Source organism: Manacus candei, unplaced genomic scaffold, assembly GCF_025592945.1.
Source record: "Manacus candei isolate 608988 ecotype Guabito, Panama unplaced genomic scaffold, ASM2559294v1 h1tg000013l, whole genome shotgun sequence".
Lineage (NCBI taxonomy): Eukaryota > Metazoa > Chordata > Aves > Passeriformes > Pipridae > Manacus > Manacus candei.
Genome location: NW_026138061.1, coordinates 3466951 through 3570792, shown reverse-complemented (window position 1 = coordinate 3570792; position 103842 = coordinate 3466951). Strand labels below are relative to the sequence as shown.

The following is a 103842-nucleotide window of genomic DNA, read 5'->3' as shown; positions in this document are numbered from 1 at the left end:
ACAATTGCATCTCGTTAGTGTCAGGACTGCAAACAGTCTGACCCAGGCTCTTGCTCAGAAGGAATGTGAGTAGGAGCCCACTGAAGTGACTGCTAGTAAAATTGTGGAAAAGCAGTTGAAAAAGCAAATGATGCATGTCTCTATTTGAAACAGGAGAAGTTATGATGGTAAAACAGGATTACTTGCCTTGTGAAAGCTATGCCAGCTATGAAAATAAGTACAAAATGCAGATGTTTTGTTTTCAATCTCATTTGCACTGTCAAGTGAGGTATGCTTGAGTGCTTCCCTAAGTCTTTCTGCAGTTATGCTGTGACTCGGGTCTACAGTTGCCCTCCCCAGTCAAAAGTCTCTGGAAACATGGAATGGCACAGTTGACAAGATCACCAGAGCCTTTTAAACAAGGGGACAAGAAAGCTATTGTTTAGATACTCAAACTTTCCTGAAAATATTGAATTCTACTTATTTTAATAGACTAAATGTACAAAGACTAAATCCTTTATGGGGAATATGGGATCTTAGGAATATGTTGGGTCACTGAGGTCTGGTTATAATTCTTCCCATTTTCATATTAGTGCTGCTAACACCTCCACCCTTTTAAGAATACTCAGGGATAGATGGAGAGGCAGCCTGAAGCATGGATGAGGTCCTGCCCTGACCAATGGTAACAAGTCACCCTGTATAATTCCTTGGAGTGCCCTCACTTTCTGGCTTAGAGCCTAACAAAGACGTACAGTTTGGGCAAAAAGGATTTTGAAAACTACACAATGAATATTAAAATTATGACTTTGCTTTGCCCTACCTTTCCCTAATCTTCATTTCTGTTTCTCTGCTTTACAAGGTGGGTGGAGTGAACCCCAGTGAACCATGTAGGGGGTTGATTTATTTATTTTTGACAAAACCAGAGCTGTTTCTGTGATCCAAATTGCAGACATTGGAGAGAGCTGTTTTCTAAAAGGCTCTATAAATAACTCATGTGGGTTCAAAGGCCTTCCCTAAGCTGGAAGGACACCAGTTCACCCCTCACCATTCTTGATGTGTAGTATACTGCACTTTCTAGTTGAAAACAAGCTAATGTCTTTTTAATATGTTTTCCTTGGATAGTTTCAGTCGTGGTCAGAACAGGCCTTGAATGCAGAAGGCAGCACCCACAGGTTTGTGACCAAGGTGGCAGGTCCATCCCAGCCCCCCACAGAGGTGCTGCTGCTTCCATGCAACAGCTGGAAGTGGGTGGCAGGACAGAAAGACACCCACTCCAAGCTTCAGGGGATAAATAAACAAACCACCCCACAGGGTTTGCGTTCATAGACAGAGAAATGCAGTCAGCACAGGAAATGTGAGTTCTTCCTCGTTACAGCACACCAGGAATTTGGACTTAGTTTAACAGGGCTTTTGAGGATTGGGTTAAGCTAATTCTTACCAGCATTTATTTTTGTTCTTGAAGTGCATAAAAAATTATGTCTCTGTGGGTAATCTCTGATGTGAATGGTGCATGTGATAAACTGTCAGTCGAGGAGGTGCCTCACTCCCTGTCTGTGCCCTGCACCAGGCCAGGGTGGGCTGCAGTTTTGTTTTCTGCTTGCTTTGCCTCCACAGGCAAAACTCACACTTTTGTGAGGTGTTTAGCTCATGTTCCAAATCAGAAATCTCTTTCTCTCCTTCCTCCCACTTGCTGTGGCAGCCCAGCTGGCGAGAAGTGTCAGAGGAGGATACACACCCACAGGGGGCAATTGCCTGGCTTAACCTGGGCCAGCCTCCAGCCCAACCATGACCCAGCCTAAGCTGATGGGAGCCCCTTTGGATCTGGTCATGACTGTACAAGCATTTAAATGCTGTGCTAGGCTGGGACCCAACATGCTGTGGCCTTGCCTTCCCAGCATGAGGTGCTTCTTGGTATCACAGCCATGGCTTTTTCCTTTGGGGTTTGGGGCACATTTTGTCCATGGGTCTCCCACCAGAATCTGACCATGGTTTTCAATGTGGGTTCTCTCTTAAATGACTTTCTCTCGATCTTTTTATAGCTCTCTCACTGAAGTGGAATTTATTCTTTCTTTTTTTAATATAGCAGGAGGTGTAAATCCAGATAAATATAACTCCTGAGGGGGGATCAACCTGTCTGTGCCGTGGCTCAGCAGCGCCTGTGTTGCTGCTGGTGTATATAAAGCAACCAGCAGCCTTTTTAAACTTCTGAAATTGAAGTAATTTTTATTTTTTTACTTATAGAAAATTAAATGGTTCTCATTTAAAAGATCTGGCTCCTGGTGGTAGGTAGAAACCTACAATCTTACTCTTACCACACACTTTTATATTTAAAGCCTCTATTTTTAACCCAATGGTGGGATTCAGGGTTAATGCTCGTTAGATCTGTGTCTAGACAGTTGTGAAAAACAGGAAATGAATTACATTATAGTACGAAAGGAGAATTTAACCTTTTCTCTCCTCGCTAACACATGTGACTGGGGAAAATATGTTACAGCAGAGTATTTTGGAAAGTTTAAGGAAGTAGAAAAATGAGAAGGAGAAAAAAAAAAAAGCTGTGTTTCCACACGGCCTCATGGGAATTATTTCACAGAAAATAATGCGCCAGACTCTGCCCTCATCTACACTCGGGCAGTAATTTGTTTCCTCTGGTCCCTGTGGAAAAATTGCATTTTATTATTCCCTGCTTATGCTAAGCATTCAGAAGGAGGAAAAGCCAAGTGAGCCAGTTTCACACACATGCATGAGCACGTGAGGCAGCTGCCAGAGAGCAGCCACCACACACCACCCGTCCTGGGCACAGGGAGCCAGGCTGAGAGCATTATAACACCTCTGGCCATAACAGCACCTTGCACCCATTCTCCTCAGGCTGCCTAAGGCCTCAAGGCTCTTTAAAAATATTTAAAAAGTTATTTATACTTTATTTGAACTATAGACTGCAAAAATGCAAAATTCCCTTGTTTGGCCCTTTAGGAAAGTAAGAGCCTGAAGGCTCACTGGCCCCAGGCACCAGCACAGCAATACTGCTCTGGCCGCTGACCTCCAGGGTAAGACCCCAGCTTTAAAGGGCTGTTGCAATGAACCCAGAGTGTGAATTAAGCCTGAACCAGTGTGGACAGCTGGCCTGCTCATAAAGAGCTGGAAAGCAGAGGTCTGGGTGCTCTTTACCCACTTATCCTCCATTCCCTGCAAAATGGCTGTTGTTTGGACTGCAAGCATCTTCCATACTGCTTCTGAGCTCTTTCCTCAGCCCCCAGGGTGCCCCCAGTAGTGTATTTTCAAGGCATTCTCAATAGTCCCCAGGCCCCAGGAGGCGGCAGAGGCACCAGGCAAGTGCCTGCTCCTCTGCAAAATCACTGTCCTCCCCGGATCCTGCATCTCCCTCTGTCTGTGCCCACTTTTCCCCAGGGATGCTGCAGGCCCTTGCACCCAATCCCACTCCCATCTGCCACAGACAGCGCTTGCCCAGTCGGCTGCCACCACAGGGGCAGCCATGATAGCACATTTCTTGTGCCCAACTTGCCTCCCTTGTCTGCAACTCTTTGCTGGAGCCAAATGTTTACGCTCACCACACACGCTGTCAACTGGCCAGAAACATTAATATCCCCATGGCAGAGCAACAAAGCCTTCCCAAGGATCCTTCGTGCCGCTCAGCCTGGGCTTTCCCACCCCTGCCCTCCTGGGACCCCCACTGGCTTCAGAGGCTGCTGGGAGCATGGAGAAAAGGGATTAGGTCCTCCTGAGGACTGTTTATTTGCTTAGTTTTATCGTGATTTCTTTTAATTTTGAAGGCGCATGAATATGAAGTGTACAAATCACTGGGATAATACTGCAGCTAATTTTATGGCGTCTTTAGCACCATCCAAAATGAAAAAAAAACCCAACCAAGAGCCCTCCCCACAATGGTGCAATCTAAATAAAGCTTTTTAAGCAATACAATATTTGCTTGTATAGTTGTCAATGTTTCCACTGCCAGTTTGTCTTCCTAACAGGAAGCAAGCTTTGGCACAGCTTATATCAGAGAAAAATAACATCTTTAAGTGTTTCCAGAGGTATATGCGATGAGGGGGAATTATGGGAGTTAAAAGCACTAGAAGTGTGGTAAAATGTTGGACTAAGAGCCCCAGAAATGAAAGAGCCTTGATTTCTCCAGATTTACTTGCCCATGCTTGTGCCAGGGTGGGAGGGAGCGTAGCAGGACCTCTCACAGCATTTGCACCTGAGCAGGTGCCAGCAGCCAAGGTGTGGGTCCTCCTCAGGAAGAGCCAACTGATAACAGGACATAATTTAATGTTCCCATTGCTAACGCCAAAGTGAACTTAGCAAGCATGGGAACTGATATCCACTGCAAAACGTGCTGCTGTGGAAGGAGCCGTCTATATCCATACACATGGAGAGGCCCATGGACACACGTGTGCCCAGAGACAGACACCCCATAAAAGCTGCCTTTCAGAAGTCTTGCTCTGGAGTGTAAGGAAGGTCAATAACTTTCTTGTCAGCAGCAGGTCTGCTTGAAGGAGAGGCTTTAGGACATGGCTCATCCAGTGGTAGGGAGGGAATGTTTCTGCATTAATCACTAATCTCTTTTCTGTTTTTTCATTAATATCTTCTGCCTGATGACAGTAGAACCTGCTTGACAGTCTAACACAGCCAGGAATGGTATTTGATTTACAGAAGATGTGGAAAGCAGACTAGAATAGGATTCAGGTATTCCAAGGATCCTCATCTTGGTCTCTCTCCATGACCACACATATCACCCCTGAGGTCTCTTGGCACTGGAAACTGATGGAGGAACCCCAAAGCTCCTCTTGCTGGCCAGGATGGGTTCCTGTAGTACCCTCTCAGGTGTCTCAGGGAGCCACTTTTACCTCCATCCCATCTTCAGGTTACTAGATGAACTGCATCAGCTGAGATCTTGCGTCCCACTTAATATTTAATCACCCTTTGCCCTCATTTTCTTAAGGAGTCAGTGAAACCCTAGCCAGGCTGTGTGCCCCAGCACAGCGGTATTTTGTTACAGAAAGCTCAAAACAAAGCTTCCAATTGCTAATCCAGCCATACCAATGGCTGTGCCACTGGAGCTCAATAGATCATTCTCCCAATGGCATTAAGCAGCAGTTACAGTGTTATTTGGGAGCAGGTTCTCCTTCTCTATGAGGGCTGGGCAGAGGACCTTACAGTGAGATACAACGATGCCAGCTCAGAGAAGACCAGGTGTCGGTGAAGAAGGTAAGGCCCTTTTTGGACCCCACATGTGTGCTTTTGTCACTTGTTGGGTCTCAGATGTCCTCAGTGCTGGGCAATCTCCACGTGTGGTTTTTTGCCATGGACTCCACCTACTAAACCAGGGCCTTTGCTTATTAAATGACCACAAATAATCCCCATTTCTGAGGATTTCTGTAAGCCCAGCAAGCATCCCTGCTGGGTTGGATGGGGCTCTTAGCAACCTGGTCTAGCGGATGCTGTCCCTGCCCATGGCAGAGGAGCTAGAACATACATGATCCTTATTTAAGGTCCATTCCAACCCAAGCCATTCCATAATTCCATGATCCTATGATCCTGAGTGGGGTGGTAATGTCCTGCCACTTCCACCATCTGCATTGCCCCTGCAGAGAGCCAGCAGTGGGGATACCATGGTCCCTGGCAAGAGCTGGGGACCTGTACCCATGCAGCCAGGGCTGGGCTGAGCCATTCCTCAGCTGTGCCTTTCCACAGCAGTTCAAACAACAAGGCCAGAAAGAACACTGGCAGAAAGGTTCCCTTCAGGCTCTGCATCCTGGGGAGGGCAACTGCTTTGCCCCTGCTCACACAGCCCTTGGCCTCAGCTTGGAGGAAAGTGGGGCTTTGCCTCTGCACAGATCCGACCTCCGTGCACAGTGTGAGCATAGAGAGGCTGGTGAGCAGAGGCTGCTGGGACTGTGCTGGGAACAAAGCCCCTAAACTGGCCTTTCAGATATCGAAAATACCCAACCTGGTTTTTTATTTCATAATTATCAAATAAATGAGAATGACAATTAAGTTAACAACCCACCTAGCAAAGCACCTCTGACAAATGTCACAGAATCACAGAATATGCTGAGCTGGAAGGGACCCACAAGGATCATCAAGTCCAACTCAGTCCTGCACAAATATGGCAGGTAGGGCACTGCAAATCTCCTCTGAGTCCCTTCTTTCCAACTTACTGCTGGAAACAAAGCAGGGGGAGCACCTTGCCAGTGACCCCAGCCAGGAGCAAGGCTGGATGCCACAGCACTGGCTAGTTTGCATCTCAGGGCTCAGCTGTTTGAGCTCCTCTTACTTTGTAGCAACTCTTTGGAGGATGCATTTGAAAACAACTCCTGGCCAGACACATACCTTAGCACATTAAAAGGTATTTTTAGTATCTCTGGCAAAGCAGATCAAACTCTGCTTTTGCTGTACTAAGACAACTCCATGGACTTTGCTGGCAGCCCTGCATATTCATACTGAGGTAGCAGCTGGTAGAGGTTACTTGATTAAATACTTGCATTTACTTCATGCAAGACAAAAACACAAGTGCAGATAAACACTGGTGGGATTCCTGAGTTACAGTGGGCTGTATTTTCTTCCTAGGAGAGTGACTCTGCCTGATAAATGTTTGAATTGCCAAAGAAAGAACATCACGTAGCAAGAAAAAATTACTCTGAATGTTGCCCCCTCGATTTGTGATGACTTTGTTTTTGTACTGGTATAAATATAACTGTGACCATTTCATACAGCAAAGTGCTCTGTGATGAGTACAGTATAAATAGTCAAACTGATTACACTCGCTATAAACAAGGACTGGCAACCCTTGCTTCACTCCAGCAGTTAGAAACGGTGGAGGCGGCAGGAGCTTTACAGCTAAATGGTTAAAAGCCACAGCAGAACATTTTCTCGGGATGGCTCCAAGCTGGTGCTCTGCCATTTCAGCAGCCAAGCTGAGACGGGGGGAAGCACGCCACCACAATTGCATACTAAAAAGAAGGGAAGGCTGAGATAACTACCATCTTCTTACTGTGTAGGCTGTTTGAGAAAAAAAAAAACATATAATGATTCCTGCCTTATTGCAGTGTTTGGGTTCCAGATATAGCCTTGCATGGGAAGGCCAGTATGACGCTGAACCAGGCCAAATGAGCATTTCCTGCTTTTAAGTAATATAATGTCAGGAATCCAGCTCATTGGAAACACCCTGCTCATCTCCCTCTGTGCCAGCCAGACATTTGCCACGAGTTTCAGGTGAATAATGCTGCTTCACTTGGACTTTGTCAGTGACAGTTCACATCTCAGGCTCTTAATGCTTGTTTTTATTACTATAAAATGAAGCTTGGTACACCTCATGCCAAGGAAGTGGCTTAACTTGCTCAGAAACTCAGGGACTTGCCAGAGGCCTTAGATAACTAAGTAAGATTTGTTTTAACTGCCCTCAGTATCCAAGGTATTTCCTACTGTAAGTATAAGGAAACACTGAGGATACTTAAGCAACCATATTTGTTTATCTTAGGTCAAACTGAAGAGATTTTCCAGAACCCCTGCTGCAGCTGCACTTAACTTATTGAAAGACTGCATATGTACAGAGTGCTTTACTTCTGACTCCAGGATCACAAATGAAAACCTTCCCAGAGACCGGAGCTCCATAAGGAAGTGGGCACAAACCTGGGCAGAAGTTTCCAGGCAGTCCCTCTTTGGGTACACTTCATTAACCTTGGCTTCAACTGGGCCAACTCCTGCATGAGGAGGAGAGAGAAGGGAGAAGAAAATCCTGCCAGAAGGGAGAAGAAAATCACCAGCATTCCCTCCCTCAAATCTCTGAGTAGGTAATTACCTGAATGTGTGTTTTACATCCAGACAGGTTTTGCCTTGAGAGGAGGTGAGATTCTCCAAGGCTGTGAATCCAAGGTGTCATATGAGGGCAGCCCCACCAGACCTGGAGCCATCTGCTCTGCCAGGTGATGCGTGAACTGATGCTCTGCAGGTCCTCCCCTCCAGCAGCGTGGCTCATGCCAGGAACAGGGGACAGCCACCCCCTGGGTCATCGACAGTGTCTCAGTAATGGTTCTGCAAGGCACTTGGTGGGAGGTAACTGTGACTACTGTACAGACACAGTGGGACTTTCACACCTCATTCCCATTCCCTGGTACAGCTTTCTCAGGTCATTCAGTCTACAACCCTTGTTTCCTGAAAAGATGGGTGAAAAAAACCATGAAAAATGAAAAAACTTGGACCAAACGCGTTCTAACAAAAAACGTCAAACAACCAGACCCTAGAGATAGCCATTTTACTGTAGATGCTTGGAGATCGATGGTGCTTCAGAGCACACATGAGGCTCCAGCTGGACAATGAGGGTATGAGGAGGCCATATAGGTCAAAATGTCCCGATCAGGGACACCCTGGTGTCCCTTTGCCTCCTCAACAGTCCAGATCAGTTTGCAGCATCCCAGGTACCCAAGTTTAGCCTCCAAAGTCCATAAATTGATAGCAAAGCAATTGGTCAGACATTCTAAGGTGTCATACACCCATTTTGGTAGGGATTGTGAATGTCCCCCAAAAACTGGCAGGTGGTTTGGAAGCTGGCATATAGCCCTCGATGCACAGGAAGGACTTGCGCTGACCTTACAGGTTCAGGCAGGCAAGGGCAACAGGTAACCCTTCATCCACAACATTGTGAGATACAAATCACCTCTGCAATGCTGTCAGAATTATTTTTTTTAACTGTAACAGCTACTGGCAAGGCTGAGTGTGCAGGAGATCACCTCTGTCTTGACCTGCCCATCCACTGAATGCTGACTGCTCTCTCTGCTGGCCAACTGAGAAATGGGATTTTCTCAAGACAGACCTGGTCACATACAAGTTTGCAAAAAGGCATTGACCAAGCAAATGCATGCCAGGGAAAAGCAGCCTTTCTTTTTCTAAAGTCTCAAACAGGTAAATAAAAGAGGTTAGTTACCAAATAAACTACATTCTTAAGTAAAAAGCAGCAGCAAAGAAGAGGAAGAAGACAGGAGAGATGTGGGTGTTCCATCTCATGCTGCAGTTTACTGCTGCAATAGCCTGATGGAGACCTGTGAGATAGGATGTGCCCCCCATTATAAGGCTAGCAGGGTCTTGCCCTATGATGCCTAGAAGTACAGGCGTTGAAGAATTTCCAGGAGCCAGATGAGATGCATGGATGAACTGAATCAGGAAACTGGGAGACCATGGGATTGAGAGTAACTGACCTAAAGGCAGAAGGTTTCTCCTTGCTTTGTTCAATGCCTGACTCAAGAGTCACCTGGTCCAGAAAGCCACCACTTAAGGGCTCTCAGCACATAAATACTGTAATAACTGGACAACAGAAAGACATCACTGTGGAAAAGGATGAAGTAAAGAAGGCTGAAAGGGAATGGAAAACTAAGCTGCACTAAGAAATTATTGTACTGAAAGTGCATAAGCAGCATATCTTTGTCTTGGACACATTGGGACAACATCTGGACACAGGAAAGATTAAAAACCTCGAGGGCTATGGACAGCACGGACTGCAGGTGTGCACATGCTGACCCTACTGTGCCAGTGCACCCCAGCCAATCAGCCTTGCAGGAATGTCAAAGCTTTCATATTATTTCATATGTCATAGTGGCATAAGCCCAACCCCCCTGCATCAAGAAGTGAGGCTCTCTCCAAGTACCACATCACTGGGGTGGCTGCACCAGCTAGCCTGGAGCTGTACCCGAGGACCACCAAGTCATGCCCTCTTGTACACTGCACCTCACACATATACATACACCTGTGGTATAAAGTTGCTTGAATCTCAGGTGTTTAAATACATCAGTGATCACAGAGCTGATAATTAGTGATGTCTGGCAGTGAAGTCGACTCCTTGCCATAAGCTTCACAGTGGCAGTTCTTTGCCCTCCTGCAGGCACATGGCAAAGTGACTCTTAGAAAACTTTTCTTTTCTTTCTGCAACTCACTGTGGTGCTCAGTGGGAAAAAACCTCACACCTCAATATGAGGTGACAGCAGAGAGGTTAAACACAGGAGGTTCCACAAAATAGTCAGGACTGAGGTTATTTGGAAAGAGAAGGGATAAAAGAGGGAGGTGAATTCACTTAGTCCCTCTGATGGGGGGACATCAGAATTAATCAGCATTAGAAAAGGGCTGGTTTCTGCTAGTTACAGTTAAGCAAGTAGCTCCTCTTTGTATTTGGGGCCCTAAATGAGCACTTGATGTATTCCTGAATTCTGTCCTTCTGATAGCACACCTCCTGAAATGCTGATGAAATGTTCCCAGGCTTGAAGGGCTACAGAGGCAGCACCACAATATCACCATTCTCAGCACTGAAAGAAATCATTCTCTGGCTTCTACCGATTCCTCTGGAATAACAACTTTTTACAAGAGCTACCAAAAGGTTGTTAATCATAGAAAAGCTATCATCACACACATCCAGCCTGCTCCATGTAAAATTAAGCACCTGTTCAGAATGATTAGAGAAGAACAGACTCTTCACATTGATTTTTTTTTTTCTTAACTTGCATATTCTGAATAATGGTTGTGACTCTTCTCCTTCTTATCAGCCTCGATGCTGAAACTAGATTAAACCAGGCAGACTCTTGTGTCTGACCCCCACCAAAGGGAGTGTGTCACGGATTTCAGGCACTGGAAACCAGCTGAGGTTAAATCAAATGACACACTCAAGTAGGGAGGGATGAGAACCTAACGTTCTGTAACAAAGCATCTGTTGAGCAATGCACAGGAACTCTGTGTGTATGAGAATCAATCACTTGAAGGGTAAGAAGTGCTTGACATAACCCGTTCACCTCAACCACGGATCTTTACATTCTCACTTTTGCCATGTCTAACCCGGGCACTGGGTTGGCATCTGCAAAGACCTGAGCAGGCAAACTGCTGCTGCTCTGCACAGTCACAGCCACTATTAACATCACTCAAAAATGGCAAGTAACATCTTCATTCACTCTGAGATGTCTGCCACATCAGTGTCATGCAGAAAGAGCTGCCATTTCATCCAAACATTGCTAAATCAGACCTTTTACTCAGGTGTATCTGGTTAAATCCAGAGCTGTCCCCTCTCAGGAGGGTTCTGTGCAACGGTTTGTCAGGAATTCTGAGATTCATCATAGTCTCTTCTATTGAAGCTGGTTCAGAGTGACAAAAACTGCAGATCAACTCTCTCACTCCATAGGTGAGTGCCCCAACAACCAGCCTCCAGTCTGTGCTGGCACCCAAGGAATCTGTGTGGCAGCAGCCTGTCTGCATAGTCAACCAGCTGTGCTGCATCTGGCAATAGAAAGTTTAAGTTCCTTATTATTAAGTTAAGCAGCCCTTATGACACAGAAAGAGATGTGTGGATGAATTGAATCAACTCCCCAGCTGTTCAGTCAGCTGTGTCCACTGTTAACATACTGAGTAAATTCTCTGGAACTGATGGGACATACGGTAATACAGTATATATATAACAATACACCTCTGTAACAGTAATATACATATAAGTTTCTTTGTAGTTTTTATATTTTTCTGTACTTACAAATAAAACAATCCCTTAATACTTAAAACCTTACTGTGCTTTTCCTCACCAGGACTGAAGTCCATCACAAATGTTTATTGTAGTCTCAACCCCAGTAGGTTTCCAAGGCCTGACTGGATAAAGTCCTGAGCAGCCTGGTCTGACCTGATTTCAACAGGAGATTGTACTAGAGACTGCCTGACCCTTCTAACCTGAATTATTCCACCAGTCTGTGATTCTATGATGTGCTACTGGGCAAAGTAGAACAGGTCCAAAGCTGAGAATTAAATACCCCATCTTAGCCTGTTTCTGTAATTCCATGTTTAGGCCACTCTTCTACGAGGTGGGAGACTGCTTCAAACCCCTGATCAGCATGATGGCTTTCCTGGGATGCCCTGCAGGGATGCAGCTTGGTATCATCTCTAAGAATACTCAGCAGCAAGTGACCCTGATGGGGGAGGCTTTCTCATTCCCTTCCCCCCCAGCCATATGGCCCTGCTGATTTCCTTACCCCAGCAGGAGCAGCTGTCTGACCTTGTGGCAGGCCAGCTCAAGGATTAAAGGCGCAGGAAAAAACCCAACAAACTTTCCTGCTTTCTGTCAGTTGAGCTTCCTACCCTGGATTACCATGGGGCCAGACTAACACCAAGCACAAGATGGGAGCAGGTGAAAACGCACAGCCAGCCTGAGAAGCAAAAATAGCAACTGCATCTTCCAGTAATGTCAGCACTGGACCATTTAACTGAAATGGCAGGATTTAATCCTGCCCTCGTACGGCACAGAAACATGGATACTCACCTGGTTTTACATAGTGCATGGGAGTTCCAGACTGTGCTACTACATCAACGTTCCCTTTAGGCTTCTGCTAAATAAGGACTAATCAGTAAAGCCAGTGAGTAAACTGAGATGCACCGTCTGCTTACATAAATGACAGAAATCATAACACGAAGAAAACACATTTTATCACACTTCTAAAATGTGACAATGTGCAGCAATTTGAGCTACAGTGTTCAGTATTTTATGCACATATTTTTCCAAAAGCTTTTCTTACAGCTCTTCTCAATTTGGGCACACTAGCTGGAAAAGCAATATGCTTATGGTGGGATGTCTGCCTTTGATTTGACATTAAAAACCAAGTTCATTCTTACATAATCAAAATAAAAGTTTTTATTCGGTTCATGATATTTCTGACTGGGTATTCTATTTTTCCAAGTACTTATTCCTTGTACAGAAATGTAAACCATAAACACCATGTAAGAGCAGCAAAACAAAACACATCCACGCAAAACAGAAGCAAGGAGAACTTCCTTGTTCACTTCACTGTTCTTCCAAGGAGTAGCTGTAATCAGTCTGTCTGCCAAATCGATGCACAAAGTCCGGAAGGGGGAACACTGAGCCCCATCCCACATTGGGATTCATACTGATGAAATCATCCAAGTTCATTTTGGAGTCTAAAAAAGGACCAGAAAAGGGAAATATTTAAGTTCCTGGTGCAGGTTCTATAGCACAGGTATACATCTATCAAGAAAATGCCCCAAACCCCTCTTTGATAGTTCAGTCCACTCTGGAAGGATATTCTGCAAACTGTATGATGTTACAAAACCTTCTATTTCCAGTCTCTGAAATGTTGCTTTTGCCCTGATTCCTCTTTCTGCCCATGGCAATAATCACATTACCAGATCAGTAAGCATCCTCAGTCATTAGAAACCAGTATATGTAGGAAAGGGTAAGATTTTTCCCTACATCAGCAGCCTAGAAGGGTCAAGTAGTGTCACAAAACTGGAGTGCAAATAACCACCAACACAGGGAACTGCAATGCAACAGGTGCTCATAGTCTTCCTGCATTCACTTAAAATCAGGGGAGATACTATTCCCTCTTCTAAATTCTGAACTAAAGTCAACGGAGTCAAGTTTTGCACTGACACAGAGGAACTGGATCACAACACCAGTCAGAACTCAAATTTGCTTATTGTCTCTTAGAATTGACAAGTCCCTTCTCAAACCTACAATTTGTTACTCCCAGATTACAGTATTTGCTTTCCCTTCAGCCCTAAACTTTGTCCTTGCTGCACACCAGCCCACTGCAGGGCCAGAGTATGCAGAGGGGAGGAAATGTCTGATCTAACATAGCCCATGGCCTAGAGGGATGCTCAGGCAAAGAAAGGCACAAACCTAGGCTGGGGGGAAATACTTAAATTTATTTTTTGTGAATCCTGAAAGAAAAAAGAAGTCAGAGAGGGAAAAGTTTAACTGCTATGATTTCAAGAAAAAAATAACCATGACTGCTCTTTGACAAGACTTTAATCTGCTTTGTCCCCTGCAGGAGAAGTAGAAACCATTCTGTCCCATTCGTGGAACCCAGAGAGCACATTGTAAAGTGCTGGTGTGAAGTTTTGGGTTTAGGTGCCTTATACATCCTTTTTCTAAAGCTGGCCTGGTATAAGCTTTGCTGACTCAGAACCAGGCTGGTCAGAGGTTCAGCTCTAACTACAAACACCTGAGGGCTTGTTGTTTTATGCTCTCACTGATGATGTGTGCAAATAATCTTTTTTAAATGCCCATTAAAAAAAAACTGGAAGAGAATGAGTTTAAGGAACAGAGTGGTAAAGCCAGTGTTACAGCTTTACAGATTTACTGTTAACAGCTTTTCCACTGCATTAAGTATTTATTTTAACATGGATGTGTGCATTTAAGGATTAAGAACCAAACAAGAGGAGGCTCTAATGAATAGATTGTAAAATCCAAAGGACAGAATTTGCTTCAGCTGCAAAAAGCTTGTGTAATTAGGTTTACCATTATGGACAGCATAAACAAGGAAGGGAAGATGATGTTCAGGAATCCCAGACCCGGGAATCCCAGACCCAGGAGCCCCAGCCATAATCCAGCCTCTGTTTGTACCACATCTACACTACAGCACAGCTTTGTGATTTGCCTAATCTCAACTCTCACCCCTTCTGAGGTCTGGCCCCTAAATCTTTTATTGTTAACCTGTTTGAACTTTGTATATGGAAAATCCTTATGTCCAGCCAAACATTGTCCTACTGCTGAAATAAGTCTGGCAGAACACAGACAATTTCTGCCTGTGTGGGAATTTAAAATAGCACAAGCTTAGCAATTTGCTGTCACAGTTCAAGCACAATTAGCAGTGGATAACAGCTCTTGCTTGCTGTTAGACTGGTAAGTCTGTTTTCCAGTTCCAACCTTGACTTTTCCTCACAGATGTTTTTAAGCTAATGTGATTCTTCATATACTTTAAATAAATGAATAATTCTCTGCTTTATGTGCACCGAGTATAGTAGAATAATTTCATAGAACTGTTCTGTGAATGGTAAAGCAGTCCAAAGGGGATTGTTCCAGTAGTTACAAACACAGCTGCTGTTAGCAACTTGGAAGTTGCTGTCACAATGCCTGTAAGAAGTGAAATATCCTCTTAAATTCAGAAGGATTCTGGCAGAGCATAACACAGTCCATCATAGAAGTTTAATGAAAGGAAATATTGTTTTACCAAAGTAAACAAATCCACTCCCGTGAAGCACAATGGCCTAAGAACCAGTCGGTAGATGGCACTGGAGCAGCACGGGAGATATCCATAGAGAAAAACTCAGTGAGACCTCTCCCGTTTTATTCGTGTAATAACAGTCCCTCTATGCCGCTCCTTTCTCATGGGCTCTATCTGAAGGCCGTGCATGTTGTGTTAGACCTTACAGGTTCAGAAAACAGCTCGGCAAAAATGCACAAAACCACCACAAAGTCCTCTTCCCTAAGTAGATGAAGAGTGATGAACATCAGAATTTACAAAAGAGACATCTTGATACTACAGTTGACAAACCAAAAGGATTTCTCCACAAAAGCAAGGAGCACATATTATACAACATTTTTGCAAGATCAAGAGCAGCACAATTATTTTTCTTAACATTTACATTACAGTTGCAGTCCTCCTCAGGCGCTGTAGCTATTACACTAGTTTGCATTTGTGCATGCTCAGAGCTCATCTTTCTCTTTGACCAAACACATTTAGTTACACACACACTCCATCAAAGAGACCTATCTGGTGAATTCTGGGATTCCTAAATAATTTTATTTCTGTTTAAATCAAGTCTGACACTTTTACCCAGAGCAAGGACGAAATGAAAGGCCACGCACTATCTTACGGCATTGTCAGCCATGATACTTGTGGCTTCTGCCAACAGTAGTTAGAAAGCAACATTTCGGCCAAGCCTCAGCTTGGCTCACAGACCTTGGACTAACTCAGCTAACGACAGCTGCCGAAGGGCTGCTGGAAGTGAGGAAGTCTGGAACAAAGCCTCCAAGATCAGTTCTGCTGATGCCTAACCTTGGGGGCACCTAAAATACTTAGAAAGTTGGGCTCTTCACAGACTTGTGTAGGTGTCTACAGTTCTCTGCAGATCCCCTTCCCTTGTCTGAGCAGGGAGATAAGTCAGACAGACTCTTCCCACACTCAGCTGGAGGGTGCTGTCCCCACAGCTGAGATATAACTGACTGTGCAAACCATCCTGGTTGATCTCAGTGTAAAACACAGCTCATCACTTTAAATTATCTTTCACACTAATTTCAATAAGTCACTCTGGGAAATTAAATACTTCTATCCTTAGATGTATCTTAATTGTCTCTATCCAACTTGATTCATTACTTCCACAAAAGCTTAGGAAGTAAGGACCTAATTTAACAGATTGGAGTTTTATTCTCAAATGAGAGGAGCAGAAGGTTCCCATTAAGCACAGAGGAGCTACTTTTACCAGTATCAGTGCTTTCCTTCTCACTTTCACTAGGATCCTACCACCACCTCTCAGAGAGGAGATACAGAAAGCAACTGCAGACATCTGCCTGGCCTCTTGTCTAGCAGCTTTCCTGTTACACAGATGTGTAATACACAGTGCCGCCAGAATTTCTCAGCTGTCCTACTCACGCTCTTCAAAACAAAAAAAAAAACCCAACCCAAGTAAAACCCTATAATTATTGACTACCAGGGATTTTAATAATAATAAAAAGAACAAAAAGTCTTTATAAATCAATCCTGTGAGTGTGCTACCAAACACCTCGGGAGAACTGAAACTCAAACTAATGCTTTTCAGTGTTAGAGCTGCTGCTAACAGTTGTCTGTAAGCTGCATGACCATCTGTTCTGAGTAATTTTGAAATGTGCTGTGCAGGCTGTATTTTACACAGGCTTGCAGTAAGGAGGGCTGATCTTATCACGACTCATAAACTAAGCAGAATCAGACCTCATTAATTTGTGGAAAGAAGATTTAAAAGAAAACCGGAGGCTGGGCTCACCAGCCCTGGAATAATGAATCTGTGCACCAAATCGTGTTTTCTTAATTTTCAGTATTTGAACAAAATACCCTGTTTTCTTTCAACAGGAGGTCACTGGCAACCAGGTGGAACCAGGGGAATCTGCTGCAGCTCAGGTATGTTTATTGCAGCAGAGCTGCTTTGAGGACAGGGCAGGGTGAGAAAGCACCAAGCACCCAGTTATGTTAGCCAGCTTCTCCTGGCACACATGGCAGGAGAGCAGAACAGAGGCCAGAGCAATGCCATAATAAATAGAGAAGCCTAACTGTGGGAAATGGCTAGAGCAGAGCCAGTTCCAAAAGGCTAATGCTTAGCATGTGAGTTCTGAGGAGATACTGAAGAGCTTGAGGGAGTTGGAGGGAGGTTTCTTCTGTTGTTTAACTGGTTGGACTGCGGTTGTTTGTGTTTTAAGAAATGTTTTTAAAAAAAAATTTTGCAACCCCATGAGCAGAACAAATACAGTTTTAAGATTTATTCCCTTTGAGTTAGTAGTAGGGAAAAAATGATTAATTAGTCACTGACAGAGATTCCTCAATTCAACTAACAAAGGTTTTGGTAGCAGGAGGGGCAACAGGGGTAGCTTCTCTAAGAAGTTGCCAGAAGCTTCCCCCATGTGCTACAGAGCCAGTGCCAGCCAGCTCCAGGATGGACCCACTGCTGCCCAACGCTGAGGGAGTAGTGCCTCTGGGATAATTTAAGACAGAAGAAAAAAAAAGCTCTTCCACAGACGTAATTGTGGCCAGAGAAGACCAGAGCGAGAATCTGTGAGAGAAACAACTCTGCAGACACCACGTTCATTGAAGGAGTGGGGAGGTGGTCCTCCAGGCACTGGAGCAGAGATTCCCCTGCAGCCCATGGTGAAGACCATGGTGAAGCAGCTGTGCCCCTGCAGTCCCTGGAGGAGCCTCATGCTGGAGCAGGTGGATGCCTGAAAGAAGGCTGTGACCCAGTGGGAAGCCCGTGCTGGAGCAGACTGCTGGCAGGGACCTGCAGACCCATGGAGAGAGGAGTCCATGCTGGAGCAGGTTTGCTGGCAGGACTTGTGACCCCATGGTGGCCCCATACTGGAATGGCCTGTTCCTGAAGAACCTGCAGAAAGGAACCCCCGCAGGAGCAATTTCTGAAGAACTGCAGCCCGTGGGATGGACTCACATTGGAGAAGGTCATGGAGGACTGTCTCCTGAGAGAGAGACTACACACTGGAGCAGGGGAAGGACTCCTCTTCCTGAAGAAGTGGCAGAAACAACATGTGATGAACTGACTGTAACCTCCATTTCCCATCTCCCTGCACTGAGGGGGGAGGGAGAAGGTAGAAAACTGGGAATAAGATTAACCCCAGGAAGGAGGGAGCGGTGGGGGGGAAAGGTGTTTTTAGGATCTGTTTTACTTCTCATTATTGTGCTCTGATTTTGATTGGTAATAAATTCAACTAATATTTCCAAGTTCAGTCTGTTTTGCCTGTGACAATAATCAGCGAGTGACTGAGTGATCTCTCCCCATCCTTATCTCAACTCATGAGCCTTTCACTATATTTTCTCTCCCTTGTTCAGCTGACGAGGAGAGTGATTGAGAAGCTTTGGTGGGCACCTGGCAACCAGCCAGGGTCAAATGCCACAAATCACAAAGAAGATATTAGGAAACAGAAGTAATTTAAAAACCTTACAACTTTGCAAGACTTTAGGAATTTGGCTACTTTAAATGAAAGCAAAAAAAAACCAAACCAAACCCCACTGATATAAATGTGCCTCAGAAATAAACTGGTATTTAGACAATATTGGGTCAATTCTGTCAGCCATTAAACTGCAGTCACCTCTAACATGAAATATGTAAGCAATTTAATCTTATGCAAACACAAAGCAACATGGAAAGCAGAGTACTTTATCTAAGTGAAACGGCAGAGAGAAAACAGTTATCTGCAATGGAATTTGGCATGGACATGAATATTAATACCCCAGGCTCTTCTATGATAACAGAAGGTCTACCACCCACTTCTCCACCAAGTTAAAAATAAGGCATTTTTACGCCTGATAAAACTGTGCTGAGACATTACAGTTAAACCCAGACTCCTCGTAGACTTACAGCACTGTGCACATTGAAGCACACATCATAATAAGGTATCCCCAGTGAATACAAAGGGAAGACAAAAAATAAAGCTGGAGGAACTGGTACTAAGTGAAAGACAACTTGAACTAGACATTCTAGACATGAGACAATCTATCCCTGTTCTGACTCAGGCCTTGAAATTCCCTAGCAAATGACCTTCCACCTTTATGGGTGCAAGGTAACAGGTTTCTTTCAGCCACCTTACCAGGGGACCAAAGCCTATGAGCACAGAGCTGGAACACTGTGTACATTTGGAGCTCCTCAGTACAAAAAAACCCCAAAACATGGACATACTGGAGTGAGCCCAAAAGAAGAACATCAAGTTTTTTGGGGCAGGACAACATTATATTCAAGGAGAGGTTGAGAGAACTGGGTCTGTTCAGTCTTAAAAAGAGAAGACAAAGGGGAAACGCTACTGCTGCCTACATCTACCTGATCAGAGGACACAAAGAAGATGGAGCCAGAGCTTTCTTGGAGGAGCCTGGCAAGAGGATAAGAAGTTAAAAAAGCAAATTGGAACATGGGAAATTCAGATTACTTACTAGGAATTTTTATTGATTTTTTTATTTACCACGACAGTCATCAAATATTGGAACAGACTGTCCAGAAAGGTGATGGAATCGCCATTCCTGGAGGTGTTCAAGACTACACTGGACAGAGCCTTGAGGAATCTGTTTTAATTAGGTGTTGGACTGGATGACCTATGGATGTTTCCTTCAGCATGGTAAGATACAGAGCAAAGAACTAACACATAAGAGAAAGGAAGAGCTATGTATCTTTCACTATCTACCAGCATCACAATCTGGAGGTTGGCTGAGACCTGCGGCTGCTGCTCCTCAGTGAGATAAAGCTCAGCCAAACAAGAGAGGAAAGGGGAAGAGTTACAGGGTTTGTAGCTATGGAGTCATTCACTCAAACTACGGTACATGTACACATCTGCAACTGTTTGAGTCATTCTGTAACTTACTATCCACAAGTAAATGGTTTTTACTCTTTCGATTTCAGTAGAACCTTTTCACTTTCTTGGCCTGTCTTCACCTATATTTCTCACACTTTCATTATCTCTCACTTATCACAACAACAATGTTTCCACAGGTAAAAAGTTCTCAGCCCCTAGGAGGCTTCAGCTAACAGTGAACCATCCACTGTAGTTCAGGCATTCTACACTCCCTACACTACCTTTGCATAAAACTCTACTGCAGATAACAACCAAGACCTAGAATTTAAGGCATTTCATAACCTGGATTGTCAAGAAAACACCTGAAGTTTCATAACTAAGACTGTGTTCCTGCTCACTCACAATTCATTTCTACTCTCGTGTGAAACATCGAGCTTTCCTAGAAGCCAAAGCAAAGACTGGGAATTAACTTCTCAGCAACTGAAAACTACAATACACTCGGACCTAAACACAAAACATGTTTTTTGACCCTGCCTTCTCTAACATAAATACATAGCAGTACTGCATTATCAAAAAAGCAACAAAACCAAACATGCAGAGGAGTAACATCAAAACTCTTTCAAAACAAAACTTCACCATGCTTTCCTTGGAAGAAAATGAGAGAACAAACACATGGCAAATGTTAGTCAGCTTGCCAAACACATGATTAGAATAAGCTGAAGTGCTGTGTGATAAAAATGGTTTAAGCAGCTCTATAGAATAGATGGCAATAGATCTTTACCTCTCTCTCTGCCTGGCCCAGAGGCTATTAGCTAGACTACCACCCAAAAGAGGCTTCGGGAAAAACTTGCCAACTTGCCAGTGTGCCTTAAAGCAATCCTCAGGTCCATTCACCTGGAACAGAAATCTCAAACATCTCATCCAGGCAAAGCCATCATGCTGAGCAGAGCCTGAAAACTTCCTCCTGCCAGCATAGTCTGCTCTGCCAGAATGGGACCTGCTGCAGTGTGGTATAATCAGTGTGTTAAAAATTCACTTTGTGACCCCTAAGCAAGTTATTTGGCCTCTTTGATTTAGTCTCCTGCTGTAATGAGAGAAGAGTATTACTTACCTCTCACTCTCTGCTCAGCTTATGAAGATTACTGATTAATGTTTGATAATGGTAAATGCCAGAAGGCATGTCAGACTACATGTCCAGAAAAGGGAGAGTCAAATGTTTTTAAGCCCTAATTCTTCCCAGCTAGCTGGACAAATGTTATGGAAGTATATTTATTTCTGGTGTGCATCCTGGACTATGTTATTGGACACTGTAAGCAGAAATAAGGAATCCTGGGAGCTTACCTGCAGTTTCAATGCAAGGGTATGGAGGGGGAGGTTTCTGCCATTTCCCATTTGCATCCTTCATATGAGATCTGTCTGAAGCAAATGTCTTCAAGTACAAATCTGCTCGAACCATTCTGATTTTTCTAAATAAAAATGCAAAATTATATCAAAGATGCGTGTATATGATAATGCTTTAGTTACTCAGAACAAGAGTGCTTTCCTCTCATTAAGGAGCATTAATTTCATTAAATACACAAATCAGTAATATTGTGCTAAGCAGTTAACAAGAAACTACAGTAGGAAAAAGGGCTTTTGATGACTAAGGTAAAGAGCTTTAGAAAAATAACACAGCGCCTTTATTTTACTGGAGTAAGCAAAAAACCCTCTGTCACTACACATACCCAAAGAGAACTTCGAGTTCACAAAATACCATTCATAGTCTTTATATTTTATGTCATCACCTGTGAAATTCTGGACGAAGGCTGTCATCCAGCCTAAAGGCCTCCACACTGTACACATCAAACGGACAGGGAAACGGCAACACTGTGTCAAGATCATAAATGAAGTTCTGCTCCCCGCTGGGAACATGAAGTAGAATAACATGGTAGTCCTAGGAAGAAGGGTAATTGCCATTAGTCAAACAGCACTTAATGAGAAACTGACAAAAGGGGTGAAAAAAAAAATGTTTCCTAAAAGCAGAAGTTCAGATTCATTTTTTAAAGCCTGCTTTCTGTCCTTGAATATTAAGCCTGTAACATTTCTGGCACCAAGAGAGAGCTTTCCTAACACCTGTCTTGCCCAATGCTTTTTCAGACACCTTGGTATTTGCCCCATTCCTTTGCAGTCTCCTTTGATTTAAGACAGCTTAACTACAGAGTACAGTACTCCTGAGACAGCAAATCTCTTTCGTGTTCCATACCAAAACACAGAAGTTGAATGCAATAAGGATTTTTGTCTTAGACCCAGTCCTAAACGAAAGCTCACAGTAATATATGATGATAGCTTAACATTAAAATTTTCTAGTGATCTCTTCTAATAAGAGATTTTGTACCTGTTGCAGTAACATGGTCTGTGAATTTGAGTGCCAAGTGTTCAGTGCCAGAAGCACCTGAAAAACCAGCATGTTACTGAAAAACCAGCAAATAGCTCAGATTAAGAGGACCGCAGGACTAAGACAAATTCCTGTAGCAGCTCTTGAAGCAGGGAAAAAACACAGGGGTACTATAGCACACTTTTTCAAGGCAACTATTTTGTCTTGACACTTGGGTTATGAGGTGCAGTTTTATTCCTTAACTTGTAAGAAACACAGGTGTGGTGGAGGTTTGGGGACACTGCAGTTACTTATGTCAGAAGTCAGGTATGTTCACTGATGTTTTCCAAAATTAAACTGAAGGCAGCTGTTAACAGCTTACTGAAGTTTACATTGAATCCACTCACAACAAGGGTTTAGAGCACTGTCTTTTGACACTTTCAATATTAAAACCACAAAGGGATTTGAATGAAAAGGCTTTGGGAAAGATACTTCACCAAACCAAAATTTACAACTGTATCCAACAGTATTTAGAATAATCTCTTAAAATGTATAAGAAAAAGTACCTACAAGCTTTACATATTCTACAATCCACAGAAACAAAGTTAAAACAGCTTTCAATCCATGAAGTTTTATGAGGAATCCACATTCTGCCATGGCCTTTCCTGACTCTCCTATTCCATTTCAGGTCATCTCTGTAACACTTGGATCTCTTTTTAAACTAAACCTTTTTTTGTGCTGCAAAGAGACCAACATTTTGGAAGAGAACAAATGATTCAGAAATCAGAGAACTTCAGAAGTTTGCAGATTATTTCACAGAATTTCAGAAACAGAAATTGCCATAAGAAATAGTTTTTTCTGTGCCAGATAACTGAAAGGACTCTGTAATGATACCAAGGAATTCTGTAGCAGCAATTACGGAATTACATTAATTGATCAAATGACACTCCAAAGCCACCATTTATGGGCTAGTTTAATTGCTGACACCTGAATACATAGACTGCTTATATTTTTCTGTCATCTAGCAAGCCTACATAAATATTTTCATCCATCTACTTCTTACAAGTACAGCCATCTACTTATAATCCTACAGAGCTGGCAGTCTTGATACCCAGATAATAATTTTCACTAATCTGTATTCTTACCAATAGTAAGGTTTGTCACCTGTAGATTTTACTGACTGTCTTGCTGTTAATTTATGATGACTGGTACAAAGGAGCGCCAGATTTAAGCTATCTATAAATCTTTTGTAAAAGAATAATAAAAATTAATACAAAACTATACAATGCTGGAGGTTGGAAGGGACTTCAGGAGGTCATCTGGTCCAACCTGTTGCTCCAGCAGGCACACCTAGAGGCAGCTGCCCAGGACTGCATCCGCACAGCTTCGAAATATCTCCAAGCAACCTGCTCCAGTGCTCCATCACCCTCACAGCAAAAAACTGTTCCTTTATGTTCAGACGGAACAATTTCTCACAAGATGCCCGTGTCTGATCCTGCAGCTATCAACTACAGAAGCATGCACTCAAAATTACTGAGAGAGAAATGAATGCCTTACCCAGACAACAGGCTCATCTCCATGTCCAGATTTCTGCTTCCAGAGGGGAATCTGAAAGTTACAGGTGAATCTGAAGTAAATAAAATCTTTCAGTCTAATACAGATTAATTTCAGGTAAATTAGTTAGTTCTTTGCTAACCTATCAACTTCCTCATTTTACATCTGTGCTGCAGTCAGATTTTCTCTAGTTTCTCTCTCAGGAGCATGAAGTTGGAGATACTGTTCTGGGCCCCATTACAATAGGCTGTCCAGAGAAGTGGTGGAATCACCATTGTGATTCCAAGTGTCCAAAAGACATGTGGAGGGAGCACTTGTGGATATGGTTTCATGGTGAATGCAGTGGTGCTGGGTTAACAGTTGGACTTGATCTTAGAGGTCTTCTCCAACCTTATGGTTATTAATGGCTCTGTGATTCTACAAAGATAACCATTCTCCTAAACTGACAGATTACAGGGAAGAATTACCCCACAGCTCACAGGGACACCACGCCTCTTTCCCGCTGTCCTTAATGCAGTGCATAATTAAAATATCTCACATGGTGTGGTTGGCACACCTCTGAGCCAAAGTGAGCTATAACACGGATTTGGACTGTGTTTCACTTAGAGGTTGGGCTAAAGGCTCACTCACCTACACTGGGCTGTGGCTGAAATCGCTGGGGCCACGTCTCACCTACTCTGGGGCTGCACTCTGAAGGCCCGAGCCTCTCCATAGCTGACTGACCACATCCCACTGACTCACCATCCTCCTGTCATTGGATATGAAAACAGCATAAAACTCTTCTAAAGGGTACCGATCCTGACTCCTGATGTAGTCACAAAGCTTCCAAACATTTTCTTCGCTGCAAAACACACACAAAATTTTTTTTTTTCTTCCAACTTTATTTCTGGTGTAAAGAAGCGAGCTGAGAGCACAGCTTAGAGCTGAGACCAGCCGGCAGCCGCGCCACTCCCGCCGGCGGCTCCAGCCGCCCCAGCGCCTCCCCAGGGTACGGGAGACACCCGTTCCCGTCCCCGTCCCCCTTACCAGTAGCAGCTGGTGTAGGTGCAGGCGGGGCGGGCCGGCACCGCCGCCTCGTAGGCGGCCGCGGGCCGCGCCATGGCCCGTGCGAGCAGGAAGCGCTGGGCCCGGTGGGGGCAGCCTCTACGCCGCCCCGGAGGGACCCGCCGCCATCGCGGCGCGGCTCAGGCGCTCCCCGAGGACGGCGGCGGCCGCGGGGACCCCTCAGGCGGGCGGGAGGAGGCGGAGCCGCCGCGCGAGCCCCGCCCCGCGCTCGGCGGGCGCAGCGATACGAGTTTTTGGGCGCCAAACGCGCGAGCAGGAGCCGCTGTGCGCCGCGTGTCCTTCCGCCGCGCGCGCCGGCAGTACCGGCCGGAGGGAGAGCGGAGCGGGAAGGAGGGATCGGGAGGGCTCTGGCGGAGCGCAGCCGCTGGGCCGGGCCGAGTCTGGTCCGTCCTGTCCCGTGTCCGTTCCCCCACCACCACCATGGTGGTCCTGCGGAGCAGCGTCGCCCGCCCGGCCCGCGTGGCCTCTCGCGACAGCCGCTGCCGCCGGCCCCCCTTCGACCTGCTGGACTCCAGCTCCGACTTCATCTCCCTGGAGGGCCCCGCGCTCAGCAGCCGCGGCGTCTGGACGCGCTCCGGGTCCGCCAAGGCCGCGGGATCCAGGAGAGCCGCGGAGGCCGTGAGTGCCGGGGCGGGGGGAGCCGGGGCCGGGCAGCGCTGGGCTGTGGGCCGGGGGGGGCGGCCGAGAGGTGTTGGGAGGAGCTGGGAAAGCGGCGGGGAGCAGGGTCCCGCGGAGGGAAAAAAGGAGGAAAAGGAGTGTTTGGGCTAAGTGCCCGCGGCCGGGTGCGGGTGGAGGAGCAGCCGGGCCGCTCCTGTTCCGGCCGCCCTGCGGCTGAAGGGGGCTCGGCACCGGCCTTGGCAGCGGCCTGAGAGCCGGTCCCTGGGAACACAAACCTGTGCTCTGCCTCTCTGCCGCGACTTTAATAACTGAATCATCTCACTTTGAGATGTTCAGAAGTTGACTGTTTTTAACATAGCCTTCAAAAGCTAAAACTCTTCTCCGCTCTTTCCAAGTCAGGCTCTTCTCTGCAGGCTGTCCTGCATTTCTGTGACAAATAAAAGCAGATCAGATGCAACTTGGAAGTGGTCTGCTCTTGAGGGGAGCCCTGCCTTGGAGTGATGCTTCTTGTGGACTCTGTTTCCTTCCAGCAAAAGTCTTTCAGGAGTTTCAGTTGTATGGATTAATTTTAAATTTTTTTTTTTAATTTTTTTCCCCATTATTTTCAAGATTACTGAACTAAGAAGGAAGAAATCCTTGGGGTGGTGGGGTTTTTTTCTCCCCTTGCAAAGAGTTATGGAATTTGCTTAAATATCACTCTTTTGTTTTTGCAGTCTCCACTGGAAATGGTTGTCAGGGGCTGCCTTCAGTTGCCCTTTGCACTGAAGGGAAGGTTTTGCAGTGTTAAGCAGATAGCACAGCTGGCAGGTGTTCTCAGTGTGGAGAACAGGAATGAGGAAGCTAAATGTAAACTTATCCTTGAAACCAAAGCAGAATCATTGTTATGAAACAGGGTGTAAGGTTGTTCATTGGTTTGGTGGTTTTTTTTCTTTTTTTCCCTTTTTGTAGACCTTTTCCATGCTTTGAGGTATTGAGTCATTACCTCATTTATAGGATACTGTGCTCTGCTGGAGGTTTTAACTGTAGAAATAATGTAGAAGTGCCCCAGCTGACAGAGGTCATGATGCTGGTGCTGGCTGCATGTTCAAGCCCTAATGCCTATTTCCTGTCTCATCGACATGTGAGGACTTGCTGGTGGCAGCTTTTGTAGTTTTTTTCTGCAGTCATCATGTGGTTTATCTTTAGTTATACAGCTCATTGCATCCATAGACAGTAAGGAGCATACAGGAGAAAGTGTAAGGTAAACCAACATCTGCTGTGTTCATCCTCTTCCAAGTTTCCAATCTCATTAAGTTTCATGAGTGAGTTTCCCAGTGAGATCCAAAGTGGCTGCTGCCCCTTTGGAAACTGTGTATCTCCAGGTCTATAATGCTGGTGTAATTCCCCAAGCTGACCAAGCTTCTTGTCTGGTGACCTGTATTTGAGGGCAGTGTGCTCCAGGAGTTCCCTTTTTGTCTGGGCATCCTGGCCTGTATAGAAAATGGTGTGGCCAGCAGGACCAGGGCAGTGATTGTCCCCCTTTAATCAGCACTGGTGAGGCCTCACCTCACATACTGTGTCCAGTTCTGGCCCTTCACAACAAGAAAGGCAGTTGAGGTGCTGGAATGTGTCCAGGGAAGGGCAACAGAGCTGGTGAAGGGTCTAGAAAGTAAGTCATATAAGGAGCACCTGAGGGGGCTGGGGTTGTTTGGCCTGGAGAAAAGGAGGCTCCAGGGAGACCTTATCACCTGAAAGGAGGTTGAAGGAGGTTGGCCTCTTCTCCCAGGCAACTAGCAACAGGACAAGAGGATACAGCAGGGGAGGTTCCAGTTGGACTTCAGGAAGAAATTTTTCATGGAAGGGGTGGTACCCTGAGCTGGTCTTACTGCTAAAGGCTGAGGCATAGTACCTCTGCCTTTTCCTCATCCTTTTCCTCATCCTTTGTCATATGTTTGCCTGTGCATCAAGTGAAGGATGGAGATTCTCCTTAGCCTTTCTTTTGTTGCTGATGTATTTGTAAAAATGTTTTGTGTTGTCTGTTAAAGCAGTAACCAGATTAAATTCTACTTGGGCTTTGGCCCATGTAATTTTCTCCCTGCATAACCTCCTGACATCTTGTAATCCCCCTATAGTCCTTCCTCACTCTTCCAACAAGTAATGGAATTACCTCTTGGTAATATTAGTGTGAAGAACTAGAAGAATCTGGTCAGTTTTCTGCCCTTTTCAGCGTGAGATTTAGTTTGGCGTGTTTGTAACGACACTTTGGGTTGTAAACAGAACAAGCCCCCTCCGTGGTCATCAGAGCTTTCCTCACATAGTAAAAGTCAATAGTGTCATCTTCCTTGCAGAAACACCAATGCAAACAAGACCAACAACCATGAGGAAGCATGTATTCAGTTCCCTTTGGTTTTCTGTGGATAAATGTCATCCTTTTGAAGCAATTCTTTTTATGTCCCTCTGAATGCTGTTATAAATGGAGCAGAGACAGGAAAAAAACTCACCCAGGACAAACCATTTTTCTGTTGCATTAAAGATAGAGAAATTTGGCAGAAAACTAACCCCTTGCATTCCAGCTGGTCCTCAGAGATCAGAGGGGCTGGGTGCAGCTGGGCCTAACTTCTGACTGTAGCCAATTCGGCACTATCAGCCTGGCCAAGTTCAGTAGGAACTTACACGATCCAGGTTCGTGAATAGCAGTTCACTGAAGCAACAGGAAAGCGGATTCTGAATTGCTGGTGGTAAATGCAACAACTACAGAGTGTTTGTATGTGCTGCTACAGAAGGAGTAGTGCAGATCTATTAGCAATGTATTTGTCTATCTAAATGAGTATTCCTGGGTCTACTCCAAAACAGTTGGGAGGCAGAAAGGTCACCTAAAGGCATCCCTTCAGGGAAGAGGAGAAACACAGTCCATCAACCGATCCAACGCAAGCAGAGAGGCTTCTTCACTCTCTATTGCTTTGGGGGTTTTTTGGATCCAAACCCCTCCTTCTTTTATGGTATAATTTTTGGCCCTTCCTAAAGGGGTGGAAAAATTGCATGTTATAGGTGAGCTTTTGTTTACTGTGGTCACTGTACCAAATTTGAAATCAAATATTTTGGTTTTTTTTTTCTTTGAAATCTGATGTGGGTTTTTCTTCCTGAGAGCTACTTCTTGGTGGAGAAGTGGTTCGAGGCTTACCTACAGTCAGTCACATCACTCTTGATTCAGGAGTGTAACAGACTAAGCTTGCCCAAATGAGACAATATGTGTGGTTCAGATAAACACATTCTTCCTTCTTTTCCTAGGATTTTTCCTCTGGTAATGTTGAATGTTTCAATGGACACTGTTTAAGATCAATGAGAAAAAACATGCCACCCTGTTCAGACTCCAGCTTTGACAAAAGTATGGAAATATTAAGTGAAAATGTCAACCGACACTTCTCCAGGTATTGTATTTCTGGGTGTTTAATCTCTGTTCAATTTATACAGTGAAAAGGAAAAGTGAAAGCATGCACAGTGAGTCTTCTCAAGGTAAATCTACAGCTAAAAATCTGCAGGAGAATATGAGTATGTTAGTGCCAGTATCTTAGAACTGGAATCACTCTTCTTAGTTAAAGTTTTCAGCTTGTATAAAAAGCATTGTATCTCAATGTCCCTTGAGGTTTCTCCTCCACTTTGGTTACTGAGATATTACTTGCCCTATTGAGAATCCAGACAAGCAAGTTAGGAAATGTCTGTCCTTAGAGAACTGTGTGCATATGGTACACAGCAGACTCGGGATCTGAATCCTCCCTGGGGTCCACAGGCTTTTCTTTGCATGACGTGTGGCACCAGATTATAAACCTGGAGAAGTTCCCCAGTGTTGAGGGGAGACTGCACAATGCAATGCAATATAATACTGCCATACAATACTTGTGATACAACAATTCTGTTCTCCTTTTCTCTGCCCTCTTTCTTAATGTAGGCAGCTGGCAAAGCCGAAATCAGGCGCGAAAAAAGAAGACTATAAAGAAGGTAAGTAGTGATAACTCCTTAGGATTCCTTTTTAATCTGTTTTCTGAGAAGGATTGCATTTGGTCACTCTGTCCATTTAACTTGGCCCCAAAAACTTCTGAACTCATCAGCCAAAATCAACTGAAGCTATGAGAATAGATATGTCAAAGATAACAATTTCCACTGAGTTCTATCAAAAGAGGTAGGTACAAATAGGAGGAGATGTTATTAATTCCTTTCAGGCTTGGGAAAAATGCAGTGTGAATTCCTGAATTCTTAAGCATTAAAGAATCTGTTCCTTGGGTCAGTTTTGTTTTGTGACATGGGTTCTCTGGAGTCTGTAGAACACAGGTTAAGTGTAAATCAGTCTTGTAAGTAGGAAAGAGTTGCAGTATTGTAATACAGGTGAGTTAGAAGTAATTCAGTCATAAGATGTACAAACCCACAGGCATGGGGAAGGTGTGCCTGAAGCTGAGCACTTTACCTTGGAGCTGAATTGCCCTGCTGAGTACACAAGTGGACTTAGTGCCATGAGGCCACTTGGTGGCAGCTGGAAAAATCCTTTAGGTCTTGACAGCATCCTGCCAACTACAGGCTGAACATGGGAAGGGACCCAAAATGCACTTGGTGTGTAGTAACTCAAGTTCTACCTGTGCAATATAAAATATTACTTACTGAGCTCAAAGTTAGTTTTGTAGTTGGTGATGATGAGATCAAACCCACCTGTGTTTAAACTAACATAGTGATACATCTATTACTCTCTCACTGACCTCTTAACTCTTTTAATGATAGTGCAACTAGCAAACCTGTGGCAAAGGATACTGTCTGGTAAATACTGGGCAGGTCTCTTTTAAAGCAAGCAAGCATTTTGAGTTCTTTTGTATCTGGAAGTTTATCTTGAGGCATTTCTCATCTTCTAGGCCTTTTGTGTCACAACACAGAAAATGGAAGAGATGCATGCTTAAATAGTGTACTAAAAACATGCCTCTTTAGAGACTTCCACATAAGCAATTTTTAGAAAAAACTATCAGATACAATTTTACATGAATGGAGTGAAAACACTTTAGGGGTAGGTATTTGTTGGTTTCACTTTTCCAGAGAGAAGTAACTGGAATAAATTTGCCTTCTGCATGGAACAAAACCTAGGTGTTTGTTTTCATCATATTAGCTTCCCAGTAAATGAAAAAACTGCTATACAAATCACACTTTTAAAGAGGTATTTTAAGCATAAGTACTTTTAAGTTGAATGCTGTGATCACAACAGTAACTTTTAATTCAGTATTTAAAGGCAAAAATCAATTAAAGGCGGGGGTTTTTACATTTTGCTAGAGCAACAGTAAAATAAAGGGACTGACAAATTTTCCTTCCTAGAAAGTTTTATGTATTATTGCATTTTAGTGACCAGAACACTGAAGACCAGAGCTGATGCAAAAGCTGCAGAACACGTCCACGAAGAAAATGGGGATTTGGAGGTCCGCCGGAGCTGCAGACTCCAGCAAAGCCGTTACACCTCTACAAATCAGTCTGTTTTGTTTGACAAACTTGTAACAAAGTAAGTAGTTTTTTCTCATCATCTTGCAAAGCTACTACAGTGAGCCTATATTAGCAACTCCTTGTCCTGTGGCAAAATACTAGCTAGGGACTTCCTCCTTTTAACAAGGGAAAAAGGTATTGTTGTTCCTGGCAGCAAGAGCTAAATGCATTCAGTGGTTAGGCTGAGACTTCCCTGCATACCACTATGTATATGTTACATCCTAGTGATTAAATTTTAGGAAGAAATTGTTTACAGGGAGGGTGGTGAGGCATTGGAACAGGTTGCCCAGAGAAGTTATAGATGCCCCATCCCTGCAAGTGTTCAAGGCCAGATTGTATGGGGCTTTGAGCAACCTGGTCTGGTACTATTGGTTGAGTGGGTTTATGTGTTTTCCTGTGAACCAAAACAATTGGCTTCTGTTATGACTTACAGTAGATTTAGCTTAAGATGCTAAGGAAGTTTGGATACAGGCAAAGTGAAGCAATCCTGGTGTTTCTGCCAGTCTGTCTGTGGTGTAATTCTCTCTGTGAAGCCCAAACTGACATTGTTTTCCTTGTAGGGTTTGTGAAGTGTAACAGCAGTAGGGTGTTTTCTCTAGCATATACAGTCATGGAAAATCAATGCAAAACTTAAATTGCAGTTTAGAGATGAGTATGCAACCTGTTGTCTGAAGAAGGCTGTGAACCAAAAGTGACTTAACATTACCATGCAGAGCAACTTAAATGCTATGAAAACCTGCCATAATATCTGCTATCTTACTATCTGCAGAATTCCTTTTTTTCCTACTGAAACAGTTGGGGGTTTTTTTTCTGTGTTCAGCAAGAGGGGAAAATAAACCCAAGCAGTGTATGTTTGCAAATCCTCAAACATTTGTCCTTAATTCTTTAAAAAAGTAAACATTCGACCTAATTTTTAAGTATTGTTGAAAAACTTGTCTAAGGGTCAATGACTCTTGGTTTGTGCATACTATATTAAAATGTCATGATGATTATGTGTGCTGTTTTAAATGGGTTTTTTTGTACTTGCCTATTTTTGCTCTTATATGACAACTTTGTACCTTAGTACTGCAGAAGCAGTCTTGCAAAAAATGGATGACATGGAGAAGATGCGTAAACGGCGAAGGATGGGAGACCTGGAGGTGTTCCACGATACAGAAGAAGTACATACTAATTTATTTTGCTGTTTTTGTATAAGTAGGGTATTTCACATAGGGAAATTATTTAGTTGTAGTTTTACTTTAGCAGAGAAAACCTTCATCCAAAGCATGGTGTTGTCTAAAATAACATTTGGTTTTACTCTGTAAGGATACATTTTAACATCTTACTGTTACGGTCATGCCACAACTATGCTGTAAGGGTGGAAGAAATAACTTCGGAAGACAAGAAATAGCAGTGAAAGATTGCAACAGATGTCTTATGCTACACTTTCTGAATTGTCTTATGATTTTTGAATGGACACTGTTTACAAACAGCTGTTTCAGGGCTTGGATTTTCACTTCAAATCTTACTAAAACCTGAATTTGCTGATACCTGCTTTACCTGTGTGTTGTTGCACCAGTCTTGCCTGTGAGCTCAACTAGTCTTCTATCCTGAGAGGAACTACTGTTAAAAAGATAGCCATCATATTTCCTCTGTCTTAATTTTGCTTTATTAAATTAAGTTAGTCCAATCTTCTTTTGAATGGCAGTCACTTTGTTCTTAAACATCTTCATAGTCTGCTTTCATAAGTTTTTGTTTGGATCTGAATTCCTATTTTAGAGCAGAAATCCTTGTTATTAATCCTGGATGCCAGAATGATGTTCCACTTCTCTCCTGCCATACAATAATTAAATCTTTTGTGTATATGGAGTGCCTTGATAATGATACTGTACAGGCACCAAATATGCCCAAAGGTTTTCTGCATATTTGTGACTGGTCTTTGTTTCTTTTAATTAGGAAAGCCTCGATATGGAAAGGACTGATGAAGAAATAGCTGATAATCAAGGTAGCATTGTAGGCTAGTTCTGTTTTAAAATTTTCCTATGCTCTAACCAAAAGCCTTCTCTTAAACAACTGAGGTCGGGCAAACTACTGGGTAATTTTCATCTATTAAAAAAAAATCTGTGCTGCTATTGACATTACAAGCCATGGTCACAGACTCTAGGACTGTAGTGTTGTGAGCTCTGAACAGGTATTCAGAGGAAAAGAAAAGTCAGTGTTTTTCCAAAACACAAGATAAAAGGTTGTGGACACATGGGAATATATGTTGCCTAGTGCACTTTGCATTCAATACCATTCTCAACAGTACTTACAGTCTCATGTTTCGTTGACGTACAGTTGGTTCATCAGAAGAAAGTGAAGCAAAAGAAGATGATGGTGGAGACACTCGGAAGCGTTACTCCTTTCGGCAGAGGAAAACTGTTGAGCGCTATCAAGCACCATTGCAAAGTAGGTTATAGGCACAGCTTCTTTTAGGAACTAAGGTCTTGCATGGAAGTGGGAGTGTTGTGGGTTTTTTTAGAAGGAAAACGCACATGCACACACTCAACGCTATTTAAATGTCTTTCCTTACCTGTAAGTGAATTTTATTAAATGCATGTATCCTCTGCACATTCTATTTCTTTGCCATTTGGCATCCTTATTACTGTTTTTCAGTAAAAATATTATCTATGTATCCTTGAAAGAATAGTAATTGAACAGACTTGATGATCTTACTCCTGTGGGTTTTCAGTTCTCCTTAATATTAGGTGTGTGTTTTTTCACTTTTATTGTGCATTGATTAAAAAAAAAAAATCCCCATCCCTTCACCCTTGAAACTTCTTCTGAACTTAGAGATGGGTGATACACATCCCCTTCTCTGCCTCTTTCACTATGCTGCTTTCTCTTAATCTTGTTTGTAACATTATTCTAAATTCTTTTCTTTCAATAGAACCAGGACAACGTAAGATGTATTTTTCGGACCGGGCTTCACCTGTCAGACAGAGAGAATCATGCAAAGGAACTAACTTAAGGTGTGTGTATGGTTAGTGGTAGCTCTTCTTTTTCAATAGTGCTGTCAGTCACATGACTGAATAAAGCTTTCAAGGGTTTTTGGACTGTTGGTAATTAGAGATTAACAGTATGGTTATTGCTGTGGTAGTCTGAGGGTATAAAGAAAACAAATATTGAGGGGAACCCATCCTTTTTATTAACCATTAGATTTTATTTGAAAATGCAGGGTTTTTTCTGGTCACTTAAAAGGTGATCATGAGGGTTGTGGCTGAGATTGTATAAGTGAAATTTGTTTGTTCTGGAATTGAAGCCAGAATCTCCCTCTAAAAATCATAGACTATTTAATCTTGAAGGATACAAATTATTTTTTTAAAACCAAAGACAATTTTGTTAGAGAGGGAGCCTGTTTTAATGATGTGATGATTTCTTTTTTTTTAATCACCTGAATACAGATTCTAGTTTCTCTTTGGAATAAGTTAAAAAGGTTGATGTTTCACAGGGTGGATACATAATGTTAAGTGCAACTCTATAATCTGTGTGAGAGGGAGTAAATGGACAAAAGGAGTAACTTGGTTAAGAAATTTCTTTGCTAAGAAAATCAAATTTTGCTGTCACGAGGAAAATCACATAATGTACTTTGAAATCAGATTCATAGGGAGTACAATGATCTGGAAACTTAATAGATCTCACTTTAAATTTTGATATTACTTACTCTGTATTTTGATTTTTTCACATCTTTGTTTGAATGTTTGCAGACAGAGACACACAGTCCCCAGCAGTGATTCCTCTTCCTCGTCTGATGAAGAAGAGGATTTTGAGAGGCAGCGGAAGAACAGAAATTTAAGAAGGTTAATGAAATTGGAGAATAGGGGAGGGAGGAGTCTACTTGGGAAGACTTTACATCTGCCTAACTGTGAAGTGTTGCCATCTTCATCTTGCATGCTTTGTAATTTCTGGCAGTCCTGTCTGTTGGTGCTGCCAACTGTAACTGGACTCTCTGCAACTGCTTTTACACAATTGATTTTGATAAGCAATTTGATTTCTAGGTGGGAATGGATGTAGGAACACTTTGTAAGTTCCTAGTGTAAAATTCTACTGCTCCTGTGCTTTACAATAGTTGATTCAGAAAGAAAACCATCATAACAGAGAATGCTATAAATAGAGAAGATGATGGAGGTTTCGTTACTTAACAAATGCTCTAGAAAAACTATTTTAGTAACACTCTAACAAATGAGTTTTCAGCCTGACATCTTTCAGATGTGTGTCTTCTGGCACACACATTCCTTAGGCCTCGGGAAGGACCAGCAGTGCCAGGCAGCCTTTATAATGTTGATCCCCACTGAAACAAGTATTGTCTTGGGCTGTAACTAATCAAGTATAGAAGCTAAAAGAATTTGAAAGGTAATAGTGTACTTGGGGGAGGCGGTTTCTTCCATCACACAAATCAGTGTCAGTCCATGGTCTACACATAACAGAGTAACTTGTTGTAAGCTTGTACTCCTATATGTGTTTGTTGATTGGCATGGATATTTGTAAGTGCTAAGAGCTATTAAAATAATTAACTGAGTTTAATGTCTGGAGTGACTATTTTTATTTATTTACTCATGGCCATTAAATGTAAAACAGATCAAACAAATATTTAACTATTCAGGAAGTTTATGCTCATTTATAAGACTGTCTGCATTCACTTACTATCATTAGAAAATCAAAAATCTGCATCATAACTTAGAAAGCATCTTTCTCTTAAATTCAAATCAGGTCTCTTCCTGGCAACTTCCGAAAAGGTGATTTAAAAGGAGCTCATAAGGATCGCATGAAAATTGGAGCAAGTCTGGCTGATGTTGATCCAGTGAAAATAGATTGTTCAGTAAGTATTTTTACTTCATTGTGAGATGTTTTCAGTATTTATGAAAGCTTTCAGTAATGGGCTGTCTACACCTACCCTGGCTTACAGTTTTCTTTCAAGAGATTTGAAAATTTGCACAAACGTTTCCTTTGTGCTGACATGTGATTCCTGGTGGAACCTTACAGAAGTTGCAGCTTTCTTTAACATATAAAATGTCTTCTGCTGATTTCCTCTTTAGGTACGATTTGATGGTGTGGGTGGTCTTTCTGACCACATTTCAGCTTTAAAAGAGATGGTCGTTTTTCCATTGCTTTATCCAGAAGTCTTTGAGAGGTTCAAAATTCAACCTCCAAGGTAACAGATGCTGTTTAAAATTGTAACTGTATTATAACTATAAGTTTTCAGGAAAATATTCAACTGAGGTATTATTATGTTTCTATGCTTCAAAATTTTAAGCAGTGTTGATGGTGGGTTTTTTTAGCAGTAGTAAAAAGTAATTTTTAAAAAATGGATAGAATCCAGTGTTACATGTAGGTTCAGAGATTTACTGTGTGGCAAGACTATGCTTTAAAAGTGTGTTGCCTTTAAAAGGGGGAGTTGGAGTGTTTTTCTTTTGAGTTCTATGTGCAAGTGGACTTAATCAGTTTGTAAGCAGGAAGGAATTATCTATTGGTAGTGAACTGCAGTTTGTTTTGTGGAAGTCCAGTTGTCTCTCCCCCAACTCTGTTTTTTTCAAGAGTTCCAGTATCAGTTTTACAACTGATTGAACTTGCAACTAGAACTTTGCAGTGTTTGTTGTGCTTGAGCTAAAATAAGAATCTGACTGCTTCTTACAGAGCTCTATTAGTTCTGTGTTACAAAATGAAATTATAAAGATTTAATTGTTAGCTTTATATTTTCTTGGTCAGCAAAACTCAGTCATGGTATATTGAAATAGGACTTTGGATCCTTTCCTTTCAGTAACTTTAAAAATATTACGAACAATTGAAAGAAAATTTTATTTAGGCAAGATAGTTCTATGTTTTAGGGATGGAGGTTGTAACAGGTACTTTTCTATGATTTTTTTTTCTTACATCAATTTTTTTTTTTAAATTCCAGAGGTTGTCTATTCTATGGTCCACCAGGGACTGGAAAGACGCTGGTTGCTCGTGCACTTGCAAATGAATGCAGCCAAGGTGACAGGAGAGTCGCCTTTTTTATGAGAAAAGGTGCTGACTGCCTGAGTAAATGGGTCGGGGAGTCTGAACGACAGCTTCGTTTGTTATTTGATCAGGTAAGGTTGAAAGTGCCTTGTGTTCTGTCTGAGCTGTAACTAATTTTCTGTGGTCAAGAAGAACTCATTCTTTTTCATATTTTGTCAGCTCCTTCCACTGAAATGGGATTGTTAGTGTTTCCTTTGTCAGTGGGGTTTTTAGGGGCTTAGATTAGTAAAGCAATTAAGAAAACCTTCCAAAGCAACACACACCTGCCACTCCTTGCCTTACAAAAAAAAAAAAACAAAAAAGGCTTCAAGATACAAGAGATGGTGGCTTTCAATCAGAGGGAAACAGAGGCAGGCTGAAAGCATGATCATTTAAATTGGTAAAACAGGTTGCTTCCAGAACATGTAATTAAATCCCAGCTCTGTTGTTGGTAGTTGCCAAATAGCTGTAAAAACTGCTGGTGTGATTTGTTTCCTGTTGCCCAGTCTCAGTGAGCTGCCATAGGCTGTTGCCTTTTTTTACTCCTGCCACTTTACCACATTAGCTCCCTGATGCTGCTCTGAAAAATCTAGTTCCAGTGACTTTACAACCATAATGTTGTTCCTGCATTTCTCCTTCAAAGAGTTTTCCTGGTGTCAGTATTCCTATGCTTCCATTGTAGGCCTACCAGATGCGACCTTCAATTATTTTCTTTGATGAGATCGATGGCCTTGCTCCTGTACGGTCCAGTAAACAAGACCAAGTTCATAGGTAGGACATGTTTTGTATCTACATAGAAGGCTGCTTGATCTTTGTGAAAAGAAGACCACAACCTGTTTAACTTGATGTGGCACATTCATTTATCCTGAAAACTAGTAATTCAGTACTACTGAATTTCAGATTATTTTTAAACACTAATTAAAAACCATTTGCTAAGCTTGATAGCAGCACACAAGGTCTATGTTACCTTATCTATGTGGAACTCAAGATGATTTACTAAACTGCTGAATGAAAATTGTACTTTTCTGTTAGCTCTGTTGTATCGACACTTCTGGCACTTATGGATGGCTTAGAGAGCAGAGGAGAAGTTGTGGTAATTGGGGCCACCAACAGACTGGATTCTATAGATCCTGCTTTACGACGACCAGGACGCTTTGATCGAGAGTTCCTCTTCAACTTGCCAAACAAAGAGGTCAGAACTTCAACTCCACCTTAATGCCAGTGGGGCAGAGTCCATCTTAGAAACCAACCCCTCTAACAGGGCAGCATTGTGGAGCAGCAAAAGTCTCTGTCAGTGTTGTACAACTTGGACAAACGAGGGCTGTCTGGAGAGACTGTGTTGTAGCATGGAGGGCAGACCTGGTACTGAATATATATCAGTAAGATGATTGCAACAGGCAGTTAGTGCTCTAGTTTTGGTTTCTCTGCAACCAGCAAAGACTATGGTGTTCTGCTAGTCACCAAAATGTTTAAGAATGAATGTGCAAATTAGTTATGAAGTACTGCTATAGCTTTGTGAAAGTGAAAAAAATGCTGTATAGGCAAGAATTCCTTTTTGGTAACAAGAACTTTGATCAAGGCTGGTGCTGGAGCGAATGACGTATGTTGGGATGTGACATTTCTACCGGTACTTAATAATAGGGACTTAGACAAAAATGTGAAGTCACTGCACAGGGGCAGGGCTTGAGAAGCTTCTAGTTCAATGGCAATAGCTAAGCAATTAAAAAAAATAGGTATTTAACAACCAAAAAATATTGGAGGGGGCACTGGGCAAAACTGGAATACTCTGTGTTTTCTTTCTGGCTACAGCTGATATTTCTTTTCCTTAGCACTTTTTGGAAGGAGAATAAAAGCCATATTGGACTGAAGGCTAGTAAAAGTGCACTAAACAGTGCATTTAACAAAACATTTGTCTTCAGTTTTTATCTGCTCTCAGAGCAGGAGAAAAGGTGCCATAAAATAGATCTAATACAAAATTCCTACTGTGAACGAATTCTAGAAATCTGCCATAATTGGTCTGTGTACTAGAAAATACTTAAATAATTCAGCGAAAGTCTTGCTAAGGTCAGAGATGGGGATAGGCATTATCTGAATGAGTGACATTATCTGGATGAGTGACAATCATTTGAGTCATAATTATTCTTCTTGGTAGTAACTGTAGCAATTGGAAATGGAGTGCTAGGACTGCTTTCCTTGGATGAGCTGGCAGAAGAGCAAATTTGATGAACTAATGAGACTGTCACTGTAAAATTTTGCTGAATTTGAGAGAATTTTCTTTGAAAAATCTGTTTCCAGATATGTTTGGGGTTTTTTACTACAATTTTTTCCTCAGGATTATTAGGTCTCACACTTGTGAAAACTCATTTTTTATGGAAGATGTAAATGCCTTTTATTTCACTGCAGCCCCCAGCAAGAGTTTAATGTAACAGGATGAGAATAGTGAAATTTCCTTGTTGAAAAAGAGAGCATATTAACTGACCTTAAGTATTTTAAAGTTTAGCAGATAAGAAAAGTATTTGTATTAGTGTGAGGGGTTTGGGGGTTTTGTGTTGTGGTTGTTTTAAGAGAAAACTTAGGGCAAACTAAAATTCAACTGTTTTGTTTTCAGGCAAGAAAAGAGATTTTCAAAATTCACACACGAGACTGGACCCTGAAGCCATTGGACAAGTTTCTTGAAGAGCTGGCTGAGAAATGTGTTGGTAAGTTTGAAAATAGGGTGGTTACTGCACACAACTTGAGTCGTAGGGAACTGTAGGAGCACTGTCCCAGGCAGTGCTCAAGCTCCTGTGCCTTGCTGCAGAGCAAGGCAGTGGGGCAGCTGGCATGCCTTGGAAGCAAACAAAGTTTTCTTTTTTTCTCAGAACACTGATAGGGTTTGGGACATCTTTCCCATGAGCAAAGTTTTCAGTAGGAGGCTGCTGCTTAAGTGCAGGATATCAGGCTGTGAGCCACATAACAAAACTTCTCTGTGGTGCAGTAATTCTTTAAATTATTGCTTATCCTTTTAATTTTTGGCTGCGTGCAAAGTCTTCCAGTGTTGCACTTTAGCAATCTTGGCCTTGACTTCGGTGTTGCCTGAGACTGACACAACATGTGCTTCATATTTTGTTTATTAGGCTACTGTGGTGCTGACATTAAAGCCCTGTGTGCTGAAGCTGCTCTCTGTGCTTTGCGCCGCCGGTATCCTCAGATATACGAAAGGAGCGAGAAACTGCAGTTAGACGTCACTTCGATTAAAATAACAGCGAAGGATTTTGTCATGGCCATGCAGAAAACTGTTCCAGCTTCACAGAGGGCTGTGGCTTCACCTGGGCGAGCGCTATCACCTATTTTAAAACCGCTGTTGGAAAACACATTGGAAAGAATTTTACGAGGCTTGCAGAGAGTATTTCCCCACGCAGAGCTTGCACTAAAGAAGGACCAACAGCAAGGTATAACAACAACATCCATTTGTTTAAAATTCTGCCAATGCAAAAACTTGTGATCTGTTCAATAACATACACAAACCTCTCAACCATAATGACAGTTTAATTTTATATCTGCACAGCATGGGATGGGAGCTGTGAGTGACTTGCAGTACACAGTAGAGAACCATGTTCTCTGCTGGAGCACCCTGTTTCTGAGAGTAGCTAACATCACATCATTTGTAGACATGGATGAAAAGTTTAATATATGAGCACCTCTTTCCAAATAAATGCTTACATGCAGGGAGAAGAGTATTGTTACATAAATGCTTCTGCTTCCTGTCTGAAGAATGTCAGAACCATGGTACAAGTTGTTTAAGCTAAATACAGTTTTAACTATCATGACTTTTAGCCATTATGGTCTCTTAACTGAAATATTTGTGGGTCACAGTGTACACTTGCACATGAGATCAGAATATTTTAGTAGCATGTACTTTGGGGCTTGGCTTGCATAGCATAAGTGAGCTCATGGTCCTGACTGAGACAGCCCTGACCAGGTTTAGTTTATCAGTTGGTGAGAACAAATCAATATTGATAAACTCTCCTGATTAATGGAGATCTGGGAATAGTTAGTTACCATGCTAATCCCTGGAGAATATCCTCCCAGTAGAGTTGGTAGATTGTTTGCATTGGTAAAACAGGGGCAGAAACCCACCAACACAATAAAAGCATTGGGGCTGGGGGCTGGGTAATTGCATCCCCTCTCCTGTCTGCCTCCCATTATCTCCTCCTTTGGCGATCTTTGGGGAGCCTTATTTAGAAGATAGGTGGGTCTTTTGTATTCTGGCTGACTAGTCATGGACAAATGGAAACCTGGGGCCGTCAGGTTCACTTCATTTCTCCATATCTAGTGGGGGAACCTGTTCCAAAAAGAAGTGGCCTCTGTGTTTTTCAGGTGTCTATGAACTACAGTAGTTGTTCCTAATCATCTTTATTCTAAGGGAAAAAGCCTCTCAAGTTTTTGTCAAAAGAGAGATAATACCTGATGCAAATCATGGGATGTAGGACAGCTTTAGGTCTGTGGTAGAATGAACTTTTCAGAAAATAGCATTCAGTGTGTACTCTAAAATGATGGAATACAAGAGAATGGTTTCCTGCACTGATTTCAAAGGTGTATTAATGCAAGAGTGAGATTTGGACTATTTAGGAAAGTTAACAAAGATCTCATGTCTTCCTGTTTTAGGAAATGATGTGATTGACACTGATGAGGAATCACCATCAATTTTTGAAGAGAGGCCAACTCATAAAGTGCCTGATCGTGAAAAGGCAGAATTCCTCACTTTTAGCAGGTCTGTGTTTGTCCCCTTTATGTTTATATTTTTAAGATGGTCAGGTCTGTAAACTGTTTTGTTGTGAGGGGTGCTGGGTGAAGAAGTGATGAGTTCGGAGGGGGCGATCAATATTTGCATGAAGTAAGTGCAAAGATCCAACTTGGTGCTAATGTTCTGAGTGCACTGCTTTGACTCATCAAACTGAATGGTCCAGTCCTATTTTCCTAAATCAGTGATCCACAGATTATTAGAACATGTTGATTTAATCCATGGTATTCCTTGAAAGACTCGAGACCCAAAAAATGCACTGTCTGCCCTTTTAGCTTAAAAAAACCCCTGTGGATTTATGTAGCCATCTTTTGCCCTTCTGCCTTCCAAGACTGTTAAACCAGTAGCAGATTATGTAGCAGAAAAAAAATATAAATGAGAAATAGTTTGTTAAAACACTGTGAAAGAAACTGAAACAATGTCTGCATTTTGTACCTTTACCCTACTGAGTTTGTTATTAATCTTTTGATGTTTTCATTTTGGAAGTCAGTCATGTAAGCCAACAGTTGAAGCAGTAGATTATTGTTGTCACTGTTGGGTCAGTTATTCTGCCCCCTTTCTATAGCTGTGCTGTCCAGAAGATGTGACCTGCTGAGCTTGGTTAGGTCTCTAGGACCTTTGACTTCAGCAAGTAAAGGTACAGCAGTATTGTGGTGGAAGAAACCATAACCCTCTTCACAAGTGTATTTCATGCTAGTAAAATGAGATTATTAGGGAATTAATAGGCAATTCGAAGATGAAAACATTAGAATGAAGGAATAAAATAAATGTACTGCTGTATTTTAACCAATTCAATTGTGTGCTTCTTTAGATACAGCTAACATTTTTCAGTGCCCACATTAATTTTTTTCTTAGAAATGCTATTCTGTTCTGTGCTTCCCACCATCTCCAGGAGGTACAGCCAAATTTTAGCTACACTTCACAGGTGCAAAGTTATTTAAAGTCAAGACACGCTGAAAATGGTTGTGTATGGGCAGTGAAGAGATCCAGACTGCTTTATGCTGAGAGAGTTGTATTTCTGCTCCATATCAGGTTAATGACCAATTGTTATGTGTGTATTTGGCTAGACAGTCCCTCTGTGATATTTAAGAGCTGTTACTTAACCCAGCCAAAGGAGTAACAGACATGCTGGGGACTGGCAGGATTTCTCAGCGGAGGTTTGGTACCAGTTTGTGAGAAAATAGGCTTTGATAGTCTTCCTGATCACAGACCAGCTTATTATTTGGCGGAACATGAAGTGTATTTACAATTAAAAAAGTTAACATCTGTGTGCCTATTAATCACTCGTTTTTAAACGTGTTTTCTTCTTGCTGTTGTAGAAATCCTCGTTGCCAGCCAACATCTTTCAGACCACGGTTCTTATTAGTTGAAGATCCAGGGTGTGGGCAAGCTTTTCATTTGGCACCTGCAGTGATACATGCCCTGGAAAAGTTTCCTGTTTATACACTAGACCTGCCTGCTTTGTTTGTTAGCACCACATCCCCGGAAGAAACATGTGCACAGGTATCTGTTTTTCTCTTTATTCTTGTAGGATTCATGAACTGTATAAAAACTAGTGAAATAAGCAAGATTCATTGTTATTGGAGGTGGCCTGACTTGAATGTACTGTTATGTTTACTTCTGTCTGGAAATCCACTTTTCTTCTAGGTGAAATGATACCATATAAAGATATTATATATAGCCATGTTTTCCATTTGAAATGAAACAGGGAGGATGTTGCTAGCAGCTCAGAAAGAAGGGAGGTGCTGCTAATAAAGCCCTCTCTGTGGCAAGAAATCCTGTTGATCTCGGTGGGATCCAGAAAGTTTTTATTGCTTCTTAAGGCTCTGTGCTCCCAGTAGATGGCACTGCATCAACCTGATGGCATCATGCACTTTCTGAAGCCTTATCTTTTATTATATTTGTAGGGCAGTCAAGGTTTTGGGGAAAAGAAGTGTTTATTTTTTTACATATACAACTTCTACTGCTGCAGTACATGCAGTAAAGGCATTGAAATTCATGTACACTGGTGTGCTTTCTTTAACTAGGAAAATTAAACATAAGCAGATTAGTGCTGTTTTCCTCTTTTCAGTTTTAGGTAGGAAATCCGTTTTGTATTAAAATATTTTGAGCTCTAGTAGCAGCACTTGGGAGCTGTATGAGTCAGGACAGACACATTCCATGACTGGATACTTGTTTGTCACATAGGAGGAACAATTCCTTTTTTGTTGTGGGATCTTTGGACAAGTAACTACCCTATCTAGTCACTGCCTGGACATACCATGTGTACTTCCCACCTTGCAATAGGAACTCCCTGAATATTTTTAATCTGACAGGGTCCATGGAGAAATTTGTTATGTGAAAGGACTGTTGGCACTTCCCTCATGGAGTAGATGCATGTTGTCTTTTGTGTACTGAGGTGCCATCTGAAAGCAGTGGCTTGTCCTCTTCCAAAGCACATCATCTCATCTGGTGGATCCTTTGGTAATGAGAAGTTGAGTGATTTAGCTCTTCAGGCAGGCTAAAGACTGGTCACCTCTTAGAAAATGTGCTTGAAAATATGAATTATAACCAGGTGTATTGTACCATGCCAGCCCTTGTCTTCTCATATAGGTCTTTGTTTGTTCAGTCTGTGCTCCTGTGTCTTGGGTATGTGCCTGCTCTGAACTGAAAATGCTGTGGTCACAAGTGTGGCCATTTCTCCAGGCTAATGCATCTTGCTGAAGGGTTAGTCCTGGTTTTTCAGGTACACCACCACATTGGCTGAGTTCTGAGGCTCTTTAGGAGTTATCTTACACCTAAGTAGTTTTGAAATCAGGTAGAGATTTGGGGTGGTTTCTGTCTGCATAGCAATGTCTATATTTCTGTCAAAGTGAAAATTTTACCTTGTTATGAAGGAGTTGTTCATTTACTGTTTTGTCTTGATGTTTTGACATCATGTACTCCTCTTACATAAGACAGTTTGACTGGTAGTTATATAATAGCCTATTTTACATGATGTAGTTTTCTTAACCAAGCTTTCATTTCACCAGCTAATGCAAGAAGCTCAAAGAACAGCACCAAGTATCATGTATGTCCCACAAATCCCTTTGTGGTGGGAGACTGTTGGACCTACAGTGAGAGCTGTTTTTACGACACTACTGCAGAATGTTCCAACGTTTGCTCCAGTTTTGCTCCTTGCAACATCTGATGTGCAACACGAAGATCTCCCAGAAGAGGTATTTCTGTTGATACTTTTCTTCCTTCTTTACTCTTCCTTTTTGCTTGTTAATTTATAACTCCTGGAAGCCTGGAGTACTGTGCCTGTCTGTTATTACTTAGGCACCCAAACCCAGTCTCTTGAAATCTGCTTAGACAAAACAATGGTGAAAGCATTTGTCTGAAATGTTTTCTGAGTAAAGAGATTGACTTTGACCCAACTCTTTCACCCTTCTCACACATTCATGCTTATTAGACAGATGTACAAATTCGCTTAAGCATTCATTTCAGTGATTCAATATGGTTAGGTGTGTAGTTGGTGAAGAATATAAGGTGCTTGAGATGTAGCTAGGAAAAAGATTGTGTTTCTGAAAACGTTTTTACTGAAAAAGTACAGTAGTCACACTGTTACTGACGGAATATCATTTCAAATTTAAATAACTTCATAAAAATTTTGATTCCTTTACAGGATAGAAAGCTAGGATCCAAATTCCATCTCAGTAGCTTGGAAATCAAGTTTTAGTTATATTCCTTAACAAAATTCAGTAAGAGTACATGCTGAGCTTCCTAGACATCTCTGGTGGTACAACTGCCCCCCCCCAAGCTGTACTGTGATCTCAGAACAAACACCTGAGAGTGTGCATTAAAGGAAGGTGTTCAAAATGTGGATATGCTGCTCTGATCATTTTGTCTTGGTAGCAGTAGTTTTTATACTGTTAATAAATGCCTTCTCAATTAAGGAATAAAATTCCTTCCATACCTTCTGGTAACAGAGATGGGAAAATGAAGTACAACTTGGAAGTATGCAACTTTGGACACCTCACTTAATTAAAAAAAAAATTTATAAAGCCATCTTACCAAAAAGCTGGCACTGGTAAGCTGAACCTTGCCTGTTCCCTCTATTGTTGCCATATTCAAGCTAAAGGACAGCAAGGCAGGTAAATACAAAATAAGCAGCCTTGGAGGTGGTGAATGTGACCCCTTTCTTAGCGGTTTATCATACCTTTTTTTTTCATGGAGCCTAAACCGTAGAAGGTGTTTCTCAGAGCAGGTGTTTTAATTTGCTGTGTTATGAAAATCTAGCCTTTTAAGGCCAAGAAGATAACTTTTCATAGCTTGTTTACCCAGATGAATACTCAGTTAAATTTAGAAAGGTACTCAGCTTTTTGAAATAGAATATAAAGAATTTGTGTGGCCTTATATCTGAAATACCTTTTCTCCTCATGCTTTAGATAAAAGTATTGTTTAATAATGACTGTGAAGAAGTTTTCAAAATCCAGTGGCCTACCTGTGCTGAAAGGAGAAGTTTTTTTGAAGACTTAGTTATGAAGCAAGCTGCTAAACCTCCTGCATCAAAAAACAATGCAGGTGAGGATATTCTAAGTATAAAATTTTGCTAACTGTAAGTTAACAGTGTTTTACTTTTTCATGGATTTGTATTTGAATACCACCAATTGACTAAAATTTTCTGATTAATTGAAGCTCGGCGGCCACTGGAAGTCCTACCTGTAGCACCACCACCTAAACCTCGACAGCTGACAGAGGAAGAAATGAGACAGCTGGAAGAGCAGGAAGAGGATACATTGCGTGAACTTAGGATTTACTTAAGGGACGTGACCCACAGACTGGTCATTGATAGGCGTTTCAGAGCATTTACAAAGCCTGTTGACCCAGAGGAGGTAAATTATTGTTGATCTGCAATACCATGATAGCTGTGTGTATTCACAGTTTCTCTGTGTGTATGTTCCTTGGTGTTTGTGTGCTCTTTCTAGGAAGATTTATCTTTGTTTTTAGGACTAATATTCTGAATTTCCAGGAAGCTGGAAGTGAATTTTGCTTTTGCTTTTGTTGACTCCGTGGGGCTCTCCAAGGTCTTTGAGTGTTCACTGAAGTCCCTGTGTTCCTTCTATAACCTCTTTAAAACTTAAGAGTATTTCCCTTAGAAGGGACCAACAAGGATGATCTAGTCCAAGTGCCACTTACAGCAAATGCCAATACAGTTTGCTCATGAAAAGGCTTTGATATGTAGGTGTGTTACAGCACAGAAAAGTACAAATCTTTCTTTTTCTCTGTAACTATAAACAGTACCTCTAGGGCTGTTTTAATAAAGCCTAAAGCTCTTTAATTATCTGTCAGTAGTTTCTGCAAGAACAGGAGTAGAAGCAGCAGTTTGCCAAATAAATTTTCAGATTCTATTCTCAGGGAGCTTTCCTTGGTATAAGATCAACCATATGGACTTGTAGGTTTTTCAATTCCTCTGTAAGACCCCAAGTCTCAAGCAACAAGCTCACTTAAAGGGGTTTTACTTTAAAAATATACAAGGCTTCAACAATATCTGCCCTCCAAACATATTAGAAGAGCACTTGGTTCTTTTAACACCTCAGAGAGAATGCATAGGAGAAAAACTGTACACGTTTTCTCAGAGGGTACTTTTACTGGTACACTTTGGAAAATAAGGGAACTTGGCAAAAGTTGACAGGGTAACAGAACCAAAATAAAGCATTCTACAAAGCGTTGACTTAGCACATGCTAACACATAAAACTTAGCAAATCCAGCCCATCTGGTCCTAAGTTGCCCAAAATATTAAAAAAGAAGAGTAGGTGAAGAAAAAGTAAAGAAAGAGAGAGAAAGAGAGGAATATAGCTACCATCTCTAGATCCAGCTAAATGAGTCTAGAAAACGGTGGGTTCACCATTCACAAAAAGGTGTGCCCTTCCCCCCCCTCGCCCCACACACACACTTGAGTTGCTCCAAGCCACTAATGAATATAATAATCCAGTTTCTCACATCCTCCCATATACTTTTATTGAATAAGTGTGAGCTGGGGCACCTACTTCAAAGTCAGCTTTGTGTTTCAGCAAAGTCCATTCCCCTAAGCATCCACTGACTTGTCATTTCCTTTCCTTGTAGCTTCTGAGATGTGAATAATCTAAACAAACATAGATGTCCTCATCTAAACTACCCTTTAGGCTTCTTTTGTGGTCTGAATAAAGAAATTGGCACCTTTGGGTCCAGTTATCTCATTCTAAAGTAGGTGCCCAGACAGGTGCTTGAAAGGTGAAATTCCTGCAGCCTTTTTCTTGCTGCTAACAAAGACTCTCAGGTGACTTTACTGAGAGGTTTCTTTGTTGTTATTTTCTGAAAGGAAGTGAAATGAATACCACTCTGGGTGCCAGTTCCCTTCTCTGCCTCACCCATGCTTCTGACCTCCCTGCCTTTTTTTTTCCCCTGTCTTCTAGTCTGTCTCATCAAAGCCAGGTGAAATAGCCCTTCTGTTTTCAAGAAACTAACTGGGTAATTTCTGCATCTCTGGATGTGTCATATTGGGGTTTTTAAGAAGTCCTTTATTTGACTTTATGAAAATAATTACTCTTCATGGCTACTGCATTAAATCTACAAGCACCTATGTTTCCTCTGTAGGTACCTGATTACAATGCTGTCATTAAACAGCCCATGGACCTCTCGACAGTTCTCTCCAAGATTGACATGCACCAGTACCCAACTGCAAGAGATTTTCTAAAAGATATTGACCTAATCTGTAGCAATGCTTTAGAGTACAATCCAGTTAAAGATCCTGGAGGTGAGGATGTGGTTTTATCCCTAATTTATAAAAATTTTAAATGTGTAAGTTGATAAACGTCATCTGTGGACAGTAGATGTGGAATTAGATCATTTTAAACATCCTCCAAGAGAATTTCTTGCTAGGTTGTGAATACATTAACTAAACTATTTGGGAAATTGTGATAGACATGTTGATCAGTAACTGCTGCTTTTTGACTGAAAAATTTCAGATCGTCTCCTTAGACACAGAGCTTGTGCCTTGAGAGATACTGCATATTCTATAGTGAGGGAAGAAATGGATGAAGATTTTGAACAACGCTGCCAAGAAATTAAAGAATCTCGAAAGAAAAGAGGTATGTTTTGTGACACTGAGGATTTCAAGACTTGACTCAGTATTTGTAACCAGCCACACAACACACAATTCTTTGCTCTCTCTTATTTACTGCAAGGTTCAGACTGTGCTTCCTCTTACTTCTGTGTAATGCCAAAGGAGGACTCTGTTCCTGCGTGTAAGAAAACAGACCCAAAGTGTAATGAAAAATCAAAGATGCCAGCAGTGCCTGTGGATGCCAGTACCCCCTGCTCTAAAGGCAAGATGCGTTTTATTCAGACTTTCTTGGAGAAGGTGCTGAAGGGACTGCTACATTCTCTGTTCTTGTCACCTAACGTGTTCCTGTGATGCTTGATTCTTCATGCCAGAGGCATTAAATTTATTAATATGTTTCAAAACATGGGATAAATCCAGAGGTCATTCCTTCAGTGTGGTTATGAGATTCAAGTGGCTGGTTGGCATTGTAAGGCACTGGATCAACCGACATTGAATGGCTCTTACATTGCTACCTCTTGAAGTCAAAAATGTTGTACGTGGCAGTTTCTGAATACTTAACTAGTTTTTAGTTACATGCAACAGTGTTTTCCCCTTCCCTGCCCTCTTACCGTGATTTTTCAATTGAAGGGGGAGGGGTTAAAAACCAGGGGATCAATAATCATTATTTCTTCACTTTCCCCGTGAAAAGGACATGAAAAAACAAAGGCCCTAGGGTGTCTTTCAGTTAAAACACATGACATGGTGTGAAGTTTCCTGATCTTCCTGGCATGTCAGGGAATTTTGCCTCTGACTTGACCCGTAGGCTTTGTGTGGTACTCCATGAGTACAAAGAATGATGGGTTTTTTTGGAAGACAAAAAGCCAAGTTTGTTTCGAACAAGTTAACTGAATCAGAAAGCCCACGAGACATAAATCTTTGTGGACAATTTTTTTTTTCCAGCACATATTCCTTTAAAAGTGTCTTTTCAACTCTTCCCAACATATGTATAGCTTTTGAAGCTTACAGATTTTGAGATTTTGAAGGACTCCTCTCCAAATGCTTTTCTGTTGTTCACCTGTATTAGATCACATACTAAGTCACCCAATAACCTTGCTTTGCAGTAATACTTCCTAACTAAAGTAAGAATTTTCTGCTCATAACAGCTTGAAACTGATAGTTTTGTGCATGAAATTCTGTAGCTGACTTTTTTTTTTTTTTACATATAGTAGCAAATTGACCCCATTAAATTGCAACTTTTTCTCCAGACATTCGTAGGGAGACAGACAACGGTACTTGAACTCCTTTGGTCATTTTCCTTGTAAGTCAAGTAAGATGAGGATGCTGGATTTTGAAGGAAGAACTGTTATGGTAATGTTTTGGATGGCTTTTTCTTATATCTCTTTGTAGATAAGTCAAGAAGAAAACGCAAAAACAACAGAAAGTCGAGTATTGCAGCAAAGAGGAATGTTCAGTTCAATAAAGAGAATAAAATTCCTGAAGACCAAACTGAAGTAGAGAGTAGTGAAGAGTCTAACACGGATTGCACTGAATTTGCATCCTCCCAGGATGCTCCTATTGAAGAATATGAAAATGTACTTCAAGAACGACAGAAAAACAGGACAGAAAATGAAAGAGAGAGAGTTCTCCTTGTGACTAAATCTCCTTCTGGAAAGAAGAGAGAACATTCAGACTTAAGAGAGCAGAGTGAAATGCCAGATTGCCAAAAAGCCGGAACTTCTGAAGATGGAGGTTCAAATGGTAAGTGAAAGGTCAAGCAGGTCATTTACCTCCTTTTTCTTCCTGAGGAGGGTTATAACAATTACTAGGTTTTAGCCTTCTTGAATTCTGTTCTATCTGCTGCGTCCCTCTCAAATCAGGACACAGTGTTTCTTGCATAATGGTGCTGCCCTTTGAGTTATGCCGGCCAAACTTGTGTTTTTCTGCAGCTGCTGGATTTCTGATTCTGCAGTTTTGTTTTTCAAATGGTATCTAATTGAAAAACAATTGTTGGCTTTCTTTTATTGCATGAGAATCTTCCCAGCAATAAGCAGTGTAAGTTAAAAGCTGTATTTCAAGCAGTAAGGACCCAGTCCTGGGTGAAATAGAAGAGATGAACTACTGTTTGCGGTGTAAGATGTGTTTCCGAACCTAAATTACTTTGGAGTTTTACTGTGCAATGCTGTACTGGCAGTGTGACTGGTTTTTTTCCTGGTTTTACCTGCCTTTTTGTCTAGTGCTTTTTTTTTTTAGTTTTTATGGAGCAGTGACTTTTGCTAGAAAGAATGTAAAAGTCAAGCATTTATCAGTGAAAAACAGTAACAGTTCTGTCTCTGTTATTGCAGAGAAGTACTCTTTTCCAGGTACAGGATACTTCATTCATACTATGTATTACAAATAAAGAGAAATCCTGCTTAAGGAATCTGTGTCGTTCCAGATTCATGGGTACAGCGTGTGACTCGTGCGAGATGTTCTCAGGTGGAAGAAAAACAGCTGGCTTGTGTCAGGAAAGCTGTGAAAATTGGCACACAGGGCGTGTTTGTGGATTACTGTGAGCTCAAAGTAAGTCTAAATTTCAATTTTATTAATACTGAAGTAGAACATTTTCTTGCTACATTTAGAATTGGAAATGAAATCAGTTGTTAACCAATGCAAATTCAAACAATTTATGGGAGGGATATATGGTTTGTGAAATAATTCAACCTGTAATAGACTATGACCATTATTTCCACAGCTGGTTAGACTGCTGTTGTTGCTTTTGGTGAACTAAATTTCAGGAGACTGGGTTCTCTCCCTAGTTTTAGTGTAACAGATCTTGTTAAATTTTAAAATATCCTACTGACACACACTGCTAGTACTGTTGGTTATTAATGTCTTGGCAATTTTTATGATGGATTGGGCGTTGTTTTGGTTTGCTGTTTGCACGTTTTCATTTATTAGAAATTGGAAAAGGACCTTGATTTTTAGCAGTGATGACTTTTAACCTGAAGTTAACCTGAAGTTTGAGTTGACCCAAAGCTCATCCTGGATAAAATATTAATACCTGCTTTTTCTCAAATGCTTTCAAAATCCAACATTAGAATTTTGTGTTCATACAGGTACAGTGTCACAAGGCTTTTCCAGTGCCCTGTAGGAGAGAAGGTGCTATCCTAGGATACAGCTGGGGAAAGGATCAAAAATGGACCTAGCTGCATGGGGTTAAGCAAAGTTCATTTGTGTGAATTAGAGAGGGTAGAAGAAGGACCTGGCCTTCTTCAGGAGATGTTGCAGTGAGGGAGATTTGGGAAATTGATAGGTTGAGGTCCTGGAGGTTGGTCAAATCAGGGCAGGCTGCTGTTTACATACAACGATGAGAAATGGAATAAAAAGAGGCAAACTAACTTCTTAAGGCTGGCTTCCTAAGCAAGCAAATTTCATGAGATTTTGTTCATAGAATCATAGAATATCCTGAGTTGGAACTGACCCACAAGGATCATCGAGTCCAACTCCTGACCCTGCACAGCACACCCCAAGAATCACACCATGTGACTGAGAGCATCATCCAAACACTTCTTGAACTCTGTCAGGCTTGGGGTCATTGCTACTTCCCGGGGGAGCCTGTTCTAGTGCCCAACCACTCTCTGAATAACTTTTTCCTAATATACAACCTAAACCTCCCCAGACACAGCTTCATGCCATTCCGTTGGGTCCTGTCACTGGTCATCAGAGAGCAGAGATTGGTACCTGCCCCTCTGCTTCCCATCGTGAGGAGGAAGCTCTTGCTCCTATCTGCCTGTGTGTGTAGAGAATCCACATAGGTTTCTCTAGAGCCAGGGTGCTAATAGCACATGCTAAGTTGTTGCCGGCTGGATAGGTTGTGTGGTACAGCCCTTACAGATGTTCCAGCTGTGAGGACAGAGCTACAGTCACGAAATATGTCTTTTAGAAAACTTGTTTTCTTAACATGAGTGTCATTGAAACTTGCTACTTGTGTCAGAGACCTTCTTTGGAACTCACCTGCAGTCAGTAAGCTGGGTGAACCTCCAATCTGTAGCTGCTCGGTTTTGTTTGGGGTGATTTTTTTTGTTTGGGGTTTTGGGGGTTTTTTATAGTTTATTTGCTTGGTAATAGGCCTAGAACTTGATGAACACATGGAAGAGCGTGCAGTCACCTATATGGCAGCAGTTAGAAATAGTTTCATGTGGGATGTTGGCCATGCACCTGTGCCATGTCCTACCTTTTCTGTTTGCAGCTTATCTTGTGCTATTCTGAACTCATATCCATTTTTTTTCTTCAGCAAGTGTTGCATTCTATCGCCATGCTAACTGAGAACGTCAGTATATTTCGCATGGAAAAACTATACGCTGTTCTTAGCCAGTGCATTTACCAACACCGGGAAGATGGCGACAAAAAGGAATTAGTGAAGGTAATTTCTTTTGTCTTAGAGCACTTTCTGCCATTATTACGTGTGTGTGTGTGTGTTACACATGTGTATGTGTGCCCTGTGAACATCACACTTATTATAGCATTACTCTTTACTGCTTAGTTGCCTCTGTTACAAGACTTGTTCACTTCAGTCTGGAAAACATTTATCCATTGTTGCATTTTGCTTCAGCGTTGGCAGTTCCAGCAGGAAAAGTCTTTAAGATGCTGGGTCCCCTCAGAGAGCTGTCTCAAAGTAGTTGACCTGTCTGTCACTAGTTCTGCTCCAGCACCTTTTCGGGGGTGGGGGGCTGGGAAAAGAGGGTGCTTTTCTCAGTCTGTCGCTTCCTCGTTCTCCTCTCGCAGAGAACATGGTCACACTTGGTAACACTTGGTAACACTTGCATAGCATTCATTCCATTATTGAAAAGAAATTAATTATGAAACATAAGGAGAATTAGAGACTTTAGTCTCTAGTCTCACCAGACTTTCTTTTTAACTAGCATAGCTCAAACATCTTTAATTTCATATGTGGGGAGCTTCCTGCCTATGATGGTTTAACAATGCTCTTGAGTCAAATTCTCTAATCTTGTCCTCTAAGAAAGGATTTCCGACTTGTCAGAACTTGTCAGAAATATTTCACAGGAACCCATGGTCCCAGTCAGGCATTCCCAGTATTGACTTGATTTAGGTAGGTTGGATATTCAGTCTTCAGCTTCAAGGTCCTGGAATCCATTTGTGTTTCAGGTGGTTGTGCCTAAAAATAGAAGAAATTTTTTATGTCTCTCAGTCTTCCTTAAAAAAAAGGGGAAGCCTCTTTTATTTGGCCCCGGTCATCTTGATCCCTTCTTCTACACCCAACAGTTAGAACAGACACTCCACTCTGATTGTGCAACAGTGAGGATTATTTGGATCCAGGGATGCCATTCCTGATAAAGGCACCCATTTCTTCTAGAATAATGATATGTTTTAGCATGAGAAGGGATTTGTTTGTTACCTTTGGGGCTTGTGTGCTTTTGTGACGGGACTCGATTTCTTTGTTTGTTTTCAACTTTTACTTTGAGCTTTAATGAAAAAAAAATATCTCCTATTCAGAATAACAGCACAAGTCAGTCCAGGAGCAAGTTCTGCTGTATGAAGAGAGAGACTTTAACAAGTATTTATTGAGAAAAGAATAGTTACAGCTTTTAGTTGTGGCTCTTCGGGAACTGTCTCCTTTCTAATTGTTAAAAGCACCATTGATAGAGATCCACAGCCTCTTGGTACAGATCCCTGCAGTTTTTCTAGCCTACACTATTTTGGGTGCATAAGGATGTGTTTGAAGCCAGTGGGTATAGAACGATTTTGTGATGGCAGAAGCAGCTAAATTATTATTAACTACTGTATGTATATACAGATTCTTCCTTCTTTTGATGAAGAGGTAAACAGGGTTCTTAAGCTTGTATTCACACTGACTCCTGATTTGTCTTTTCTTCTTCTTAGGCAATGAAGAAAGAAATTACAGCCTTCAGTGATCCGTGATACTTGATTTCAGATACCTGACTTCACATAGTCTGTAATGTTTCCTTTTGGTTGCATGCTCTTTTCTTTGCATAACTCAATAAATACTAGTTCTGCACATATATTTATACATATATGAAACAAACATATGTTAAAATTTATTAAGAAAGCTCAAATAAAGTAATTTAATGACTTTTATTTGATATTTCTCTCCTATCTGTGTATATTTTTATGTGACGTACTGCTATGATTGCCTTTAGAACAGATCTGAATAAATAATTTCAGTACTTCTCTTTAAAAGAAAAACTAACTTGAAACAAAGCAAGATTTACTACTGTAACTTTCTAAGGTAAAGTTTAGTTGTGTTTGTAATAATGGCAATCTTAATGCTGGAGAAAAGCATTTAATATCATTTGTTAGTTGATCAGGTGGCCTGTAGTTGAATTAAGTTGTAAATAGTTTTCTAGTTACCTGGGGAGATTGAAATCTGTTTATTACAAAAAAGTGAATATATTGTTTGCAATAAATATATTGAAGTAAAAGCAAAGCAATATCCTGATTTGAAGATGTATTCCTTCTCAAACCAGCAGAGAAAATTTATCTGTTAATTTGATAGTTATTTTTAAAAATGAGACCAAGTTTCACTGTATCACAACTTCTACAAAAATTCATTCTCATAAAATACGTGGCACGATCCTTTGCTGTTCACACACAGCGTGTGGTGATACTGAACACCAAAATGTGCAATCCCTCTGTTTGGTTTCTTACCTATGTCAATAGTGTTCTTTTTTTGTGTCCTTCTAGTGTGTTTCTTCAAACATTTGTTCGTTATGCACATTTTCTTTTCTCTGTTTGGGTATTAATAAAAAATTATTCTCTTTTTAGTGGTGTGTTGTCTGCTCTATTTTAATCACAGAGTAATTTTGATCATTAATAACCTTGCACTTACAGGCCAGCACAGATATTAAGGTTTTAAAAGAAGAGGTGCATGTGAGCAGCTTCCTCTCCACTCCTGGTGTATGGGTTATACAACAAAGGCAAGCCCAGGAGAAAAAGAAAATTTACATTGAAAATTTTAATGTAATATATTACACTGGAAATATAAAAAATGAATTAATGTTACTTTTCCTTAACTTGATCTCTATCTTGGCTGCTGTCACTGCTTTCCAATGTGACTGGGGGCGGTTTGCTGACTGCATTCCCCAAGAGAACTGTTTGGAAAACTGAACAGGAGTGACAGTGTTGAAATGAGGAAGCAGAAACATTCCTGGGATTGAAACTTGCTCTTCCAAGCTTTGATCAAATGCTTTCCTGTCACTAGTCTCGCCAGGATACTGTACCTAGGCAGATCTTTAAAAAATGTTTCCAGTTGTGTAGAACTTCATTTTCCATGACGAGCTGTGAACGGTTAAAGGCTCCCACAAGCCACATCTTTATTTTTCTCTTTCTCAGGGAAACGGCCACATTTTAGTGTCTGACCCAAAACACAACACATAGCAATGAAAGAAATAGTATATGGAAACGTTTTTGAAAAGGGTGCAGCGAGAGTAAAAACCAAATATTGACTAAAATATTTTATATGTACTAAAGTGAGAGAGGTATCCTTTCTTAAAGTTCTGTAACTAAACAAAAAAAACCAAACAAACAAAGAATGGGGCGGACTCTCTTTCCTCAGAGCCGCTTCTCTCGTTTGGGGCTCTGACCCTGCGGCCGTGTCCTCCCTCGGCGGCACCTCAGGGCTTGGAGTCGCTGAAGAGCCTTCCCGAGGCTGGAGGCGCCGCTGCCCTGACAGCCCGTCCCGGGCGCGGCGGGAGGGCCGAGCGCGGAGCCGAACTTTGCCGACGGAGGAGCGGCTACGGCGGCACCGCCGCCGCCCGGGAACTCCGGCCCTGCCGCCCCCGCTCCTCCCCGCCCGGCCCAGGAGCCGCCGGCGCCCCCAGGGCCGCGGGGCCGGGGCAGCCCCCCGCGCCCGGTGTCCGCCGCCCGACGGGCGGGGCGGCGGGAGCGGCTCCGCCCCCGCTCGCTGCCAGGGCGGCTGAGGCAGCGGCCGCGCTCCTCGCGTTCGCCGCGCTCCCGCCCCGGGGCAGCGCCGCGCCGGGAGGATGCGAGTGGGCGCCGCGGGGCGAGGCGAGGGCGCGGGCGGCCGCGGCGTTGGGAGCTCCCGGCCCATCCGCCGCCCCCCCGCCCCGAAAGAAGTGCAGTAGTTTGTGGAGCGCAAGATGGCGGCGCGGCTGTGAGCGCAGGCGGCGGGCGGGCGGCGGCGCGGGCTGAGGGGGCGAGGCGGAGCGGCGCCGGCAGGTAGGGGCTCGCTGGGGGGGCTTTCGGCGCCGGGAGGCGGGAGGTCGATCCCCGCTCCCCGGGGAGGCGGTGCTCTGCGCCCGCCCCCGCTTCCCCCGGGAGCGGCCCGGGCGCTCCCCCGGCGGCGACGGGACAGCGCCGCCGCCCCGGGGCGAGGGCGGCTCCAGCGGGCGGGGGCGGGCGGGGGCGGGCGGGCCGGGCCCGGCAGGGACGGCGCCCGCGGCGTGGGCGCGGTGGGGCGGCCGCGCCCCGCCCGCCTCCCCATTGTCTGGCGGCGGCGCTGCCCCCGCGGCCGGGGGTCATCGCCCGTCGGGGGCGGTGGGCTCCGGGCGGGCAGGGGGAGCCGGGGCATCCCTTCGCAGCGGGCTGTGCGTGTACCCCCGGCCCGGCGCGCAGCGGGGTTAAACCCCTTCGAGCCCGAGCTCCTCTCCCCGTTCTTCCCTCCTCCGCCCTATGCCGGGAGCCTGTGCGGGGTTTTGCTTGTCACGGAGTGGGGGAAGATCCGTCTGACTCGTCAGTCAGAAAAGAGAGTCAAAGAAGTTCAGTAATACCGGTGCGCCCGGAGGAGCCGGCGGGTTCCCGCCCGGTGTTAGCGCTGGGACGGACAGACTGACGGACAGACTGACAGACGGACTGACGGCAGCCAACAAGCCATGAAGTTCTGGCTCCAGAGTTGTCTCGCATCCCGTGGCGTTGCGGTGCGGGGGCGAGCGTGGGGAAGCAGCACAGTGTATGTGCAGGCAAAGTTGGGGAAGATGTCTGGTTTGCTCCTCCGGGGGTGTCTGGGTTTTTAGGGGTGCATTCTCACGCTCGGCTCTCCCCTATACCAGGATGTGCAGCACTGGAGATCAACACCGACTTCAATAAACCATGTAATGGAGGCAGTTCTGGATCTCTGAAAGGGCTCAGAGTATCTGCAATAGTGAACGTCATCTGGTAGGTACTTGTGCTTTATAAGCACAGAATCACAGAATATTCTTGAGTTGGAAGGGGCCCACAATTTCTGAGCTGCTTGGGCAGGTTAAATAATGGAAGGGTGGAGAAGTTTACTGTGCACAGAGTGTCAGGTAAAATAGTGAAGGCTGAGGTGGCTGGGTTTGCGAGCTGGAATAGATGCTCCTTTTTAAAATAGAGATGTACAGAGAGCATATTGTGCATGTCAAACTGCATAGAAGCATATCAATAAAAAGTGAATTTTGTTACAAAACTTGTTACATGAAAACAAGTATTCACTCAAACGTGAGAGAGGAATTTAAAAAGCTGTGCTGATGGTTTTCACCAGTGGTCAGTTTGGTTTTTTTCAGAAGGCTTTCAGACCAAAAAAGAGCTTGTGAGTACTTACAGAAACCCTGTTTAAAACGACCTACGTGATGCAGACTAGAGGACTGCCCTGAATTATGACCTCTTTGAGAGATAATGCATCATTTAGAAAACCCTTTTGTTGCTGTCTTTAAACATTGCCAGGAAGGCAGTCTATCTTGTGTTGTTAAATGAATTCCTCTGAGCCGATTAGAAGTAGGTGCCATTTTGTATAACTGAAATTACTTGCTTTTAAATTCAGGCTAGTGGTTTTTGTATCTTTGCTAGACTGAAAAGCCCTCTGCTATCACATCTGGATAATGCGTGTGTGTACTGTGATTGTCCCCAAACTTGACTTTGTAAAACATAGCACTTCGAGGTAGATCTTTCTTTTGTGAGGCTTAGTTTTCTACTTCCTGTGTGTTTCTTATAATAATCTCTTCTGGATTATTTCTTCTCCTGCAATACCCTTGATGACCTGTGAGTGCTTTAGCAGTGTCCTGGTGTCTAGCGTTAATTGCTGTCATTTATAACTGTAGTTTATTATTGGTATAGACAATATTTATCACAAAGTTTGTCAGAATACTTATTGTTAGAGACCGTGAATTGAACAGTTCTGCCTTTTGTAGATTCTCAGTACTGAAGAATTTCTATCAAATAATGGACTTTGTAATAACGTTTGGGTCCCTTTTGTTCCTAGTGTACCAAAAAGACTTTCTTGTGTCTCCTGCTTCACTGAGTAGTCTATAGCGTTTTAGTTAAGCTTATTGCTATCCCTGAGGTGTCCCCCTAGTTTTCCCTCCGTTTGTTTATATGTAGTCTGAGGGAAAGGTTTAAGTTTTTGGTTAACTCTCATCTGCTTATAACTAGTGACCCATTTGTTTGTATGTGACTTTCAAAGAGTCTTACTTGATAAAAAGTCATATGTCTTTGAAGTCAGATTCTTTCCTCAAATCTGAGTACAGGATTTTTTGCAGCTTTATGAAGCTGGAACTTTAAAAGAACCAGGTACATATGAACTGGATTTTATTCTGTTTGCACATAATAAATATAACCAAGGCACAATCACTTGTAGATAAGTTCTGGCTCATCTTTATTTTGCTGATCAGTTTCTCTTTACTTGTCAAGCTGAGGTCTAGTCAAGGTTTTACGGTACCAAATTCAGTGTTTTTATGTTTTCTGATTTTTATAGATCCTGAGCCTGCTGTAAAATTTACAGAATGATCTGACCATTTACAGAAAGAACAGTATCTGTTAAATTAAGTCCTGTGTGATAACAGTTTTGGGGTCATGGTGTGAGGGAATGCTATACCCATTTTTAGCTGAGTGCATGGACGTGCTGTTCTATTCTGTGTATTAATGGTCAATATTCTCTCTCCTTGTGCTTCAGATGTGGGGTCATTGATCCATAAATGTCCAAGATGGTTTGCCTCTGAGCTGTCAGGGACTTGTAAACAAGTGATGCAATTTTCAGTATAGTACCATTTTCCCTTTTGTTTTCTTGCTATTTCCTAAATAGACAGCAATACTGATCTTAGTGTTCTACTCGTATAGCTCCCTACTACCTGTCAGTAGCATGACCTTTGGTGAATATATAGCTATAAGAATACAATTTTGTTGTTATTAAGTTTCTCATATTGTCAACATCATTAGTCTTATTAGTTCAAATTTATTGTCCTTATTCCAATTCATCTTCTTTCTCTCTTTTTTTTTTTTTTTTTTAATTTTCATGGCTAGTTCATGATCTTTCCAAGTAGTCAAACCATTTTGCTGCATAAAATAGTTCTGTGGCATTTCATAGTTCTATGCCTTGCACCACTTTAACTGATGGTGCATTTCCAGTTCTGTGGTCTTTCTGTCAAGGAACTGGAATGAAGTTCAGAAGGTGCACTCAAGTCTTTTTCATATACTTCAAAGTTCAGTGAAGTGGTACATATTTCTTAGAACAGTTTCTCTACTACCAGTGGATTCTTTCTAACTAGCTTCAGGGATCTGCTCAAATTGAGCAAAAATCTGCTGTTGTCACTTGTTAGAAGATGTGTATCACTCTTTTATCCTCAAGTGCTTTGAGATCATAGTAAATGTTACAGTTCAGTAGAATTCTCTGAAAAGGAGTATGATCTAAAAGGGGCAAAAATTTGGATGTAGTGTATGTTTATTAAACCATTAAAATTATAAAAAGACACATTATCATGCTAAAGCACAGAAGCTAGGAAAATTACTGACAACTAAAAGAAGAGTAGATGTTATGTGGTTAAACAATCTTGGGGAAAAATTGTAAGGAACTTTGAATATGCTACTTTTTGCACTCCCTAAGTGATGAAGTAGCAAGAACTTAATATTGCAAACATCCTTTAGCAGCATGACCTCTGCTTGTGCCTGACAAGTCTAAAGGAGCTCAATATATTCTACTTTGAAAGAACAGGTTTCACATCATGTTTGGAGCCATTTAAGAAAGTGATTTTGGTATTTTAGGTTCATTCTGTGCAGCTTGGCTTTCTCCCAGTGGTGTTTTGCAATGCAGTCCTCACCTTCCTTGCTTACTGGTCTCACTAGGAGCTGAAGGAATTTTATATGCTTCCAGGGACCCACAGTTTGAAGTTGTTGCTCAAGCAAGACCCAAAGGCTGGCAGTTTTGTTTGTAGAGTGGGCAGACAGAGCTGTGCAATGAGGCGTGTGTAACACCAGCCCTCGCTGCTTGGCAAAGCCAGCGTCGTTCTGTGAGTGCCAAACTCACTCCACCAGGCAGGAGGGCAGATAAGAGCTTTTGAACTTTCTGATGGAAATGGTGAAAGTTCCACGTGTTCAGCACTCTGAATCTTCAAAGCATCTTTGAACCAACTGTATTGGATGGAAAATAGCTGTTAGCTGAATTAATTCTGTGAATTGGGTAATTATTTTATATAGATTTTAAGGCTTGAGTCACTGGTTATAACTTAGGATGTGATTATCTTAACATTGTCTTAGCTTAGAAAGTTGCTAAGAACTTCGTAGATGGAAATGCATGTTTGTATAGTCCAGGGCAGTCTTGGTAGAGGTTTCTAAGCTTGCCTTTCCTAAAAAATGAGACACACTAATGTAAACAAAACATGATACTAATGTGGTTACTTTCCTCCCTGTATGATAATGGAAAGACATGCTTTGTATGCCAAAATGCTGTTGATTTTAAAACTCTCCTGCAGGCTCTGTGCATGGGTGAAAGGTTCTTGTTAATCAGGTCAGTTGAGATCTAGGAATGTTCTGTATCCGAAAAAGAGTAAAAGGGACACAATGGGAAGGAGTCAGGAAAGAACAGTTATTACTACTTGGGCTGTAGAAGACTGGTCGTAATACCTTATTTTCAGCTGTGTGCTTCTTCAGAAAGTCCAGATTTCTTGTTAATATTTAGAATACCTTCAAAGTAGAAAAATTCTGACTTCTTATACATGGGTCAGATGCCTTCAGCAAAATCAGGGGAGCTGAGGGCTCTGCAAATCCGAGCTGGATCAGGAGGAGTTGGGCGCTTGGCAGCAGTTGCCAAGTGAGTTAGATGGAGCAAGCCTGAAGGCTCAGGGGTTCCCGTTTCTCAGGAGGATTCTCCACAAGGTGAAACACATTTGTAGCTTCATTGGAATTTTTGGAGCGTTCAGCACTGCACAATGTTCAGCCTTGTTTGCAGTGTTGAATACTTAATGGCTCTCTGTTCTCCAAACTTCTCGGTGGGGATCTGTCTGACAAAAGGTTTACCATACCTGGAGTGTCACGAGTTCATGTTTTTTTGTGCATGGATCAGTGTGAGGAATTGATGCCTTTACAAGATCCCTGCTGGCATTGTAGGTATCTGTTAAAATATGATGCAAACACACACAACTTTACTCCTTGTACCTTGTGAGTGTTTTTCAAATTTGACTTCTTAATGCATTTTACTTAAATTTGTTGGAGTTTGTTGGTGAGTAGAGAACTAATTAAAAGAAATAATTTAGCATGGAAGAAGAGTATTTTTGGTGAGGTAATTACAACTTTGGGTGCTTTATCTTACAATCCAAAACCATTCATTTTAACTCTGATTCTTGATAAGTAGCTTTTTTTTTTTTTTTTTTTTTTAGTTCTCTACTTCTTGGGTTCCTTTAGGGGAAGTATAAGGCTTTGTTAATATCAGCTATTTGTTTCTTTTGGGGAAAGGAGGGAAGAGGTGGGAGAAAAGAGTAATATTGAAGTAAAGTAAGTTTACTCTTTCCACACTTAGTAAAGAAATAATCACATGAGCACATCCTTAGCAAGGTATATCAGTCATTGTGTATAATGTCCAGAGAGGGAGAATTTTTACATTACTGAGTACACTGAAATTTTAGGTCAGAATGCATTGCTTTGAAAGCTTTCTAGTATATTAATACTTTCATGGATGATGACAGTGTGAGCACCATACTCTGATGTCACACACGCTTACTGACAGAGTGGGAAATACTTCTACAGCAGTTTAAGTCAGATGCATGTAGGCACAAACTAGTTCTGAGGGCAGAATTTGCAGCTATATGCTCCTTTATATGAGTGAATATCCTGTTTCCAGATGTAATGCTGAATTACAGATAGTAATTAGTATCTGTGAATTACTGAGCAGGAGCCCTCTTCCTCACCAGGCTGCGTTTAAGCCCTGTTGCTGCAGAGAGCTGACATGAGAGAGAGAGAGGCTGAGGGTGAGAGCTGGCTGGAGGGTTGGGACTGGAGATTGCTTTGCACCAGAGCAGCTTCTTCAGCACTACTTTGTGTGGAAAGATTCAGTCATTTCCACCCAAAGCAGTGAAATAAAAAGCTCAGTCAGCCATTTCATCTTGAGATACCCCGCCCTCCAAAACAAATATTAAAAAGAAAATGTAGGTTTTGGCCCATGCATATCCTAGTAATTTCCAGTGATTAAGTTGATGTTTGTAATTGGGGTCTAGCAGGCCATGTTATGCAAAATACCTTTTTTTAATTTTTGTAGAGACAGTTACAAGATTTATGTAGTCCCTTTACTATTTTATTTAACCCAAAAACTGCTTGAAAAGGGAAGTGTTTAGTTTGCCTTCATCCTAGATTCAATTTTAATATCTAATGTTTAAATGAAGGGGGGGTTGATCTTTATTCTTAGTGATTCGTGCTGCCTCAAAGCACAGTGGTTTCTAGTTGTGTGCTGCCTTTCCCACTGGGGGATGCAAACAAAAGAACAATAATTTCAGACTCCTCCTTCAGTTTCCAAGAGAACCTTAGCTGCTCAGGGATAGCTTTGAATTTTAAAAGCATTTTTCTTCCAAATTATGTATTGATTGCACACAAAATAGCAGTGCTCTAATATGCAATTTAAAACAAATGCATGATGGTGCTCATTTGCTTTTAATGCTGCTTTTTCCAGCAGAAAAACAAAAAGTGGATTCTGTTCCCATAAACCAGTCTTGCAAAATCCTTACAAACATTTATTAGTCTAGACACTAAATATTCTCACCCGGCCTCAGCTCGACGATGACAAAAAAAAAAAAAGAAAAAAGCAAGCTAATATTGTACTTGGCTGTCAAAAAAGGAAAAGAAGGAAAAAAAGAAAAAGCTTGCCCCAGGCTAGTGAACCAGTAACATTTTGCTGGGGCTGCCTACAACAACAGATGCATCTTACTCCCATAGGGTTTCCAGGCCTGTCTATTCTCTCTGCTTAACTTGGACACTCTTATAAACATTCTCTTTGGGTACCACGCCCCAGTCGTATCCTGGGCTCTTCTGATTTGTTTGATTTAATAATCATACTAAACATGTTCATCTTACCTCTCCTTACCAGTATTTGTATTCCCCTATCTCCCCCAGATAACATTTAACTAATGCATTTATTCAAAAACAATCCTGGTATATAGGAAATGGAATAATTAAAATACGTGATTTGATCACAGCTCAAATCTGCACCTAGAGAACGTCGATATAAATGATTTCTGCTTGCCTTGATTTGGATTTGTGCTTTTGATAACTTAAATAAATGGTGAGGGATTCTCATTGTCTGATATTGTGGTAGTTTTGTGCAGAGTTTTGTTTTGTAAAGGGATACATTATATCGGGGAGTGTTTACCTGATCAGTCCTTTATCTCAACATACACTCGAAGTATTCATTTTGGCTTTTGTCATTTTCTTAGAAAACAGTGATTTATACATATCCTGTTTTTCAGTTAGTGATTAGTTCCTGTTATTCCCAATTTATGTCAAACTACATTTGATTGGAAATTAAAATTTGATTTAAAATTCACCCAAACAGCATAACATGTCTGTATTATTAAACTATTGTAAATATAGCCTATCTAAGGATACATTTATTCAAACGTGACTTTTTTTTCTAAACCTACTGTTTTGTGAAACAAAATATGATACTTTTTTATACTTACTAGATTAAATTTATTATTTTTGTATGATGTATCCATGTCTGTTAAGATTTTAGCCCACAAGCTTGAATTGGAGGTCTTACCCAGAAAAAAACCTGTCCTGCTTTTTAAACTTCGAGAGAGGACACTTCTGTCATTCAGAAAGTAATTTCTACCTTCACTGTCTACCAAGTGAATGTCTGTATAAAAGTTAGTGATTAACTGTCATTAATTCAGTGTTTTCACTAAGAATTTCCAACTTAGTTAACTAAAAGTGGTGATATGAACTAAAACTGTGGTAATACTGATTTTTTTTTAAGTGCTTTTATTCTCTTAATAAAAACTTAGCTGTTTACAGTTAGACCTTCAGGCAGTCATTGGTGCTCTTAATAAGTATGTCTGGTTTAATGTTGGTAAATTAAATAGGTGTTTCTCATATGAGAGAATGTGTTCCTGCAACATGAATATAAATGAACAAAGTGTTTCTGAGTAAAACTTTTGATTTTTCCTACTTGAAATAATTTTGTGGCTTAAACATCATACTGATTCTTTTCCTTCCTTCCCCCAACCCTGATGCTCTTTTGTGCTGTGTAATGTTTTTTAAGCTTTTCTATTGCCTCTTAAATGTGTTTTTATCAACCCATACAGTATTTCTTAATAAAATTTTATTGCTCATTGTCACTTAAATCAGTGAGATATTTATGCACCTTTAAGCTACCTACATTTTTTAAAACAGAACTAATCCATTTTCTGATGGTGTTTAAATCTAATGCAAAAAAAGAAAAAAGCAGCTCCACAGCTATTAATTTTAAGTGCAGTGTTTTAGTTAACTCCGTATATTCCACTTGAATCCTGTTCTGCTAATTTTCCACCATTATACTTTGTACTTGAGAGACAAAAAGTGAAAGTGGGTAGTCTGTTTTTGGAAATCCACGCTGTTACTTCCCTGCCAGGACTGAACATCAGAGGTTTGTGTTTCTCCTACAAGAGAGACTCACATGACAGGCAGCTCCAGCAGAACAGGGCAAAAGGTGCAGCCTCTGACTTTCCTCATCCGGTGGCTCCCAGAATGGGAATCGTCCTCTCGAGCAGGCTCTGAGCAGTGACGAGAAGGGTCACGGGTCTGGTGCAGAGGAAGTCACAGAGGTGAGGTTTGCAAGCAAGGTTTGGAGCGTCAGCCTGGAAAACAGTGGAACAGGGAACCAGCCTGGTGAAAGGCTTGTTGATTTGCGCTGGGTTAGTCTGCTGCTGCAGTGAAGGCCTTCCTTTAGGTGAGCCAGGAGCAAGTGGGACTGTGGGCTCCTGGTCCAAGAGAGCCTGTGAGGTGGAAGATGTGAAACACGGTAACTTCAAAACTCCTGCTCCCTGTGCCATGAGCTGAGATACTTGTTCTGTTCTGCTGACTCTTTAAGACCCTTCCTTACTTCATGGTAACTTGAGTACATGGTCATCTCTCTGGCTTCCACAGTGAGCAGGGTGTGTTTGAAAGGCTCTGTAATCCCCTGTCTTTTACCTTTTTTGTCACTGGGCTGATGGGCAGTAAACAATGTTTATCCCCTCTGTGAATGCATGATGGAGGGGTTGGGTAGAGGGTGAGGGAGTAGGTCTTGTCACACACGGAGTAAGACATTATCTCCCATAGAAATCAGCGGGAGCATCCAAGAAGTACAGTACAGTACTCAGCAGGGGAGTGGAGTCAGATCACTGTTGCAAATAAAAATGCTTTGCTTTTCACAAAGGTTAACTTGGTACACAATGGCATTTTACTAGATAGTTGAGACTGCAGAGAGTGTTTATGCAGGCAGCTTGGCCTATCCTCCTTCCTCTTTGTTAGAGGCTGAAACATCTCAAAACCCTGAAGAGAAACATTAGAGTAGAAGGGACTTTTGAAGATCATCTAGTTCAGCTCCTGCTCAAAGCAGAGTTATCCGTGAGGGTAGATGGAGTTGTTCAGGGTCTTACCAAGTTTTGAATACTTTCAAGGATGGAAATTCCTTAAAAGTTCCCAACAGATCTTTACAACCTCTCTAGAAGACTAGTTACAATTCCTTGCCGGTGCTGTTTCTCCACCATCACCATGCCCCTAAAGTTGTCTGCTGCTGACCAAGAGTATGTTGGTGTTGCAGGGAGAGGCAAGCCTGAGTTAGCTTGACAGTCACCCTGGTGCTAGCCCAATTTAGTGCTGCACTAGGAATACTTGCACTTAGTGACAGTGACCAAGTACCCTAAATAGGGAGGGGAACTTATATGCTGTATTTGAGTTGTGAATGTGCTGTTCTGTGACCAGCGTTGGTTGTTTCAAGGTCAGAGGATAACATCCTGGAGAAATGCTGTAAGATCATCTCTTCTTGCAAGCATGAACACGAAATTCTTCTGCATTTTTCCAGTATAAAGGAGTCTGTCAGTAGGGACTAGATCAATTCTTTGTTTTGTCTGTCCTTAACTTGTGTGATTCAGCTTACAGCTTTAAAGCTGTTATATGGTACTGGAAATATTCTGGAACCACGTTAAAAAAACCTCCTAAAATACCAGCTCCGAAATCACATTTTTTGCTTCATGAGTGGAGATGCAAATCATGTGCCAAAGAACATAAAGGACTTTTTACGCAGTCTACACTCAACCTTCTCACAGAGTGGTAGCAGACCTGTGAGGCTGGAGAGGCTTTAAGACGGGCATGGAGTGGGAAGCAGGTGAGTCCAAGGCACACAGGGAAGGTTCTTCTGCACATGTGAGCAAAACCCCGTAGTGGACCCAGTAGTAGAGGAGGCTCTAAAGAGCAGTTGAAGCCTTGGTAATATGCCTTATAGCCTTCACCTTGACATGGGGTGAATAGAACTGTGATATTTTTTGCTTTTAAAGTGACATTCCTAAGTCCTTGCTTTTCCTCATTCATAAAACACTGGTTCATGCAAAGACTGAGTTTATACATTTATTTCAAATATTTTGGGATCTTTTAGAAGTTACCTAAATTGTGGGCCTGTATCCTCATATATGCAAGTCTGTGTGTATATGTGGAGCACCAATGTGTATTAGTGTCACCTGGTGAGGCCACTGTAAGTCCTTGTTTTCAGTTTCTTGTGATGGTTGAAATGGGAATTTCTCACACATTGTTTCTGTCTTGAGGCTGCTTTTGTTTTCTGTTCATTGAGTTTCGGGGGAACATTCAGCTGGTTCAAGAGCAAAATTAACAGAGAGAGGAGGGAAGCAAGGAGAGGAAGAGAAGCAATCTCCATGTAAATGCCGTATTATCTTTCTTTTTCTGAGCAGCTCTGTGCCTCAGGGATTTGACATAGGAACTTGAAATTTGGCAAGGATCTAGCTTTGAGGTCTGAGAAATGCATTCCACTGTTTACAAAAAAAAAGGCAGAATTATGAGACATAATATATCACTACCTTTTTGTATCCAAGGTAGAATTTGCAGGATGGTTTATTACCTGCTCTTGATCATGCTTTTATGCCTGTCATGCACAACTGCAGACTGCTTTAAACCACCTATGTTAAATGGATTCTCCTTCCGTGGCTGTCTGGGTTCTTGTATTGCCATGCATCAGTGTAATCCTTAACCTGCAGCTGCTCCTTGGGCTTCTGCAAAGGCTGCTGGCCGAGCAGAAGGTATAAAGGTGCTGGGAGCTGGTCAGCCCTGAGACCTAGTCCTACTTTTTAAGGGTAGAGCGCTTCTAATACTCTTAATTACTGTTGAGAAATACATTTTGAATGGTGACAGCCAAATATTAATGAAAGCAGAGAGCAGCCGATGTGAAGTGTGGTTTCCAATGTGACAGGGGCGCGTACGGATAGTGGGAATCAGTGGAGGAGGGGGAGAGGAGAGCGAGACAATCTGTGCTGAGCTGTGTCACCTTCAGAAGCGCGGGGGTTCCTGTGCAGCACCAGGGATGATGAGGGAATGAGTCGGGCTCGGTAGCGAGGACACCATCTGTGGGACTGCAGCTTCAGGCTCTGAAGAAGCTGAAAGGTGTCTGGGGATACGAACTCCAGGAAGTTAAAGGAAGGTCTTGTACTTGCAGTACTAGACAAGGGCCTGGGAAAATGAATGCCTCTAGAAATTTTTCTTCTGGGAAAAAAAAAAAAGGCAGAATCATGTCGAAAGAACATTTTGTGAAATCATATGTGTGCCAGATTGTTTTGTTTTAAAGAAGGAAATCCCATGAGAATAAAATCTTTTGTTTTGATGTTTTAAGGAGAAACTTTTTTTAATAAACAATTTTTAAAATGAATAATTTCTTACCGGTCTGGTTTTTTTAAAGCCAGTATGAAACATTTTGGGGGCTTGAATTAAATGTTTAAAATTAAAACTTCTCTTCATGTCAGTAATTTATTTCTTTGTCCTTTCTTTTTGCTATGTAAAAGCAATCAAAACAGAGCTGTAAATACGTAAAAAAATATCCCTGACTCTGCTGCCATTTTATTGGGTATGATAAGTATTTACACAAGTCTGATACTCACTTTCAAGAGTAATCATGTAGAGGTGTCTGATGTTAAAAGTACCGAGTGCTCACAATTTGAATTGGGCACTGTAGAGCCAAGAAAATAAAAAATCTGCCTATATGAGGTTTAGCTGCTAAGGTGACTGTATCTCACAGAAGATACATGCTTACAAGACTGAGGAGCAGAGACATGCACCATATATGTTAAAGTCTTCATCAGTGCACCCATGACTGTTAAGTGGGACATTTGATCATGATATACATGATGAGATATATAAAATCTGGTAATGGCTTTCTGTATCAAAAGCAGTGGCAGAAGTTACTGTGCTCACTGTAGAGGTAGCTGAATGTATTTTGGAAGAGAAAGATAATCTAGGTCATTTAGTGGTCACTTCTGGCATGAAATTCTGAAATTTACTTTGATGGAACCTGCTTGTTACCCATTAAACCAGTGTTGAGAGGAAGTAGCTGAGAAAGCCTAGTCACGTGTCCTGTGGCAGGCTCCCTTCAGCCTCTGCTGAGCTCTGTGTCCATCACGGGGCTGGCTTTGGCACACCCTGAAGCTCTGCTTGGGCAGCACAGTTGCTTTTGGTACTCACCTCCCTCATTACCAATTGTATTGGGGCAAGGCGCCCAAGTATGCCCTTATCTTTGTAGCACATGTGAAGTCCTGCTGAAATCAGTGTGACAAGTTTTGCTCCGGTGTTGAATTAGTACCAGACCTTATTTTAAAATGGGAATCAAATGTGAATATTGCAGGATTTATATAGAGATGTGTCTTTGTTTTGTAGTCATGAGCAGTAACCCTCTGAACTTGGCAGATAATGAACAACTGAAGAAAATGGCACTGTATAACAAAGTTCTTCACCCTTCTCGCTGAGAGGCAGTACAAATCAGAGCATATTAGCCTATTTGAGCTCTTTGCAGAATAGTTTCTGACATAAAAACATGTACTCTGAATAAATGGTAGTAGAAGGAGGCTAAACAAAGGATCAACAACTGCACATTGTCGTGGATTATAAGGAGAAGGCAACATTTTCTGTGTTGAGAGAGGTCATAGGTAATTTGTAATCTAGTTGGATTTAAAAGTTAGAAGCAGTTTCTATTGCTTCATCTTCTCCTGAGCCACTCTGTGTATGTTCTTAAAATCACGTTACATGGGCTTGGATTTTTTGTTGGCATGCTCTTCCTGCATGCTGGATGGAAGTGTTGTACAACAGGCAGGAAGCAATGCCTTTTCGTAAACCATACACCCTGAACACGCAGCGTTTTCTGTAAACTCATTTATTTTCTTGCTGCATCAGCTACTGCTGTTTGGGGGAAGGAAGGAAGAAGTGAGTAAAAAAAATTGTGCTGGAAACAGGTGCCTTACGTATGTCTTCCACTGTTAACTCAGTCTTTTTGTTCTCAAACTATAATCAGATGGGTAGAAGGTTTCTGCCCCCATTTAGAAAATATTTATGTAAGTCTCCATCTAAAACTGCTATAGAGACAACTTTAAATGCTGAATTCCACTCTGGAATTAATCTGTCTTCATATAATTATTTATTAATCGGGATTGCTAACTGTTTCTGAAGAACCGTGTCCTGACCAATTTCCTGCTGAAAGATAAAATATCACATCCTGGACCTTCAGAAAACTATACCTGCACTTACTGTTTTTATATCCCTAGAAAAATGTCTGTTTTGTGGGCCGATTTGCTAGGAATATCAACTCTGTGAAAATCTGAGGTGAAATTAGAGAAGGAGATTGCAGTGACAAGCATCTTGAGAAATTAAGAGTGTAAATAATTTAAGTTTTTCTTCACATTCTTTTATTAAAAAAATTCTGCTTTTGACATAAAGCAAACACCTTGCTTAATATTTCATTACAAACTAAATTGCACAATATAATGTCAATATTAACAACGAGGGATAAAAATACAGTCCAGATCAAAATAGAAAATCTTTAACAATATTAAATCACATCTTGGACCCTAATATATGTAAGGGACAAGAGAACACAATCTCTGAACTATTAGTGATGATCTTCAGGAATTCACGGAAAAGAGGAGGAGGTCTTAACAGACTCAAGACAGGCAAGCATAGTATCATAGTACCTACTCTTAAACAAGGGAGACACTTGAGTAGAGGAGGAGAGCACATAGTGCATCACCGATTGGTTAACGGGGTCTTCATTCCCAGGCCAACACAGGAAGAATTTATTAAAAAACAGTCTGTAAGAACCTAAAGAATTGTAACAAGGTTCTTACAAAGGTGGATTTGTCAAAACCCCATTATGTCAAGCCAATCTGATTTAATTTTTTTTTTTGGAGTCATTGGCCTACTGGAATGGAATGTTGCAAACCTTACTGAAATCAAGATACATGGCAAGGTCCCAAGTGACATTCCTGTAAGCAGTACAGGAGGAGTGTTTTAGAGGAACTACAGGTTCCAAGGGTGATGCATAATTGGTTTGATAAACTACTCAAGTGTGAGTTTTCATAATCCCCTGCTTAACTGAGAGAACGTCAGGCAAGGTGCTACAGGTGGAATAATCACATAAGCACCAGGGAGAAGGGAATAGAGGTTTCTGTAAAGTCTGTAGAGGAAGGAAGGCTGGGAAGGGTTGCAAGCATCTTACTTTGTTGAGATTTTTGTGAATGCTGTTGTACCACTTCATAGCCATGAATTAAACAGAGTTTTGACATCACAACATCCTTTTAAAAAAAACCCTCATCTTACATAGCGTAATCAGAAGAGCACAGATGCAACTTTCTTTTTCTGAGACCTGCTTGCATCAAAGAAACGTGTTGCTCTGTTGGTAAACAGTAGAGGGATAGGATAATTTGCCTATGAACTGTGAGCAAAACTGAGCCACAACAGAAATGTGATACAGAGATTTAGCTGAAAGGCTGCAGGTGATGTAATTGCACGTGGACCTGTACGCTTACAGACACTGTGAATGCCATTGGGTACAGGAGGGGACTGGAGAAAAACATTTATTGATTTTTTTGGACAGGTTTCCCATTTTATTCTTTATCTCCAGCCTTATCTTGAGCATGGCTCAACGCTACACATCAGGTCAAATGTTGCTTTCACTTGCAGTCTGGGCCATCCCAGAGCAGGGCCCTTGGCAAGCCCCTGAGCTCACTCAGGCTGTCCTGTGTGTAGATCCTACATGCTGTCCTGGGAGGAGGCACTGCAGAGTACCACAGTCCCCTCTTAAAATGCAACTTCAGTCAGCAAAACTAGCTGTGCAGTCACTTTTGAAAATGGGCATTTCTGGCATTTCTGAAATTTTACTCAAGATCACAGAACGATTAGGTAATACCACCCAGCTTTTCCCCCAGAGCATTGCTCAACATGGTCTTGGCAGTTGTCTTTCTTTTGTCAAGAGCCCTCCAGCCCCACAGAGAAGCAGCACGGGGGGTTAATAATGCTCTACCTCTCATCCCTCAAGACACTGAGACAGATGGATCCATTTAGCTTTGCTTCATGGTTCTCTCACTGCTGAGAGAAATGAGATCGGCTGCAATATGTATTTTGTATATATATTAAATAGCTTTTGCACTTCTGTGCTCAGTTTTACAGTCTGCCACTATTAACTTGTGGAAGAAGGGTATCTTTCTACTGGAATGATGATTACCCAAGATTTATTGAGCGTTGTCAGTGTCCTTAATGCCGTTTAACCATATCTTTGGCATAAAAAAGTGTATCGTGAGGCTGTGCACTTTGGATGTAGTCACAGAAGTAGTGCAGAGGGTGACAGAAACATTTGGGGAAGATATTTCTGAAGAAGTGAGGTGAGACATCCAGTTTCAAAAACAGAGCTTATGAGCAGCTCTGGTGGCGTGTATAGATGAAAACTTTTGTCTTTTGCCTGAAGAAAAAATGTGAAGCTAAGAATTATTGATCTTCCTTCCCTCCCATAATCAAAAAAGAATCATCATACAGTGAAAAATAATATTTCTTTTCCCCTTCCCATTTCTTGTAACTGCCTTTCTTCCTTTTACACTGTTCTTTTTCCTTTAAGACTTTGTCTTGCAAAGATGGCCCTCATTTTTTAATCTGTTACATGCTGTTCCCTTTCTAAACTTTCTGAAACAGCTACTTGGGGATGCATTCCTCTTGGACTTGAGGATACCCCCACTTATGGAAGTAGAAGATGTTCCACTGTCTCAAAGTTCTTGTGCCTATGGGATTTTTGGTATGAGAAATCAGTATCAGATTTTAATTCAAGAAGAAAACTATTACAGAGTTTATAACCCTCTGCAGAAGTTTGTGCATAATTTCCAGCAGACTAGTTGTGGTCTCTGTGGGATAAAATTCACTCCAGTCTATGCTAATTTAAGAATATATTCTTTGAATTTCTGTAAACCTCAGCTTTATTTGGTGGTATTTCAGTTTTTCTTAGAAATGCACAAAGAATTCCAAGCAGAGAATACATAATTTTGTTTGGCTTCTGCTTGGTATATCAGTCTTTAATGCTCTTTCTCTCTGCTATGTTCACACAATCAGTCATCTCTCCGTTAATGCATAGAGGCATGGAAACAGATTTTAGCTAATTGCCATGTGCTAGCAATCAACTTTTATTGGATCGGGATTGGTCTTCAGTTGGAGAATGATATTTGTGAGGCTAGGAAGAAAGGATAGTTGTCTGTCAGAGTGCCTTAAAAAGATAGTTTTGCCTGTTTTCAGATGTGGGAGAAAGGCCCTGCACATGGTCATGCTTGCACGTATAACGCAGTAATAAAACACTCTAAACCTGCCTTTTCTGGGACCCCTCAGAGCCTCTGACATGAAGAATATGACAGAGTTGGTAGTGGAGATGTCATAGTGGGCTCAAGTTTAATGATAGGAAGAACTTCAGCTCACAGAGCTGTGGAGAGAGGTTGTAATAGGTTAGGCAAAGCATCCAAAGGCAAGAGTGACCCCAGCATTGTGCCAAGAAAAAGGCTTCTGAAGAAAGGGAAACAGTCAGGAAGTTACCTGTTTTATACCATTGTGTTGTTTATGTTCTTTCACTGTGTTTACATGAACTGAAACAAATTTCAGCCTGTAATAAGCTGATTGGATTTTGCCTTTCTTAGCTTCGATTATCTCTTCTTGGAATGGGTCTGCTGGTTTCAGGGGATAACAATGGAACCTCAAAGGACTGAATAACGTTAAGCCATAATATGTAGCAGAATAGAAGTTACTCTTTAAATTGAACTAATTTCACTGTCTCTTCTTTGCTACAGGTGGTGGATGTGGACTTTAAAACAGCGTGTCTCAACATCTCATCCTCAACTATCTATTTTAAATCTGATTGCACTACAAAGGAAAAGCTGCTAACGGGATAAATGTTGAGACTTTACAAGAACTGACTTAAAGTACCGAAAGCCATTATTACTATTATTATCAATCAAGAAGAGCTTGAAGCTGAGTCTGTATCTGACCAGTTGGTATCATTTTCACAGTAACAGTCATGGCAAGTAAACGAAAATCAACAACACCGTGCATGGTCTTAGCCAATGAGCAGGACCCGGATCTGGAAATGGTATCGGACCTGGAGGAAGGACAACCTGTGCTCACGCCAGCAGAAAACCCTACAGCAGAGAGTGTAACAAGTGATGAGGATGTTCATGAGTATGTGGATTCAGACAATCAGAAAAATACAAATAAAGTAGAAGGTGGTTATGAGTGTAAATACTGTACTTTTCAGACTCCAGATCTCAATATGTTTACTTTTCATGTGGATTCAGAACATCCCAACGTAGTGTTAAATTCATCCTATGTTTGTTTAGAATGTAATTTCCTTACCAAAAGATATGATGCCCTCTCAGAACATAATGTGAAGCACCACCCTGGAGAGGAGAATTTTAAATTGACCATGGTAAAACGTAATAATCAGACAATCTTTGAACAAACAGTAAATGATCTCACTTTTGATGGAAGTTTTGTTAGAGAAGAAAATGCTGGACAGGCCGACTCTTCTGAGGTCCCGTCATCAGGGATCTCAATTAGCAAAACTCCTATCATGAAAATGATGAAAAACAAAACCGAGACTAAACGTATCGCTGTTTTCCACAATGTAGTTGATGACATTCCTGGTGAAGAAAAGGGAACTGAAAATGAGCCAAACTCTGAAGAAGTAGTAGAAAACCCCCCACCGGCAGTTTCTGAGTCAAAAACAAGCCATCCAGTTGTTTGCAGTGCAGCAGATGTGGCCGGTGCAGTGGTGACCCCGGCACCAGTGCTTCAGCCTGGGGTGGCACAGGTTATCACAGCTGTTACAGCTCCACAGAACTCAAACCTGATTCCAAAAGTCCTAATACCTGTAAATAGCATTCCAGCCTATAATACTGCTTTGGATAACAATCCTCTTTTGCTTAACACCTACAACAAATTCCCATATCCAACCATGTCGGAAATCACTGTTCTTTCCACTCAAGCCAAGTACACAGAGGAACAGATTAAAATATGGTTTTCTGCCCAGCGTCTGAAGCACGGTGTGAGCTGGACGCCAGAGGAAGTGGAGGAAGCAAGGAGGAAACAATTTAATGGCACAGTACATACTGTGCCACAGACAATTACCGTTATTCCAGCACACATTTCTGCCGCTAGTAATGGTTTACCTTCCATTTTACAGACATGCCAAATAGTTGGTCAGCCAGGACTTGTTCTCACTCAAGTTGCAGGTGCAAATACGTTACCAGTAACAGCCCCAATAGCTTTGACTGTAGCGGGAGTCCCAAACCAAACACAGCTACAGAAGAGTCAGATTCACAGTGCTCAGCCTATTGCAGAAACCAAACAAGTAGCTGCTGTTCCAGCCCCTCAGCCCATCAAAAATGAATCCACAGTGATGAATCCTGACTCCTTTGGCATCCGAGCAAAAAAAACTAAGGAGCAACTGGCAGAATTGAAAGTCAGCTACCTTAAAAATCAGTTTCCTCAAGACTCAGAGATTGTTAGACTTATGAAAATAACAGGCTTGACTAAAGGAGAGATCAAAAAGTGGTTCAGTGATACACGCTACAATCAGAGAAACTCAAAGAATAATCATGGGATTCACCTCAACAGTGATTCATGTGCCACCATTGTTATTGATTCAAGCGATGAAATGAATGAGTCCCCAACAGGAGTCACTCCACAGAGCAAGTCATCGTGGGGTGCTTTTCCTGATTTCACCCCACAGAAATTCAAAGAGAAGACTGCTGAACAACTGCAAGTCCTCCAGGCAAGTTTTCTGAATAACCCTGTCCTCACTGATGAAGAGATGAATAGATTAAGAGCCCAAACCAAACTGACTAGGAGAGAGATTGATGCCTGGTTTACAGAAAAGAGGAAATCAAATGTCTTGAAGGAAGAGGGAGCTGACTTGAATGAAAGCAATGCTGGCAGCTCAAAAGAAGAGGCTGGAGAAACATCTGTGGGAGATGGAGCAGCAGGAACAAAATCAGGGTGTTCCACTTCGAGCAAAGTAGGCAAAAAATCACCAGAGCAGTTGCACATGCTCAAAAGTTCCTTTGTCCGTACTCAGTGGCCATCTCCACAAGAATACAACAAGCTGGCAGAAGAAACTGGGCTTCCAAGATCGGAAATTGTGAGTTGGTTTGGAGATACTCGCTATGCCTGGAAAAATGGTGGATTGAAATGGTATTACTATTACCAGAGCGCCAGTGCAAACAGTCTGAACGGCCAAGGTTTTTCCAGGAGGAGAGGGAGAGGAAGACCAAAAGGGAGGGGGAGAGGGAGGCCTCGGGGGAGGCCTCGGGGAAGTAAGAGGTTAAATTGCTGGGACAGAGGTGTGTCTGTCATAAAATTTAAAACTGGAACAGCAATCCTGAAGGACTACTATATGAAGCACAAATTCCTTAATGAGCAAGACCTCGATGAACTGGTAGCCAAATCTCACATGGGATATGAGCAGGTCAGAGAGTGGTTTGCAGAGAGGCAAAGAAGATTAGATCTTGGAATAGAGCTGTTTGATGAGAACGAGGAGGAAGATGAAATGCTGGACGATCAGGAAGACGAGGAAGAAACGGACGATAGTGATACTTGGGAACCCCCCAGACATGTTAAACGTAAACTTTCAAAAACAGACTGATGTACAATTTGGGATTTGGGGGCCAAAAACCTATGAATTAGGTTTGATGTTACAGTGAAGAGCCAAATGATTTTTCATGGCCTTCAGTTTAGCAAGCAGCTGCTTAGCATCTTTCTTCCACCTACAAGAACATGGGCAAGATGCTACCTGTGGAGGCAACAACTGCTTGCTTCGTTGCTACAAGAGATGAACATCCTCAGGCCCAGCCTAGGACAGGGGGTTATAAATCAGATCAAGTTCAGCTCCTTTTCCACATCACTGATGGGAAGGTTCATGTTCATCATACATGTGACTGCTTCTCAGTATTTAATTGCCTTATGTTGTTTGATTCCAAAAAAACACAGACACCTTTTTTTGTTGATGTAGGAGAACATTTTGCCTGCTCATGAAGGAGGAAAACACAAAAACCTTAGATGTCTTTTTGGAAACATCACTTCATCTTAAAGGTTTCAAGGCCTGGGTTTATTTCTTAAGGAAAGAGTTCGAAACAAAAAGAGAAGGGGAAAAGTGTGACAAAAGGAATCAATGAACCTAGGGGTGAGGATTGATTGCTTTAAGAAAATAAGGTGACATCAGCACCTTTTGCTTATCTTCAGAGTGTTTGGGGTTTACAGAACTTGGACTGAAATGTTCCTTATTCATAATTATGAGCTAACTGAATGAGTCTGATTGATGCTAGAAGATGCTTTTTGTTACAGTTAATCAGTGTATCCTACATCATTTTAATTTAAATGCCTGACAGACTTGATGCAGTTGATAGTAACACTCTTAGCTTGTGCATTCTTTCCTTCATTGGAAATGGTAAGAGAAGTATGTATATTTCTAGCTAAAAAGAATAATTTCTTGAAATCTTACACTGAGTTTTAAGGTAAACATGAGCTGGAAACTGCCTAGAAGTCATTCACAGTTGCTTAGGGGTTTGTAAGAGTACACAGATACAGAGATGAAAGGCATCTTTTGGTGTTAGTAAGAAAGGTTTTCAAGTAAGTTGTGGCAATGACATGGTGTTTAATTCTCAAACAAAATGAAGTTATATGGCTATTAGATGCTTAGGAATTATAAACACACTAGTGTTGAATTGTTCTTCAGCGATAGCCGAGTTGAGTGATTTGTGTGCGGGTTTAACTGTACTTTATCCTGATTGTTGAACTCTCCACTGTGCTCATTGCTCTTAGCACTGCCGGGTGAACGCACTTATTTTTAGAGGTGGTTTGAGCTACCTGAACTAGTTTAACTACTAGTAGTAGTTTAATCTGATACAAAAAAATCTACATCTTGAATAAGTGTATTTAAAATAGAAAAAAAAACCATTTGGTCTCAAGACAGTTGCATCATAGTATGTTTGAATTATCAACTTAAAAGCAGTGGGCCAAATTCACACAAGTTAGTTTAGGCAGATGTTTGGCATCCTAGAGAACGGGTACTCTGAGGAAGAGTAGTTTGTGTTCTTGCTACTGCGAGCCTGCAGTTTTAGGGATAAGTTACTTTATATTTAGATGTCAAAAGATGATGATGAATTGGTGCTGCTGCCACCGGCATTGTCTGCTTTTTACATTGGCACTAATGGAAAGGATACTAGCAGTCTCCTTTTGCACATCTGTCAGCATCTTCTCTGTAGGTTTCTGCATCTGGTGACTGAGAACAGATTAGTGTAGAGAAAATGTGTCCTAATGTTTCCCCATCTCCAAGAACCTATTCTAGAATTATTCTTTCTCCCATACTGTGAAAAGACCAAGAAAGCCCTTTTAGTCATGATTTTCTGAAGCAGAGGAGTCCGTGTTACATCTGGTTTTCATACTTGATTGTGAGTGAAGCCCAAGTCAAAGCAAGAAAGGGAATGATGTCTGACAAAAAATATTGTTAACCTCCCAGGCTCACCTTCCTCTCTGAACACTTGTAGCTGCCCTTCTTACAGATTGAACAAGCTCTCTGAGCTGCAGGAGGATGTTCAGTATGAAGGTCATTTGCTGGGGTGAGCTCTTCTGACTGCTTCAGATTACTGGAGAGAAAAAGGCAATAGTTTATGGTGTGTGTCATGAGTGTGATGATGAAAACTATTCCCTGGCTTCCAAGACTCAAGTTGGTGAGGTACAAAGCAGTCAGTGGTGCTAAAGAGGACTAGCCAAGAATCCCCTCCATTGGGGTGGGGGAGGAGCAAACCCATGTTGTCATCATATTTCGTGGAGTGTTTATGACTCTGGATGGGAGGTGGCGCAAGAGAGATCAGGTTCTGGCCTTTTCAGCATTGACTGCTGCATGTGGTTGGGAGGGATTCTTGTTTGGGGGGTAATGGTATGGATGAGGCTGTTGTAAATGCCAGCAGATATAAGACTCACACTGGCTTCAAGTTCTGCTGGGAATACAGGGTCAGGAATCTGTGCTTGCTGAGTAGGAAAGGAAAAAGCTGGAATTAAAATAGATGCTATTTTTAAGTTTCCAAAAACATTAAAACAAATCCTTGGGAATATGCCTCTAGCAAACAAAATCTGCAGTTGCCTTAATCCTTAAGGTTGACCCAGAATTAATTTTCTTTCAAAAAAACTCCACCAAACCCCCAAACAACAACCAAGCAATGCGTCCAAATAAATATCTCCATTTTTGTTAGCAGGGACTGCATTTAGGTTAGCTGGGAATCTTACCTTCTTTAAAAATGGGACAAAATAGAGATCCAAGTAATTACATTATTAAACTGGGATATTTTCTATTTTGGCACTGTTCTGTGAAATAATTGTCAGCTACAATGGTAGGCCTTAGCACATCTGGTCTCAAAAACACAGGAAGAGGAAATACATTGTTTATCGGACTAAATATAGTTGGATTGGAGGTCTTCTTTCAGTAAAGTGGTCAGAGGCGGTGGCTGATGTACACTGGGCCAAATTTTCAGTTGTTGTAAATATTAGAGTTCCATGTATTCCACTGGTTATAGTAGTATTTACAGCCCGGTGACAAAACTGTCTCTTTGCAGAATATAAAATTTAAATTAAACCATGTGCTGTGGATCAGCTAATGAGAGATGCAGAGTCCCCATGTTTCCTTTGTACTGCCTGCACATTTTTAAGCCTTTTAGTTGTGCTAAGGATGAGGAGAATCTGGGTGGGTTCAGCCTGAAGACAGAAGTCGTATGCATTTATTACTGCTGACAGTCTGACTGTTATTTCTTTGAACAAGCAGAGTCCATTAATTACCAGTTTATTTCGTGTTTACAGCATGTGTGTATTTGCACTGCGTGCTGGGAGAGAGGGAAAATCCTTCTGGAGGCCTCCCAGATCAGGCCTGACAGGAGAAGCATTGGAAAGAGCTGTCAGCATGCTGGTCAGTTGTATCTTGATTTGTGGTAGGAACTCAAGGCTACTGGTAGCAGTGGTTTAGCCGAGATTCATCTCAGCCAACCTCAGGCTGCTGTGCTCCTTACCTGGGGGCCCAGGGCACACTATACAGTCACCTGAGATAAACAGAAATTGCCTGGTGGGTGGAAAGGATATGGCACCTTCTCATTCTGTTAGTTACATGCAGGAAACTTCCTGAACTTAGCACATCAGCAAGTGACTTAATTTATTATGAATCTGAGCACTGCTGTGCTCATAAGCAGTGCACCCCTGCAAGCCCAGCTTCCTCTTGTAGCTTATGCACACCTATAAGGTGTTTTGGAAGCCACTTGGACTGAACTATATATTGACAGTGGGAAGGGAGGGGGCAAGAAAATACATCTGTCCAGGGACGACTGCCCATGTGGCTTTTTGTTGATTTCCTTGGCTGGTAAAGGACTGTGTCTAGATGAACTGTGATATGTTTTCTGTATTTCTGTGGAGCTTCACCTCTTAGGTTTGAGCTTATTATGAGCCAGGTTTCAGTGATTGTCATTGACAATGAGATGAAGAAACTCTGTCTTGCTTAGATCTTACCTCTGGGTGGCTGGTTTCTCAGTATTTGTTGGGACCACTCTTTCAGAATTCAGTTGTGAGCATCAGTTCCTGTAGAGCTAAGCTAGTGCTTTCCTCTTCATGTGCTGTTTCTGCCAGGAGTACCTGCTCTGATGATGCTACTTGTGCTGTCTCTGGAATTCAGCTAAAGAGAGAATACAGATAATCCTGAGCCAGAATGGAGAGGGAAAAGAGCTAAAAGAAAGAAAGCAGTGTCACAACTGGGTGAGACATCCCAGTATTGTCCTCCTTCCTGGCATGTTTCGTGCTTGCTTCTGAGTGCAGTGAAAGAGCACGGTTCCATCGTAAACAGTGCTGTCTTCCCAGTGTCAGCCTCTCAATGACCCCAGAATTAGTGTTGTAAAATTAAAGTCAGACCTATTCCTCCCTGAAGGTTTGAATGATTTAACAGTTCTCGCTTGTAAGAAGTGTTCTGACAGAAAGAGTAAATTATTTCAATCACTAAATTTTAGCACACAGAATTATCTGCTTTGCTTGAAAGTAAAGGAGAGGAAAAGGTATCTAGTACCCAATGATTAGAATGTAGTGTATTATCTCTAATACACTATAGTAAATGAGGCCATTCCCTTTTTTAACCTTTTCCAGTATGATTTTGAAAGTGGTTTTTTCGTTACATTATATGTAGTATGGTGTCTGAGTATAACTTTGATTATTGGGAAGAAAACTCATGCAATGTCCACACATTATGTGAAATAATTTCCTGATGCATGATTTGAAATGATTTCCTGATGCTGACTTTGGACAAAAGCTGATTTTTATTTGTTCACCAACGAAGTCTGGAGGCAGGAAAATGCACTCCCTTCTCCTCCACAGAGCCGAGAAAGCATTTCTGGATCCCATACAAAGTGATTCATGGCCTTACGCAGTCCCTGCAGGCCAGAAAGCCCAAAGATGCAGACACTCTCCTCCTCCGTTTTCCTCTGAAATGAGAGCACAGCAGTAACTCTGACAACTAGTCAGTCTCTGGCTGCTGAGTAACGAGGCTGTAGTTTAAGGTGGGGAGCATTTTCCCTTTTGCACTTAATGGAGTACTGTGTATTCAGGCTGGATATCAGTATTTGCTTCTGTAAATATGATAGTACCAATTTGCGTCCTCCACCTGAGTCCCATATCGGTCTATATTCATATCTCCCAAGGAGAGAAGATAATCTTTAAGCTTCTGTAGTGTTAAATATCCCTACCCTAACCTGAAGGCACAAAAATAGAGTGCAATGAACTACAGCTACTTTCTTTGATTTAATTTATTTTTTTCTTTGAAAATATTTTTGCTTGCATTCAGTAGTAATGGAAAGATAGTATCAATGACCAGAGAGCAGTGAAACTGTTGGGAGTTGTTTATAATGCCTGGAATTAATGTGTAAGTTTGAGATGGAAAGAGCTAGTAGAGGGCTCAGTTCCCTACACTGAACAGTGCTGGGTTACACCTGTATTCTCCATTAAGCTTGTGATATCCTAGGATAAGTAGATTTACCCAGCAGCATGACACAAACTTACAGGTGAAGTTACTTGAGGTTTGGTGATGTATTCCATAGGAAAATATTTTGAAATGGAACTTGCCACAGAAAGTGAAAAATCCCCTCAATAGCTACTTACACACAATGGATCAAATTTCTGCATTGTTTAGCCACTTCTAAAAAGGGAGATTTTGAAGCACAGGTGGGTTATAGCCAGTATTTGTAAGTTTAATGGTTGGAGCTCTTGGGGGAGTTTTCTCTTTCTGTGATGAAGAACATCTGCACTTTTTCAGTGGACAGTCATTGCAAAACTGACTCATACAACATTGTAAAACACAGAGTGATAACTGAGGATCCCATAGCACTTTTCTTGAATTAAGGTGGGATTCTGAGTGCATGTTGATGTTTGCATTGGGGCAAGTACAGCCAAGGAATGCAAACCTGCTCATCCTGGTGCCTGGCATCGGTCAATGCCAAGCCTGCTCCCTGGCTCCCCTGACTTACACGTGGCTTGCAGGCAGCCACTGACACTACAGACACCTGTCATGAGGCGAGATGGATCTTCTTTCTGGATTGCAGCACTGAGCTTTGTGTTGTGGTTAGCAATGGTACTTACCTCTGCTTCCAACCTGATGCCTGTTGGGAAGTGAGGCCTTTTTTTTTTTCCTTTTTCTTTTTTTCTTTTTATTCTAGAGCAGGTAGGCACTACAGTGATGGGTAATATAACTGATCCTTGGTTATAATACTGTGGCATAAAAATGCTTTGGGTTTTCTCAAGTATTTTAGAGATGAGGTTACCATGTGAACATTGGACTGTGCATAACGTAGAATGTGTTAGGACACACAATATTTGTGTCCCAGTTGATGAAAGTATTTCCTTATGCTTATTCAATACTAGATACCTATCAGGAAACTCTCCCTAAAGAGTCTGCTAGAACAACAGAAGATTCAAGTCTTCATCTATGCTACAAAACAATGAACCACAACAGCTCTGCTATGATTTTGGAATGGTGCCCCCACCCTCCAAGTTTCAGCTTACAAAAGTATTTCCAACCCTGCATAGTTGGCTATCTGCATGTGTGCTTACAGTCTGTACAGAAATGCACTAAAATGAGTTGCCCTACCTGGGAAGGCTTTATATTGTATAGAAAATGTGGCACTAGGTACTGCTCTTCATGTGCACAGGAGAGTTAACAGGTGTCAGTCTCGTTTACAGAAATGATGGCGCTTTGCAATTTTCTATAATATATTGCAATATATTTAAATGTCCTGTTTGACATGTGAAATGAAATTAAGTTAATGCATTGTTATGTATTTGAAGTATGAGGAAGATGATTCACTAACGACCAGCAAGGTTTTTAGAAAGGTGTCCAGTATGTAGCTGTCTGTGTGATCTGTCTGGTGTATGTGATGTTAAAGGAAGCAACAATACTGTCACTGTTTAGAATGAAGAGTTTCTTTTGAGTGATGCAATAGCTTACAATGTCTTTCCTTTGTAGCTGCCCAATGTGGTGAAGGGGAAGCAATTCTTGAAAAATTTCAAGATAACTGGTTAACTGTGAATGGGCCTAATCTTTCGTGAAACCAAGAAAATTTTTGGACACACACAGGACTTGAATACTCAAAAGGATTGGAACTTAGTGTTGTGCCAAAGTTAAACTACTGCAATTGGCAGTTCTGCACTGTAAATAGAAGACTGATTAAAAGACAGCTTGTAAAAAAAAATAATTCAAATTTTAATACAGTACGTTTTTATTCTGATACATGATGGAAACATTCTGTTTTAGACCTTTTTTGAAGAGGCTTCAGTGACCACTAGATTTTGTCCTCTTATATTTTGTTTGGCCTAATATTATATGTTCTAGTAAGATGGGCTTTATTGCCTGTGTTCTTTGATATGTGATTAAGCTTATAGCTTTGAGTGACCAAACATTTTACAGAGTAAAAGTTCTTAGAAACAGTATAATGTAACTGATATTTCTGTGTCTTATTTATCAGGCTCTGCACAAACTTGGAAGGTTGTGCTGGACTTGTACAACTCATATATGGGAAAGCAGCATACTTCTGGATATCAAAAACCTAAGCCTTTGAGGCCGAATGGATCTTGTCTTTGGATTTATTTTTGTTATTTTTTTGAGGCAAAGAAACGAATGGATGCTGCTGTAAAATATTTGTAATATTGCCATTATTGCTTTCTGTAGCAATTATTGCTTTTGCTTCAACAGATAAAGAAAATAAATCAGAGATAGAAAAATCCTAAAAGACACTAGTAGAAGAAAGGATCATGTGAGAACTCCTGAAAATAAACTTTGTACCAAAAATTTGAAAACAGAAATAATGGAATAAATATCTCCTTACTGAGTGTGTGTGGTTTTAAGAGGTGGTGTGAAAACCAGGAATCATGATTGTATGAACATGTTACAGACCAAATCTTCTCGAATATCTTTTTTCTTGTTATACAAAAACTGGATTTCACCAATTCCTCAGATGCATTGAATTTAGAGAACTGGCTTGGCTGAACAGCCAACATGAGGTCAGCTTCATGTATGAGTCAGTACAGCTGCTCATTGCTGAAGTGTTCTGCCATGTCAGCAGCCCAGGGACGTTCATGGGATTTTTCTCATTAAGGCAGATTGTCTTTATTAATGCATTTTAAATATTTGGGGAGGGAAGAGTTGGGGTAAGTAGGAACCCCCTCCTCACTGAAGTCCCTGTCGGTTGGACATGATGCTTTGTGGCTACTCTGACATGTACCTTGTCCTCAGAGAAGGAGGGTCTGAGGTAAGAGCTGCTGTTGAGCTCTGCATTTCTGCCATTGCCATCGCTCACAGCTCCCTGCCAGAGGCAGTGCTGTGTGTTCTGCACTGGGTGACTCATCACACCCATCTCCTTCAAGTGCTGTGCTGCAGCTGGAGGGGCTCAAGACCTAGTTTTTCCAGCAGGACCTGGCATTGTGCCTACAGACCTATCCCCCCCAAAGATGTTTAAAACCATAGAGTGGTTCCTGTGCTGTAGCTCATGTTAGTGTGAAACATTACATCCCGAGCTGAAACAGTGACCTACACACACTGCTTTGAGCACAAGTAGTCAGTACAGCTTTGTGCTTGGCCACATAGTTTTACTCAGTTTGGTAAAAACAAAAGAAAGCTTATTCAAGAATCCATCAGCTAATGAGGGAGTTATGAGAAGCTCCAGGTTATGTATGCAGTCACCGTTTTGTAAAAGTTACCTTTTCATTTATAGTGTTACCAGCCATTCCAGAATATTGCAGTTCAGTAGATACTTTCACAAGAGACCAGCTGGCCCTGTGGGTTGTTTCCCCTCTCTCAGCCTCCTCTTCCCAGCCTCTTTCATCTTGCATTTGTTTTCATAACAATACTGTCAACTACTATTTTTACGAATTTAAAATACCCAGCTGCTTTGTTCACTGCTTTGTTTTCCTTTGAATGCCAAAAAGTCCCCTCTATAAATTGTTCCCTGTGGGCTTGGCATTGCTTTGAAATATTGCTGGTGGTGGTCTTCAGTCTCACATGGTGGTTTCTAACATTTTGGTGGTTAAATGACTTGTCGCACTTAAAATACTGTAAAATGAAACATTTCAGTATATGTTTCTACTGCTATAATGCTGAACTATAATCATTATGACTAATTCCTCTCCCATGTGCGTTTCTTCACAGGCTCAGTGCTGAGCTGATCTTCATTATCTTAAAATATTTGGTAGAAGAAAGAAAAGACGGAACAAGGGAATGAAAGTGTATGTCACACCTAGTTGATTTGTGCCTTTGGGTGAAAATAAGGGTCAGTGCTGGCAGTAATTCTGCTCTTAGTGATTTTCAGTTTTCCTAAATGAAAGCCAAAGAGTGGAAAAAACATAATTTCAGTGAAGCCTGTCTTAAGGGGCTAACATGGAAGAGGGCCCACAAATAGCCTCTAATAGTGATGTGTTTTGAACCGAAGGAGATGGTACAAATAGTATTGCAATTGTAACTGCTCTCAATTCTGAAGTTTGTTTCCAGCAGCTGGCCAGAGGCTCCAGATGAAATCCAGCTGCATGGATTTCTGTGCGGGCATCACACCCGGCACCCCCAAAGTGCAGAAATGGAGGCCCATGGAAGCCCTGTGATGGACGTGGCTCTTTTCTTAGTGACACCACAGAGTTAAAAACTGCATCATCGATGTATGTTTTATGGTTTTCTTTGCTCTAAATTCATTTCAAGTGCAATAACTGGGGGAAGGGAGCAGTTGTGGGCAAAGTCCATTCTGGATTTCTGCATTTTGTTTGCATGTGTTCGTTGAGCTGTGCTTTCCCTCTGCTGCACCTCACACTTTCTGCAGGCACTGATACTTGTATAAGGCAAATGTGAAGCTGCAGAAGCTGAATTTAATAACAGTTTCTTTCCACTAGTCCTCTTCAGAGTGCAAAAGCTGCATAGGAAATGAGGCAGTGGAGAATGAACAGTATGGTGGTTTCCCTTGTGGAGGCAGCCTCCATATGGAAAAGGAGAGTGGAACAGAAAAAGCCCATGAATTGTGAGGGTCACTGAAGGCCAGTCCTGAAGCTCTGGGTCTATTTCTTCAGTATAGCATATTTTTTCTAGTTCTTTTGAATAATTATTCTTTGTTGCTGCAACACAACAATATTGTAGGAAGTCAGCTCAGTTTATTTGATGTTGTTACAATAGAAGTCTTAAATGGTGTCCTAGGATTTACCACCAGTGGTACTTAGTTCTGCCCAGTCTTGAAAACCACAGGAGTAAAGTTTTAACCTAGAGAGGTAATGAATCCACTGTGGTCTCTGTGGCCTGGTTTCATCACAAGTAGCAATTAAGCAACCAGCATAATGGTGGCCAGGGCAAGTTAATGAGTTTTCAGAAAAACTGATAAAACTGAAAAAAGGGCACAGAAGAAGGCATACAAACTTCACCATGCCCAACAGAGAGTCATAGAATGACAGAATCATAGAATATGCTGACTTGGAAGGGACCCTGATATGGTTTGAAGCTGGCTCCCTGCCAAGTCTCCAGACCTTACCACAAGAAGTCTCCCCCCCCAAACCTCAGGGAGAAGAGGGAGAAAAACAACCAAGAAAACCCAAAACGAGAGAGAGACAGCTAAAGCGATATATATAAATATATATAAATATATTTACACTTATGTTACAGGTATATACAATTGAAATATATATACAATTTCACAAGGGAACGGGAAGGGGGAAGGGAAAAGGAACAAAACCAAAATACTATACATATATATCCCAATTAGCAGCCCAATATCTATCCACTAAAAGAGTTAGCAAAGAAATAGCTCACTACTCTCCTTGGGACAACAGAAAGTCGCTCTGGAACGATCGCTGGCAACCTCCGCCTCCCAAGGTCAGCAAGGCCTTACCAGGCCTCGCTCCCCAACACGGCAGACTCAACAGCAGGGAACCTGCACCTCCAAAGCCACCGGAAGGAAAGAGAACGAAGGCCTCTCCTCCTTTCTTCTTATAGCCTGGCTTACGTAAAAATCGCAGGGAATACTGGGTAAATCTGGACCCTTCCTTGGTTACAAACTGGTCACCAAGGAAGGCCTAGCCCAAACCACCACAGACCCACACAGATCATTGAGTCCAAATCCTAGCCTTGCACAGGACATCCCCAAGAGTCACACCATGTGCCTGAGAGCATTGTCCAAATGCTTCTTGAACTCTGTCAGGCTTGGTGCTGTGACCACTTCCGTGGGGAGCCTGTTCCAGTGCCTAACCACCCTCTGGGTGAATCACCTTTTCTAATATCCAACCTAAACCTCTCCTGACATAATTTCAAGCCATTCCTATGGGTCTTACCACTGGTCTTTTGGGTTTTTCTCCAGTTAGAGCAGTAGATTGGAGATACCACCCTTTACCATGACTTTGGCATCCACCTTGTATCCACAGACCGTCAAGGTACAAGCTTAGTGCTTGTACAACAAGGCTGAGTGAAGCAGTTCAGACAAGGCACATGGTCATGTCAGTACTGGAAATGTGTAGGCTTGCACAGGAAGATCCCTGCTCTAGGATTCGTTCTAGCATTTGATCACCACCTTCTTTCTGTCTTTCCAGAAAACTTTTTTCCACTTTTCATCAGCTTTCTGGTCAAACTCCGGGCATGCTCATTCTGTTCACGATTTATCTCACTAGACAGAAAATAGTTGCAAAGCCTGTTAATAGCTGAACACATCTGTGTGCTGAGCATCCTTTTGGCAATAACAACTTTATTGGGTTTTGTTAGGCCCGAGGGGGAAGGATTATGGCCTAGTTAATATAGCTTGCTGAGGATTTGAAAGGTTGTACTGCCTTAAGGTAGAGAAGGCAAATGAACCATCTTTTGGGAGATGCTTCTCTTGTCTGTCCTAAGGATCTCTAAAAAGCTTTTGGCTTCTACTAACAACAGTTTGTACTCTTTGGTTTCCATGATGCACAGCCCCTTACCTCCCCACTCAATTTTTGTTGTGTCTTACTAGAACTTACTACCATCATAGTAAGATATGCTAGAGTTCATGGGAGCTTTAACTGCAGTTTTGTTTGTAGTTTTTAGTAGTGATAACCTCTGTTTGCCCCCAGCCATGAAATGTTGTTATTTGTATTACTCTCCCAGTTAGTCATGGACAATAACCCCTTATGTGTGACATCATGCAAAGAAGATGAAGCTGTAAAGAACTTGCCATCTAAATAAAAGGCATGACACAGTGAGACAAGAACACAGTGAGACAATGTCAGCAAATAAAGAGCTACTCCTCTTCTCTTTTCATGAGTGTGTTTAGGGGAAAACCTGTGTTGTGACTATTGAAAACTAATCTTCCCTCAAGGTAGGAATATTTCACAATGTCTGGAAGAATCCACTTAAGGATTCAGGAGCCACCCCATCCTTTGAGGAATGCTGCCTGCGGTCTTACTGCCCTCCTCACTACAGGCAGCACTCTTGCTTTGAGAAGGGAACTGGTCTCTCTTTTGCTTTCTTCCAAAGGCAGCTCCTTTCTAGCATATTTTAATAAAGCTATAAACCATACAAGAGCTGCATTATTCCCTAGCCAGTGTGTGTGGGTAGTGCCTACCAAGACAGGGCCCTAGTTGCTGAATGAGGTTTCTTTTTTCTACCATGTGTGCTTGATGGTCTCTGAAACGTGTGTGATGTGTGTTCTCCTGGCACAAGAGTGGCTGGGCTGTGGTGAGGACCCATGGAGGCTATCACAATACAAATAATAACATCAGTAATTAAAGAAGCACTGGAGGACAATTCTTCTGAATTAATGTTTCCTCACAGTAGAGTGGGAAGCAGGGTGAAGAGGGGCTTTACGCAAACTCCGGTCTTCCATGCTCCGTTATCTTTCCCTGGCCAGAAGGCTTGGGCAATAGGACAGCGTGACAAATTCCTGCCTATCACTGGAGTTGTCTCCACCGCCTGGGCTGTCTCTGGGCTCACCCTGACTGCAAGATGAAGCACGGTCGCCTGCCCCTGCTCACCGAGGCTGAAGCTGGGTCACAGCCCCTCGCTGCTGCCATCACGAGGCTCGCTCGTGTGAACAGCCACAATAGATAGCTTTGCTGATGCAGGAACTTGCTGGAGACCACAACTTACTGGAGCCCATTTGTTTTACTGGTCCAGCGTTCATGTGCCGAGCTGGTGATTTAGCCTGGGGTTGGAGTAAGACCTTGGCTGTCTTTTTAGGAAGAGATTCATCTACAGCTTCTTTTTATTCCTGAAGCTGCCTACACAGAGCAGCTGCAGCAGCACAGACTGTTGTAGGGCTCGTGTATCTGAGCCCCCTCAAAGCTGCCTCTTCCAGGGATGATGTTTTCTCCTGCATGAAGCCAAGGCTAACAGCACCATGGCAAATCATGCCATGCAAACTCAGGCAAACAGCTTTACTTAAGTACAGTGAGAATTTGTATTTGGCAGCTACACTGATGACTTGGGTCTTAGGGGAGAAATTGAGCAAATCTCCGGTGCTGACAAGGCAGAGGAATGTCCTAAAGTTGCAATTTTTTATTTCTGTAACTAATACATGAGGAGCTTTTTAAATGTCTTGAGGGGAGGTGGGGGCAGGGGAGAGCCAGGCAAGGGAGAAAAGGAGAGGCAATATGCCTGTGACTTATGACAGTCAGCTGCTAGGCCCCCTGTGTGGCACTCAGGAATCATGGCTCTCCTATCACTGACTTACCAGACAAAGGCATTCTCTGCATTGCAACACAGAGCCTTTGCAGACCATGTTTTATCCTCAGAAGAAATGATGGCTGAAACCCCCAGCCCTGGAGGACTCTGCAATCCAAGCTGGCAGCCAACCAGCTGCTGTGGGATTTGCCCCTGGGAGTGCCTTGCTCTTTGTGTTTTACTTTGAGCTGGGGCCACATTTCACTTTGATTACTCATGTTTCTTTTTTAGTTTTTCTTTTTGATTTATTCTTTTTTGTCTTTCTGGAATTTTGTGCCTTGTTCATTATATTGGTGTGTTGCAGCGTGACCTGCAGTCCTGGGGTAGTGGGAAAGGAATGTATGTATCCAGTGTATGTGAGACCTACAGGCGCTGTAACTGTTCAGACACTTGTGCAAACCTCCACAGTCTGACTCCTGTGTGCTCTGCCAGTCCTTGCCTGTGGGCAGCAGGAAGCCAGCTGGTTTTGGTGTGCACATACAAGCAGCTCTGTCCTCAACTACCTTGATACTTGTAGCAGAAAGACTGAAGCATGTCAAGTAAACTCCTGATTCCTTCCAGACTTGCTGAACAGTTTCCTGTGTCCCTGAGAGCTTGTTTGCTAAACAGTAAGTTTAAAAGCAAAAGAAACTTCAACCTGCATTTATTTTTCTGAGCAAATCTACCTGCCCAAATTGAGTTTCTACCCTGGTATTTACGTCAGGTCATGCTATATTCAGTCATAGCTATGCTGGTATGCAAGGGTATTTCAAGCACATAGAAAGAAAGAAAAAAACCCCTAACAACCCCAGAACACGTTTTACATGTCTACTAGAAGGAAACCTTTACAATTATCCATACAAGCAGTGCTTTGGCCTCAAAAGCTGTTCTAGTATAGAGAAGTTCATTAGTCCACTTTGCAGGTTAAGGAAGAACTTTTCAGCTGACCACCTCCAAACCTGTGTGGTGATTAGATGAGATAAAATGGACCTTCCTGGATGGATGGACAGGCAAGGTGGAGAGAGGAAACAGCATTGTACTACACTTAAAACAGCACTGTGTGCATGGTAGCACCATGAGGCAGGGCAGACAGCTGGGACAGGTACAGCCTCACCTGGGCACCCTCAGTGAGCAGCCCTGTGCCTGAGTCTTGACATCCTGAAGGTCTAGGATCAGTCTTCACTTGGTCATGTCCCCATCTCCCACAGCACAGGGTAGGGGCCTCTGGGAAAGCCTGTTGTGGAAAGCCTAAGATTTCACAAAATCACCAAACTGTTAGGGTTGGAAGGAGCCTCTGGAGATCTAGTCCAACTCTGAAGGACACTCACCTAGAGCAGGTTACACACAAGTTTCCCCTTCTGCTTTGGGGCAGAACTGAAAACAAATGGAGAAGTTATCAAAACACACTCCCCCTCACCCCTGCACTGGCACGGGGGCTGAGATACTCACGGAGCAACTCTACAGTCACGCAGTTAATTTATTAAAGCACACGGGGCTCCGGTTCAGCTATTTATAACGTGATCTCACAGCCCTCCCCTCACAGTGCCCGCTGGCCGATCTCTATTTATTACACGATCTCACAGCCCTCCCCTCACAGTGCCCGCTGGCCGATCTCCTCCCCCTGACCCGGCGCGGGGCCGGCCGAGGGCGCGCTGGGAGCGGCAGCGATGGAGCTGGGCCCGCAGTTCGAGGATTCCCTGTTCTCCCCGAGCCGGGAGCGGCTCTCGGGCGGCGGGGCCGTGGCTCCCAGCGGCGCCAGGCACTGCGAGCCCCAGGTGAGGGGCCGGGGCGGCGGGAGCAGCGCGGGCGGGCGGGGCGGGCGCGGCGCAGCCGGTGACGGGCCCGCGTGTGCTCTGTGTGCCCGCAGTGGTTTCTCAGCGAGGACGGCGGGGACGGCGATGGCGCCGACGGGGTCACGGGCAGCAAGTTCCGGGCGGACTGGGCGTACCGGCGGCGGGACTTTGAGGTATTCCCAGGGCGGGGGCCGGGGGGTGTTGTGGGGACATATCCCGGGGCGGTCCTGCAGCCCCTGACGCGCTGAGCCGGTGTGAATGTGCGGGATGTATCGCGGCCCGCGGCTCCGGGGGCTGCGCCGTGGTTAGCCCGGCTCGGTGGCTCCTGGGTCGTGGTGAAAGGACGGCAGCCCCCGGTCGGATTCCATCCATCCTGGAGCCAGCACGAGCAAACCATGCAGGAATCTACGCTGCCCCGGAACTGATCCCAGCCCGGCGTGCGCGTCTGAGCAGCTCAGCGTGAGCGGAGAGGGTGTTTGCGGCCGTGGGAGTCGTGGTCAGACAGAGCTTGGCGTGTGGGTTTCTCAGCTCCTGGGGATGATACCATGTCCCACACAGGCTGTCGGATCGCTGTCAGGTAGTAGTAGTGTCGGCCCCACCACTGATCGTCCCGGCTCTCTGCTGCCTCCGCCCGCTCCGGATGGCTGCTTGTGCCTTTGCCGTGCACTGATGGTGCCGTTGCTGTTCCTGCCTGCTGCAGTCCGAGACCTCTCCTCACTGGGTACTTCGTGAGCCGCATTCCTCATCATCCATGCTTCCCCGCCGTTTGCAGTCCTATTTGCAGGATCCGGTCTCTCGTTACCTTGTTTCCTTGCTGAAATTAGCAGCTCCTGCCCGTGTTTCAGCTGTAATAGCTTCCTGTTTCAGCCTACGGTTTGCATTTCAGGCTCCCTGACTTCAAAGCCCTCAGCTGACTTCTGACTCTACTCCTTTTGCCTTGCCCATTGGATTTATGGATCTTTTAGTACCTCAGTTGGCACTGACCACGCTGACCATAATGTCATTCCAGCAATACTGCAGTCTATTGTATACCTGAGAGATGTTTTCCACTCTCAGCTGAGATGCCCTGAAGGGATTGATAGAAGTGTGCTGAGGGGAGAGATGCCTCAGGCTGCAGTTGGAGGTGGCTAGTGACCCTCAGGAAGAGCAGATTTCTTCTTGTGTGCTGTGTTTCCCTCTCAGGAAAGAATGACAGCTCTTCAAATCTGCTAAATGGAACAGACTCTTTTTTGTTGCAGTGATCCATGTTAAAAATGCCTTCGGTCTTACTGCTAACCTAGATCACTGTGGCAGAACAAGAACCAGAACTAGACTGCACATAAAATTAAAGATTTGAAAGCACTGGCCTTAGAAAGGGGGCTGGAAATATATAAATGGGGGCAGTAATCTCTTCACTTTTGTGAATACTTTTTTACTTCAAGCTAGGCCACTTGGTAGGAAATGCCACGGACAGCAGTGATCTAAGATGTGCCCATCTTTAGGACTGTAGAATTTGTTTGGGATTCATAATGCCTGATCCTTGCCAGGTTATATCCCTTTGTCAGGTAACAAGGCAAACAGGGTTGTCCTCAGCCCTCTGATCTATTTTCACCAGTGGCTGCTGCACACACTGGGCAAAGAGCTCCCTCTTTTGCTTGAGAAAGAATGTGAGCTTAACACCAGCGAAGAAAAATGTTTCAGCCATTTTGCTAGGAAGTATTTAGGGTATGTCTCCTGGAAGCTTTTTCTGTTGGAGCCATTAAAGTTTGCAGGAAATAATTAAATATTCATTTTGAGAGATAGGAGAATGAGCACTGCTCTTTAATCTTCTCATCTGAGCATTTACACAACGGGGGAGGAATCAAGATTCTAGAGTTAGCATCACTGAATACTTAATTTAATGTATTTAAATGTTAATTGGAGTCCCAGTGAGTGCCCTGAGCATTAAGCTACAGCAGTATTACTCATTCTTGTCTTTTTCCTTAGCCCAATTAATATTTATTTCATGCACGTTAGAACCACCCTACAGGAATGATGGAGATTCAACTTCCTTGCTGTATTCTCTGACTTACTGATTGTGTGAGGTGAGGTCCTTGCAGGTTCAAACCTTCCCATGGAGAATGTTGGATTTGAAACAAGATCCCCCAGATTTAGGATGAGTGCTCAGATAATTGTGTTGGTAGCTGGTAGAAAGATGCCTCGTGTCACATATTACTCAGGTCAGTAAATGATCCGTTCTGGATCAAGGCTGGTGGGAGGGAGGTTGACAGATGCATGGTGAATCTTGCTGCAGCCTAAACATGAGTTAGAATTGAGGCTATTCCTCACCATCTAGACTTGGCTGTGACCTCGTCTGCTGCTGGCACAGGTGGTAGCTGAGTCTGGAGAAATGAAAATGTAGACTTCAAGTCTTGAATTCCCTTTGTGACTGTAGTTGTAAACATACTGTCAGGTTTGCTTTTAAATGAAAATCTCTCACTGTTTTGTTTGGCTTTTCTTCTTGTCGACAATCCCAGAAAGCCCTGTGTGAATACTCAAACTGCCTACAGCTCTTACCTCCCGGCAACATTGCAATGAGACGAGATGTCCAAGAGGGCCAGGCTCGGTGTTTATCTCGCTTAGGAAGGCACAAGGAGGCTCTGGGTATTGCAGAAAAAATGGTAAATAATGCAGTCTTTCTTTTAGGCTTTGAACTTTAAAACATTGCCAGTAGTTCTTTTATACAGACCATTTTCTGGAAAAATAATTTTCATTTGTATAATCCTTCAGGATGTTCAATGCTCAGAGTATTTGGTAAACAGAGGGTAACTGTCATTGCAGATATAATCACTCTTTAGAAATCAGAACACCCTGTACCACAATGAGCTCCCTGTGCAGGGAAGCTGGTAGTCCTGAAAGGGACTAAATATCATGCTCTGCCAGGCAGAATTAATGCAATGTAATAGGAATTATAAGAAAGGGGATAAATGAGTGCTTAAATCTTTCCACTATAAAAGTGACAGTTCAAAACTCCCTTTTATTTCCATATACTTGCTGCCAAACTGCCACCAAGAAGAGTATCTAGGCACAAATTGAGTTTTTCCCATAAAGGAAAAAATCTAGAGGCTCTGAAGTCTGGTGGAATTTTACTGATGCCGTTTATTTTATATAAAAGGTATTTATACTGCAAAGAAAAGAAAGCTGTATAACACTGAAGGCAAATAAACAAATGACAGCATTTGGGACCTTCTTGCCTTCAGACTGGGACAAAGCAGTCTGAAGGAGGGAATGCTGTCAGATCCGTCATGCAAGATCTGTATCCCATTGTATCATTTAAAATTAAGAGCACCATTTGTACAATTTAAAAATTACCTTATGGTGTTTGTATGTCTTTAGGGAGACATTTTCTTAGACTCTGAAGGATGATTCTGTTCTACTCCTGGTTTTCATCTGTTATCTTTTGTTTCTAGAGAAACAGCGCTACCAACACAGATCACTTAACAACAGTTCTCAGCCTGCAGTTTTCCATTTACCAGGGTGTGGAAAATGTAGAAAAAAAGATCTTGTGTCTGCAGCAACTGATCTGCTTACATCCTTTCAACCCCTGGTTCTGGAAATTTCTTGCTGAAGCCTATATGGGCCTTTTACAGAATTTGTCTCCATTAGTCGTTCCAGGAACAAATCTAAATTGTTCTGAAGAGGTTAGTGTAAGTGACAGTCGTTTCAAAACACCGACTGGAAGAGAGATTAATTTGCAGCCTCACCGATCAGATGGCCAGAAAGAAGGCCCTTGGTCCAACCTTGCTGCAGAAACAAAGGGGGAGAATGCAGTGACTTGTAGCAGCAGCCAAGTGGTGAAAGAATTCCTCTGCACTTTGGGAGAACTGGAAAGGACGGACGAAGGGAAATGCGCAGACTCCAAGTCCTGGAAGCAGAACGTGTCGAAGAAAGTTGGGATAAAGGCATGTGCCTCGTTTATTAGAGCAAGGTAACCACACGTATTCTTAGAATAATGTTAACTTCTCCCAGTCGAGAACAATGTAAAGCATATTTTTCCCAGCCTTATTATTTTCAGTTTACATTATCAGTTTAAATGTTTGTTTCAGAGTTGGCAACACTAACTTAGAAGCACCCTGCTTTTGCTGCAGATCTAAAAAGCAAAGCCTACTAGCATGGTAGCTGTGAACAGTCTAAATCTGAGTGGAAAGAATAAACCGGTGTCATGCACAGTTGAGAAATAAAGCAGTTTTTAATGAGCTTATAATGTGAATCTTTTCAAGTAATTATGTACAAAGGGATGTGTTCTTCAACAAATGCTCCTGTTAGATCATGGTTGATCCCTAGTCTGATATTAAAGATGCAGCAGCAGAAGTGCCCCAAAGGGAGGGCATAGCCAGTCCTTCTGCAAGTGCCACCTGTCTTATTTGCTTGAAGCCTCATGCTTGAGTGAAAATGTATTTCATAATAATACCCCAATCTGCATAATGGATGAGGTTGAAAAATGAACTCTGTGACAACTGATTGACAGGGCTGCATTAAAATGCTCTTTCCTTTTCTTTCCCCTCATCCTAAAACTCTTGCACACAGCAAAAATCCCCAAAACATAATCTTTCAAAGAGATAATTAAGAACTGGTTTTGTTAAAATAATCATGGATGTTTTGTTCCCGCTCTTGCCTCTCAGTAATGTATTAGTCACTGAATGTATTTAAAGGCATCTTAGGAACTTCCACAAATGTTTACAGAGAACACTTTATAACTGCCCTGTTAGGGCAAGATTTAGGAAATATAAAAAAAACATGCAGTAGCTTTTACTGTACTCAGACTAAGAGATGGAGACTTTAATAGCTACTTGGAAGAAGTTAACTGATTTAGTACTGATACTGAATATTAAAGCTACATTCATATTAATAATTTGTGTTGCTTGTTTCAATGTGTATGGTTCAGGATTGAGCCAGTTATAAATGGTGGGATTTCCTTGCTTGGCTGCACAGTATCACAGAGTATTACTGTACTTGCAGATACACTTGTTCAGGGTAAGCTTCTTCCCTGCCCAGGGCTTACGCATTACATAGGCTGTCTAACATTTTCAGGTCTGCTGGATTTTAAGTGGAATGTAAATGTTGCATAAATATATGTGCAGGATAAATTGCACCTGGGAAAGGGATGTTAGTATTGCTTTTTGTAGAAAATAAGGTTCTGTTTTAAAGCATCGTGAATAGTCGACTCTCCTAGTTTTGAAAAAAAAATTGGAGAAATTGTTTTATTTAATTTTTAATGATATTTCATTCTTTTTTACATTGTTTTGATGCAAATTTTGAAACATAAAATTTTGTAAATTAAAAATACTTTCCATTTTCACTTTGAATTTCCCAGTCAAAACTTTATTGAATTTACAGATGGTTCGTTGGTTCAGATTTGTAAATTTTGATGCTTATAATGCTCAAATGAAAGTTTTCATCTAAGATCTTGAGTTTTCTCCATAAAAAATGCACACCATTATTATGACACCAGCTTCATTTAAATTCAGTAAATGTGTTAAAAAATTTGTTGTTGTTCTTTATGCATAAAGCTTGAATTAAACATGGTTTCAGCAATAACACAGCTAAGTTCCAATGATCCCTTGGTTGAATATTGTAGAATCATAGAATACCAAGTTGGAAGGGACCTCAAGGATCATCTAGTCCAACATTTCTTGGCAAAAACGATCTAGGCAAGATGGCCCAGCACCCTGTCTGGCTGAATCTTAAAAGTGTCCAACACTGGAGAATCCACAACATTCCCAAGGAGATTATTCAATGACTGATTGTTCTCATTGTAAAAAAAATTTCCTCTCATATCCAGTTGGAATCTCTCTGGAATTAACATATACCTATTACCTTTAATTTTTTCTGCGTGGCTCCTTGTAAAAAGGAAGTCTCCATTTTCTTTGTAGCCACCCTTTAAATACTGAAACACAGTGATAAGGTCTCCCCTAAGGCTACTTTTCTTAATCCTGAACAAACCCAGTTCTCTCAGCCATGCCTTGAATGGCAGGCTTCCCAGTCCTTTGATCACCTTTGTGGCCTTTCTCTGGACCATAATAAATTCTCTAAAACTAATATTTATCCCTACAATAATGCCCATTGTGAATTTTAGAGAGTTCACAGGAAATGCAATATCTCTGAATGTTCCTAGAAGTGTAAAATAAGCACAGTACCTGTTAATCCACCTGACAGGCAGATGTGAGACAACCGTACAGATACCTGAGTATTTCCTCTGATGACATATTTTACACAGTCCCTGTGTGAGGAGGGCTCTGCAAACTGCCACTGCTCTCTCTGGTTGAGCAGTTGATGATGGGACTCTGTGACATGAAGCCGTGTCGTGAGCACAATGTCTGCCCTTCACTGAATGGTGGTGGTGACTTCTGGGGCAGTGCTTGAACATAAACTGTGGCGAACGCTTTTAGAAAATATTCCAGGTTTGGCCTGTGTGGGGAGGATGTTTGATATTTGTCTAAAACCCTCAAATTTCTAGCTTTTCAGGTTACAAAGACAATCACTGCATAGGAAAAAAACGTGCTGCTGTCTTGTTAGGCTGCGGTAAGGACGTTATGATCACAGGTCTGAGCCTCATTTTGGAATAGTGTGACGAATATATGGGGAGAAAAACGTTTGTGCAGGGCAACCAGAGATACTTGGCATGTTGTTTTTCAAAAATACTTCTCAGCAGGTCTGTCATAGCACAGATACCCCGTACCTGTGGTGGGTTAGTACAGGTGTATTTACTTCTTTGCAGTTGGCAAAAGTCAGGAATGGCTGTTTTAAAGTACTACGTTTTGGTTGGTTTTAGGTCTGCCAACTTACTCTTTTGCCAGCCGTGCCAATTTTTAACTACTTTTCTTTTTCCAGGCTTCTATTTCAGCTTACCCAGTTGCAACAGTCATCCTTTGTGCTAGAGACTAACAGAAAAGGTCAGAAAGAAATCGATGACAAAGTGGCACAACTTGGTTTTGATGAAAACTCCTTGCTGTTGATGACCAAGGTAAGGGGATGTTTTGCTGTGTGCAAGTTCTCAGCTCTGTGTAGACTGGTTGTCCTGTAAGCATGACACTGCCCTGTGCTATTGAACTGTGCCAGGACAGAAAGGAAATTAGCTGGGGCGGGCTGCTGGCAGTGTGTTACCTGGATCTGATAGGGATGCCTACAGAGCTCTGGCCTGCGTCATGGGTGTCCCTCTGATCTGCTGAGATTCTCCTTTCAGGAATGTTCAGGGTTGTTAAGTTTCTCACTGGACCTGTATTTGCAGGTGTGTCATTGCTGTGATGCACATTTTATCTCAGGAATTTTAGATGCCCCAAAGTGAATCACAAGTCTGAAATGGAAGTGGAGATTACTTTGATGGCCATTGCAATATTAAACACTTCCAGAAAATGTATTACATATTTTCAGAAAAAAACAGAGATAATATTTTACATTTCTTTGTTCTGTTTGAGGTACTGGTTTCTAAGTTTAAAGAAATATAAAGGAAGAGAGTAATATTGCATGATTTTATTCATAGAGATTAAACATTTTTAGTGCTGTTTATGGAGCTTCTGACTTCTATCTTAAGGAATAAAAGGGAGCCAGTGAGGTTCTAACTTTGCTCTCAGCATTACAGCTTTAGTTAGTGACAGCCGAGCCACTGCCGGGCTGGCAGTCAGTCTGTGGGATTGCATCCATGAGAGGGCAGTAGCATGCAGGCTATCTCAGGGTTGGAAAAGGCGAAGGAAAGAAACTTCCCTTTCCTCGGACACGCCCCAGGAGGAGTTCAGTGTTGATGCTGATGCGAGATGAGCACTGAATGCAGAGTTGGCACTGAGATTTCCGCTGCTGTTCAGAGTGAACGCCCCCACACACACCCCGTGCAAGTGTAGCCAGAAGCCTGGAGGGGTTGTGCAGCTGTGAGGCTTGGGCTCAGTTCTCCCTGTCCACTGCAGAATTCCACAAGCAGGCAACTTGAGCATGACCTGGGAGCTTCTCCAGGATAGTGTGTGGTTCACGTGACAAGGGCTTTGCTCATAAAGATCTGTTATTAATGCCATGTTTGCTGGGTTTTTTTCTGCAAGTTGTTTTATTGTTTCCAATCTTCTTTTTTTTACTCTTTTTGCAGGTTATGGGGCAGGATCTTATACCAGAAAAACTAAAAGAGGAGTTTCAGGGTGAGGTAAAATGCATAGGCCCTTCAGCATTGTCATCATTGGTAAATGCGTCAGTCGTGGAATTTGAAGTCAAATGGTTCGGTAATCTCCAAGATGATTTATGACACTTTGACAGTCAATTCTATTCAGATATATATGTCCCACCTTTAGTAACTTAAAGGTTTTGTTGTATTTATTCTTTTATCTCCAAATGATTATGGCATGATACATGCAATAAAGTTCATATTGCATTTTTTTAAGAATTCTTTTTGTGTGTCTTTTAAGAATGGATATAAATCTCTGCATTTAAACTCTCAACCTTGCGTCATTTTCTGTGTTAACTGATTGTTTGTATTTCAAATTATGAGGAATCCAGTATAAAATCAAGCTTTCAATTCAGCTTTCAGAGGTAGCTTTCCATCATAAACCTCACCAATTTGTGTTTGAAACACCTGTGATTTTTTTGAGGCCTGCAATGCCAGTGGGATGGAAGGCTTCCTTTATGATGTGCAATTTGAAGTTTCTTGGTATCAAATTCAATGTTGTTGCATTTAGAGCCAGGAAATTAGCCATTTTCTTAGGTAATTTAAGTAATAGTAATTTTCTGTTCAGAGATGGATAGCTAGAAATCTTAAATATATTTATCCTGAGAATTTGTCGATAATTCCATATATTTTAGGAAGAAAATCTAAGTAGTAATATTTCACTTAGAAGATTTTTTTTTCCTTCAAAGCTAAGTGTTTTTTGCAGGTGTAGAACAAGCTGTAGTCTTGTCTTCAGAGTGCTTCGATGATGGAGGAGAAAAACTGTCAAGGTTGTTTATATGTGTACTGAAGAGTGTTTAGTCAGAGCATATCCTTTGTAAAAGCCTTGCAAGGAAGATCTTTGCTGTGAAAACTGGCAGTGTTGTTTCTGCCTCATATGGCTCCTTCTGTTGTGCATTCAGTTGATAGTGACACCACTTTGCTTTGCTTTCTGAAGCGCTGATACCGCATGCTTTGGGTTTCTACAGAAAAGGGATAAGATTCTCCTGTAGTTTGTTCCACTGGAAATAGTTTACATTCCAGACATATATGGTGTGCTCTTCCCCCATCTTCTCTTAAACCGTGAGACTTAGATTCTTTGTACCTTTTTATAAAAGTGTTCTATAATGGATGTAGCTTAAAACAAGGAATCTTCTAGACATATTTTGCTGTCACTTTTATTCATGTTTTCCTGTGTTTTCTTTCTGAGGTAGTAAAGAGAGATGAAAATTTAAATAGCTCACAACTGAATGGTAATTCACCATGCCTGAATTGTTTCTGCAACTTCTAGGCGAATTTTCAATCTTGAAAATACTGGTTAGGGAACCTGTCACTAAGGGTTTGGGTTGGAAGAAACATTAAAGATCATCTCGTTCCAAGCCCCTGCCATGGGCAGGGACACCTTCCACTAGACCAGGTTGCTCAAAGCCCCATCCAACCTGGCCTTGAACACTTCCAGGGATGGGGCATCCACAGCTTCTCTGGGCAGCCTGTTCCTGTGCTTCACCACCCTCACAGTAAAGAATTTCTTCTGTATAACTAATCTAAATCTGCCCTCTTTCAGTTTGACACCATCCCTTCTTGTCTTGTCACCACATATTCTTGTAAAAAGTCTCTCTCCAGCTCTCATAGCCCTCTCTTGTACTGGAAGGCTGCAGTAAGGTCTCCCTGGGGCCATCTCTTCTTCAGGCTGCAGAGCACAACTCTCTCAGCCTTTCCTGAGCAGAGGTGCTCCATCTCCCTGATAGTCCTGGTGGCCTTCTCTGGACTTGCTCCAACAGGTCCATGTCCTCTCTGTGCTGGGGGCCCCAGAGCCCCATGCAGTGCTCCAGGTGGGGCCTCACCAAGCGGAGTAGAGGGATAGAATCACCTCCCTCGCCCTGCTGCTCACACAGCTTTTGATGCAGCCCAGAACACCTTTGGCTTTCTGGGCTGCAAGCTCACATTGCTGGCTCATGTCCAGCCTCTCATCCACCAGCACCCCCAAGTCCTCAGCAGGGCTGCTCTCCATCTGTTTCAGCCCCCAGCCTGGATTGGTACCAGGGGTTTCCCTGACCCAGGTGCAGCACCTTGCACTTGGTCTTGTTAAACCTCACAAGATTCCACAGGCCCACTTCTCCAGCTTTTCCAAGTCCCTCTGGATAGCATCCCATCCTTCAGGTGTGTCAACTGCACCACTCAGCCTGGTGTCATCTGCAAACTTGCTGAGGGTGCATTCAATCCCTTTGTCACTGATGAAGAGATTGAACCCTTGGTGTGGTGTGGCCCTCTGCTAAGTCGACTGAAACCTCTCCAGAAAAATGGAATATCACCTTCAACCACATCAAATTATCTTTGATAGTTTGGTGAGTTAAGGTGATTAAACCACATCCTGGTCAGCTCATTACGAAAGATGATGACTTGGCAAGTACACCTGGTGAGCATTAGTGCACTCATAATGTACTACAGAGTATTTGGTTTAGTCATGCGTGTGCTTTGCTCGGTGGAGGTTTTTGTGTGTGTTTGTGCAGCGCTATGGTCAGGTGGCAGTAAAGGCCACCTGAAGGGCTGGGAATACTTTTAAGACTAATTGGTGGTGTAAGTTTTCAGTAGGGACTGTCCATAACATGCTGTAAATTAATTACAATGTTGGCATCAATAGTAGAATATTGCGACAAAGACAGCAAATACAGAAAGCTTAATGCTAAATATGTCAGCAAAAAATGAAACAGGGACATCTCCCAGTTTCTTCTTAAACTTAAGGTCATGAGTAGCCACATGAAAAGGCTGTAATTTTTTCTGCCTCAGCTCAGTAGGTTCAGTAGTTAGGACACCAGAACACAGCTTTTGTGGAATCAGGTCTGTATAGATATTTAATGGGAACTTGCCACATGATTTGGCTCCACAAATAGCATTGGAACTGTTTTAACAGCAAATTAAATACTTGCCAAATGTCATTTTGTGATGGAGGTGTCCAAAATACATGGCATATTTGGAAACAGATACAGAAGATTTGGAAACTTTTTGGTGTATGTGCAGGTTGTTTGACTTGAGGTTGTCTCTCAGGCTGGGAACACAGTGGTTAACTCCCCACTGGCTCCAGGAGTGAAAGGCAAGTGGCATTTCTTCAGAACAGGCAGTATTTTCTCATAACAATAAAGCAAAAATGTTGGGTTTAAGTACTGCAAAGAAAACAAGATGAATGTTGTTCTGAATGTGTCACATAGTTACTGTTCCAAATAACCAGTGCTTATTGCACTGGGGCTATAAAATATTCCTTTGTCCCACTTGTGCCTGGCTGTCTCTCATCTCAGCTACTTCAGTTCGTCCTTT

The 103842-nt window shown here is 42.2% G+C and overlaps 4 protein-coding genes and 1 long non-coding RNA gene across 9 annotated transcripts; 4 read left to right on the top strand and 1 right to left on the bottom strand.

Moving 5' to 3' along the window:
- Nucleotides 1-12614: 12614 nt before the first annotated feature.
- Nucleotides 12615-24861, bottom strand: NTAQ1 (N-terminal glutamine amidase 1). Its single transcript, XM_051778516.1, has 6 exons — nucleotides 24720-24861; nucleotides 24435-24534; nucleotides 23697-23747; nucleotides 21571-21719; nucleotides 21128-21252; nucleotides 12615-12924 (listed from the first exon to the last, which is right to left on the bottom strand). Exons 1-6 carry the CDS (start codon nucleotides 24791-24793, stop codon nucleotides 12791-12793), a joined length of 633 nt encoding a protein of 210 aa, XP_051634476.1. The 5' UTR covers nucleotides 24794-24861; the 3' UTR covers nucleotides 12615-12790.
- Nucleotides 24792-55471, top strand: ATAD2 (ATPase family AAA domain containing 2). Its single transcript, XM_051778457.1, has 28 exons — nucleotides 24792-25376; nucleotides 28644-28783; nucleotides 29302-29351; nucleotides 30729-30882; nucleotides 31927-32023; nucleotides 32799-32847; nucleotides 33180-33290; nucleotides 33772-33853; nucleotides 34589-34681; nucleotides 35592-35700; nucleotides 35918-36033; nucleotides 36778-36952; nucleotides 37543-37631; nucleotides 37893-38052; nucleotides 39469-39559; nucleotides 39977-40291; nucleotides 41508-41613; nucleotides 42963-43146; nucleotides 44655-44840; nucleotides 46053-46188; nucleotides 46303-46499; nucleotides 48242-48401; nucleotides 48613-48735; nucleotides 48832-48972; nucleotides 50097-50447; nucleotides 51124-51248; nucleotides 52963-53091; nucleotides 54570-55471. The coding sequence occupies exons 1-28, from the start codon at nucleotides 24792-24794 to the stop codon at nucleotides 54606-54608; spliced, it is 4293 nt and encodes a 1430-aa protein (XP_051634417.1). The 3' UTR covers nucleotides 54609-55471.
- A 1128-nt stretch (nucleotides 55472-56599) lies between these two features.
- On the top strand, nucleotides 56600-57796 carry LOC127467033 (uncharacterized). The gene is made up of 3 exons (XR_007902936.1): nucleotides 56600-56737; nucleotides 56831-56885; nucleotides 57716-57796. It is a non-coding gene; the product is annotated as an uncharacterized LOC127467033 (long non-coding RNA).
- Nucleotides 57797-74203: 16407 nt separating this feature from the next.
- Nucleotides 74204-84809, top strand: ZHX1 (zinc fingers and homeoboxes 1). Of its 5 annotated transcripts, none has more exons than XM_051778472.1 (2): nucleotides 74204-76548; nucleotides 84446-84809. In XM_051778472.1, exons 1-2 carry the CDS (start codon nucleotides 74428-74430, stop codon nucleotides 84536-84538), a joined length of 2214 nt encoding a protein of 737 aa, XP_051634432.1. In that variant the 5' UTR covers nucleotides 74204-74427; the 3' UTR covers nucleotides 84539-84809. The 5 variants fall into 5 exon arrangements, with proteins under 5 accessions (XP_051634432.1, XP_051634433.1, XP_051634431.1 ...); XM_051778473.1 differs by having other exon boundaries at nucleotides 83947-84809; XM_051778471.1 differs by having other exon boundaries at nucleotides 74204-77589; nucleotides 83947-84809.
- A 6444-nt stretch (nucleotides 84810-91253) lies between these two features.
- CUNH8orf76 (chromosome unknown C8orf76 homolog) lies at nucleotides 91254-100764 on the top strand. Its single transcript, XM_051778498.1, has 6 exons — nucleotides 91254-92372; nucleotides 92465-92563; nucleotides 94886-95029; nucleotides 95819-96336; nucleotides 99240-99372; nucleotides 100480-100764. The coding sequence occupies exons 1-6, from the start codon at nucleotides 92265-92267 to the stop codon at nucleotides 100630-100632; spliced, it is 1155 nt and encodes a 384-aa protein (XP_051634458.1). The 5' UTR covers nucleotides 91254-92264; the 3' UTR covers nucleotides 100633-100764.
- Nucleotides 100765-103842: the final 3078 nt, after the last annotated feature.

Bases quoted from the DNA above. Each gene is read 5' to 3' on its own strand.
- ATAD2 (XM_051778457.1), top strand. From the start codon at position 24,792: ATGGCCCGTGCGAGCAGGAAGCGCTGGGCCCGGTGGGGGCAGCCTCTA. The intron at 29,352-30,728 runs GTAAGTAGTGAT...ATTGCATTTTAG, and splicing joins AAAAGAAGACTATAAAGAAG to TGACCAGAACACTGAAGACC. The intron at 35,701-35,917 runs GTAAGTATTTTT...TTTCCTCTTTAG, and splicing joins CAGTGAAAATAGATTGTTCA to GTACGATTTGATGGTGTGGG.
- NTAQ1 (XM_051778516.1), bottom strand. From the start codon at position 24,793: ATGGCGCGGCCCGCGGCCGCCTACGAGGCGGCGGTGCCGGCCCGCCCC. The intron at 24,535-24,719 runs GTAAGGGGGACG...TGTGTTTTGCAG, and splicing joins ACCTACACCAGCTGCTACTG to CGAAGAAAATGTTTGGAAGC. The intron at 12,925-21,127 runs GTAAGCTCCCAG...GTCCTTTTTTAG, and splicing joins CCCTTGCATTGAAACTGCAG to ACTCCAAAATGAACTTGGAT.
- ZHX1 (XM_051778471.1), top strand. From the start codon at position 74,428: ATGGCAAGTAAACGAAAATCAACAACACCGTGCATGGTCTTAGCCAAT.
- CUNH8orf76 (XM_051778498.1), top strand. From the start codon at position 92,265: ATGGAGCTGGGCCCGCAGTTCGAGGATTCCCTGTTCTCCCCGAGCCGG. The intron at 92,564-94,885 runs GTATTCCCAGGG...CGACAATCCCAG, and splicing joins ACCGGCGGCGGGACTTTGAG to AAAGCCCTGTGTGAATACTC. The intron at 96,337-99,239 runs GTAACCACACGT...TTCTTTTTCCAG, and splicing joins GCCTCGTTTATTAGAGCAAG to GCTTCTATTTCAGCTTACCC.